General features: G+C 44.4%; 1 protein-coding gene across 2 annotated transcripts; it reads right to left on the minus strand.

Annotated features, from left to right (window-relative positions):
- Nucleotides 1-34,022: 34,022 nt before the first annotated feature.
- LOC137351744 (tumor necrosis factor alpha-induced protein 8-like protein 1) lies at nucleotides 34,023-101,434 on the minus strand. Of its 2 annotated transcripts, none has more exons than XM_068016531.1 (2): nucleotides 101,178-101,434; nucleotides 34,023-46,561 (listed from the first exon to the last, which is right to left on the minus strand). In XM_068016531.1, the coding sequence occupies exon 2, from the start codon at nucleotides 46,554-46,556 to the stop codon at nucleotides 45,996-45,998; it is 561 nt and encodes a 186-aa protein (XP_067872632.1). In that variant the 5' UTR covers nucleotides 46,557-46,561; nucleotides 101,178-101,434; the 3' UTR covers nucleotides 34,023-45,995. The 2 variants fall into 2 exon arrangements, with proteins under 2 accessions (XP_067872632.1, XP_067872631.1); XM_068016530.1 differs by lacking the exon at nucleotides 101,178-101,434 and adding an exon at nucleotides 68,596-68,939.
- Between the last annotated feature and the right edge of the window lie 42,745 nt (nucleotides 101,435-144,179).

Raw genomic sequence — 144,179 nt, forward strand, 5'->3', positions numbered from 1 at the left:
GGTGACCAGAACTGCACGCAATACTCCAGGTGCGGTCTCACCAGAGTTTTGTACAGCTGCAGCATGACCTCGTGGCTCCGAAACTCGATCCCCCTACTAATAAAAGCTAACACACCATATGCCTTCTTAGCAGCCCTATTAACCTGGGTAGCAACCTTCAGGGATTTATGCACCTGGACACCAAGATCTCTCTGTTCATCTACACTACCAAGAATCTTCCCATTAGCCCAGTACTCTGCATTCCTGTTACTCCTTCCAAAGTGAATCACCTCACACTTTTCCGCATTAAACTCCATTTGCCATCTCTCAGCCCAGCTCTGCAGCCTATCTATGTCCCTCTGTACCCTACAACATCCTTCGGCACTATCCACCGACCTTAGTGTCATCTGCAAATTTACTAACCCACCCTTCTACACCCTCTTCCAGGTCATTTATAAAAATGACAAACAGCAGTGGCCCCAAAACAGATCCTTGCGGTACACCACTCGTAACTAAACTCCAGGATGAACATTTGCCATCAACCACCACCCTCTGTCTTCTTTCAGCTAGCCAATTTCTGATCCAAAGCTCTAAATCACCTTCAACCCCATACTTCCGTATTTTCTGCAATAGCCTACCGTGGGGAACCTTATCAAACGCCTTACTGAAATCCATATACACCACATCCACTGCTTTACCCTCATCCACCTGTTTGGTCACCTTCTCAAAAAACTCAATAAGGTTTGTGAGGCACGACCTACCCGTCACAAAACCGTGCTGACTATCTCTAATGAACATTCTTTTCAAGATGATTATAAATCCTGTCTCTTATAACCTTTTCCAACATTTTACCCACAACCGAAGTAAGGCTCACAGGTCTATAATTACCAGGGCTGTCTCTACTCCCCTTCTTGAACAAGGGGACAACATTTGCTATCCTCCAGTCTTCCGGCACTATTCCTGTCGACAATGACGACATAAAGATCAAGGACAAAGGCTCTGCAATCTCCTCCCTAGCTTCCCAGAGAATCCTAGGATAAATCCCATCTGGCCCAGGGGACTTATCTATTTTCACACTTTCCAAAATTGATAACACCTCCTCCTTGTGAACCTCAATCCCATCTAGCCTAGTAGCCTGAATCTCAGTATTCTCAACAACATTTTCTTTCTCTACTGTAAATACTGACGCAAAATATTCATTTAACACTTCCCCTATCTCCTCTGATTCCACACACAACTTCCCACTACTATCCTTGATTGGCCCTAATCTAACTCGAGTCATTCTTTTATTCCTGATATACCTATAGAAAGCCTTAGGGTTTTCCCTGATCCTATCCACCAATGACTTCTCGTGTCCTCTCCTTGCTCTTCTTAGCTCTCCCTTTAGATCCTTCCTGGCTAGCTTGTAGCTCTCAAGCGCCCTAACTGAGCCTTCACGTCTCATCCTAAATTAAGCCTTCTTCTTCCTCTTGACAAGCGCTTCAACTTCTTTAGTAAACCACGGCTCTCTCGCTCGACAACTTCCTCCCTGCCTCACAGGTACATACTTATCAAGGACACACAGTAGCTGCTCCTTGAATAAGCTCCACATTTCGATTGTGCCCTTCCCCTGCAGTTTCCTTCCCCATCCTACGCATCCTAAATCTTGCCTAATCGCATCATAATTTCCTTTCCCCCAGCTATAATTCTTGCCCTGCGGTATATACCTGTCCCTGCCCATCGCTAAGGTAAACCTAACCGAATTGTGATCACTATCACCAAAGTGCTCACCTACATCTAAATCTAACACCTGGCCGGGTTCATTTCCCAGTACCAAATCCAATGTGGCATCGCCCCTGGTTGGCCTGTCTACATACTGTGTCAGAAAACCCTCCTGCACACACTGGACAAAAACTGACCCATCTAAAGTACTCGAACTATAGTATTTCCAGTTGATATTTGGAAAGTTAAAGTCCCCCATAACAACTACCCTGTTACTCTCGCCCCTGTCGAGAATCATCTTCGCTATCCTTTCCTCTACATCTCTGGAACTATTCGGAGGTCTATAAAAGACTCCCAACAGGGTGACCTCCCCTCTCCTGTTTCTAACCTCGGCCCATACTACCTCAGTAGACGAGTCCTCAAACGTCCTTTCTGTCGCTGTAATACTCTCCTTGATTAACAATGCCACACCCCCCCCTCTTTTACCATCTTCTCTGTTCTTACTGAAACATCTAAATCCCGGAATCTGCAACATCCATTCCTGCCCCTGCTCTACCCATGTCTCCGAAATGGCCACTACATCGAGATCCCAGGTACCAACCCATGCTGCAAGCTCACCCACCTTATTCCGGATGCTCCTGGCGTTGAAGTAGACACACTTTAAACCAGGTTCTTGCTTGCCAGTGCCCTCTTGCGTCCTTGTAACCATATCCCTGACCTCACTACTCTCAACATCCTGTACACTGGCACTATAATTTAGGTTCCCATTCCCCTGCTAAATTAGTTTAAACCCCCCCGAAGAGCACTAGCAAATCTCCCCCCCAGGATATTGGTACCCCTCTGGTTCAGGTGAAGACCATCCTGTTTGTAGAGGTCCCACCTACCCCAGAAAGAGCCCCAATTATCCAGGAAACCAAAACCCTCCCTCCTGCACCATCCCTGCAGCCACGTGTTCAACTCCTCTCTCTCCCTATTCCTCGCTTCGCTATCACGTGGCACGGGCAACAACCCAGAGATAACAACTCTGTTTGTTCTCGCTCTAAGCTTCCACCCTAGCTCCCTGAATTTCTGTCTTAAATCCCCATCTCTCTTCCTACCTATGTCGTTGGTGCCTATGTGGACCACGACTTGGGGCTGCTCCCCCTCCCCCTTAAGGATCCCAAAAACACGATCCGAGACATCACGAACCCTGGCACCTGGGAGGCAACATACCAACCGTGAGTCTCTCTCGTTCCCACAGAACCTCCTATCTGTTCCCCTAACTATGGAGTCCCCAATGACTAATGTTCTGCTCCTCTTCCCCCTTCCCTTCTGAGCAACAGGGACAGACTCTGTGCCAGATACCTGTACCCCATTGCTTACCCCTGGTAAGTCGTCCCCCGCAACAGTATCCAAAACGGTATACCTGTTGTTGAGTAATTCTAATCTTTGCTGAACAAACATCTATCTCAGATTTAGAATTAACAACTGTTCTAGCTTCAACTGCTGTTTGTGGGAGAGAGTTCCAAACCTCTACCACCCTTTGCATGAAGAAGTGCTTCCTAACATCTCTCCTGAACGGTCTGCTCCTAATTTTTAGACTATGCCTCCAAGTTTTAGAATCTCCAACCAGTGGAAATAGTTTATCTTTATCAAGCCTGTCTTTTCCTGTCACTATCTTGAAGACTTCAATCAGATCACCCCTTAACCTTCTAAATTCTAGCAAAAACAGGCCGAATTTGTGTAATCTCTCCTCGTAACTTAACCCCTGTAGTCCAGGTATCATTCTTGTAAACCTTCGTTGCACTCCCACCAAGGTCAATATATCCTTCCTAAGGTGTGGTGCCCAGAACTGCTCACAGTCCTCCAAGTGGGGTCTAACCAGGGTTTTGTACAGCTGCAGCATAACCTCTGAGTCTTTATACTCCAATCCTCTAGATATAAAGGCTAGCATTCCATTAGCCTTTTTGATTATTTTCTGCACTTGCTCGTGGCATTTTAAAGATCTATGCACCTGAACCCCCAAGTCTCTTTGGACATCCACTGTACTTAACCACTTCCCATTTAGAAAGTACCCTGCTCTATCCTTTTTTGGTCCAAAATGGATAATCTCACACTTGAAATCCATCTGCCACAGTTTTGCCCACTCACCTAGTCTGTCAATATCTCTTTGCAATCTTATGCTATCATTTAAACTGTCTACAATGCCACCTAACTTTGTATCATCAGCAAATTTGGATATATGACTTACTATGCCATCATCCAAGTTGTTAATGAATAATGTGAATAATTGAGGCCCCAACACAGATTCCTGCGGAACACCACTAGTTACATCCTGCCAATTGGAGTACTTACCCATTATCCTCACTCTCTGTTGCCACCCACTCAACCAACTTCCTAACCATGTCAATAATTTGCCCTCAACTCCATGGGCTTCTACCTTAGTTAACAGTCTCTTATGTGGGACTTTATCAAATGCCTTCTGGAAGTCCATATAAATAACATCCATAGACATTCCCCTGTCCACTACCTTAGTCACCTCTTCAAAAATTTCAATGAGATTTGTCAGGCATGACCTTCCCATCATGAATCCATGCTGGCTGTCCCTGATTAACTGAAATTTTTCTAGGTGTTCAGTCACCCTATCCTTGATTATAGACTCCAGCAACTTGCCCACCACAGATGTCAGACTAACTGGTCTGTAATTTCCTTGGTTCCCCCTTTCACCCTTCTTAAAAAGTGGAGTAATGTGCAACTTTCCAATCCAGAGGGACCACTCCTGAATCTAGGGAACTCTGAAAGACTATAGTTAGGGCATCTACAATGTACTTCACTACTTCCTTTAACACCCTCGGATGGAAACCATCAGGTCCTGGGGATTTCTCACTCTTTAGTTCCATTAATTTCCTTGTTACTGATGTTTTACTTATGTTAATTGTATTAAGTCCCTGTCCCCTAATGGCTATTAATTTTTTTGGACTTCTGGCAAGTTATCCTCCTTTTCAACTGTAAATACTGAGGCAAAGTAATTGTTCAACATGTCTGCCATTTCCCCGTTATCAATGATAATATCTCCATTTTCAGCTTTTAGTGGGCCTACATTGCTCTTGACCACCCGCTTTCCCTTTATGTAACTATAAAATTTCTTCTTATTGATTTTGATGTCCCTTGCAAGTTTCCTTTCATAATCTCTTTTAGTAGCTCTTATAAGCTGCTTTGTGACCCTTTGCTGGTCTTTGTATCTAACCCATTCAGCCGGATCTGTGCTGCGTTTTGCATTTTTGTAAGCCCTTTCATTTTGTTTTATGCTATCCCTAATCTAGTTGTCCATGGCTGTTTTTTCTGTGAAGTGTAGCTTTTTCCTCTCAGGGGTATATACTCGCTCTGTATTTCATTAAATGTTTCTTTAAATATTCTCCACTGTTCTTCCATTGTTTGACCCATTAACAGATCTACCCAGTTTACCGTGGACAGTCTCTGTCTCATCCCGGTAAAGTCAGTCTTACCCAAGTCTAAAATTCTAGTAGCTGATTCGTGCTTTTCACTTTCAAACGCTACCTTGAATTCGATCATGTTGTGATCACTATTTGATAAATGTTCACACACAGTTAGGCTACTAATTAAATTTGGCTCATTACTCATAACTAAATCTAATATTGCCTGTCCCCTTGTTACATCTAGGACATATTGCTGTGGGAAACTATCCCGGACACATTGCAGAAATTCACTACCTTTCTGACAGGTGCTAGTCTGCCTCTCCCAATCTATGTGTAAATTAAAATCCTCCAATAATACTACTCTGCCTTTGTTACACACATGCCTAATTTGTGCATTTATACTATCTAACACCTCAGAACTGCTACCAGGGCATCTATACACAACACCTATTACAGTTTTAGATACTTTTCTGTTCCTCAATTCCATCCATAAGGTCTCCACTGGATGTTTTCCCCTCATTTTATTCTCCCTCACCAATGAGGTGATACTATTTCTAATCAGTAAGGCTACTCCACCCCCTCTGCCATTTTCCCTGTCCCTCCTGTAAACTTTATAACCAAGTATATTTAATTCCCAGTCCTGACCATCCTGCAGCCACGTCTCCGCAATGGCCACCACATCATAATCTTCCATTTGAATTTGTGCCTGCAGCTCATCTAGTTTATTTCTTAGACTCCATGCATTTGTATATAGAACTCTTATTTGGGCTATACCCCCTACCCTGTCCCTCAGCACTGATACTTTATTCACATGTTTATTATTTCTCTCTTCTAGTTTAACCAGTATACTTCTTGCAGTTTGGTAACAATCAGCCTCACCACTAACCTGCACTCCTACCTTCTCCTTTAACTTCCTGTTTTTCCATGCAACTGAACCCTCCCCCCCCCCCCCCCACTATTTAGTTTAAAGCCCTATCTACAGCCCTAGTTATGCGATTCTCCAGGACTCTGGTCCCAGCATGATTCAGGTGGAGCCCATCCCATCGGAACAGCTCCCTCCTTCCCCAGTACTGATGCCAATGTGCCACGAATTCGAACCCATTTCTCCCACACCGATCTTTGAGCCATGCATTTACCTCTTTAATCTTATTGACCCTTTGTCAATTTGCTCGTGGCTCAGGTAGTAATCCGGAGATTATTACCTTTTTGGTTCTGCTTTTTAATTTAGCCCCTAGTTGCTCATATTCCCTCAGCAGAACCTCTAACCTCATTCTACCTATATCGTTGGTACCTACGTGGATCACGACAACTGGATCTTTCCCCTCCCACTCCAAGTCCCTCTGCAGCCCAGATGAGATATCCTGAACCCTGGCACCAGGTAGGCAACAGAGCCTTCGGGACTCTAGATCCTGGCCACAGAGAACTGTGTCTATGCCCCTAACTATACCATCCCCGATTATGACTACATTTCTCTTTTCTCCCCCCAATTGAATGGCTCCCTGTACCACGGTGCTGTGGTCAGTTTGCTCATCCTCCCTACAGTCCCTGCTCTCGTCCACATAGGGAGCAAGAATCTCGAACCTGTTGGACAAGGACAATGGCTGAGGCTCCTGCAGCACTACCTCCTGGATCCCTCTACCTGCCTCACTCATTGTCACACCCTCCTGTCCCTGACCACTAGCCGAATTCAAGGTAGTTAATCTAAGGGGTGTGACTGCCTCCTGAAACACAGCGTCCAGGTAAATCTCCCCCTCCCTGATGTATCACAGTGTCCAGAGCTCAGACTCCAGCTCATCAACTCTGAGCCGGGATTCCTCGAGCAGCCAACACTTGCTACAGATGTGTCCACTAGGAACCACAATGGGGTCCACCAGCTCTCACATCATGCAGATACAACACATCGCCTGGCCCTGCATCTCTATTTTATTTAATTAGATTTTAATTTGTTTTTTTAATTTCCGACTGGTCTTTAGTTTTTAATCTGTAAAATATTTCTCCTATTCACCTTTAATCTGAAATCAACTTAGAATAGATAATTCAAATTAGCAGTTACTTAGCAACCAATGAACCTACGGTTTTCCTGTGATGTCACTCTTTGGTTTTTTTCACTCTGTTTTTACTCCCTTAAATGACCCAAAAATTAGATTATTTACACCAGGAACCTTGATTTCCCCCCCCCCCCCTCCTCAAAAGAAACACTACCTACTATATTATAAAAGAACTGTAGACCTTTCTCCTTACTTTAGTTACGAACCCAGCTATTTAGAGTTATTCCCTAACAGCAGTTACTCACCAACCAATCACCTTGCAGCTTTCCTGTGATGTCACTGTTGACTATTTTTCAAACCTCCGGCGCTGTCTGAGTGAACTCTCGCTCTCTCTCCCGGTCTCTTTATGCTCCGGCTCTGCTCTCGCTGTTTCCCGCTGTCTGAGTGTACAACTAATTGTACAACTTTCAGCTGCCTTGGCCCCAAGCTCTGGAATTCCCTCTTCTAAACCACTCAGTCTCTCTACCTCTCTCTCCTCTTTTAGGATGCTTCTTAGAACCTACCTGTTTGATCAAACTTTTGGTCTTCTGACCTGGCATTGCCTTATCTGGCTTGATGTTTTTATTGATATAGCTCTTGTTCAGCACCTTGAGATGTTTTACTACATTAAATGTGCTATATAAATATAAGTCATTATTGTGATCTTAATAGGCAAATGCAGGCATACGGGACAGTTTGTTGAATTTTGGATTCAGGCCGTAAGAACGACACTTTGAAAGTCTGGAGCTGAATGTAAGATGCTTGATCTCTCAAGGCAGTGCTCATGCCAAATCAGTGGGTGTGGTGTTCTATAAGAACTGGCGTGTGATATCATGCATTGCACAATGTATTGTTCTGCTGTTGAAGTGTAGCTTTGTGTCCCTTTAATTAATTGCTCTGCATTCTTGAAATGATGCTCAATCAATTAACTGTCAGACTGGCCTTTTTTAATGTTTAATGATGTAATTGTTTTAAGGAAACAGACTCAAAGGTCAGTGGAGCTTAATCTTTGTTTGGTCAGTGAACTGTAGAGATTGAGGTGCATTTCTCAGTTTATTGTCCCGAAGCAAACACTATCTTGGGATTGTTTTTGCATTTGTAAAAAAGGTATGATACCAGGGCTGTGACATCTGGCTGTGATGTTTGGGACATGATATCTGTGTTGTTGAAATACTTCTTTTAATACATTACTAGCAAGTTTCCCATGGTGATGTTCACGATAGGTCATTTTATAAAGAATACTGGGGGCGATTTTCAGCTAGTGCAGAAATCGGGCAGGTGCTGGGCAGGATGTCTGTTACATCTGCCCGGTGATGTTGGGGTAAAGCGCAAACTATTTTCGTGGTCAGCCCTTTGCCAAACAGCAGCACTCACAGCAGGAGATCTGACACAGAGTTGCACAGCAAGTCGAGCATTAAAGATGGGGGAGGCAATCTAGTGGAAGGAAAGGCATGGAGGAGCCATCAGCATGATTTATGTGGGGCCAGATTGGTGACTTTATTCTTCTCCCTCGAGAATTAATTAGCAGGAGGATTGCTACCAATATGTCAGGCACTTACACTCTGTCTCTCCTCTCTTACAGACAGCTCTGTAATATAAATGGACTACAGTATCTTTAGAAATATGAGATCTTCTGTTCCCTTTAATAAAGTGGGTGATTGTGTTAAAATTAAGTGTTTATTTTTTGTAGTTAAGCATTAATATTAGAGTAATAAAGCCATTCCTGATGTTTCAAAAGATTTATGACTGTAATATTAGTGCTTGTTTCATTGTCACAGAGCTTCAATGAAGATGAATAATCCAGGAAGATAGGAATCTTCTGGGACCAAGATTGAACCTTTAATGCTGCATCAGAAATATATCATGAAAATAACCATGATACTTCAGGAAAGAAGATAAATTCCAGAACGTGACGAGTTTCATATCCTCAGTTTGATTCTACTTGTGTCAAACATTATGCTCGCTCTATTTACAAGAAGGTTAGGAGCAAATGAGGAACAATATCTTGGCAATGATCAATTTGGGCTGTGCAGAATATGCGGAACAAGAGATACAATGAGGATAATGTGTGTTCTGTGCATAAACAATACCAAACATAATTGAGATGTCAGCTTTTGCTTTGTAGATTTTGAAAAAGTCTTTGATAGAGTGACCTGGTTCAAGCTATTGGAAGTACTAAAGAATTTTGGTGTGCATTGAACAGATAGAGGCCTGATAAAACCTTTGTATATGGGACAAACTGCAAGAGTAGTGGATGGAGAGTCAGAACCAGGTGAATGAGAAGTGTGACAAGGATGCTACTTCTTAGCTATGTGTATGTCGAAACAATGGTAAGTAAAATACTCAATTATGTAAACAAAGAAGTGAAAGCTGCCTGATTTGTTGATCACAAAGTTTTAGTAATGAGTGCCATGAATGGACGCCAGTTGTTGGTAGACATCCTGAAAGCTGCAGTGACGGATCATGGAATGAAGATCAATGTATGCAAGGCCAAAGTTATGAAGATTTCTAGTAAGGCAGGTGAAATAGTGAGCATTTTAATACATGAGGAACAGTTTAGATCAAATAAGACAATTTACATATCTGGGAAATATAATGAATGAAGATGGGCAGATGTGCCAATGAAGTGATAGCGAGGATTACAATTTGCCTTTAATAGATAGAGGAGGATATTGATTGGATAACCAAATAGAAATTGAAAGAAAAGATTTGTGAAGATTTTGGTATGGAGTATGTTGCTGAAACACGAACACTGAGGAAAGAAAAGTTCAGTCTTCTAGAAAGCTTTGAGATGTGGGTTTGGAGAAGAATGGAAAAAGTAAAGTGGATAGATAAGAAAAGTAATGAGGAGATATTGGGGATGATAATGGGGTTGGGGATGGGAAAAAGGCAAATGAATTAGATTGGGCATGTGATAAGAGGATGTTGAAAGAGATGATATAAGAATGGATGGAAGGATAAAGACCAAGAGACAGGAAAAGAAGGAAACTTCTGGATCACCTCAAGAATGGGAAACCGTAGTGAAAATTGAAGAGAGAAGCTCAGGATAGATGGTTTGCAGAAGGTAGAATTGAGCCAGATCCTACCTTAGGGTGACCACTGATGATCAGAAATATGGCAGAAAACAACCAACTTCCTTCCCCCACCCTAGAAAATGTATAAAATACTCCTCTCAAAGGTTTCTCTTTGCAAGAAAGTAATCATGGATAGTAGGGCTGGCAGCAGGGATGTTACTGGGGAGAAGGGTGGGGGTGCGAATATGGTGGCGTAGTGTTAATGTTACTGAACTAGTAATCGGGAGGCTCTCGCTAATGCTCTGGGGATGCAGATTCAAATCCCATCACGGCAGTTGGTGGAATTTAAATTAAATTAATTAATAAAAATCTGGAATTGAAAGGAAGGCTAGTCTCAGTAACAGTGCCATGAAACTATCATCGATTGTTGTAAAAACCCATCTGGTTCACGAATGTCCTTTAGGGAAGGAAATCTACCATCCTTACCTGGTCTGGCCTACAGCAATGTGGTTGACTCTTAACTGCCCTCTGAAATGGCCTAGCAAGCCACTCAGTTGTCAAGGGAAATTAGGGATGGGCAACAAATGCTGGCTTTGCCAGCGATGCCCACATCCCATGAAAGAATAATAAAAAAAAGTTAATCACCAACAGTGTGGATGTGCAAAGCTAGAAACAATATCTGCCCACACATAAAGGGACACACAGGGTAGAAATTCTGCTTCTGTACCATGCAAACTGTGATTTTTTCCTCAATTAAAGTGAATGGAAAGCAAACCACAGGTTGGAGAAGGTGGAAGTAGCATTCTAACAGAATTCCCCGTGGGAATGGGCCACAGCGCAAAAGTGCACCTAAGAGCAGGATTTAGTCTGCCCAAACCTATTTGATTAAGGATACCTTATAGTCATCAGAGAGCGACTTCTATCATATTAGTCTGAGTTGGATTACAATCCAGATGCTAGAAGTGAAATAATAGCAGCCGTGTTGAGTTATTATAAAGTCACAATGTAGCCATCACTCAGCTTAACACAGCAAGAAATACTTTGCATAGGATGGCCAGAAAAATGTCACACTGGTGCAATAGTTGAGAAGAAAGTACTGTTTTGGGCTAGGGGCTGTGATACATTGTAGGGACAGTGTAGAGAGAGTTGTCACATTTTGGGACTTTTGATTATTTTACCTGGGAAGATTTCTGGGCAATTAATGTTAAGCTATATTTAGTTCAAAGGAAGTAAATTGACTAGCTACGACAAGCTCACACACACAATCAAGATGACCCTGGAATGGAATTAGACATAGTGGATGAGAGCTCCTTTTTTAAAGATTAATGCTAACTAATTTTAGAAATTTGTTCATCAAATTTAAGCTGCTAGATTGGAGTACTTTGTTATTTCCTATGAGGGTTGTTAGGACATAGATTAAAAGTCACTCTAAGTTTTATTGTATTTGTTCATATATTATCTGCAAAAATAATCAATTTGTTGGTTTACAATTGCCCTTGTCTCACTAGAATGTGAATCAGTCCACATTCTAGAAGACAGAAAGAATACACATCAGTTCACATGCAAGATTACAATACCTTGTAAACATTGTTATAATGTCGGATCACAATATGTATGACTAAATGTTGGGCAGTAAGGGATTTGGGATCCACTTATGAGATAGGCTGGTGACATTGAGCTTGAGATAATATTCACGAGTGGATCTGAAATGTCAAAGAACTTTACTTTGTATCTAACCTGTGCTGTATCTGACCCGGGGTTGATTGATGTGACAGTGTAGAGGGAACTTTACTTTGTATCTAACCCATACTGTACCAGACCTGGGAGTATTTGATGGGCCAGCGTAGGGAGGTTTACTCTGCATCTAACCCATGCTGTACCTGATCTGTGAGTGTTTGATAACACCGTGTAGAGGGAAATTTTCTCTGTATCTAACTGGTGCTGAACCTGACCTAGGATTGTTTGTGAACACAGTGTTTAGGAAATTTTACTCTGTATCTAACCCATTTTTTTTTCTTTTTTAGGTGGCCTTGATACCCCAGGCCCCTTTTATGTATTTTATGTCGAGGGGGCCTTTATTCCTCAGGCCCCCTTTATATATATTTTTTATAATAACTTTATTAAAATTGAATAAATAAACTAAAAACTCAAATTAAAATGCCATTCTCGGGGTTGATGATGCACTCCAGTCCTTGCAGTGCCCACTGGTCATGGAAGGCCTCAAACATACTGGCGGACACTGCTTGCTCCTCCTCCAGGGACACCCAGCCCAAATGTAACCGTGGAAGAGGGGTGTATCAACCCCATGCTGTACCTGCTCTGGGAGTGTTTGATGGGTCAGTGTAGAGGGGAGTTTATTTTGTTATGAAATTTCTTCTATTTCATTTGTAAAAGAATAACTAGTTTTAAAGAACTTATAGTTGAATTATGGACATCGATTCATCTGGAGATTGATGAACTTCATGTTTTTTTTAAAAGGAAGGTCAACAGAAGATTTGGGACTGAGTGAAATGTAAACAGACTGGAAGACACCTGTGTCAAAATAACCCAGCAGGGGTTGTGCTTTTGACTTAGGAAAAAATGTTTGCAAAGGAGTGACAGGCCAAGATTTGTGGTTGTCATGTGACTAGCTTCTGAACAGTTTTGGTTTCATTTTGAACCATTACAAAAAGTCAGTTGCTGCGTGCTTGCCAGGAGAAGACAGCTGATATCTTTCTCTCTTGAAAAGTATTCCTGCGCCAAGTGTGTTTATTATTTCCCCCTGTATTTGAAGTAACCTTTACTGCTACATTGCTGCTATAAGACCTAAGAAAATCCTTGTTGCTGCTTCCTGCTGTAAAGCCTGACTGGAGCTTTCTGTACTGCATCTCTTGGAAGCCTACCCAAACTGATCAGCAACATCGTCTGGAAAGAAGTGTTCTAGGAGGATCCCATTGACCGCCGCCTATTCACCTTTGGAAAAGCTCACCAAAACAAACACCATACCTTCTTTTCAGCCTAAGTGATTTTTTTTTGTTCCTTCTATTTCTTTGTAACAGCTGTAAACAAAAAAATTTTTTCCAGTTGTGTATATGTGTGTGTGAGGGCTAGGATAGATAAGGGGCTTTAGCATTTCAATTTGTATGTATGTTTTATTTCATTATTGGTTAAAACTTGGTTTATAATAAACTGATAATTTTGTTGTTTATTAGAGAAACCTGGTTGGTGTGCTTTATTCTGGGGAAAAATAGAGTATATGATTGGCTGTTTCGGTAAGTGGGGAAATGTAAATATATGTGTGACCTGTGGAGAAATGGGACTGAATTAACAGTGCACTCCTCCCGCCTCAGTCGTAGCAATTTCTTTATCTAACCTGTGCTGTAGCTGACCTGTAAGTATTTGATGCCGACACTAGTGTATGAAATAGGAAAGTTCTTCAGCCCCCAGCACTAACTTCCCTCAACTTGATGAGCACAAAGAAGTAGCTCAGTATGGATGTTAATATGCAAGTACAAAATGATTTATGCTCTCAAAGAGTCCTTTTAGAAGAGATCCGTTATCAAGTAATTTCCATTTTATTGTATGTCCTTAAAATGAAAATTCAATAAAAACATAAAGCAAAGAGCTTTAGCCTAAGAACTTGATTCAGTGATTGAGCTGATGAATTACAATAAGGGACGTTAATGCTGAACTAGAAATTCCACTCAAAATAATGGGTGATTTAAGAAATACATTTTTTTGCAACATCTTGAGCTGCAGTTTTGATCATACAAAAGCAAATCTACAGGACATTATTTCCCGCTTCTCTGGTCCCAAGATTTTCACTACCTCTCCTGAAATTGTTGACTTTTACAGAAGAGACACCCTACACCCAGGTATGTTATAAAAGGGACATGGTAAGAAAGTCATTCGGCAAGACTGAACTATCACAAAGAACCATACCTGTTGAATCCAGTGGCCTTTACCTGTCCCAAAACAACAAGAGCAATTTGCATTTATATAGCGCTTTCAGCATAGTAAGACATCCCAAGGCCCTTTACAGATTTCAAACAAAGTCTGACACTGAGACACATAAAGAATCGTCAGAACAGGTGACCAAATACTTGTCTGAAAAAGGTTTGCTTTAAGGAGAATCTTAAAAGAAGCAGAGAAGGGCGGAAATGTTTAGGAAGGGAGTTGCAGGACTTAGGGCCCAGGTGGCTGAAGACACGGCCGCCAATGGTGGAACAAGTAAAATTGGGAATGCGCAATAGGCCATAATTGGAGGAGCACAAAGGGTTGTAGGGCTGAAGAAGGTTACAGAGAGATGGAGAGAAGAGACCAGGGAAGGATTTGAAACTAAGAATGAGATTGTAAAAATTGAGGCATTGCCTGTTTGGCAGCCAGTATAGGCGAGCGAGCACCGGGGTGATGGGTGAATGGGATGTAGCGGTAGTTAGGTTATGGGCAGCAGAGTTTTGGATGAGTTCAAGTTTACAAAGGGTGCAAGCTGGGAAGCTGGCCAGGAGGTCACTGGAACAGTCACGTGTAGAGGTAATAAAGGCATGGATGAGGGTTTCAGCAGCAGATGAGGTGAGGCATGGGGGGAGTTGTGTTCAGACACTTGGGGCCAATGGCCCACTGAGCCATGTTGCCTGTAGCAGTGGACCATGGTATCCACAGCCCTGCATTAACAATAATGCTTTTGTTTCAATTTCAATGTCCACAGTAATGACTCTCACATTTCACACACTGTAAATTGATAGATTGACTGGAGTCCAAGCTGGGATCACCTTGTCTGTAGTGTTCAGTGTTATGCTAGGCAGTACACTTTTAAAAAATGCACATTTTTGTAACATTTCTGCATGTCTTAAATCACTTCCTTCAGTAAATTACTTTTGGAGTACTGTGATTGCTGTTATGGAGGCAAACAGCCAGTTTTTTGGTAATGTGGATTTAGTGAGGAATGCTGGTCAAGGCACTGAGAGGATTCTCTGTTAGTCTTTGAATAGTGCCGTGGGATTACTGGCATCCACCTGACCCAATAGAATGGCCTCAGGTTTGCAGCTCATCCCAAATATTTACATGTCGGCCCCTGAAGGTGCTCTTAATGCCTATGAAGCCAAATACTTTCAACGTACTGTATCTGGAATTAAGTGATCATTATGAGCTATCAATAGTCTCACTTTCGAGCTATTTGTTGACTAACAACAGGAACAGTAGAAAGTTGTTTCAGGGATTTTGGTTACCAAGTGTAGTTTGGATCCCCTGTAGTCTTAGGCTAATATTTCATCTACACTATTAATCTTTTCAAGAGGGCTTTACTATTTTTTGGGTATAGCGTTAAGCAGGAGTAGTACCTCTCACTGGGGAATGCCGTATCTCTTGATTGGGCCCAATCTTTGGTTCTTACACAACTCTCACCTATGGTTCCAAGTAGCCACTTGAGTTCAGCAGTGGTCACATCCTGAGAAGCTGTGTCAGCTTGCTAGCTAAACAAGGTGACAATAACCTGTGAATTTATATCTCAGGTCATAGAGGGACACCCATCTCCTCGATGCACAAGGAATGCTGTGGCAAATTAGATGGACAGGGCCTTAGAAATTTCATGAAGCTGCGTCCGTTTTACAGGCATAAAACAACTCCCAAAGAGTCCAATGTAGTGTGCAGTATGCATGCGGACATTCTGAGCCGGAAATGTGTCACCCGCCATATTGGCATAGGCTTCAAAAAAGGCATTCCGGGTCTACACTTCAAATAGACATTAGGTCCTTTGCATATGCAAATAAGTTGTCTATCGCCTGTTTGATGTCTCCTTTACCAGATTAATTTGCCCTGAGCACATTTGCATTGCGGAGGTGGTGGCGTAGTGGTAATGTCACTGGACTAGTAATCCAGAGACCAAGCTAATGCTGTGGGGACATGGGTTCAAATCCCACCACGGCAGATGGTGAAATTTGAACTCAATTAATAAATCTGGAATTAAAAGCTCGTCTAATGGTGACCATGAAACTTGATGGTTGGTAAAAACCCATCTGGTTCACTAATGTCCTTCAGGGAAGGAAATCTGCTGTCCTTACCTGGTCTGGCCTACATGTGACTCCAGACCCACTGTAAATTGGTTGGTGGTTAAATGCCCTCTGAAATGGCCTAGCAAGCTACTCAGTTGAAGAGCAATTAGGGATGGGCAACAAATGTTGGCCTAGCCAGCAATGCCCACATCCCACAAATGAATAGAAAAAGACTGCAATTGTTGACAACGCGATCGGTAGATGGCGCTGTTTTGGCACATGCGCAAATCCAGCATGTGCCACTAAAACGTCACAGCTTGCGACTGTAGCAGCTGCCAGGACTAAAGATGGCGCTGCTCAAAGAATCACAGAGATGAAACCTAACAAACACGTGGCAGCATATAATGGCCGGAGTGAGAGAGTGGAACGGGCCAGGGAGAGCAGCGCAGGGGGCCGGGGAGAGCAGCGGGGAGAGCAGCGGTGACGGCGGGGAGGGAAAGAGGGAGGGGAAAGAGGGGGGGGGGGAAAGAGGGGGGGGAAGGGGGGGGAAAGAGGGGGGGGAAAGAGGGAGGAAGTGGGTGGGGGGGGAGAGGAGGGGGGAGAGGGAGGAGGGGGAGAGGGAGGAGGGGAGGGAGGAAGGGGAGAGGGAGGGGGCCATTCAGCCGTTCCCTCCAGCTGCGGATGCCCAATCCAGTTGCTTTCTCCCCTACCCAGTTGCTTTCTCCCCTACTTCTCCACAGTACTTCAGGCATTGCAACTGTCTGGTCCCTGCATTTTGCATGCTCCCTCTCCCCACCCCTCCCTGCTCTCCCCACCCCTCCCCGCTCTCCATCTTCACCCCCTCTTCACCCACCCCTCCCTCCCCCTCTTCACCCACCCCTCTATCCCCCTCTTCACCCACCCCTCTATCCCCCTCTTCTACCCCCCTACCTCCACCCCTCCCTCTAGCCCCCCTACCTCCACCCCTCCACCACAGTTGAATATCTGAAGTGCAGTTGCAAAGTCGGGGAAATAGCATCCAAAACAAAATCTCAACAATTCTGGGTTTAATTATTGAGAAGTTTTATTAAGTTCATTAAGCATCCGAGGAACTGCTGTGCATGGATACATGAGTGTTGTGTCCAGCATTCCCGTGAGACAGACAGGCCGAGTCTCTGCTATGCACAGCTAAAGAGATTGTTCCTGGAGAGCCTTGTGGTGAATGAATGCTTGGCTCTCTATTCCACTACTGTATTCTCCATGTGAAGAAGGCAAAGTCACAAGAGTCTGAGCTCAGTCTATTCTTGGTGGATGTTCCCCAAGCGCATCCCAATATGCATTCCCAATTCATCCATAAATGCAATGTTCCTTTCCACATCGTGACAAGCTCCGCAGCATGATCCAGTTGCCTTCGTTGCTTGAATGCTGACCTTAAGTCTCAAGGATTGTTTTCTCGACGGCGTGTTTTACATGAAAAGAAATAAAGCAAATCAGAGTCAGAGCTTGCCTCCCTCCATCCACTGAAATTACTGTTGCGCACACCTTTTTAAGTTCTGCAGTGAAGGCACCAATTGATAACGTCGCCAATGAAGCACTTATTACCCACCTCAGATGCAGGAATCAGCACATCCTTGCGTCCTCTCCTGCACTGCCTCCTTTGCTTGAATGCCGTCCTTACGTCTCAAGGATTGTTTTCTCAAGGGCACGTTTTACATGAAAAGAAATAAGGGAAGAACAGGAGTGTCAGAACTTCCCTCCCTCCAATGAAATTACTGTTGCGCATGCTTTATGCTCTGCAGGATAGGCATGTACTGATAACACCGTCAATGAATCACTTAGTACCCACCTCAGCTGTAGGAGTCAGGATAATGTAACTGCCCCTATCTCGTGATGGTTCAATGCTGCTCTCAGGGAAAACATGAATGATGTGAGGGTGCTGGAAAAAGAAGCACATTTCTTTTGGACTATGAACATAAAGCAAGCCATTTAGCCCAGCTGTTCCCTGCTAGTGGTTATGCTACTCCTGTGCCTTCCCATACGCTCCCATTTAATCCTGGCTACTACTATCAGCATCACCTTTCATTTCTTTCACTCTTACCTACCTTTGCCTTAAAGCAACACGGAGGATGGAGGATGGTGTGGCTGCACTCCCACCTCACCAGTTGTGTACGCAGCAAGAGCATTCACATTTGTGCTACCACTGGACACGGCATGAGGTGGCTGTGTGTCCATGTGCACTGCTCGGATGGGTGCAGGAACAGGTGACTGTGTGTCCTTGTGCACTGCTCGGATGGGTGCAGGAACAGGTGGCTGTGTGTCCATGTGCACTGCTCGGATGGGTGCAGGAACAGGTGGCTGTGTGTCCATGTGCACTGCTCGGATGGGTGCAGGAACAGGTGGCTGTGTGTCCATGTGCACTGCTCGGATGGGTGCGCGAACAGGTGGCTGTGTGTCCATGTGTACTGCTCGGATAGGTGCAGGAACAGCTGGCTGTGTGTCCATGTGCACCGCTCGGATGGGTGCAGGAACAGCTGGCTGTGTGTCCATGTGCACTGCTCGGATGGGTGCAGGAACAGGTGGCTGTGTGTCCATGTGCACTGCTCGGATGGGTGCAGGAACAGGTGACTGTGTGTCCATGTGCACTGCTCGGATGGGTGCACGAACAGGTGGCTGTGTGTCCATGTGTACTGCTCGGATGGGTGCAGGAACAGGTGGCTGTGTGTCCATGTGCACTGCTTGGATGGGTGCAGGAACAGGTGACTGTGTGTCCATGTGCACTGCTCGGATGGGTGCAGGAACAGGTGGCTGTGTAACTGAACAGCAAGGAGAGGGTACCGCAGGTGGGGGAAGTGGAGCTTTGAACAGGCAGACATATGTTCAGGAAGTTCAGGAAGGCTATTAAGGGACCACACAGGATACATGAGATGAGATAAGAAATACAGAATGCACTCCATTGAAACGTTACAAAAACGAAAGTGACCGTTTAGATGGAAGGTTGTTCGCTGGACTGCAGCACATGTACTGCCTGCACACAGCAACTTACAACAGGGACTGGAGCACATGTACTGCCTGCACACAGCAACTTACAACAGGGACTGGAGCACATGTACTGCCTGCACACAGCAACTTACAACAGGGACTGGAGCACATGTACTGCCTGCACACAGCAACTTACAACAGGGACTGCAGCACATGTACTGCCTGCACACAGCAACTTACAACAGGGACTGGAGCACATGTACTGCCTGTACACAGCAACTTACAACAGGGACTGCAGCACATGTAGTGCCTGCACACAGTAACTTACAACAGGGACTGGAGCACATGTACTGCCTGCACACAGCAACTTACAACAAGGACTGCAGCACATGTACTGCCTGCACACAGCAACTTACAACAGGGACTGAAACACATGCAGTGCCCCAGACAATGGAAATGTTTTCAGAGCAACTTACCTTGGAACAATCTCCTCTGTCTAATAAAAATGAAGCAAATCTCCAAAACGACTAAATAATTGAGATAAAATGCGAGAAAATGCCCGACGAAACTAATCCTCCTTCCACTTTCAAAAACTCGCGCCGAAGCTTTGACGCATGTGTGAATATCGGAAGATTGCAAGAAGCGCATGCGCAGAGGCCAACCTGGCGCGTTGCCCGAGGAAGACGACGTTGCGCGATGACGTCATCTGCGCATGCGCAAACTGGTCCTGGCAAGCCGGACCGCAGTGCATGCGCAGAGAGCAGGAGACCGTCTGCGCATGTGCGCACCGCGGCGCAGCCTGATGACGTCAGCGCTGGCAAGCGTTGTCATGAATCACATTGATAAAAAAAAGCAGTAAAACCTGGTCTACTTGCTACAGATCATGTGACGTGAATGTCTGATGAATGAATCACAAAGATCTTTTGTCGTGTATTGACAACTGAGAAGCAATCTCATGGTTGAAGCAAAAGAGATATAAAGGTAAGTGGAAACAACTTACTCAAGTTAGGAGAACATGGCAAAAATCAATCATGAAGGCGTCTCTGACTACAAGGCCCATCATATTTCTGATCTTAAATGTAAAGGCCGCCTGAACAATCAAGATCCCTGACTGGCATCCACTGTTCACTCGGTGGACAAGCATTCTGAGCGTCTCCTCAGTCATCAAGGAACTGACTGCAGAAAATGATATGATGCCGTGGCTGTCTCTTTTAATATCCAAGGACAAACAAACAATTTTTTGACTCCCAGGGCCTGGCTATCACTAAAAAGACATCTATTTTCTATAAAAGAAGGAAAGACTTGCTTTTCACGAACACGGACATCTTAAAATGCTTTACAGCCCATGAAGTACCTAAGTATTTTAAGACAATTGCATGCAGATTAGAGAAGCCTACTGGCCCGCAGATGTCTATCAGAGCTTCATCCCTTGATAAATTGTTTCACTAGGGAATCCTGCCAGTGCAATTGATGTAGGATCTTACAATGCCCTTATAGTTTCAATGAGATCTGAAGGGATTCACCAGTGTCCTAAGCCACCCCTGGTCCATCTATTTTGTGCCTTTACTTCACCTGTAAATCAGACTAATAGCAGACAATGTACAAAAGGAAGGAGCTGAACTGCCTGGGAATGAGGAAAGTGAAAAATGTGTTTGGTATTTAATTCAGAAGTGAGAGAAATCTTTTAGAAAAAGTTTTTTTTTGTCTGTTTTAGTCTTTTTCACTTCTCTCACCACCTGTCCTGAAAGTGTGCCTTAGACTTGCTCCATCCATGCACAGTGAAGCCACAGACACCACTAACCTATAACCTAACCACATCCTCGGAAAGGTGAAACAAAACTGGGTCAATTCAGGAAAATTCTGGGAAATTCCATTCTCACTCCCTAAGGCACTCAAGCAAAGTTCCAGGAGGCCCTGGTAGCCCAGAACCCCTGACAGTCACAACTAACTAGCAACTTGACCTCACTAACTGGAAATGTCTTCTTCTCTCAGGAACCTGCTTAATTCCCTTTTAGAGGCCTGTGGAATCCCAGGGGTGCTTGAGTATAATCATTTGGCCGTTGGATTACAACCCATGAGTGCAAGTGTACAATTCCATGGAAATCAAGTGTCCTCTGCCACAAACGGTCAATCAACATCACACCCAAGTCCAATCGTGTCTTCATCTGATGCATCCACCTGCTCGCTCCAGCAGTCGCTGCCTAACTCTCATGGCCAGGACTTCCCTTGGTGCTGTTTCTGCTGAGATCAGTTTATATTGATCAAGCTAGGGATCCAGCATGTGACCTGCTGGACTGTATGGATCATGAGTCTGTGCATTTACTAATCAACCTGTCACACCACCAACTAAATTGATAAATCTGTGTCCGTGAGTGTCTTGGATAATTGGGCTCATTTTACCTTCACTTGCATCAATGGTCTCACAGCTTGGAGGGGTTCAGTTCATTGCAATGCTTTGACTGTTCTTAATGTGGGGTAGGCAGTGTGCTAGGTTGGAGGGAGTGGGGTAGGATTTCCTGCAGCAGCTGCTGATGCCTCCAACTTGGCAGGGCCTTTTGCAGGCAAAGAGGCTGAATATAGCCTTTTAATGTCCAACAGTTGAAGAGGTGAGATGGTGGTGAAGGTGGAGGGAGGGGGAGCAGGGGTTTGGGGCAGAAGTGGGGGAGACTCCCATTGTGGGCTGAGTGCCTCCCCAGTATAGGATTTGTTTTATGAACAGAACACAAAAAATTGTAAACACTGGAAACCTGAAACAAAAACAGAAGACCCTCAGCAGGTCAGTCAGTATCTATAGAAAGAGCAGACAAGTTAACATTTCAGACCCCTCTTAAGAACTTGTGATCTGTTCTGTTTAAGGGTTATGCCTAAAACGTTAACTTGCATGCTTTCTTCACAGATGCTGCCTGACCTGATTTCTCAACATTTTTTGTTTCTGTTAATAGTTTTACATTGATGCAACCTTAAAAGCCCATTTTTAATGTGCGATGAGTGACTGAAGTGTTGCATTAGTGGGCTTAGGCCTGATCAACAGGCCCTTAACCAGCCTCCCAAAACTAGCACACTGCTCAGAGCACTATCGTCACTTTAGACATACACTGGGGGTGCACAGATAACGTATCTGGTGCATCATAAGCCTTAGACCTCAGCCCTGATAATATGAGTCCAGTTGTCAAATTATCAGCCGTGTTCACTGCATCCACAGATACTACATCATTTTGAGATGGGGAATGTAAAACGCTGCTTGATTCCACATGTTCCCCCACCTGCAGCCCATCTCCCAACACTCTGTCTTCTCATGAAGCCATTGACATGTGCTGGGCACAATGCTGCCAGTAGCTCTTATCCATCTGTCCATTGTTTAGTCTAGACAGCCTGGGCAGGATTTTGAGCCCCTGCTGGGGCTGGGAACAGAGGCAAGTGGAAGCTAAAAATTAGCCCTGCTGGACAGCGTGCCAGTTCCCAGGCTCCATCCCGCCTCCGGGCCATTTTTGTAGAGGCGGGATGAGGGAGTGCAGGGCTACCCACCAGCATGCAGAGATCAACAGCCTATTGAAGCCAATTAAAGGAGTCTGACTTGGATTTTCTAATCGGCCTCCAGGTCCCCGCAGGTGGCGGGGACCAGTTTACCTGCCTGGAGACGGCCTCCTGGCAGCAGACCAGGGGAGGGGCCTGAGGGGATGCGGTGGTTTGGGGGCAGCTCTCCAGCAGGCCTACAGGTCCTTCCTGCCTACCTGCCTGCCGAGGTGCTGCAGCAGCCACAGGCTGCCCTGCAGAGGGGAACCCCATCAACCCCACGACAGTTGTGGCCCGGCTGCGAAAGCCATTTTTAAATTTATGTTTAATAAACCTACAGAGAGGCTGCCTCCATTTTGAAGCGCTCTCTCTGTTACTTACCCTCTAGTGCAGCCTGATTCTCCTTTCAAGCTGTAGGCCTCTGATTGGCCCTCCAGCTTCGACAGCCCACCTGCCATCCTTAATTGGACAATGAGCCTGTCTCCCAATTAAGGGGGTAACCCCATGAAAGTCAGGTCTGATGACTGTTTCCACCACCCCCCCACCCCCACAACCCCGACCTGTGTTTCCTGCCCCTGGAGGGAAAATCCTGCCCTCTGTTTGTAGATGCTATTGAAGCAGGGAAGTGAGAATTACAGCCAATCATGTCTCCAATAATTTTCTACAGACAGGGGTTGTCCAACAGGGTTACTGGATGGTAATAAAGATGGGCAACTTCGACTGCTCCCTGTCCTTCCCATCACCATCTCGCCCCATGTCGACATCAATGTCCTTCCCTGGTAACATAATCCAAGGCTCAATCACCTTCGACTTCCCTTCGTAATGTGAACTTTTCACTTTTCAACTGATCACCCTCGTTATTAATTACTACATACCCTGATTATACTGTTCCTATTGTTACCTCAGAAATAATCTCTGCAAGCACTATAAATAAAGATAAAAGCTGAGTTCGGCAGTTTATCAAATTAAATTTCAACAAAAAATACTGCAAACTGAATTTTAAGAATGTGCAATCCTATGTAGAAATCATCCGTACTGAATTGATTTTTTTTTTGCCATAGCTGGGTTTAATGTAGTCCAAGAGGAACTATATAAAAATGATTTTGAAGAATGTTTCATGTGTCACACTGCAACATATCACTGAATCTATCAGGAGATATGTGAAGACACCGCTCCCTGCAGGCAACTCAGGCTTCCTGCAAGACCTCCTCCAATACAACAGCATTTACCACGTAGACTGGAACAGAGCTTCTGTCAATTATTTGACACTTTTCCAACACTGCAGTGCTTTGATTTGAATATAGATCATCTTAATCCCCCTCAGTATCTCTTTGCTCTTACAACCCGCAGTCTCATGAAATCTAAATTTAGCGTCACCAAACCACGAATTCCTGATTTACCTCATCTCTTTACAGCCTTGGTGACATCTGGCACTGTGGGGTTAAACCCTTGACTTGTGGCTCACCCCCTAAAACTCAGCATGAAATATATGTACAGCTCAACATTCAGGTAACAGCATCACCCCTCTTTCTAGTTGCAGCATCAGGAAGTATCTCTTCACACACAGGGGAGTGGAAATCTGGAAATCTTTCTGCCTGAAAGCTATTGAGGCTGGTGGGGTTCAATTGAAAATTTCAGAACTGAACCTGATAGATGGGTATTGAGGACTATGGAACCAAGGCCGGTAGATGGTGTTAAGAGGCAGATCAGCCATGATCTAATTGAATGATGGAACAGGCTCCAGGGCTGACTGGTCTCCTCCTGGTTCCAATGTTCCTATCCAAAGTTTATTCTCAATTTTTCAATGGCAGCTCAATGTTATTTTTTAAAAATTCGTTCATGGGATGTGGGCGTTGCTGGCTAGGCCAGCATTTATTGTCCATCCCTAATTGCCCTTGAGAAGGTGGTGGTGAGCTGCCTTCTTGAACCGTTGCAGTCCATGTGGGGTAGGGCCACCCACAGTGCTGTTAGGAAGGGAGTTCCAGGATTTTGACCCAGCGACAGTGAAGGAACGGCGATATAGTTCCAAGTCAGGATGGTGTGTGACTTGGAGGGGAACTTGTAGGTGGTGATGTTCCCATACATCTTCTGCCCTTGTCCTTCTAGATGGTAGAGATCACAGGTTTGGAAGGTGCTGTTGAAGGAGAAGATTCCATTGTTCCCTTACGACTAACCTAAGACAATGATTCTGAACTGTGACCTGCAGATTGGAAATCTCCCTTTGGGTGAGCATTCTGGGTGAAACCTCACAGTCACATTACAATCCGGAGTTTACTGAACAACATTCCATGGAATCAGCGATCATAAAGGAGTTTTATTCACAAAGCAAAAGTCCTCACATAAAATGGCCTGCACTTTTGAATTGAAATTACAAAATGCACACTGATATTTTATAATGCAAGCCATGTAATAAAAGAATCATAGAAATTTACAGCACAGAAGGAGGCCGTTCAGCCCATCCTGTCCATGCTTGCCAACAAGTAGCCACCAGCCCAATCCCATTTTCCGTCTCTCGGTCTGTAGCCTTGCAGGTTACGACACTTCAAATACATATCCAAGTACTTATTAAACGTAATAAGGATTTCTGCCTGTACAACCCTTTAAGACAGTGAGTTCCAGATCCCCACCACCCTCTCAAGGTGAAAACATTTCCCCTTGAATCCCCTCTCAACCTCCCACCTCTTACGTAAGAGGAATAGGGCCTTGCTATCCACTCTACGTAGACCCCTCACAATTTCATACACTTCAATTAGGTCTCCCCTCGGCCTCTTCTGTTCCATAGAAAGCAACCCTAGCCTACCAATCTTTCCTCAAGACTAAAATTCTCCTTTCCAGACAACATCCTCGTAAATCTCTTTTGTACCCTCTCTATTGCAATCACATCATTCCTATAGTGTGGTGACCAGAACTGCACACACTACACCAGCTGTGGGCTAGCTAGTGCTTTATAGGGTTCCAGCATAATCCCCCAGCTCTTATATTCTATGCCTCGGCTAATAAAAGTAAGTATCCCGTATGCCACTTGACCACTTTATTTAACTGTCCAACCACCTTCAGGGATCTGAGGACATGCACTGCAAGGTTTCTCTGTATCCCAAATTGGGGGTGGGGGGGGGGGGGTGGATGGAGAGAGAGAGAAACACAAACTGGGGGTTGGAGAGAGAGAGAGAAAAACACTAACAAGGGGAGAGAGAGAGAGAGAGTGAAACACAAACAAGGAGAGGGAGAAAAACACAAACTGGAGAGGGAGAGAGAGAAAAACACAAACTGGGAGAGGGAGAGAGAGAAAAACACAAACTGGGAGAGGGAGAGAGAGAAAAACAGAAACTGGGAGAGGGAGAGAGAGAAAAACACAAACTGGGGAAGGGAGAGAGAGAAAAACACAAACTGGGAGAGGGAGAGAGAGAAAAACACAAACTGGGGGTTGGAGAGAGAGAGAGAGAGAAAAACACAAACTGAGGGATGGAGAGAGAGAGAAAAACACAAACTGGGGGTTGGAGAGAGAGAGAGAGAAAAACACAAACTGGGGGTTGGAGAGAGAGAGAGAGAGAAAAACACAAACTGAGGGATGGAGAGAGAGAGAAAAACACAAACTGGGGGTTGGAGAGAGAGAGAGAGAAAAACACAAACTGGGAGATGGAGAGAGAGAGAAAAACACTAACAAGGGGAGAGAGAGAGAGAGAGTGAAATACAAACAAGGAGAGGGAGAGAAACACAAACTGGAGAGGGAGAGAGAGAGAAACACATACGGGAGGAGAGAGAAAGTGAAACACAAACTAGGGGAGAGAGAGAGAAACAAATTGGGAGAGAGGGAGAGAATCAAATGGGGGAGAGAGAGAAAGAAACAAACTAGGGGATGGAGAGAGAGAAAAACACAAACTGGGGGAGGGAGAGAGAGAGAGAAAAACACTAACAAGGGGAGAGAGAGAGAGAGTGAAATACAAACAAGGAGAGGGAGAGAAACACAAACTGGAGAGGGAGAGAGAGAGAAACACATACGGGAGGAGAGAGAAAGTGAAACACAAACTAGGGGAGAGAGAGAGAAACAAATTGGGAGAGAGGGAGAGAATCAAATGGGGGAGAGAGAGAAAGAAACAAACTAGGGGACGGAGAGAGAGAAAAACACAAACTGGGGGAGGGAGAGAGAGAGAGAGAAAAACTCAAACTGGGGGATGGAGAGAGAGAGAAAAACACTAACAAGGGGAGAGAGAGAGAAAAACACTAACAAGGGGAGAGAGAGAGTGAAACACAAACAAGGAGAGGGAGAAAAACATAAACTGGAGAGGGAGAGAGAGAAAAACACAAACTGGGAGAGGGAGAGAGAGAAAAACACAAACTGGGGGAGGGAGAGAGAGAAAAACACAAACTGGGAGAGGGAGAGAGAGAAAAACATAAACTGGGGAAGGGAGAGAGAGAAAAACACAAATTGAGGGATGGAGAGAGAGAGAAAAACACAAACTGGGGGTTGGAGAGAGAGAGAGAGAAAAACACAAACTGGGAGATGGAGAGAGAGAGAAAAACACTAACTAGGGGAGAGAGAGAGAGAGAGTGAAACACAAACAAGTAGAGGGAGAGAAACACAAACTGGAGAGGGAGAGAGAAAAAAACACATACGGGAGGAGAGAGAAAGTGAAACACAAACTAGGGGAGAGAGAGAGAAACAAATTGGGAGAGAGGGAGAGAATCAAATGGGGGAGAGAGAGAAAGAAACAAACTAGGGGACGGAGAGAGAGAAAAACACAAACTGGGGGAGGGAGAGAGAGAGAGAAAAACTCAAACTGGGGGATGGAGAGAGAGAGAAAAACACTAACAAGGGGAGAGAGAGAGAGAGTGAAACACAAACAAGGAGAGGGAGAAAAACACAAACTGGGAGAGGGAGAGAGAGAAAAACACAAACTGGGGGAGGGAGAGAGAGAAAAACACAAACTGGGGGAGGGAGAGAGAGAAAAACACAAACTGGGAGAGGGAGAGAGAGAAAAACACAAACTGGGAGAGGGAGAGAGAGAAAAACACAAACTGGGTGAGGGAGAGAGAGAGAAACACAAACTGGGTGAGGGAGAGAGAGAAAAACACAAATTGGGAGAGGGAGAGAGAGAAAAACACAAACTGGGAGTGGGAGAGAGAGAAAAACACAAACTGGGGGAGGGAGAGAGAAACACAAACTGGGGGATGGAGAGAGAGAAAAACACAAACTGGGAGAGGGAGAGAGAGAAAAACACAAACTGGGGGATGGAGAGAGAGAGAAACACAAACTGGGGGATGGAGAGAGAGAAAAACACAAACTGAGGGATGGAGAGAGGGAGAAAAACACAAACTGGGGGTTGGAGAGAGAGAGAGAAAAACACAAACTGGGAGTTGGAGAGAGAGAGAGAAAAACACAAACAAGGGGAGAGAGAGAGAGAGAGAGTGAAACACAAACAAGGAGAGGGAGAGAAACACAAACTGGAGAGGGAGAGAGAGAGAAACACATACGGGAGGAGAGAGAAAGTGAAACACAAACTAGGGGAGAGAGAGAGAAACAAATTGGGAGAGAGGGAGAGAATCAAATGGGGGAGAGAGAGAAAGAAACAAACTAGGGGACGGAGAGAGAGAAAACACAAACTGGGAGAGGGAGAGAGAGAAAAACACAAACTGGGAGAGGGAGAGAGAGAAAAACACAAACTGGGGGAGGGAGAGAGAAAAAAGCACAAACTAGGAGAGGGAGAGAGAGAAAAACACAAACTGGGAGAGGGAGAGAGAGAAAAACACAAACTGGGAGAGGGAGAGAGAGAAAAACACAAACTGGGAGAGGAAGAGAGAGAAAAACACAAACTGGGAGAGGGAGAGAGAGAGAGAAAAACACAAACTGGGAGAGGGAGAGAGAGAGAAAAACACAAACTGGGAGAGGGAGAGAGAGAAAAACACAAACTGGGGGAGGGAGAGAGAGAGAGAGAAAAACACAAACTGGGGGAGGGAAAGTTCATCTCAGCCGGTGATGTGTGCGGTTGTATAATATGCTTTGTTTCAGGAGTCAAGCAGCTTTGGTGCTTCTCCCAGGACTGGTCCTCAGGTCCCTGATGTTGGGCTTCAATGGTGAGGGCTGGGACTCAGTGAATGTAATTGGTTTTGTTGTGGTTTTATTAGTTTTATAAGTTGCTGTATATTGTAAAAAGTCATGAACTCGTACACAAACTTTAGTTAGAAGTTATTTATATCGATGATTTTTCTATTGAATGTGTGATATACTTGGTGTTTCTGATTGAAGGCTGAGACTGTAGAAACATCACAGATGTGGTTTTTATTTGCACATTACTTATCCTGAATTTTTTCTATCTTTTGTGTTCTTACTTTGATTCATAAATTAGATTATTCATTTCGCTATAATGTAATAAGTCAAATATCTTATTCAGAGCTTGGTGATATTAAGGTTAACGCAATAATATTTGCAAACAACGGGGAAAAGCCAGGTGATCCAATGCAATGTAATTAAACATTGAAGGCCATGTGCCGAATATCACCTAATCAAATCTCCAGGAATACATCAAAGCAGAGTTGGCAACCCTAGTTAATGCACAAAGGCTGCAACATGAACTCTTGCAGGTTAGTGTTATCAACTGGATCAAGGCAGCTCACACCACAATGTTAGCGCAACCTCAGTTCTCTGAATGGAATTAATGTAATGTAATAGCCTGATATGTAAAACAGGGTAGGGGTTACTGCCATCTGGTGGCCAGAGAACATAAGACAGAAAGCCTTGAGTAACAATAATTAAAAAACAGGGTTCTTATTGGGTGCTGCTATCGGCAGCATCCAAGTGAAGTGTCTTGGAGCATTTTTTCCACATTAAAGATGATCTGTAAATGCAAGTTGTTATAAATTGAATCTTTAAGAAAATATTTTAAAATAATTCCATGACAAGATAGCTGGAGGTGTCCAAAAGTTTGGTCAAAGTGTTGGGTTTTAAGGAGGGTCTTAAATGAGGAAGGGGAGGTGGCGAAGGGGAGAGATTTAGAGAGGGATTTCTGGAGTGTGGGGCTTAGGTGATTAAACAGCTACCAGTTGTGGGTGAAAGAGAGGGAGAATGCACAAGAGTTTTGGGTCAGAGGAATGGAAGCTTTGGCAGTGGTTTTGTTAGGTTGGAGTGGGTAACAGAGATAAGGAAGGATGAGACCGTGAATGGATTTAAACACAAGGATGAGGATTTTAAATTTGAGTCATTGGGGGAATGGGAGCCAACATAGATCGAGGACAGAAGTGATGGGTTAGCAGGATTCTGTGTGGAAGAGGAAATGGGCAGCAGAGTTTTGGATGAGCTGAAGTTTGTGGAGGTTGGAAGATGGGAGTCAGGCCAGGAGAGTGTTGGAATAGTTAGAACCATAGAAACGTTATGACACAGGAAGAGGCCATTCAGCCCATCATGACTGCGCTGGCTGAAAAAAACTAGCCACCCAATCTAATCTCACCTTCCAGCACCTGGTCCGTAGCCTTTCAAGTTACAGCACTTCAGGTGCATGTCCAGGTACCTTTTAAATGAGTTGAGAGTTTCTGCCTCCATCATCGATCTGGACAGTGAATTCCCACCCTCTGGGTGAAATAGTTTTTCCTCATGTCCCCTCTAATCTTTCTACCAATCACTTTAAATCTGTGCCTCCTGGTAATTGACCTCTCTGCTAGGGGAAACAGGTCCTTCCTGTCTACTCTATCTAGGCCCCTCATAATTTTGTACACCTCAATTAAGTCACCCCCCAGCCTCCTCTATTCTAAGGAAAACCACCCTAGCCTGTTCAATCTTTCCTCATAGCTGAAATTTTCGAGCCCTGGCAATATTCTTGTAAATCTCCTCTCTCCAGAGCAATTATGTCCTTCCTGTAAAGTGGTGACCAGAACTGTATGCAATACTCCAGCTGTGGCCTGACCAGCGTTTTATACAATTCCAGCATTACATCCCTGCTTTTGTACTCTATACCTGGGCCAATAAAGGAAAGCATTCCATATGCCTTCTTCACCACTTTATCTACCTGTCCTGCCACCTTCAGGGACCTGTGGACATGCAGTCCAAGGTCTCTCACTTCCTCTACACCTCTCAATATCCTGTCGTTTATTGTGCATTCCCTCGCTTTGTTTGCCCTCGCCAAGTGCATTACTTCACACTTCTCTGGATTGAATTCCATTTGCCACTTTTCTGCCCACTCAACCAAACCATTGATATCATTCTAGAGTCGACAGCTATCCTCTTCAGTATCAACTACACGGCCAATTTTTGTGTCATCAGCAAATTTCCCAATCATGCGTTCCACATTTAAGTCCAAATCATTAATATATACCATAAATAGCAAGGGACCCAACACTGATCCCAGTGAGAGTCAGTGTCTGTGGAACTGTACTCCAGTGGTAGTCAGTATTCATAGGTCCTGGATGCCATTGAGAGTCAGTGCCCACATAAGAGGAGGGGAGAAAATGACATTTCATATTGTGCTACATGAGGTTTGGAAAAGAATGGTCTGATCAAATATTTTAAAGTCTACCTCACACACTTTGCATGGGAATGGCTGTACAAAGTCATTTAGAAACAGAAGTGTTCCTGTATTAAATACCAGCACAGAATAATCGAGGGGAAAACCTTGAAAGCTTTAAGTCTCGACTGATACATAAAAGACATCAATTTATTAACATCAATTAGACCAAGTTAGCAAAATATTGTAACAAAAATGAGACAGAACTAAAAAAATAAAAGTTAAAATGAAAGCCAGATAAGTTTCAATTACATTTTTTATAAGTGCAGATTCAAAAGAAAACTAGACTGTACAGCAGAAGTGTAGAAAAAGTGGCTCATGACAGCTGAGAAACACATAGAACAGTTCATCACTGGGCTTCTAGTCCAATTGACTGTACTCAGTCATCACAGTCAGAATAAATATCAGAGGAAACTATTTACATATCAGGTCAGCCAAGTGTCCTGAACAAGGCATCACAGAACAGACTTCCGGCTACAGTGGTGTACTCATGAACCAAGCCACTCGGGGGAGCTCTATGCAATCATTTTGGTATAAGAACATAAGTACGTAAGAAACAGGAATAAAAACAGAAAATGTTGGAAATACTCAGCAGGTCAGGCAGATTCTATGGAGAGAGAAACAGAGTTAATGTTTCAGGTCTGTGACTTTTCATCAGATATCACAAACAGGATTAGAAGTAGACCATTTGGCCCTTCGAGCCTGCTCCGCCATTCAACATGGCTGATCTTCTGTCTCAACTCCACTTTCCCACCCGCTCCCCATATCCCTTGATTCCCCGAGAGACCAAAGTCATATCAATAAATATCTGAAATAAAAACAGAAAATGCTAGAAATACTAAACAGGTCCTGCAGCATCTGTGGACAGAGAAACAGAGTGAACATAGCTAAATCAGATTAGATAATGCAAATAATGCAAACCAGTCCAAGTGTGAGTGCTAGGCAGTGACTAAAGTCACCATTGTGTTCTATGATCCTGTCAACTAACAGTCAAAATGAGCATGTTCTCATGAAAGCTCATCAACCTGAACGGTTAACTCTGTTTCTCTCTTCACAGATGCTGCCAGACCTCCTCAACATTTGCAGCAATTTGCTGTTTTTATTTCAGACTTCCAGCATCTGCAGTATTGTGCTCTCATACGAAATATTAGAAACTATTTTAACTTGGGGGGAGGGAGAGAGTTGGAAGCAGTGAGGGAGGAGTGGAGAGGAGTGGAGGGGAGCGGTTAGCACCGCAGCCTCACAGCTCCAGGGACCCGGGTTCAATTCCGGGTACTGCCTGTGTGGAGTTTGCAAATTCTCCCTGTGTCTGCGTGGGTTTTCTCCGGGTGCTCCGGTTTCCTCCCACAAGCCAAAAGACTTGCAGGTTGATAGGTAAATTGACCATTATAAATTGTCACTAGTATAGGTAGGTGGTAGGGAAATATAGGGATAGGTGGGGATGCTTGGTAGGAATATGGGATTAGTGTAGGATTAGTATAAATGGGTGGTTGATGTTCGGCACAGACTCGGTGGGCCGAAGGGCCTGTTTCAGTGCTGTATCTCTAATCTTTGTCTTCACATTTCAGACAAATGCAGAAGTTACAGAATAAGATTGATCTCTAAAAAAGAAACATTTAAAATTATTTAATGAGTTGAAGAAAAACATCAAATAGGCCACAGTGCCACTGAGTTAGGGAAAGGATAAAGTGGCAAGGATTCCTGCTCCCAATAATTATCTATTGATCTCCATGAGTTAAACGCTAACATGATTGGCTTCCACTCTGATGTCCACTATAGTCAAATAGCCCAACACTATGTGGCTGAGCCAATGTAGGGAACAAAGTGATTCCTGACAATGCAGCCATCCACTGACCGTCATCAGGCTGCGCCAAGGTGCGCAGATGGTCTCCTGCTCTCTGCGCTGCATTCCGACTTGCCAGGACTGGTTAGCGCATGCGCCAATGACGTCATTGCGTGACGTGTGCATCTTCGGGCAACGCGCCTGGTTGGCCTCTGCACACGCGCTTTACTTGTACAGCAATGCAACGCTAACGGGTATTCACCCATGCGTCAAGCTCTGCTCCCCCCCACCCTCCTTGCTGCTCTCTCCGGCCTCTCCGCTCTTTCGGGCGCTCTGCTCCCCCCCCCTCCACTCCCCCTCTCGCTGCTCTCCCCGGCCGCTCCGCTGCATTCCCCCCCTCGCTGCTCTCTCTGGCCGCTCCGCTCCACTCCCCCCCTCGCTGCTCTCTCCAGCCGCTCCGCTCCACTCCCCCCCTCGCTGCTCTCCTCGGCCACTCCGCTCCACTCCCCCTCTCACTGCTCTCTCCGGCCACTCTGCTCCACTCCCCCCCTCGCTGCTCTCTCCGGCCGCTCCGCTCCACTCCCCCCCTCGCTGCTCTCCTCGGCCACTCCGCTCCACTCCCCCTCTCACTGCTCTCTCCGGCCACTCTGCTCCACTTCCCCCCTCGCTGCTCTCTCCGGCCGCTCCGCTCCACTCCCCCCCTCGCTGCTCTCTCCGGCCGCTCCGCTCCACTCCCCCCCTCGCTGCTCTCCTCGGCCACTCCGCTCCACTCCCCCTCTCACTGCTCTCTCCAGCCACTCCGCTCCACTCCCCCCCTCACTGCTCTCTCCGGCCGCTCCGCTCCACTACCCCCCTCGCTGCTCTCTCCGGCCGCTCCGCTCCACTCCCCCCCTCGCTGCTCTCTCCGGCCGCTCTGCTCCACTCCCCACCTCGCTGCTCTCTCCGGCCGCTCCCCTCCACTCCCCCCCTCGCTGCTCTCTCCGGCCGCTCCCCTCCACTCCCCCCCTCGCTGCTCTCCGCGGCCGCTCCCCTCCACTCCTCTCCACTCCTCCCTCACTGCTCTCCCCGGCCGTTCCGCTCCACTCCCCCTCTTGCTGCTCTCTCCGGTCGCTCCGCTCCACTCCCCCCCTCGCTGCTCTCTCCAGCTGCTCCGCACCTCCCCCCGCCCCATCCGCGGCCCACTCTCTCTATCCCGCCATTGTGTGCTGCCATGTGTTTGGGTCAGGTTGCCTTTGTGTGATTATTTGAGCAGTGCCATCTTTAGTCCTGGCAACTGCCTGAAGTCGCAGACTGTGATGTTTTAGTGGCACATGCTGCGTTTGCGCATGTGCCACTGCAGCGCCACTTAGTGGTAACGTTGTCAGCAAACGCAGCCTGTAGGGAATGACCAGTTGGACAAGGTACTCGAAGGTTTCTGGCGGGAGCTGTTGAACCCAAACCCCAGTAAAAGTCCACACCTTAAGTGGAGGAAACAGAGTAAAATGATAAAACACTTCTAGATTCCTTCTGATTAAATATTTACCTGAGCACCAAGTAAATCAGATTATACAATGTAAACTGGTCCAAGCGGGGGTGTTAAGGAATGCATATGAGTCACTGTTGTGTTATATGATTCTGTCAACCTCTTGTCTAAACAATTACAACTTTCATTTACATAGCACCTTTAATGGAGTAAAATATCCCAAAGTGCTTAATCAAACAAAGTTTGATACTAAACTACATATTAGAGCAGATGACCAAGAAAATGACATTGCCAATCATTTTAAAATCAATGATCAAGGCTTGAAGACCCAAGGCCCAGAGTGCACAGCAACAGCAATGTTTAAACTATTAGGGAAGAAGTAATAATTAGGTGATATCAAGCTTGGGAGGGAGGTAAGAAAGAACTGACGTTGTAGAATACAAAGCACATTCCAAAGTACTTTACAACCAATGAAATACCTGGTACTGCTGAAACATTATGTAGTCAAACATAGGAGTCAATTTACACATTAAAGTCCCACAAACTGCAAATGAAATGAATGCCCAATTAATCTGATTGTACTGATGTTGACCAGGACAGAGAACTTTACCCTCTCCTTCAAATAATGCTATGGGATAGTTCATATCCACCTGAACAGACACTTGATTTAACAGTTCATCTGAAAAACCAACACCACTGCCTCAGTATTGCGCTGAAGTAACAGCTTAGATTACTGCTCAAGAGCTGAACCCACAGCTTTCAGAGTCTGAAGAAAGAGACTAATTGAGCAAAGGTGAAAACAACTCACGAATCTCACAGTTTTGAAGTCCTAGAAAAGAATGAGCAAGAGTGGGAGAGCATGCAGTGAGTCTAAATTGAGGGAGGAGAAAGAGGTGTAAGAGAGGGTAGGAGGAACGAGAGAGGAAATGTATTTCCAATGTAGAGCTTGTCGACTTCATTGACTAGTCAGTGTGAAATGTGAGGTAGAAATTGAACCTCAGGTATAACAAGGGCCAATTCAGGGATCATTAACCTTTCGTTAAAGGATGCCTGAAAGATGTCCAACCCAGTATTGGGCCACTGTTGAAAGAGCTTTAAAAGAATAGAAGTATCATGACTTGCATTTTTTTGGCAAATAATATACAACAAGACAGCTTTGCTGTCCAATCCCTCCTGAAAACACTGCCTCTGCTTCCAGAGGCAGCAGCCGCACACCACTATCTTGCCTAAATGGCAATTTTATATCTGTGAGACTAGACAATGTGTGTGTGAGCAAGCTATCCAACTACAGTGGGCATCACAGTGAAGCCTGGTCCTCTCCTCGCCTCGCATACAGGTGCATTTTACTGCAAGGAGCAGGGGATGCGCTGGGAAAGGAGGGGTGGGGAGACACCTGACAACTAGGAGTGGGAATACAGGCAGATTCTTTCCCTCTTCTCCCCTACACAGAAGCATGGAGACCACCTGTAGCTGAGATCAGGCAACTTCACACTGGGCAACAAAACTCGAGACCTTCCTTGTCTGTGAGGTTCTGGGCAGGGTACTCGCCAACGGACCCATCAGCAGAAGTGTCAACATGCAGGCCAAACTGTCCTGAGAAATCTAGGCCATAGCTTTAATTCCCTTTGATGCTTTAATGAATATGTAACTTGTTAATGAGAAATGGCTCCATGTATTTTATTGGGAGCAATTTAACTGTCAATCATTTCAATTTTTATCCCAACCCAAAGAGCAATTCTCTGTGAACTGCTCCTCTGTACTTGCCTGGATGTTAGGGAAGTTGCTTTGGATTTAGTTTGTCAGAAGTGCTGGGCTCTTCAGATTGGTCTCAGAAGAGTTTTGGTCTTCTCATTCTCACAGGGAGATGGTGGCGTAGTGATGATGTGACGGACTGGTAATCCAGGGACCCAGGCTAATGCCTTGGGCACATAGGTTCAAATCCCATGCAGCAGTCGGTGGAATTTAATTAATTAATAAAAATGTGGAATTGAAAGTTAGTCTCAGTAATGGTGCCCTGAAACTATCATCGATTGTCGTAAAAACCCATCTGGTTCACTAATGCCCTTTAGGCAAGGAAATCTGCTGTCCTTACCTGGTCTGGCCTACATGTGACTCCAGACCCACAGCAATGTGGTTGATTCCTAATTGTTCTCTGAAATGGCCTAGTAAATCATTCAATGGTCAAGGGCAATTAGGGATGGGCAACAAACGCTGGCATTGCCAGCAACGCCCACACCATGAAAGAATTAAAAAAACTAACCCCAACAATAAAATTGGAGTCTTTCATGGGTCAGGCAGTGGAACACTGCTTCTGGGAGATATTACTAAAATATAAACAATGGGAACTGGGTTAAATAATGATTGACATATTTGTCTTTCATTTGTAGGCCATGAGTTCAAAGACTGAAGTGAGGTAGGTGTCTGTGTGAGACTTATACAAGGTGAGTTTGTATGTTCTCAAATGAATTCCTGGTGCGCATTTGCCAAAGTGGCCTCTAACTTGGCAAATTATCTTAGTCACATCATGGTTGGGATGGAAAATTGAGGTGGGATGTAGGAACATTCTGTTGGGGCAGAGTAGAGGGAGGTTTGAGTAGCTAACCAGTGCAACACCTGGCCCGATACTAACACAGGGTTGTCCACTCAGCACATGACTTCATTACAGCCTTGATTCAAACATGGACAAAAGAGCGGAACTCAAAAGGTGAGGTGAAAATGACTGCCCTTGACCGAGTATGGCATCAAGGAGCCCTAGCAAAACTGAAGTCAATGGGAATCAGGGGGAAAACTCTCAGCTGGTTGGAGTCATACCTAGCGCAATGTAAGATGGTTGTGGTTGTTGGAGGTCAATCATCTGAGCTCCAGGACATAACAGCAGGAGTTCCTCAGGGCAGTGTCCGAGGCCCAACCATTTTCAGCAGCTTCATCAATGACCTTCCTTCAATCATAAGGTCAGAAGTGGGAGCGCTCGCTAATGATTGCACAATGTTCAGCACCATTTGCGACTTCTCACAACCTGAAGCAGTCCATGTAGAAATGCAGCAAGTCCTGGACAATATCCAGGCTTGGGCTAATAAATGGCAAGTAACATTCACGCCACACAAGTGCCTGGCAATGACTATCTTAAACAAGAGAGAATCTAACCATCACCCCTTGACATTCAATGGCATTATGATCACTGAATCCCCCACTGTCAACATCTTGGAGGTTACCATTGACCAGAAACTGAACCGGAGTAGTCACATAAATACTGTCGCTACAAGAGCAGGTCAGAGGGTAGGAATCCTATGGCAAGTAACTCAACTCTTGACTCTCCAAAGCCTGTCCACAAGGCACAAGTCAGGAGTGTGATGGAATACTCTCCCCTTGCCTGGATGGGTGCAGCTCCAACAACACTCAAGAAGCTTGACCCCATCCACAAACATTCACTCCCTCCACCACAGACGCACAGTGGCAGCAGTGTGTACCATCTACAACATGCACTGCAGCAATGCACCAAGGCTCCTTAGACAGCACCTTCCAAACCTGTGATCTCTACCACAGAGAAGGACAAGGGCAGCAGATGCACGGGAACACCACCACCTGCAAGTTCCCCTCCAAGCCACACACCATCCTGACTTGGAACTATATCACCATTTCTTCATTGTCACTGGGTCAAAATCCTGGAACTCCCTTCCTAACAACACTGTGGGTGCACCTACCCCACATGGACTGCAGATGTTCAAGAAGGCAGCTCAACACCTCCTTCTCAAGGGCAAATAGGGATGGGCAATAAATGCTGGCCTAGCCAGTGACGCCACACCCCATGAATAAATTAATAAAAAGAAATAGGAAAGAGTCCGACGCATCAACTAGCAAGCCCCGTCTGAAGAAGCACAACAAAAAAGACCCTTGGTTCTTCAACGATACTGGCTGAATTTTGGTTTGTTTTCATCCAACTAATGGGAAAACACCTGCTTCGGCCAGTTAAATGCTGTTTCCCAGGGATTCAAGCAACTCAACCCTGGGGAGATAGAGAGAAACTATTTCCTCTGCTGGGGGAAATCAAGAATCAGGGGACATAATCTTTAAATTTGAGCTGGATCTTTCCGGAGGGAAAGCATTTTTTCACACAAAGGGCAGCCGAAAATCTGGAATTCTCTTCCCTAAAAGGCTGTGGGAGCTGAGTCAACTAAAGCTTTAAGGCTCAGATAGATAGATAACTGTTAGGTATGAGAACCAATGTATATAAAGCTAAAGCTGGTTAATTGAATGGTGGAACAAGCTCGAGGGGATGAATGGCCTACTACTGTTCCTAACTAACTAAACAGTTGAAAAAGATTACTTTAAAAAAGCACATTTTATCAAGGACTTCAGTAGAGAAGTGGCTAAAATGAATGTGGAATGTACAGTTTGTTTCCCACAGTTTATCACACAATAGGTCAGCCAGCAGTCGAGCCTCTATTTTTAGTCCTACAGTTCCCAATATAGGACAGTACAGTCCGAACAGACATAGCTTGTTGAACCAAAGTGTCTCTGGGTCTAGTTCCACACATCAGTTGCTGCTAAATTGACTTTTGTGGACAGAATAGTCCCATTACTGACTCTCTCCACGTGTGAGGTTTTTTTGGGTAGCTCTGTACTGGCAGCTCCTGCCCATTGATGTCTCACCCATACCAGCAAATTTCATGCACGAGCCCAGGCAGCGAGTAAAGGCAGGCAACACAACCAATGGGGTGCAACACAACCGAGCCCAATCTGATCCACACCCAAAGTTTAAAGCTGCAGGTTTTCCAGCAGGGATTACCGAACATTGACGAGGAAGAGGAATTCTAGAGGATTCTTATTTCCCACTCCTAGCCCAGGGGCACTGAAGACAACTTTATATATAATGGCTCAGTCCCATGACTAGTGCATGTAGCAACAGAGGCACCAGGGCAACCATGGTGTTATCAAGGCCGTCTCACTTCCGAAAGATTGGCATTTCCCTAATTCCGACTTGTTGGATGCTCAGGATGTCCCCAAGTGAATGCTTTCGATTTGGAGTTTGATTATCGTCCAATGAACATAATCTCAGCCAAAGGCTCTAAACTCAGGATAAGCACAGGGTACAGTTAAAAGGAGAAATTAGAAAACGTTCTCACACAAAGGGGTTAAAAGGGACTTTGACTTCTGGGTGACCGACTGGTAATGAAGGGGCCCCTGTGATTTTGAGGTTCCGGCTTCATTTAAATTCATCAGGCGAGCTGTAAAGCTCCAAACAGGCGCCCCGATGCAGCACTGTAAATTCAGGTAACAATTGCAGAGGGTGGGGGCTCCAGGGTGTTTTTGTGGGTCCTGAAAGATCACTTCTCTTGAACTGTTAACTGTCTATCTCTCTCCACAGATGCTGCCAGACCTGCTGAGCATTCCCAGCACTTTCTGTTTTTAATCCCACAATATTGGCTGGCCTGGTCTCTACCATCACCCATAGAACTGGTTGGAGGCTTTACTGCACAGGTTCTAACCAATTCCGGCCTAAAGTGGCCATCAAGGTTTCTATTTACATCCTACGTCTCTGATTTTTATATTAAATAGGGTTTAATGCTCAAAACAAGTGGGTGCTTTGGTCACATGATTGTCGGCCCCTTTTAAAATGGAGCTGGTTGCATCACCGGTGTTATGGCCCCATTAACACCAGGCAAAGACACTCAAAATCAACCTCAGATTTACTGGAATGTGGAATCTTTTACAATAGGTGGTGGTTAATGCAAAATGCATTATAGCATCCAAAAGGTTGTAGATCAAATCTTAAAGATGGTAATAAACAGGTTGTGGGGGCCAGAATCCAGCAAAGGCAAGGAGAGCTGAGAGACCTCCTTTTGTGCAACCAATCATACGGATTGAAGAATGGGTCACAATAAGTTCAAGTGTTAGCATTAGGTGGGCCTACGAAGGTCCACATTGCAAGAGTGCTATCAATTTTCTGTAAAGTGTAGCTGTCTAGATGTGGGCTGTATTACCTGGAACACCGTTTACACCCATGGCCCAGGCAGTCACTGAAGGCCCAGAATGGCAGTAGCACGTATCCTCACTGGTCTCATTTAGTGCATTGGCAGCAGGACATGATAGGAACAATCACACTTCAACCCAGCATATCTTTAGTATGACTTACACTGCACTTCTGCAATGCTTAACTCATCACCTCAAAATTGCTTCCACCAGCAATCGAGTTGCCAGGATTGTTCTAGAGTTGACAGGAATTAAAGATTAATCTCCTGAGTGTCAGCTGTGGCTGTTTTTAGCTTTCTCACCTCTGAGTTACTAGGTTCTGGGTTCATGTCCCATTCCTGGTGAGCACAAAAATCAAAGCTGATACTCTAGTGCAGTACTGAGGGACTGTTGCACTGTCAGAAGTTCCGTCTTTCAGACGAGACGTTAAAACATGGCTCTGTCTTACTGCTCGGGTGGATGTAAAAGATCCCATTGCACTATTTCAAAACTATTTCAGTGGCTATAAAGCACTTTGAGCCATGCGGTGGTTGTGCAAAGTGCTGTAGAAATGCAAAATTATTGGAGCATTAAAAATAATGGCTTTTTTTTTTGCAATTTCTTTGGACATTTGTTTGTTAGTTATAAAAATATTGGGAGATGGGGACAAAAAGCTGTTTAATAGGGTGGGGTGGTTGGAGGCAGCAGGTCATGTGAATACATTCAAACAGAGATGGCAACTCTACCCAGCCCCAGTGACGGGCCTGTAACCAAAAATACTGGTGCTCTCTCCCACTGACAAAGTTTGAAGGGAAAACCTGCACTTGTTGTTGAGTGTTTTCTCCCCCAGTTCCATGGACATAGTGTGAACAGTTCATCCCATCCATTGTCACACTTTCAGAATCCAGCAACACCACCAATTGAAATCTCTCAATGTTATTCTGGTTTTATTCTTCTTTAAACCACAGGTGTCATGTTACAGTGTGACCGTCTCAAAGACAGTTTCAGTTTTTTTTTAAAAGGGGCACATGGTATAATATATAATTTTGCAGTTCATTGGCAAGAAAATGCTTCTTTCTGGGTATTTGGAAAGAAATTACACCGAGTTAAAATATGCATTTGTTATTTATTCGATGAATGAAATCTCCTGTAATGACAGCACTAGAAAGCACTTTTGCTCCTCAGCTCTCAGCAGGTTGGACTCTGAAATATTGGTAATCTCAATAAGGTGCAGGAATGACTGTGGCATCACCTGTGGTTTCTGACTGGCTGGCTGCTCTGTGTCTTTTGGCTTCCATTCATACCTCTGCTATTTAATAGCATTATTAGGCTTGTACTGGATTTCACCCCCCACCCCTGTGGAGAAGTAATTGTCCCCATTGGTTAATTGAAATCAGGAGCTCACAGTGTGGAGCAATGCAGGACCCACATCGCCAGTGTAACATTCCAGTGCTTTACACCAGTACATCAAGGCATGTAGACAGTAAAATGAACCAATTCCAAAGAGAAACATTCTTTCAATCTGATAATTCTTTCCCTCATCAGGACAAAACTGTACAGCAGCATTTTCAATGATCTATACATGCAGCCTAAGCAGCTGTCTAGTGACCAATTAATTATAGATGATGGTACAAATTCCAACAGCACCCACCCATCAATTACAATCACAGATGAGGCCCCTGGCTCTGCTCTGATTCAGAAGGAATGATTTGTAATCCCATCCATCAATATATCATCATTACCATACAGGCACTGGATAGACCGGCCTTGACCTGTCCATGACCTGGGGGATGGTTGGGAAATAGGAATCAGACAAATGAATGAATTGGCCACACAAAGCAGCTCTGCTGTCAGCCAAGAACAGTGCAGTAACTGATAGCTCTGAGATCAGCAGCCTGAACGAATGGAATGGCTCTGTGACACCTTTGCAGCCTGACATTCCAAGAAACACAGCCTCCCCCATCTTTCCTGTTCTTTATCTTGGAGGCTTTAGACAACAGCAAACGGGAGAGTCTGGATCACCCGCTAACCCTGGACAAGCTGACAAAGGACGTCCGGTCCTTTGAGCTGAGTAAAACTCCGGGAAGTTACAGTTTACTGGTCAAATTGTATTCCATTCTGAGGGCCTGGAGCAGCCCAGATCTGGCAGAAATGTACGAGAATATCTTTCTGATCGGCAACATATCAGAATCCTAGATGAAAGGCATCATCACCCTCACTTACAAGCAGGAGATAGAAGAGATCAGAAATTGGTGGCCGATCTCACATCTTCATGCTCAATGCTGACTACAAAATTCTGTCCAAAGTCATCGCCAATCAGGTCAAGGCTGCTGTGGAGTTGGCCATCCACCATCAGACCTGTACTGTACCCAGCAAGAAGATCTGATAGCCTTGCACTACTCAGTGATACAAAGGCCTATGTACAGGACAGAAGGGTAGACATGTACTTTGGACCAGGTGAAGGCCTTTGATAGAATATTACACATGTACATGATGGATATGCTCTCAAAATGGCATTTGGAAAGGGAATCCACAATTAGATCCAACTGCCTTACAGAGACATCAGGAACTCTGTTTTGATCGACAGCTGGGAATCAAAGTTTTCCAATTAAATCTGGAATCAGGCAAGGCTGTCCTCTCTCCTCTGGCATGCTCGTGTGTTGCATCAAAACCTTCGCTGAATCTGTCAGGAAGGATGTGGGCATAAGAGGGTTGATGATGGCAGGCAATGGAGGCAGTCTATATACACGGGCAATGGCACCATCTTCTGCTCGAACCAACTATCAATCCAAAGACTGATAAGGATCTGCAACTAGTTGGAACTGGCCTTGGGAGCCTGACTAAATCACAGCAAAAATTAGGCCATGTTCTTTGGGAACTGGGCCGACTGCTCCTTTGTCACCTTCACCGTCAAGTCTCATTGCCTGAAGGTGCTGGGGATATGGTTCAGAGGGGCTAGGGTGTGCATCAAGAACTGGGAAGAGCATATAGCTAAAACAAAGCAGAAACTGGGAATGATTATGGGTAAGACGCTGGCCATCAGGTACTCTCAGTGTTGCTGTACATGGCACAGGTCTAGCCCATACTCCGTTCCCTCACTGCCACAGGCACCTGTGCCATCTTCCACTTTGTCTGGAGATTGAAAATGGACCTTGGCCGCAGGGACATGATGTATGAATGTCCAGATAGATGGGGAGAAAATGTACCAAATGTCTCCTTTGTCCTGGTGCCACCTTGCATACAGCTGCATCAAACCATACATAGAATCTCAGCATGTCGTGACATTTGGTGTTTGTGTACCAAGAGTCTATCTGTCCCCTGTGATATGAAGGTTGGGTCTGGCACCGCTGTTGTGGACTGTTCCATTTAGATGGATCATGCTCTTGTAGAAAAGTTTGTGCCAAAGAAACCTTTGACCACAGCTCAATCAGGTAGCGGTCTACATTTAACTTACACAAAGCCCTACGGAAAAAGATGGCCCATCCCATCAGATGGTTCCTCGAGCAGACTGTCAGCCACATAACAGAATGACACATTGCCAGAAGTTTCAAACAAGCACCAAGACGTGACTTGGTTGGTGGTGAGATGGGCCCTCCCAACAAATCCTTTCATGCACCCCTGGCATCTCAGCATGCTGTCCGTGAGGCAGCTGTGGTGGGAAGTGGCCATCGTACACTTCTTTCTGCAATGAGCCTTTGCAAAGAACATCTGGAAAGAAATGCAGTGGATTTTGTCCAGATTAATTCCAAGGTGCTTTGTAATGCACGACCGAGCTCAGAGATGCACACCGAGACAAACATCAACTGCTGCTGAAAGGCCGTCAACTTAGTGAAAGATGCTCTTTAGTCTGCCCGAAACTGGTTGATCTTCCAGTGGAAGGAGCTGCCCACGATCGCAGACTAACACATCCCACGGTGCTATGGAGTGACAGAAGCTTGATACAGCTACCACAAAGGCTCAAAAGGGAAAGTAGATGGAGGGGCTAGAACTAGTGGAAAACCCCTTAGGCTGTATTAGAAAATGTTTAATGTAATGTATTGTAAGTATATTTAGGCACCCCAGAGCAGCATGTACTATATTTAACCTTGTTGATTTGCATTGCACTGTGAATTGCAACAGTGTAATAAAACAAATTTTATGAAAATATATTTTTGAAACAAAACAAAATCTGATATCGTTCAGAGAAACCAGCCACGCAATTGGTTATCTTTCTGTATATGGCCAGACAGCAAGTGTTGGGAGAATATTCAATCACTGATAGCTACAGCCCTTTTCCAGGAGGGGTCACTGCTGGTGATCAACAGTCAGAGCTCTGGCTGATATTTATCCCTCCCAAGAGCCAGTTGGAACATATCTGCATTACTTAAGTGATCAACTAACTTAATAAAGACCAAATTTTGGTCTGTATGGACTTGGTAAACAAGCATTGTAGCATATTTACCAACTGTGGTATTAGGCAAGTTACAGCCAGGAACTGACAGAGGAGTATTTAAGGGAATTTGACAATTTTTCCATTGTGAACTTACACTACAAATAATTAAAATGTGATAGAAATATAGATTAGTAGATTAGAACCATTTCACATTATAACAGATGCCAATCCTCCAGTTTGAAAACCAATACATAATATTCCCAAAAAAAACCACAAACTCATTATAGATCAGAATGGCTCAAAGTACAGAAAGCAGATAGGCAATCACACACAAATGGGCCCAGAAACTTCGGCGTCTCAAAGCCTAAAGAAAGCCCAATGAGCCATAGCTGGTGCCACACTTCATCAAATATACATGGTATATAATCCTTTGACAGTGGTGGTAAAAAATAAACTATACAAGTCTAGATCAGAAACAGCAAGTCCACTTAGCATTTGGTTTGTTTGGTGGTTCCAGGCTAAAACCGCAGTCTTGCTCAGAATCAGTGTTTTTATAAACTTGGTCGAGGCTTTGCATTGTAGAATGGTGCTAGTGGTTCACAGTGGATGCAAGCACTTGGTTTATGTTCTCCCTGCCCCCCCGCCCCAAATATTTTCCCCTCCTTCCTCAAAAGGTATCAACTCGTGCTGAAGGCATCACAGCCCCCTATATCCCAATCATGCACGTGAGCCCAGGTAATGAATATCGACATGCTATCCAGCTGTAGCCAAATCCGACCTTGTCCATGCACACTTTCTAGACAGTGCTATTGGATAGCCAATCTGGAAATGATAGATCTCCCTCATTCTAGCTCAGGCTGACCGAGACTAGTTTGTGTCTCACTACCACTTCAATGGCCAAGTACAGCTAAAATTGGGATTGAATCCAGAACTATTTGAGTCTCCACAACTGAGTAGAACCCCATACAGCCCGTTCATCTACCAGTTGGACAGGAGGTTATGTGCCTAATATACGTGAAAGCTATTTCTAGCCCAAGGCCACACTTAGTTCCAATTATTTGGGCAAAGGGCTTGGTTTTAGCCTGGATCGCTCTAAAGGAAGATCTCTCCATTTCCTGCATTCCTTGAGTGTGCATTACTGTGTAATCAGGCTTAGAAAATGGGTAGTCCACAGTTCAATGCCATTGTTATTAAATGAATCACTGTAGTAAAATAATTCAGCATCAACCCATGGTGAGGTATTTTGCCATCAGCCTGTGGAAATAAGAACCTCATCAAAAACAAACATTTGTTGCTGTACAGTTTTTTAAAAAAGCCCTCCACCTCTCAGTACACCCAGTCATTCTTGCAAATGCACCAATCAAATACTTCCATCTTCCAGCATTTTGTTAACCCCTTCGCAAAGCTTCTGCACGTGCGAGCGGTAAGGCTCCGTTGGACTGTACAAGGTCGCTAAGAATTCGCAGTCAGCAAAGTGGTTGAAGATGTGATTGATACGCCCGTGGGACTTAGACGTTAGGTGCCGGTTGATGGCCTGGTGCAGCAATTCCCTGCACTCATTCAAGATGTTTGCAAGAACGCGCCTGTCAAACGTGAAGTCAATCTGGTAGAAACTGACAGCCGTCATACCCAATTGGTGGACCTTTTTGCGGAACTTGTCCACCAGCACCAGTTCCTCTGCACTAAACTGGTTGTTCCTGTAGAGAATACCAAGTTTAACCACCACCTTGATCAGATTTTTGATGACTTTCTGGGCTTCTTTTTTGTTTTTTGTGTATTCCTTGGTCACCTGATAAAGTTCATCCAAGACATCACTGCTCGTGTCGTCAATGAAGATATTGGCCATGCTTTTAGATGCCATCTTGCCCAGAAGCTTTTTCTGTGCCTGCATGGCCAGGTTTTTAGTATTGAAGACATCCATTGTTTCTGGAAAAAGACAAAATAATTCTACATTAGTCAACACCAAGCCCCAGCTCAGGCGTTTAAGAAAAACAGTCATATACCACTTCCACCCACCCTTCTCCCACCACCCCCCCCCCCCCCCCCACCCCGCACACTTTTCTCCCCTCATCTCCTGAAAGTGCAAGGCTGTGCTGCACTGTGGTTCTGTGGATGCAGCCACTTTTATTAACCTCACTGAAGTGGCCATTCTGCATGGGTGAGCTTGGACATATCACTGTGGACAGACTATTCAACCACATAGGGCACCACAGCTGAGCTGGATCTCGTCCTTACCCAATGACATTCTGCAAGATGGCCAAGTTCCTTTCCCCTAATTCCACCACTCTGTAGCCCTGGAGGAACTGAGGCCAATTGCCTCCAGTTGTGGTTTAACTGAGATCAACATGCCAAGGTTCGAATCTCTGGCCCTTTTTGGGTTTAATTTATTCTCCAGATCAGATTGGTGCTTTGACCAACTGAGCCAGGATGGTTGGGGGAGGGGTGGGGGGGGGGGCAAGAATCAAAGCCAACTTGTTAATCTTTTAAATTAACCACAACAGATCAATATTAATAAGTATTGATGTTCAGTGTTGGAGCATCCCAATAATTATCACATAGAAAAATACTCAGTTACAGACCTAGCCACTCTTTTGCTAGGCTCTGCAAAAGCCCGCTTGTAAAATGAGTGATTCAGTGCCAGATTTGTTAAAAATGTTTGTGTCAGTTCTTCAACGTGCTTCACAGATGGTGCACAGTGCATGCCAAAAAGATATTCAGTACATTTCTGAGGCCACCCCTCCCCCGCTCCTCCTCCCACAACCCTAAGTGAGTGGGTAAATTGGACAGTGACCCCGGAGGTCACTGGGCACAAGGTTTGATACTTCTACGCGTTGCTGCGAAATGCGTTTACTTGTACTCAGAAGTAAGGGTCTGACTGGCAAACAGTGTACTTTACAACTTCAACAGGCCTGTTCTGACAAGCCAACCAGTAAAGGCATGACTTAGGTATGTTACAAATACTATGAGCGGAGCACAAAAGAAGAAACTCCACCCAGTGTGTTCTCATGGGAAGATGCTGCTAAAAACTTATGTCGTACTTAAATTCCAGCATTGCTCCTGCTCCAACTGAGAATGACTGGCTCAGCACAGACCAAAGCTTAAATCCCCAGACCTGGACTCAGTTGGAGGTGTCAAGAACATAAACAAGTGGCCACAGCTGCCCCTTTAAAGTGCAGAGAACCACTGCAGGAGATGGCTTCTCCTTCCACTGCTGGTGGTAAATTTAACCTGATACCAGCTCTTCCAATGGTCCATTGGGTAAATTGAGCTGGACAGATCAAAAACTCCACAGTTCCAACCCAGTTCAGTGCTAAGTTGGCTGATTGCAGCTGGAGTATCAAGCACTACAGCCGGCTCTAATGCCGGAGTTAGGGAAGAGGGAGTAGGACAAATCAGCCTAGGTTCCCGCCCTGGATCGCTATTCAGTAACTGCTGCCAGAAAGTAACCAACACAAAGTGTACATAATCAGATAAAAACCTGCATGGAAATCAAACATTAGCAGGAAGTGCTGGAAACACACAAGTCAATCGGTGTCTTTAAAGAGAAAAGGCAAGTTAACATTTCAATTATAAGCCTTCATCAAAGGTGTCAATCCTGGCCTGAGTGGTAGCACTTTTGCCCGAGGCAGAAGGTTGTGGGTCTAAATCCTACTCCAGAGACTTGAGCAGAAAATCCAGACTGACAAAATCCAAAAGATTCCATGACACTATTTCAAGGAAGAGTTCATGTGGTAATCTGGCCAATATTTATCCCTAACCAATATCACAAAAACACATTAGCTCATTGCTGTTTGTGGGAGCTTGCTGTGCACAAACTGGCTTCTGTGTTTCCTACATTACAACAATCACAATACTTCAATGGCTGTAAAATGCTTTGGGATGTTCTGAGATTATTAAAGCAGCTAAATAAATACAAGTTTGTTCTTTTGCTTCTTTCATCAAAACTGTCTAGATACCAGGTGAGGAAAAATCCTTGCTCTGCTGCAATGCTTTGTATATTTCCATGAGATTTAAAGGATTCCATGGCACCAAAGGACAGCACGTCATTCTCCCAGTACCCTGGCAACAATCTTCCATCAGGCACCACCACCATATCACATGATCCGGTCTTTCATTTCCCTGCTGGATGCAAATTGGCTGCTGTATTTTCCTACATATTAATTACTGCAGTTCAAAATGGGAGGACTGTACTGGACTCAAGGTGGCATTGGGTCACATCTGATTGCCAATCCAATAACCATGGGGCACAGGTTGGCAGAATGCTTAGCATTACAAACAGAATTTACTACCTTCCTGAACAGTGACTCTCCCTGTTTCACAATTCTTAGGTACCTACTGCTCTTCACTAACTTGGCTGAGATGCCATGTGTGAGCTGAAAAAGTGAGTGTTGACATGCCATTTGGCCATCCCGTGGGTGGGTGCAAGACATCACCAAGTCTAAATCTGTCCTTGTCTAAACATTTATTCTCCAGCAGTGGGAGTGAAAACTGTAGCCCATTTTCCCCAACCCCTTCCAGCTCAGGAGACATTGTGGAAGGGTTGCCAACCCACTATATTTTGCCAATGTTTTCCGTTTTCATTTCCATTGAGCTATAGAGACTTACAGCAAAGCAGGAGCCCATTTAGCCCATCATATCTCTGCCCCCCATTTGCTAGAACAATCCTAAAATAATCCCAATATCTGACTCTCTATAGCCTCCTGCATTTGCAGCTTCCACAAACCACACCCATCCCGTGCTCCAATTTCTTCCATTTTCTCACCTTTGTGGTCCTGTTTCTTTTATTATTTACATGTCTATTTGTGCTTAGTGTCTTTCTAATGATGGTCTTTTATATCATCTAACTCTTTATATCAAGCAGTTATAAAATAAAAACAGAAAACATCCCATTTTCCAGACCTAATGAAAGGTCATCCACCTGAAATGTTAACTTCCTCTCTCCACAGATCTTGCCTTACCTGAGTATTTCCACCATTTTTGTCTTTATTATCTATTTCCAGCAGCCATCGTATTTTGCACTTTTCTTAATATTAAGCGATTGCAGTCATTCATCCATTAATTCCCTCTCAGTGATTGAAGCATCTGTTTTCTCCACCTCCTCTCCTCTTTCCCCAATGCTTACCAAGATGCTAACTGCCTCTCCAGCCCTAATAAAGTCCCAAAACAATAACTTGTCTTTTATTTTTATAAGATACTACTGACTGATCTGCTGTGCATTTCCAGCCTTTTCTATTTGTAATTCACTACATGTTAGCTTAAAGATACAAAAAGCAGGTAAAAGGACTAATGGGATTCAGTCTAGGTATAGAATGCAAAAGAATGAGGAACCACCACTGTAGTTATAGAGAGTGCTGGCGAGACCTCATTTGGAGTACTGCATTCAGCTAGATGTTAGCAAGGACATACTGGACTTAGGAAAATCCAAGAACAGTTGACCAGCATGATCCCTGGAATGAAGGGACTGAGATATGATGTGACACTGGGAAAATATTCCCTGAAGATGAGGATGTTTAGAGGCAATTTGATCAAGGTAACAAAGGGAATGGACAGAGTAGATAGAAAACAATTGTTCTGCTCATGCAATGGATTAGCGAAAGTGCATCAAAACCAGTTGTACTGTTTAAAAAGGGAGAGAACTACTAACCTGGGATGTTAGGATATTAAAGGATATAGAGAAAAGTCAGGAAATTGGGATGAGAAGGATAAAGTACTGTTATAGCTTTAAAATTGAATCAGACTAAAGACTTTGAGTGGCCAATCCCTATTTTGACACAAATTAAGTGGATATTTGAAGATGCTACTGGGAAATGGAAGGGGCGGGGGAGAGGAAGAGGCAACTGTGAGAATATCTTACAGTACAAGCATGCTCAAGTAGGAGAAAATTCCATAGCTTCTGGATTGTTTGGATTCAGTGGCTATTAAGATTTTTCCCACGGAAATCACACGGTAGAAATTCGATGCTACGCCATTTGATCGATGGCTGAGAATGGCCACACTTCAAATGTACTTACTGGGTGCTTCCACAGAAGAAAGTCCCTCCCTCTTGCTCTTCCTCAACCACTCACCCTCCCCCAAGCATACCCTGATATTTTGTTTTGGAGATTTTAAACCAGTTCTTTTGTGGATTGAGAGAGTACTTCTACATAACAGATTCTTTTTCTTTGGGACCTCCCATTCATCCAACGTCAAGTTCCAGGCGGTGGGACAAATGGACTTCCAGCTCATCAGCACTAGATAGGAATAAGTCAAGAGTCTGATCTCCAAAGATGGCTATGAAATGAGAAAATGGGCTTTCAGCCCAAGAGCCTGCTATACACCACCCACCCATCATGGATTCTACACCATCTCTTTATAAGTACTTTCTGATCCCCAAAATAATCAAGCAAATCTCCAGAATATTCAACCACCCTCCAATTTCCATGTCCCTGGAAGGTAATTGGCATTGAGGTGCAGATCATCCATGATCCAATTGATGAGATGTTAAACCTAGGCCACATCTGCCCTCAGGTTGACCTGAAAGATCCCATTGCACTATTTTGAAGATGGGCAGGGGAGTTATCGCCAGTGTCCTGGTCAATATTTATTCCTCAATCAACATCACCAAAAGGAGATTATGTCATTGCTGTCTGCGGCAGCTTGCTGCGCACAAATTGGCTGCTGGGTTTCCTACATAACAATGATAACACTTCAAAAGTACCTCAATGGTTGTAAAGTATTCTGGGATATCCTGTGGTCATGAAAGGTGCTATACCAACACAAGTCTTTCTTTCTTCACAGGGTTGAACAAGCTCCTCCCTTTCCTAATGTTCCAATGTGCCTCCTTCCCTGGCCAGGATATTGACATCACTGCTGCCCCAGCTGAGATCAATCAGTTTAGTGCTGACCGAAGGGCTAAACCTTCTGGTCTGTGATTCTTAACTATTCTGCACTGGGGAAGCTACATCTTCACCACACAATCCTGGTATTTGTTTGCCAGACAATACATTCCCCTCTTCTGTTCTTCCAACCCTTGTCCCTGCAGTACCTGGCATCGAACATAATAAGATGAAGCAGAAAAAGGGGGCATATGACAAATGCCAGGTTGATAATTTAAGTGAGTATCAGGTTGAATACAGAAAGTTCAGAAGGGAAGTGAAAAAGGAAATGAGGCAAAGAAAGAGTATGAGAACAGACTGACAGCTAACATAAAAGGGAATTCCAAAGTCCTCTATTAGCATATAAATAGCAAAAGGGTAGTAAGTGGAGGGTTGGGGAAGATTAGGGACCAAAAACAGCATTGTTATAATCATCTAGTTCATGGTTTATATTGACATTTTTTTTTTTAGGTCACTTTTAGTTTTGGGGAAATTAAATTGGTAGATGTAAGGTAATTAAAATTCTGGAATTCAAAAGGTTGCCAGACCACCCAAGATATTTACACTTCAAAGATCTTTCCATGTGTAAAGGGCCAGAGTTAAAGAGGTGAGAGCCATAAAACATCAGGTGGGCTCATTTAGTTGGAGAACTGAAGAGAATTGCCCTGTTAGTGGTATAAATTATCCACGCGGGCATCCAAAATCAAAGGGATATTTCGGAGTTGGAGTTAATTAGCTTAAATTTCTATCTGGGACATCCCAGATGTACCATGTTCCGATGGAGATAGATTATGCAAGGAGATGCCTTTTGATCAGATTTTTAAAAAAAAAAATCATATCTGGGATTGCAGACAGAAAGATCATTTGTTTGGAATCAGCTGGACTCAGCAGCAAAAGGCTATTAGGGGAGCCAATGGTGCTTTCCGATTTGAAGTCAGTATGCCAGATTGCCAATGAGCTCCATGCTCAGGCTGGGGAGTCCACAATCATGAGGTGTTGAAGGAGAGCTGGAGAGTTCACCTAGCTGGTTGCTAAAGGGAGGATCCCCAAGAGATCTCATACCTTGGAAGATAGCTGGGAAACTAAAGGAGAATCAGAGAGAATTCTTGATAGCTGTGGTATGCTTTGGATTGGTCCCAGGGGAAGTGAATGAACCTTCAAGATCCTGTACAAAGTATAGGGGACTCTTGGGTGGAAGTAAAAGTCAAATGGGAGGGTTCCGTTGAGGTCAAGTTTCAAGTACAAGTGATTACAAAACAGTTTTAAGTTACTAGTGCTTGCTTTGTTTAACTCTTGTACAGTAAAGTCTTTTGTTTAAAATGTGAAGTCGTGTGGCATAATTCTCAGTAATAACTGGGAGTTCAAATTTTTTATGACTCATGGAGGTAGAGAAAGAAAAAAGACTTGCATTTACATAGCATCTTCCATGACCACTGGGACATCTCAAAGTGCTTTATAGCCAATGAAGTACTTTTGAAGTGTAATCACTGTTGTAATGTAACACAGCAGCAAGTATGTGCACAGCAAACTCCCACAAACAGCAATGTGATAATGAGCAGATAATCTGTTTTTGTGATATTGATTGAGGGATAAATATTGGCCCAGACATCAGGGATAACTCTCCTGCTCTTCTTCAAAATAGTGTCATGGGATCTTTTACATCCACCCAAGCAAGCAGATGGGGCCTTGGTTTAACTTCTCAGCCAAAAGATGATACCTCCGACAGTGCAGCACTGGAGTGTCAGCCTTGATTTTTGTGCTCAAGCCCTGGAGTGGGCCTTGAATCTGGAACCTTCTGATTCAGAAGCAAGAGTGCTACCAACTGAGCCGCAGCTAACATCAGAGGGCATGGCTGAAGTACTAAAATGTTCTTTTTTATTCTTTTCATGGGATGTGGGCATCACTGGCATCCCTAATTGCCCTTGAACTGAGTGGCTTACTAGGCCATAACTGCCCTCTGATAAGAGTCAACCAGAGGGCTGTGGGTCTGGACTCACATGTAGGCCAGACCAGGTAAGGACAGCAGGTTTCCTTCCCTTAAGGACATTAGTTAACCAGATGGGTTTTTACAACAATCGATGATAGTTTCATGACGCGATTACGGAGACTAGCCTTCAATTCCAGATTTTATTCAATAACTGAATTTAAATTCCATCAGTTGCCATGGTAGGATTTGAACCAGTGTCCCTGGGGCATTTGCCGGAGCTTCTGGATTACTAGTCCAGTGGCATTACCACTATTCCACTGTCCCCCCTATTTTGCATTTGTCTTTACTAAGGAAGAAGATGCTGTCAAAGTCATGGTGAAAGAGGAAGTAGTTAAGACACTGGATGGGCTAAAAATTATAAAGGAGGTATTAGAAAGGCTGACTGTTAACAAGTCAACAGGACCAGATGGGTTGCATCTGAGGATATTGAGGAAAGTAAGGATGGAAATTGGGGAGGTATTGGCCATAGTCTCCAATCCTCCTTAGATACAGGGGTGGCGCTGGAGGACTGGAGAATTACAAAAATATCATGCCCTTGTTCAAAAAAAAGTGTGTAAGGATAAGCCCAGCAACTACAGGCCAGTCAATTTAACCTTGATGCTAGGAAAGTTTTAGAAACAATAATCTGGGATAAAATTAACAGTCACTTGGACAAGTGTAGATTAATTAAGGAAAGCCAGTATGCATTTGTTGAAGGCAAATTGTGTTCAATAAACATGATTAAGTTTTTTGGAGGAATTAAAAGAAAGAGATGAGGGTAATGCAGTTGATGTGGTGTATATGGACTTCCAAAAGGGTTAATAAAATACCGCATAATAGATTTGCCAGCAAAGTTAAAGTCCATTGAATAAAAGGGAAAGTGGCAGCATGGATACAAAATTGGCTGAGTGACAGGTAAACGGTTGTTTTTCCAGACTGGAGGAAGGTATACAAGTGGGCTCTCCAGGGGTCGTACTGGGGCCATTGCTTTTCTTGATGTATATTAATGACCTGGACCTGGGTGTACAAGGCAAAATTTCACAATTTGCAGATAACGAAAAGCTTGGAAGTATTGTGAAAATGAAATTTAATGCAGAGAGCTGTGAAGTGATTCATTTTGGAAGGAGTAACAAGGGGAGGCAATACAATATAAAAGGGTACAATTCTAAAGGGGATGCAGGAACAGAGAGACCTGGGGGTATGGTGTGCACAAATCATTGAAGGTGGCAGGGCAGGTTGAGAAAGTGGTTAAAAAGTCATATGGAACTCTGGGCCTTAAAAAAATAGAAGCATATAGAGTACAAAAGCAAGAAAGTGATGAAGAACCTTTATAAAACACTGGTTTGGTCTCGACTGCTGTATTGTGTTCAATTCCGAACATCGCACTTTAGGAAGGATGTGAAGGCTTTTGAGAGGGTGCAGAAAAGATTTACGAGAATGGCTCAAGGTATGACAGTTACAGTTACATGGATAGATTAGAGAAGCTGGTGTTATACTCCTTAGGGAAGAGAAGGTTGAGAGTGGCCACTTTTGCCAATTCTGATGAAAGGTCACACAGACCTGAAATGTTAACTCTATTTCTCTCCATAGATGCTGCCTGACCTGCTGTGTATTTCCAGCATTTTCTGTTTTTGTTTCAGATTGCCAGGATCTACAGTATTTTGCTTTTGTATTAAGGTGCAGAGGAGATTTGATAGAGGTGAGTCTAGACAGAGTAGATAGAGAAACGGTTTCCATTGGCAGAAGGGTCGAGAAACCAGAGGACACTGATTTAAGGTGATTGGCGAAAGAACCAACAGTGGCATGAGGAAAAACCTTTTTTTTTTTTAAAAAAGACAGCGAGTGGAATGCACTGCCAGAGTGTGTGGTGGAGGTTGATTCAATCATGACTTTCAAAAGGAAACTGGATAAGCAGCTGAGAGAAAATATTGCAGGGTTACGGGGATAGGGCAGGGGAATGGGACTAGCTGAGTTGCTCTTGCAGAGAGCCAGCATGGACATGATGAGCCGAATGGCCTCATTCTGTGCTGTGCTGTAACCATTTTATAATCTTACTGCATGGGATTGCTAAACAGAAAATTAAAAATACCAAAAGACAGGCAACCAACCTAAGATTTGACATCTTGTTCCTCCAATATATCACTGCTGTCCTAGGCAAGCAAAAAGCCACCTTTCACCTCATTCCCTTAGTTGTTCTTCTGTGTTTTAAACACCAGATGAGTTTAATCCGTACATTGAGAGACACTTTCAATTACAATTCCCATCATCCAGGTTTTTTTTTTTTAAGATCAACATTCCAAAGTAAAGTACTAATCAAGTGTGACAGTCATTCTCTGATGGGTCTCCATCTTCTTTAAACCACAAATAGCTAAGTGCCCTTTCCTGTGTGGGAAGTCTGAATGCAAGTTTATTTTTGACTGTGCAAATAGTTTGAAGACATGCAGTTGTCATTACGGATGTACGCAAAGACTAACCTTACTTCAACAGAGCACAACTGAAGGCAATCCCACCAATACTGGAGGCACCATTATTGTTAAACTTGGTTTTGTACATTTGTAATTAACTACAACTGCCGCTTCCAAGGCTATACTACAAATTTTGTGTCAGCGTGAAGCGATTTTGACACTAAAATTATACAGTGTATATCAGATACCAAAGGTGGATCTGATTCCAAAGAGAGGAGCAGTGAGAATTTCTCCTCCAAGTATCGTGCTCTGGCATCAGGTCAGGCCTTGGCTGCCATTTCTGTAGTGTTGGAGTGAAGTGCTTTCACACCAACACATCATTTGTTGTACAAGTGCAGCCTGGATCCAGAGCCAACCTGTAGTGCAAATGGCCCATAATAAAGCTTCCAAATGGAACAATTTCAGCTCAACAACGGCGAGAGATTTCAGACAGTTAAATGCAAACAGCAAGTTGAACTAACTTGCTGCATCTACATGTTGGTGCTCGGAATGCTACAGTAACACTCTGCATCTATGTGCGGAATGCCAGATTCTAATTTCAAACAGGTCTTTAGATAACAGAAAGCAACATGCCTTGCAAACTGTTTTCTAGCTGCAATATGCCAGCCATTTTCACTGACAATTCAAAACTTTGTTTTCTCTGCAGCTTCAGGTTGGCTCATATCAGCTTGGCTTTTGGCTGGGAGCACGGTCATCTCCGGGGTCAGCAGGTCATGGATTTGACTGCAACTGGGTTAGAGAGCGTAATCCAGGCTTGACACACTGCTGCAATATTGAGGAAGTGTTATACTGTTCCTAAGGCTCCTCATGAAGTAAAGCAGCATGTTCTCCTTGTGACCTAGCCAACATTCCTCTGTCAACCAACAGATTAATTGGTCATTCATCTCATAACACATTCTGCGACCTTGCAAGTACAGAATGACGAGTCCATTCACCAATGAGATAAACAACTGCACTTCCCAAAGTAAACCATTGTGAAACATTTTGAAATGTTTCTATATGAAAGGTACTGTACAAATATTAACCTGGTTAATACTGGTTAAAAATGAAAGAAACTGTTGGAGCTATGGGGGGCGGAGTATGATGCACACAGCATAGGAAACAGAAAAGCCAAAAAGCCTTTTTAGAATGATAAAGGCCCTCAGTAATGACTCTCTTGAGCCTGCTTAGGTTAAAATTCTCATCCTGGTTTTCCCAGTCTCCATAATCTCCTCTGGCCCTATAACCCTGGAATTTATGGTCTATTCCAGCTTCTTGCATATTCCTGATTTTACTCGACCCACCACTATGGCCCTCCCTTCTGCTACCAAGGCCCTAAAATTTGGAATTTCCCTCCCCCCACCCCCTTCCCAATTCTCTCCAACTCTATTTCCCTTTCCTCTTTTAAGATGCTCCTTTAAACCTACTTTTCTGATCAAGATTTTGGTCATCTGCCCCAATATCCCCGTATGTGAGTCGGTGCCAAATTTTGTTTGATAACACTCCAGTAACCTGGGATGTTTTATTATGGTGAAGGTGCTATATTTTTGGAACCTATCATCATATCAAGGTAGTCCCACAAATCAGTCCTCTTGGACAAACAAATTCTGCTGACTTCCCCGATTAATTCTAACTTCTCAAACTTCTAATCTGTGTTTGCTCGGATTTCAACCTTTCAATAGCCAAGAAGTTGTTCAGAACAACTTTGTTAATTCCCTTTATAATCTTGAAAATTTCAACGAGATCTTTTCAAAAGGTTTTGCTTTTCCAAAGAGGTTGGGCCACCTTAATCTTCTTAAACTTTCCTCAGAATTTAGATTCCTGTGACCATTTTGGTTACTTATCTCTGTAACCCTCTGAGGGCAATAATTCCACTAAAAGGATATTTTAGTAAAGCCAGGATTCAAGGTTGTAATTTTGACTAAACAGTCGGAGTTGCCACAAAGCCTCAAACCTTGGTTACCATTTTCATCAATAGATAGCCAAAACAACATTTTAAATTGCACAGACATTTCCAACTCTTTCCTTGTATTTCATTCCCTAATACTTGGGATCAGACTTGTAACATGGGGCTGAATTTTATCACCGGGGAAGAAGTCCTGCCGCTGGGACTGAAAATGGGAGCCGGCCCCGTGCCAGCGGGCAGTGGGACCCTGGGGTGGTATTTTATCAATGGTTGCCAATTAAGAAGCTGCTGCTGGGACCACCATCCAATTGAGGGCCATCAGCTTGGCAGTGCCATCATTAGAAGCGAGGCGCCCTCAAACATAAGGCATGTTTTTTTTTTTTTTTTTAAAATAGGAGTTGGGGCCAGGCAGGCAAGCAGGCCCTGGTGATTAGTGGGGGGCACCTCCATGTAGCGGCACCGTAGCTGCAGGGGTGGCCATTGCCACCAAGGTGCCCCCTCTGTGGGCCATGGAACAGCCATAAAAAAGGCCCCTCCCCGGACCCCCCACTTACCTGTGCCATCTCATCCTGGCACCCCACCTCCTGCCCGCCATCCCCACCCACGTGCTGGGAAGTGGCCAGGGTTTACCTGGCAGACTCCCAATTCAGTGGTGGCCCCTTCCAATGTGAGTAAAATGCTTGTGGGGGTGGGAGGCAGCCCCTAATTGGGTATTTAATTGTCACAATTGGCTGCCTAATGAGCAGCAATGCCATTGAAGTTCCCTGCTGTGGCAGTGGGAAAAAGTTGGTCTCCCTTTCACCGCCATTTGACCAGTCCTCCTGCCTCCCAACTCGAAGAATTTACACAACAGAAACAGGTATAATTGGTTAGTGTTTATGCGCCAAATGAGCCTTCTCCCACTCTAATCCATCTAACCCGGTCAGCAGCTCCTTGTATTCCTTTCTCTCTCGTACTTATCTAGCTTCCCCTTAAAAGCATCAATGCTATTTGCCTCAACTACTCCACATGGTCGCAAGTCCCACATTCTCATCACTCTCCGGGTATAGAAGTTTCTCCTGAATTCTCTATTGGATTTATTAGTAACCATCTTATATTTAGATATAACCCCTAGTTTTGCTGATTCTCTTTTCACCCACTCCAATGCATGGCTGTTCTTTCTGTGGCATGGTGAACAGAATTACAAAACAGTATTCCAAGTATTCGGTGCATTGTAAAAATCTCAATACGTGGCTGTCATGTGCGACTGTAAATAGGTGTGGGGATGGGGGGGGCTGGGGGGATCGTAGCACTGGGAGCCTCGGGTGGGTAATACTCTTCCATGGAACGTACAAATGCTACAAAGAACCCTAGCCTTCCCATCAATTTCTATGGAAGCTTAATCCACTAATGTTGTAATAACTATAACCTTCTTTGATTTTTCCTTTTGCAGTTCCTTCCATGCAGTTCACACACAATAGACACCGTTGCCAATATTACCAACCTACTCATTGTTTGATGAATGCAATTTAACACCTTGTTATTCATCAACCACTCAGGGAAAAATAGGCTTCAGAGATTCCATTACAGCAGATTCAAAAGGTTGTTTTTCTGATGTGCCATTTCTACTACAAACATAGATTATATTTCTACTCTTGCTATAGAGGCATGGCTGCATTATAAAGGCACTTTTGTAATCATACTGAGCATTCTTGGGGAAAAGGGGAGGTGCTCAAATAGAGACTCAATTTTCCTGGATTGCTGTTGCTGTTTATATTGACCTGTTCTTGCTACCACTCCTAACGGAACACGTTCAAAGTCAGACTCTCAGGAATCCCTTTCACAAGACGGATCAGATTGAGGAAAAATCATTTGGCCCATCCTCGCAAGCCCATTGTAAAAGACCATGCAGTTTACCGCATCCCCCAACCCTCCATTTCTTCCAATCTCAGTATCCAACTATTCTAGACAATTCCTTTTCTCCACCACCCTACCCAAAAACCTATTCCACCTGTAGATCTCTGTGTTGAGAACTCCCCAAGATCAGCCTGAAAATTTACCATCCACCATTTTCAACCCGCTGTCACAGTTTAACTTAAGGGGGTATCTGGATATACTATTAACTATCCTATATACCTCTGTTCGGTCCTCTCAATTTTTTTTTTATATTCATTCAGGGATGTGGGAGTCACTGGCTAGGCCAGCATTTATTGCCCATCCCTAATTGCCCTTGAGAAGGTGGTGGTGAGCTGCCTTCTTGAACCGCTGCAATCCATTTGGGGTAGTATACCCACAGTGCTGTTAGGAAGGGAGTTCCAGGATTTTGACCCAGCGACAGTGTGGGAACGCCGATATAGTTCCAAGTCAGGATGGTGTGCGACTTGGAGGGGAACTTGCAGGTGGTGGTGTTCCCATGCATTTGCTGCCCTTGTCCTTCTAGTTGGTAGAGGTCGCGGGTTTGGGAGGTGCTGTCTAAGGAGCCTTGGTGCATTGCTGCAGTGCATCTTGTAGATGGTACACACTGCTACCACTGTGCGTCGGTGGTTGAGGGAGTGAATGTTTGTAGATGAGGTGCCAATCAAGCGGGCTGCTTTGTCCTGGATGGTGTTGAACTTCTTGAGTGTTGTTGGAGCTGCACCCATCCAGGCAAGTGGAGAGTATTCCATCACACTCCTGACTTGTGCCTGGTCAGGAGGTGAGTTACTTGCCTCAGGATTCCTAGCCTCTGACCTGCTCTTGTAGCCACGGTATTTATATGGCAACTCCAGTTCAGTTTCTGGTCAATGGTAGCCCCTAGGATGTTGATAGTGGGGGATTCAGCGATGGTAATGCCATTGAATGTCAAGGGGAGATGGTTAGATTCTCTCTTGTTGGAAATGGTCATTGCCTGGCACTTGTGTGGCGCGAATGTTACTTGCCACTTATCAGCCCAAGCCTGGATATTATCCAGGTCTTGCTGCATTTCTACATGGACTGCTTCAGTATCTGAGGAGTCACGAATGGTGCTGAACATTGTGCAATCATCAGCGAACATCCCCACCTGACCTTATGATTGAAGGAAGGTCATTGATGAAGCAGCTGAAGATGGTTGGGCCTAGGACACTACCCTGAGTAACTCCTGCAGTGATGTCCTGGAGCTCAGATGATTGACCAACAACCACAACCATCTTGCTTTGCACTAGGTATGACCCAGCCAGCGGAGGGCTTTCCCCCTGATTCCCATTGACTTCAGTTTTGCTAGGGCTCCTTGATGCCATACTCGGTCAAGTGCTGCCTTGATGTCAAGGGCAGTCACTCTCACCTCACCTCTTTTGTCCATGTTTGAACCAAGGCTGTAATGAGGTCAGGAGCTGAGTGGCCATGGCGGAACCCAAACGGAGCGTCACTGAGCAGGTTATTGCTAAGCAAGTGCCGCTTGATGGCACTGTTGATGACGCCTTCCATCACTTTACTGATGATTGAGTGTAGGCTGATGGGGCAGTAATTGGCCGGGTTGGACCTGTCCTGTTTTGTGTGCGCAGGACATACCTGGGCAATTTTCCACATTGCAGGGTAGATGCCAGTGTTGCAGCTGTACTGGAACAGCTTGGCTAGGGACGCAGAAAGTTCTGGAGCACAGGTCTTCAGTACTATTGCCGGAATATTGTCAGGGCCAATAGCTTTTGCAGTATCCAGTGCCTTCAGTCGTTTCTTGATATCACGCGGAGTGAATCGAATTGGCTGAAGTATGGCATCTGTGATGCTGGGGACTTCAGGAGGAGGCCGAGATGGATCATCAATTTGGCACTTCTGGCTGAAGATTGTTGCAAATGCTTCAGCCTTATCTTTCGCACTGATGTGCTGGGCTCCACCATCATTGAGGATGGGGATATTTGTGGAGCCACCTCCTCCAGTTAGTTGTTTAATTGTCCATCACCATTCACGGCTGGATGTGGCAGGACTGCAGAGCTTAGATCTGATCCGTTGGTTATGGGATCGCTTAGCTCTGTCTATCGCATGCTGCTTACGCAGTTTGGCACGCAGATAGTCCTTTGTTATAGCTTCACCAGGTTGACACCTCATTTTGAGATATGCCTGGTGCTGCTCCTGGCATGTCCTCCTGCACTCTTCATTGAGCCAGGGTTGGTGTCCTGGCTTAAAAGCCAGGAGACTATGACTAAGCCAGTATGACTATGTTCCGATGAAGGGTCACTGACCCGAAACGTTAACTCTGCTTCTCTTTCCACAGATGCTGCCAGACCTGCTGAGTGATTCCAGCATTTCTTGTTTTTATTTGGTCTCCTGGCTTGATGGTAATGGTAGAGTGGGGGATATGCCGGGCCATGAGGTTACAGATTGTGGTTGAGTACAATTCTGCTGCTGCTGATGGCCCACAGCGCCTCATGGATGCCCAGTTTTGCATTGCTGGATCTGTTCGAAATCTATCCGTTAGCACGGTGATAGTGCCACACAACACAATGGACGGTATCCTCAATGTGAAGGCGGGACTTCATCTCCACAAGCACTGTGCGGTGGTCACTCCTACCAATACTGTCATGGACAGATGCATCTGTGGCAGGCAGATTGGCGAGGACGGGGTTAAGTATGTTTTTCGCTCATGTTGGTTCCCTCACCACCTGCCGCAGACCCAGTCTAGCAGCTATGTCCTTTAGGACTCTGCCAGCTCAGTCAGTAGTGGTGCTACCGAGCCACTCTTGGTGATGGACATTGAAGTCCCCCACCCAGAGTACATTTTGTGCCCTTGCCACCCTCAGTACTTCCTGCAAGTGGTGTTCAACATGGAGGAGTACTGAGTCATCAGCTGAGGGAGGGCAGTAGGTGGTAATCAGTAGGAGGTTACCTTGCCCATGTTTGACCTGATGCCATGAGACTTCATGGGGTCCAGAGTCGATGTTGAGGACTCCCAAGGCAACTCCCTCCCTACTGTATACCACTGTGCCACCACCTCTGCTGGGTCTGTCCTGCCGGTGGGACAGGACATACCCGGGGATGGTGATGGCAGCATCTGGGACATTGTCTGTCAGGTATGATTCCATGAGTATGACTAGGTCAGGCTGTTGCTTGACTAGTCTGTGGGACAACTCTCCCAACTTTGGCACAAGCCCCCAGATGTTAGTAAGGAGGACTTTGCAGGGTCGACAGGGCTGGGTTCGCCGTTGTCGTTTACGGTGCCCAGGTCGATGCCGGGTGGTCCGTCCGGTTTCATTCCTTTTTATTGACTTTGTAGCAGTTAGGTACAACTGCGTGGCTTGCTAGGCCATTTCAGAGGGCATGCAAGAGTTAACCACATTGCTGTGGGTCTGGAGTCACATGTAGGCCAGACCAGGTAAGGACAGCAGATTTCCTTCCCTAAAGGACATTAGTGAACCAGATGGGTTTTTACAACAATCGACAATGGTTTCATGGCCATCATTAGACTGGCTTTTAATTCCAGATTTATTAATTAAATTCAAATTCCACCTTCTGCTGTGGTGGGATTCGAACCCATGTCCCCAGAGAAATACCCTGGGTCTCTGGGTTACTTGTCCAGTGATAATACCACTACACCACTGCCTACCCCATTTCCTTTCAAGGGCAAGTATTTCCACCCATTGCTGAAAGTGAAGGATTCCAGTTCTGCATTTTTACTTCTAAATGGATATCTGATGGCAACTTGAGAGATCCAGGAAAGATCTGGGGCTGAGCGGTGTTGGATAAAAGGAGGTTGTCATTTACTTTTAATAGTGCTGATTGGCAGGAACAACAACATGTGCTGACTACCAACAAACTCTTAAGTTAAAGCTCCTTAGCTGAGGCAACACAAGTATCTTCAGAGGCACTACCCTTATAAGGAGAGCTTCCAGCCTCTCTAAACATTATTGGTCTTTACAGATCCTCCGCCGTCAGCAGGGAAAGTCTCTGACCAGAAAACTGAAAAGGTACAAACCCCATTTTTAGCACTAGGCTTTTCAACCCTCCAGGATTGGCTTCGGAAGGTAGCACACATTGAAGATGGACATGTCGGTTGACCAACGACAGGAGTGTGGGCCGGGACATTTGGAGGCAGGCAGTCACGTGCTGATAACTCCAGGAATATATCCAACCAGGGTTGATAACCCTAGCAACAATGTGACCACAAGATTGCATGCTTGGTTACTTCAATGTTGACATTGCTGAATCTGCTCCAAAGTCTATATGGGGCAAATTTGGGGCACTGGTGCCCTCGCCTAACATTGAATTTAGTCCATAGAACAAATAGGGTTTAAAATGGAATTTCAATTTCTACACTCGAGGTCATTTAAGTTAACATTTATTTAATTTATTTATTTATTTTATTTAGAGATACAGCACTGAAACAGGCCCTTCGGCCCACCGAGTCTGTGCCGACCAACAACCACCCATTTATACTAACCCTACAGTAATCCCATATTCCCTACCACCTACCTACACTAGGGGCAATTTACAATGGCCAATTTACCCATCACCTGCAAGTCTTTGGCGGTGGGAGGAAACCGGAGTACCCACGTGGTCACAGGGAGAACTTGCAAACTCTGCACAGGCAGTACCCAGAATTGAACCCAGGTCCCTGGAGCTGTGAGGCTGCGATGCTAACCACTGCGCCACCCAATTTCTTCAGAATAAACAAACAATGCTGTACCAACTCCTATCTTTGGAGAAAAAGATTTGTAGCCTCCCATCCCAGCTTTGTCCTTAAGTATAATTCAAATAGAGTTAAGGTAGACAAAGGGAGGGACTGCGTGGTGCAGGACATCTAGGTATAGTTCATTCATCCCAGGATCAGGGTTCAGAAACAGACTGATGGATTGGCCTGTGGACAGAAAGGCACAAATCTGGGGTAGAGAGAGGAGTCCACAGTACAAGACTGCTTTTACCTGACAACCTTACTCAGGAAGGCCACAGGATTGTCAGTCTATGAAGCAGAAATAATCACAGCAATGTAGTAGGAGGCACAGTTCTCGATCGCATACTCAAGCTCAGAAAAGGGAACTTAGTGAACAAACAGTTTAGATTTAACTACCTTATGCAGAGGGTGGTGAATGTTTACAGTGAACTACAAATTCAAAAAGGGATCTAGAGATATAACATGCATCACGGTGTTCTTTGAACTTTGGGGTCAGGTAGGTGGACCACGATGGAGTTATTAGTCCAGTGTATTCTTATGTTCTGAGGTTGAGCCAGGGTAGAGGGAGTTTTACTTTTTAAACCAGTTGCACAATGCCTGACCTAGGAGTTTGAGAAACAGGAGTAGGGCAATGAGCCCTGCAAACCTGCATTCAATTAGATCATGGCTGATTTACACCTCAACTCCATATCCCCAACACCCCTACCTTTCAAAAAAATCAATCGGAGTCCTGAAAGCTCCAATTAACCCAGCATCCACAGCCTTTTTACAGGGGATAATTCCAGATTTCTACTTTCTCATGTGTGGAAAAGTACTTGTGACTTCCCTCCAAATGGCTTAGCTCTAACAAGATTATGTCCCCTTCGTTCTTGATTTCCCCACCAGAGGAAACAATTTCTCAACATCCTATCGAATCCCTTTAACATTAGTATCAGATCACTTACTAATCTTCTGAAGTGTTCAGTTTTGGTCACCAACATTCAAGCCAAGGAGGCAATGAAGAAAAGAAGCACAAGGCTGATCCCTTGCCTCAAACTATTAAGTTATGAAGTAAGATTGGGGTAACTGGTACTCTTTGGCCTTGAGATCACATTAATGAGGGTCCCTTATAGAACTGTACAAAATCTTAAATTGATAGAATATATTATGTAGCGTTAGAATTTGGTTTAATTTCATATGATTTGGAATGTTGCTTTCTTTTCACTTACAAATGGCTTGTGGATGTGTACTATAGCTAGAAATAATGAAATGGTTAAAGTTGTTCATTCCCAGCATGGTTTAATGTATCAGGGTACAATTTAGCTGACAGTGCTGTTTAGCTTCTGCTGAGGTGCATGATGTGCGATTTGTGCCTGTTGACTTATTTTTGTGGCCACATTGTAAAACGAGATAGCCAAGACAATCTTAAGATAAGGAGATAGGACAATGGAACTCAGGATGATTAGTTACATCCTGGATAATAAACAAGTTTGCATCTGGTCTCTGAAGAAACTATATCATTTCTGGGGGCCTTGTTCACAAGTACACTTGGTGTCATGCCATAATGAATCAACATGGACAGTGTATGTGAGAAATGGCTTATAAAGATCTTGAGCTTTCCTTAACAATTTGTAGAGTCAAGATCAATGAAGGTTACCTTTCTGCAAAGGGAAAAGTGGAGTAATTGTGTTTATTTCTTTGTATGGCTATTGCTTAGAAACATTGGCCAAACAGAATAAACGGACAACATTGCAACAACATTTGCTTTGTCAGATTTAAATTTTCTTACACTTGAGCATGGGAGACAAAAATCTTAGATTCATTCAAGAACAGTTAAATGACCTGACGGGGCAGAGAATATATTTTTGGAAATTCTGGACGTGTGAGCTAAGATGGACCAAATGGACCCCCTCATCTGCACCTATCCTGTCAATCCCAGCTTCAGCAACATCTCTCAGCCACACGGACCATGAGGTCCAGAAAACAGAGCAGCAGCTAGATTGCTGGTCATAAATCTGGACAGAGAGACATTACAAAACCTGTTGACTTACTGTAATTTGCACTCAAAAGGCGTGAGCGTGTTGCATTGAGTTAATTTAAAATGAATGAGCCTCCATTAAATGTGGTGCATTGTAAACACAAGTCAATGCTTTGCACTGTTTTTTTAAAAAAATGAATATATTTGGAGATGATAAATGTCTTGTGATTATTACCTTTATGTTAGTACACTAAAAGGAACATAAATACACAAAGGGGCCACAAAGATTTATAACTTGTAAAGTTAGGTGGAACAGATAGCATGCAACTTGCGACAACAAAAATTGGTTTCAGTATTGCATCAAGATAAACTGTGTAATATAACTTCAGTTGCCTAAACACAAGATCAGCTGAAGGAGATAGTCTCGCCTCATTTCATCTGCACACGCATTGCAGCATAAAATACAGCTAGTGGAAAATAAAGTTAAAATACTTGCACTAAACAACTGAGGAACTCTTTTAAACTTCATTTTGAATAATTTTATTGCTGTAGAGAGGATACTGTCCCATTGGCTATTTGAAGACCTTACAAGTTTCAGGTCTGCTTTAGATATTTTCTCAGGTACAGCAGTGCTGGCCACTCTTGTAAGCAGTCCAAGCAGCTTATGAACAAGAGTGTGCCTGTCCTGCCCAATATCTAATTGCACAATCGTGTAACCTGAGGTATAACAAAAATACCAATTTTTTGTGATCTGAACTGGATATTCTGTCTATCACATGTGCTCTTATTGAGTTGGATTATTTTACAGACAGAAAATTAGCATAGAGTAACAAATGCAATCAAATCATTCCTCGATTCAACTAACTATTGAACCCTCCTGGAGAACAGGAAATATTAGAAACACAGGTCACAATATCCCGGTTAGCGGCCTTGCTTAACTTTTTGATGTCAGCCTTCTTATTCTGACTAGGGCTAGGTTTGAGATTAGAAAGTTTCCCCTTGCTTGGCAAGGCTTCCTCCCAAAGTTTAGCTGCCTAACTGACTGGGCTAGTCCTCCCATTTCTCTCTGCGTTCCCAGCAATGGGAGTGGAGCCCCTTTGACGTCTTCCTTACTCGGGCAATTGACCAGAAGGCCCATCAACAAAACTGGCTCCATCATCTTCCCTCTTCAGGATATGGGTTTCAAGAAAATATCACTTGCTTTTCTCAAAAATGAAATCAGTGCCATCTTGCTCTAGTGAACATGGGATGGGACAATTGATCCTCACTGTCTCAGTTTGAAACAGTGAGCCTCGACATTCCACAAACTGGCTCATATGGTTTTAATGTACATCTTCATTACCCCGTCTCAAAGTGGCTACAGCCCATTGCTTTTTAAACCTGCACAAAAATCAACTTCTTTTAAAACAAGAACAATTAAACGTAATTCATTTCCAAGCCGTTTCTATGAATACCAAAAAGGGATCTAAATTCCTGAAATGTCACTGTTGACATCCAAAGTTAGTGAACATTTGGGTGAGCAAATATAACAAGAGCTCCATTTGCTCTGGTTGGCCAGTAGTATGTAGCTGGCAGTATAACTCAGTTCTGCATTCTGATTTAAACTGGTACCTGCAGATGAACAGGACCCCAAGGTGTTTCTGGCTCTCCATTTATATCTTCCTCACATTATTCTGCTGACACGAGGGCGGTCAAGTTCTACCGGCCGGGCAGAATCTTAGAAAAAAAAAAGCCTTTTTCCACGCTTCTGAATTATTATTTCTGCAGTGCCTGATCAAGATCCAACTTGTATTATCTCGCCAGATTACTCACTCGGGTTTGAATTCAAAACTGGATTGTGAGGCAATGGAATGCTGTCTATGAGCTTTGTCTCCTAGTTTTCTCTACTCTCCTGTAGTCATGAACTTACTGATAACTCACTATGTTAAACCTACTGTTCCCTGGTGGTAACCTGTCCTTTATTTTATAGGGTATATAAAGAAAAAATTTATTTTTCTATAACAAGTTTGTAAAAAGTGACCAAGCCTTGTTCAAATTCACTTCAACTGTGACTTACAGAAGTCCAGCATTTTAAAGTATAGTTGCAGTAATCTGATTAATGACTACTTTTAAAGTCAATCCAGATACACACAGGTGACTATCTGGTTAAACAGAACTAACTTAAGTACACTTTGTCTACAGGAGAAGCCAGACTTGTTTCGACAGGCAGTTTGCTTCTAGCTCACACCTTACCTTCCTTCACTTCGTAGTCCAACTCCATGGCTGGTACGGATCAGTAGTGAAGAACTTGGATAAATTGCAGCAGAACAGGGCAGCACCAGTGAACACAAAAAGTGCCAAGCACCCAAGGGGCTGGATGGCACTGGAATCCAGAGTGTGCTCCAGTCAAGACACATATGAGAAGCGTTCAGAAAACTATCGTTATTGTAAGCTGTCAGTCCAGGCTCGCCCTGCCCAGTCCTCCTCCCTGGCTGACGACAGACACTCTTTCAGGTCCAACCAGGCGGACAGCTGCAAAACATTCTTCCCACTTTGATATGATCACCACTTGGTGCGGGGTGGTGAGGGGTGGGGGGAACTGAAAAGAAAACAAGTAAACACACAGACCTCACAAACTTGACATTAGAATTTCTGCTTTTATTTGGTCTGATGCAATTGTACATAACAGCAAAAACAGAAAATGCTGCAAATACCCTGCAAGTCTGTCAGAATTTGTACAAAGGAAGCTTACTGTTTTGGAGGTAGACCCTTCCTCAGAACACAGGAAGGGCCACACCCAAAATGTTAGCGAGTTTTCTCTTTGCGCTGATGGATTAACAGCGTATTTCCAGCATTTCCTGTTTTCCTTTGTGTGCCAAGTGTAAAGAAAACGGTTTACAATTTGACTGCACACAGTGCAAAGAGGAAATCCCTCTCCTGCTTCCTGAACCCACACGCACCAGAAGGTTCCAGGTTCAATTCCCACTTTAGTCTGAGTTAGCTGGTTTAAACTTGGGCTTCTGCAATTAATTTCAGACCCCCTCTGACAACAGGGTAATGGGAAGCAGAAATCAATCAAGTTCCTGCACCTGATACCTCAATAGTTAAATACATCATTTGCTGTAGTACTGAGGCACACACACGCACACTAACTTGTTTATTATGTTAAAGGTGCTATATAAATACATCACAAGGTGCTTTACAGGAGCCAGAAAAGACATTATTAGGGTAGCTGGCCAAAAGCTTGATCAAAGAGGTAGGTATAAGGAGTACCTTAAAAGGAGAAAATGAGAAAGTGGAGAGGTTTAGGGAGGGAATTCCAGAGCTTGGGGCCTTAGCAGCAGAAGGCAAAGTCACCAATGGTGGAGCAATTAAAATCAGGGATGTTCAAGAGGCCAGAATTAGAGGAGAGCAGATAGGGATATCTCAGATATTTGGGAGGGTTTTGGGGCTGGAAGAGATTACAGAGAGATAGGGAGGGATGAGGTCACAGTGATTTGAAAAGAAGGATGAGAAATCTTTAAATTAAGGCGTTGTTTGACCGGGGGCCAATGCAGGTCAGCGAGTATAGTGGGGATGAGTGAATAGGACTTGGTGCAAACATGGACACATGCAGGAGTGTTTTAGATGACCTCAAGTTTACAGAGGGTAGAGTGTGGGAGGCTGGCCAGGAGTCCATTGGAATAAGTCAAGTCTAGAAGTAACAAAGGCATGGATGAGGGTTTCAGCAGCAGCTGAGCGAAGGCAGGAGCAGTTGGACAATGTTAGAAAGATGGAAATAAGTGATCTTAGTGATGGTATGGATATGTGGGTGGAAGCTCAATTATGACACCAAGGGCAGAATTTTCCCTGCAGGCCTCTGAACCCTGCCATCAGGCTCAAGTGTGGGTCAGAAGTCGCACTGTGTGGGGAAAATGTTACTCATTGTGATTTTCTCCAGGGCAGCCAATTAATGGACAGAGAGCAGGCTCTTGAAGCTGGAGGGCCAATCAGAGGCCTTCCAGCTTGAAAGCAGCAGCAGGCTGCAATGGAAGATAAGTAAGGGAGAGGGTGCTTCAAAATAGAGGTGCCTTCTCTCCAGCTTTTTAAAATTTTAAAAATGGCTTTTGTAGCCAGGCCACCACTGGGGGGGGGGGGGGGGGGGGGGGGGGGGGAGGGGAAGGAGGGGAGGAAAATCACTCTGCACTGTGGCCTGGGGCTGCTGCAGCATCCAGCCTGCCTGGAGCACTGGCCTCTTAGTCTGCCACTGGGAGGTCCCCACCACGTCTGGGAACTGCAAAATCCTAGTCAGCCTCCTTTAATTGGCTTTAAGTGGCTATTAATGACCTTAAATCGGCTACCTGTCGCATGTGGGTGGATAGCCCTGCCAAACCCCAGGGGCAGGATGAAGCAGAGGAATTGGGACACAGGCTGGTGGCACTATTTTTAGTGCCCACCTGCCTTTGACCCCGGCTCCAGCGAGGCCTAGAAATCAAGTCCCTAGGTTGCGAACAGTCTGATTCAGCCTCAGACAGTTGCCAGGGAGAGGGATATCGTTTGTGTTGGGGACCAAATACAATGGTTTTGGTCTTCCCAATGTTTAATCGGAGGAAATTTCTGCTCATCCAGTACTGGATACCTGATAAGCAGGTAGTGAGGTAAAGCTGGATGTTGTCAGCATACATGTGAAAACTAATGCTATATTTTCGGATGTCGCTGAGGGGCAACATATAGATGAGAAAAAAGGAGGAGACCAAGGATATATCCTTGGAGGACACCAGATGTAGTGGTGCTGGAGGGGGAAAAAGAGAAAATCATTGCAAGTGATGTTCTGGCTATGATTAGCTTGGTAAGAATGGAATCAGGTGAGTAGTCCCACCCATCTGGATGATAGTGGAGAGGTGTTGGAGGAGGATGGTGTGACCAACCGTGTCAAAGGTTGTAGACAGTCAAGAAGGATGAGGAGGGAAAGTTTATCTTTGTCATAGTCGCATAGGATGTAATTTGTGACTTTAATAAGCCGTTTCGGTACAGTGGCAGGGCAGATATTAGATTGGAGGGATTCAAACATGGAGTTCTGGGAAAGATGGATTTGGGAGATTGCCACGCACTCAAGGACTTGAGAGGAAAATGGGTTGGAGATTGGATGGATGTTTGCAAGGACGGTGGGGTCATTGTTTTTTTTTTGAGGAGAGGGGTGATGATGGCAGATTTAAAAGGAGAGGGGGACAACACCTGAAGAGAGCAAAAGCAGAGCAGAAAGTGTCTGGTTTCATCCTTGTTTGGGTTGACTTATCTGACCTTGAACAGGGATTATTTGCAACAACTGCACAAAGTATCCTGGGCCAGGAAGGAGTAGGGTTTCTAGGGTGCCTGCATGGGATCACTATCCTATATCCTGTGCTTGAACGTGTGCACGGCCATATATGCACATGTACACATGCCCACCCAATGAGAACAATTCTGTGGTTGAGTATCTTGCTGATATTTGCTGTCTAGGGTCAGACAATCAGAAGTTCCGATTGGGAAAGGTAACGAACAACTGCCAATGTCAAAGTGTACCCCAGCAAGGCAGTACCTTCAGTAGGGAATTGGAGAAAATGGAGGATAAAAGGACAGTTTTAACTATTGTTACTGTTCTTAATCAGGACTACAATGATAATCACTCACTAGCTATGTTGCAGCCACAATATCTACACAGAAATTTGGTTGAAGGTACTCTCAGGAATGCTGCACCCTTCAGTGACAGGACATGGATTACACCTGCAATTCCTCCACACTGAGCTGTTTAACTCAAATGTTCCAAACGTTTGACAGTTGTTGAGGAAGCTAGGCACTCAGACAGGAGGACACCACAGGGCAAATGCTTCCATTAGACCTATAGCCCTATGGTTCCAACAGAGCCCTGCCATTTGAACTTACAGAAGCTGGGTTAGGACTGCTTTCATTGCTTTGCTTTTTTCTTGCGTATCAGCTGTGGCTCAGATGGTAGCACTCTCGCTTCTGAAGTTAGAAGGTTATGGGCTCAAGTCCCACTTCAGGACTTGAGCATAAAAATCAAAGCTAACAGCAGAGAATGGGTGTTAAGAGCTGCCCTCTTTTGCATGAGATATTCAACCGAGGCTCCGTCTGCCCTCAAGTGGATGTAAGAGATCCCACGGCACTATTTCGAAGAAGAGCAAGGTGTACTGACCAATATTTACTCCTCAATCAACATCCCAAAAATAGATTACCTGCTCATTATCACATTGCTGTTTGTGGTAGTTTGCAGTGCACAGATTGGATTGCCACGTTTCCTGCATAACAAAAAGTAAGGTGCTTTGGGACAGCATGTGGTCATAAAAGGCACGATATGAATGCAAGTCTTTCTTTTTCATTTTAAAGCAAGAGAGAGAGGTAAACACATTGAACGTCAACTCTAGCAATAGCTCAAGCCCAGGAGACCATACACAGTTATTCTTTGTCCAGGGCCTCAGGGGAAGGGATGGTGGACCATAAGTGCCCCAAGGCCATGTTAGAAGTAGAGGCGAGACATGACAATTCAGAATCATAGAATTGTTACAGCACAGAAAGAGGCCATTCGGCCCATCATGTCTCCAAAAGAGCAATTTACCTACTGCCACTCCGCCGCCTTCGCCCCTGCACATTCTTCCTTTTCTGCTAACAATCCAATTCCCTCTTGAATGCCTCAATTGAATCTACCTCCACCACACTCTCAGGTCAGTGCATTCCAGATCCTAACCACTTGCTGTGTGAAAAAGTTTTTCATGTCACCATTGTTTCTTTTGTCAATTACCTTATATCCGTGCCATCTTGTTTTCGATTATTCCACCAAGGGGAACAGTTTTTCCCTATCTACCCTGTCCAGACCCCTCATGATTTTGAACACCTCTATCAGATCTCCTCTGAACTTTCTCTTCTCCAAGGAAAACAGTCCCAACTTCTCCAATCTGTCCACGGAACTGAAGTTCCTCAAGTCTGGAACCATTCTCATGAATCTTTTCTGCACTCTCTCTAATGCCTTCACATCTCTCCTAAAGTGTGGTGTCCAGAACTGCACACCATACTCCAGTGGAGGCTGAACTAGTGTTCTATACAAGTTTAACAGGGTATCATAGGAAATAGGAGCAGGAGTAGGCCATTTGGCCTGTCGAGCTTGCACCAAACAGATCATGGTAGATCATCTACCTCTATGCCATTTTGCCCCACTATTCCCACATCCCTTGATGCCGTTAGTATTCAGAAATCTATCGATTTCTGTTTTGAACATGCTCAATGATTGAGTTTCTACAGCCCTCTGGGGTAGAGAATTCCACAGATCCACCACCCTCAGAGTAAAGAAATTTCTCCTCATCTCCACCTTAAATGGCCTGCCCCTTATTCTGAGACTGTGTCCCCTTGTTATAGACTCTCCAGACAGAGGAAACATCCTATCCACATCTACCCTCTCACGCCCTGTAAGAATTTTGTAAGTTTCAATAAGATCACCTCTTATTCTTTGAGACTCTAGAGAATACAGGCCCAGTTTCTACAATCTCCCCTCAGGACAATCCTGCCATCCCAGGGATTAGTCGGGTGAACCTCCATTGCACTTCCTCGATGGCAAGTATATCCTTCCTTAGATAAGGAGACCAAAACAGTACACAATACTCCAGGTGCAGTCTCACCAAGGCTCTATGTAACTGAAGCAATACATCTGTACTCATACTCAAATCTCCTTGCCAACATACCATTTGCCTTCTTAATTGCTTGCTGCATCGGCATACTAGCTTTTAGTGACTCATGAACAAGGGCACCCAGGTCTCTTTGAACATCAACACTTTGCAACCTCTCACCATTTAAGAAAAACTCTGCCTTTGTTTTTTGTACCAAAGTGGATCACTTTACACTTATTCACATTATATTCCATCTGCCATGTTCTTGCCCATTCACTTAACCTGTTTGAAGCCTCCTTGCATCCTCCTGACAACTTACATTCCCTCCTACCTGTGTGTCACCTGCAAATTTGGAAATGTTATAATTGGTCCATATCCAATTCATTTATATAGATTATTAACAGATGTGGCCCAAGCTGATCTTTGCAGTACCCCACTAGTAACAGCCTGCCATCCTGAGAATGATCCATTTATTCCGACTCTCTGCTTTCTGTCTCTTAACCAATTCTCAATCCATTGCAGTATAATCCCATGTGCTCTGATTTTGTGTGGGACCTTCTGAAAATCCAAATACACCACATCCACTTTATGCTACAAGTAACATCCTCAAAAACTACAACAGGTTTGTCAAACATGATTTCCCGTTCACAAATCCATGCTGACGCTGCCCAATCCTATCATTATTATCCAAGTATCCAGTTATTACATCCTTTAGGTTCTAACATTTTCCCTACTACTGACGTCAAACGAACAGATTTGTGGTTCTCAGCTTTTTCTCTCGCTCCCTTCTTAAATAGTAGGGTTACATTTGCTACTTTCCCGTCTGCAGAAACCCTTCCAGAATCTATAGAATTTTGAAAGATAACCACCAGTATATCCACTATCTCTATAGCTACCTCCTTCAATACTCTGGGATGTTGCTCATCTGGTTCAGGGGATTGATCAACTTTCAATCCAATTAATTTTGGAGTACTACCTCTTTATTGATACTAATTACTTTCAGTTCCTCATTTTTACAAGTTCCTTGGTTCCCTAGTATTTCTGGGAGATTTTCTGTGTCTTCCTCCCTGAAGACAGACAAAGTAATTGTTTAGCCTCTGTCATTTCCTCATTCTCCACCACAAATGCTCCTGTCTCTGCCTGCAATGGACCCACATTTGTCCTTGCTAATCATTTCCTTTTCACAAACCTAAAGAAGTTTTTACAGGGCACCTTTATGTTTCTAGCTAGCTTACATTCATAATCTCTTTTCCCTTTCTTTATCAGTTTCTTGGTCCTCCTTTGTTGGACTCTAAATTGCTCCCACTCCTTAGGCTTACCACTTTTTCTGGCGACCTTATAAGCCACTTTCTTTGACCTAATGCAATTTTTAACTTGTTTTGTTAGCCATGGTTGATTCACCTTTCCTATTGGGGGGTTTTGTGTCTTAGAGTGTATATTTGTTGTAAACCATGTAATACCTCCTTAAATACTGGCCATTGCCTGTCTATCATCAAATCATTTAATGTATTTTCCCAATTCACCATAGCCAACTTGCCCCTCATACCTTCATAGTTTCCTTTGTTCAGATTGAAGACCCTAGTTTCAGAATGAACTATAATCGCTTTAAAACTTAATGTAGAATTCTATCATATTGTGGTCACTATTTCCTAATGGCTCCTTTACAGCAAGGTTATTAATTAGCCCTTTCTCATTGTATAATACTAAATCTAAAATGGCCCAATCCCTAGTTGGGTCATCAACATACTGCTCCAGAAACCCATCTCGAACACACTCCAGGAATTCATCCTCCACAGCACTAGTGCTAATTAGGTTTACCCAATCTATATATAAATTGAAGTCACCCATTATTACTGTATTGCCCATGCTACATGCATCTCTAATTTCCTGATTTATACCTGTGCCCAACATTACCACTACAGTTTGGTGGCCTATAAACAACTCCCAATGTTTGCTGCCCCTTGCTGTTTCTTAGCACTACACAAACTGATCTTACATCTTGTTCCTTCGATCAAAGATCCTCTCTCACTAATCTACTGATATGGTCCCTTATTAACAGCGCTACCCCGCCTCCTTTTCCCCTCCGCCTATCCCTCCTAAATGATGAATATCCCAGACTATGCAGTTCCCAGTCCTGGTCACCCTGTAACGGCAATTAAATCATACGCATTTACCTCTACCTGTGCTTTTAAATCATCTATCTTGTTGCGAATGCTGCATGCATTCAGATAGAGTGCCCTTAACTTTGTCTTAACATTATTTCTCATTCTGATCCTATTTGATGTTTGCCTTCGTCTCGTCTGCCTTCCAATTTTGCTTACTACTTCTCTACTTCCTGTTACCAGTTACAACCTAGAAGGACAAGGGCAGCAGATGCATGGGAACACTGCAAGTTCCCCTTCAAGACACACACCATCCTGACTTGGAACTGTATTGCCGTTCCTTCGCTGTCACTGGTTCAAAACCCTGGAACTCCCTTCCCAACAGCACTGTGGGTGTACCTACACCCAAAGAACTGCAGCAGTTCAAAAAGGCAGCTCACCACCACCTTCTCAAGGGTGATTAGGGACAGACAATAAATGCTGGCCTAGCCAGTGATGCCCACATCACTCGAATAAAAAAACGTTTCGCTTCCTTCCAATCTGAACTCCCTCTTAGGTTCCCATCCCCGTGACAATTTAGTTAAAACCCTCCCCAACAGCACTAGCCAATCTCCCTGCGAGGATGTTAGTCCCAGTCCTGCTAAGGTGCAACCTAGCCATCTTGTACAGTTCCCACCTACCCCAAAACAAATCCAAATGCCTCTGAATTCTATGCCCTCCCTCCTGCACCAATTCTCCAGCTACGTGTTAAATTGCTTAATCCTCCTATTCCTACGCTCACTAGCACGTGGAACTGGGAGTAATCCTGAGATTACTGCTTTTGAGGTCCTACTTTTTAATTTTTTTCCTAACTCCTTAAACTCTGCTATCAGGACCTCATTCCTCTTCTTACCCATGTCACTGGTACCAATGTGGACCATGACCTCTGGCTGTTCACCCTCCCCAAGAAGAATTTCTTGCAGCCACTCTGTGATGTCCTTGGCCCTGGCACTAGGGAGGCAACATATCATCTGGTGTCATGTCTGCGGTCGCAGAAATGCTTGTCTGTTCCTCTAACTAATGAATCCCCTATCACTATTGCCCTTCCACTCTTCTTTCTCCCCTGCCCCCCCCCCCACCCCCGGGGAGCTGAGCCACCCGTGGTGCCACAGACTTGGCTCTTGCTGCACTCCTCTGAAGAACCATCGCCCTCACCGGTATCCAAAATGGAAAAGAGCGGTTAGCAAGCGAGATTGACTCAGAACTCCTGCACTACCTGCCTGGCAGTCATCCATTCCCTCTCTACCTGCACATTCTTAACCTGTAGTGTGACCATCTCCCTAAACGTACTATCCACGTAGTTCTTTGCCTCATGGATGCACCACAGTGACTCCAGCTCAAGTTTCTGCAGCTGGTGACACTTCTTGCAGATGTGTTGGTCAAGGACACATGGTGTGACCACAACTTTTCATATACTACAGGAGACACATTCCACTAAGCTGAGCAGCACTGCCGTACCTGAGCTTTACAAACTAATTATTGTTAGTGTCTTTCTTTTTCTTTTGGGCCTCCTTATCTCGAGAGACAATGGATACGCGCCTGGAGGTGGTCAGTGGTTTGTGAAGCAGCGCCTGGAGTGGCTATAAAGGCCAATTCTGGAGTGACAGACTCTTCCACAGGTGCTGCAGAGAAATTTGTTTGTCGGGGCTGTTGGACAACGTATGCCAGCCAAGAGCGACGTCTCAATTCATTCCATCTTCGCTGCCTTCGGAGAATACTTGGCATCAGGTGGCAGGACTATATCTCCAACACAGAAGTCCTTGAAGCGGCCAACACCCCCAGCTTATACACACTACTGAGTCAGCGGCGCTTGAGATGGCTTGGCCATGTGAGCCGCATGGAAGATGGCAGGATCCCCAAAGACACATTGTACAACGAGCTCGCCACTGGTATCAGACCCACCGGCCGTCCATGTCTCCGCTATAAAGACGTCTGCAAACGCGACATGAAATCGTGTGACATTGATCACAAGTCGTGGGAGTCAGTTGCCAGCATTCGCCAGAGCTGGCGGGCAGCCATAAAGACAGGGCTAAATTGTGGCGAGTTGAAGAGACTTAGTAGTTAGTGTAATAAGTAGAATAACTTACCAGTTACTTGCCAATCAGCTTCTTCCCCTCTACCAAAGTAAGAAGCAAATAGTGGAGGCTGAAAATGCAGAAAAGAGACAAAGGAGCACCTTCTTCCCCTTGTCACTGAACTCCCTCAGATACCAACTCACAGCTTCACACTCTGTCCAAAAAGCACTTTCTAATTAGTAATACTAATAAATTACACCAACTAAAACCTTAGCAGTACTAACCTTATCATTTATAAAAGGTATCTATTTGAGGCTTAAAATTTTTTTCCTAATTTTCCAGCTATTTACAGGCACTCTAACAGCTGTTACCAACCAATTATCTTACAGTTTTCCCGTGATGTCACCGTTAGGTTTTTTCCCCCAAACTCTTCAAACCTGGAGCGTGCAGACTTCCAGCCACAGCCACAGCCTGCCTCTCCGGTCTTCCAGGTTAAGTGTGGGCCTCGAGCCTCAGACTGGATTTATACTCTCCTTCTCCGGTTGCGATTCCTCCCAGGTCCACTGCCTCCCTAGTCTTCCATACAGAACTTCCATACTTTTGTACTCTATGCCCCTATTAATGAAGCCTAAGATACTGTAAGTTCTATTAACTGTTCTCTCAACCTGTCCTGTCACCTTCAATGATTTATGCACATATATACCCAGGTCCTTCTGCTCCTGCACCCCCTTTAGAATTGCCCATTTTATCTTTTATTGTCTCTCTGCGTTCTTCCTACCAAAATAAATCACTTCACGCTTCTCAGCATTAAATTTCATTTGTCACTTGTCCACCATTCTACCAACCTGTATATCCTTTTGAAGTTCTATACTATCCTCCTCACAGCTCACATTGTTTCCAAGTTTCGTATCATCCATAAATTTTGAAATGGTGCCCACACACTAAGGTTTAGGTCATTGATATGAATCAGGAACAGCAAGGGTCCCAACACTGACCTTTGGGGAGCTCCTGTCCAAAAAACATCCATTAATCACTATTCTCTGTTTTCTTTCACTCAGCCAATTTCATATCCAAGTTGCTACTGTCCTTTATATTCCATGAGCTATAACTTTGCTCACAAGTCTGTTGTGCAGCACTTTATCAATTGCTTTTTGGAAGTATTGCATTCCTTACAATAAATGGCACTCTTTCGAAGGCAGCAGTTGCAGCACAGTTTTTCCATCTAGGTGAATATCACCTATGACATGTTAGAAAGGGAGAGAGTTGGATAGACATCCATGTCTCTGAGGCATTTCTTGTTCTGGCTTTTAAAGCTATTTGAAGGCAAGCCTGGGAGTACGAATTATGTGAAGGATTTTTCCTCCCTGACATCATGAAGTTTTACCCCAGCCCAGGGACATATGAACAAGAGGAGGCCATTTAGCCCCTCGAGCCTGCTCCACCATTCAACAAAATCTTGGTTGATCTGCAACCATATATCCACCTTTGCCCCAAACCCCTTAATGCCTTTGGATAACAATCTATCAATCTGAGATGTAAAATTAAGAAATCTAGCACCAATTGCCATTTGTGGAAGAGAGTTCCAAACTTCTAACACCTTTTGTATGTAGGTGTGATTCTGAATTTCACTCCTGAAAGGCCTTGCTCTAATCTTTAGCCTGTGCCCCCTCATCCGCAACCAACAGAAATAGTTTCTCGTTATCTATCTGTTCCCCTCAATATCCTGTAAACTTGGATCAAATCAGCCCTTAACCTTCTAAATTCCAGGGAATATAACCCTAGTTTGTGTATTCTCACCTTGTAATTTAACCCTTGGAGTCCAGGTATCATTCTGGTAAACCTATCCTGGACTCCTTCCAAGGCCACTATATCCTTTCTAATGTACAGTACCCAGAACTGGTCACTGTACACTGTGCTCTAACCAGGGTTTTGTATGGCTTAAATAGATGAGCTGTAGTTAGCGCTCCCAATTGCCTTTCCAGAAGTACAGACAGATGAACAATTCATTGTGCTCCCCCAACCCCACACTTCCTCTCTTTCCAACACCGGTTAATGAGTAAGATAAAAACTTGAATGGTAACAATGGCTGGCTCCAATGTATAGGAGTTATATTATTCATACTGCTCCCCTAGAGCATACAGTCAAGACTGAACTACCTAATTGGATTGAGAGAAGTTTAATTTTTACATTTCTGTATCAGTATAGAATATATAGGAATTAACCTGTGAGTGGTGGAGAATTGGTAGTATTATTTTAAGTGATAAAACCATATAGAGTGACTATGAGCAGCACTCCAACTCACTCTTACCCTTCGACAAGAGTGTTCAAGCTTTTACTGTTCAGGGGCCTCCAAAGATGCAGATCAACTTAAACCCCTGTCCTCAGCAGTTTGCATGTATCTGAAGTTGTTGCAACAAACACATCAGTGTTCTGATTTAGCATTTATCCCCAGTGAGGTAACAGCATTAAGAACATCTTGTTCAAAGCCTCTAGATCCACAAAATTTAAAGCAGAAAATCAGTGAGTAAGAAACACAAGCTCAAAGTGGAAATAGGACACCGTGAGCTAGGGAGAGGCAGGAGAAGTAGTCACAATATCCATTCCTGATCACTACCCGAAGGAAAGCATCAACACGGTTAAACAGTTAGTCAATATTTTCTTTTATTTGCTGTTGGGATGTGGGCTTCGCTGACTAGGCCAGCATTTATTGTCCATCCCCAATTGCCCTTGAGAAGGTGATTGTGAGCTGCCTTCTTGAACCGCTGCAATTCATGTGCTGTAGGTACACCAACATAGGAACAGGAGTAGACCATTCGGCCCATCAAGCCTGCCCCACCATTCAATAGGATCATGGCTGATCTTCCACTTCAATGCCTTTTTCCCATACTATCCTCATATTCCCTTATGTCATTTGTATTTAGAAATCAGTCAATCTCTGCTTTAAACATACTCAATGACTGAACTTCCACAGCCCTCTGGTGTAGAGAATTCCAAAGATTCACAACCCTCTGAGTAAAGAAATTTCTCCTCATCTCTGTCCCAAGTGGTTTCCCCCTTATTTTGAAATTGTATCCCCTGGTTCTAGACTCCTCAACCAGGGGAAACATCTCAGCTGCATCTACCCAGTCTATCCCTTTAAATATTTTGTAGGTTTCAATGAGATCATCTCATTCTTTGAAACTCTAGAGAATACAGGCCCAGCTTCCCCAAACAGTGCTGTTAGGAAGAAGTTCCAGGATTTTTACCTAGCAACAGCAAAGGAATGGCACAAAATATAAACAGATAGCAAAAGCTTTGATAAGTATATAAAAGGGAAGAGAGCAGCTAAAGTGAATGTTGGTCCCTTGGAGGATTAGACTGGGGAATTAATGGTGTGGAACACAGAAATGGCAGAGACATGAAATTAGTATTTGGCCTCAGTTTTCACAGTGGAGGACACTAGTACCATCCCAATAGTAACAAGAAATGCCGAGGTTATAGGAAGGGAGGAACTTAGAACAATCACCACCACTAGGGAAAAAGTACTGAGCAAACTATTGTGATTGAAGTCAGACAAGTCCCCAGGGCCTGATGGCCTACATCCTAGGGTCTTAAAGGAAGTGGCAGCAGAGATAGTGGATCTGTTGGTTATAATATTCCAAAATTCCCTGGATGCGGGAAAGGTTCCAGTGGACTGGAAAATGCCAATATAACGCCCTTGTTCAAAAAGGGAGGGAGGCAGAAAGTAGGAAACTATAGACCAGTTAGTTTAACATCTGTCATTGGGAAATTGTTAGAATCCATTATTAAGATCATAATAAGATCATAAGAACTAGGAGCAGGAGTAGGCCATCCGGCCCCTCGAGCCTGCTCCGCCATTCAATAAGATCATGGCTGATCTTTTCGTGGACTCAGATCCACTTACCCGCGCTCTCACTGTATCCCTCAATTCCTTTATTGTTCAAAAAGATATCTACCTTAGCTTTAAAAACGTTTACTGAAGAAGCGTCAACTACTTCACTGGGCAAGGAATTCCATAGATTAACAACCCTCTGGGTGAAGAAGTTCCTTCTTAATTCAGTCCTAAATCTGCTCCCTCTAATCTTGAGGCTATGCCCTCTTGTCCTAGCTTCACCTGCCAGTGGAAACATCCTCTCTACTTGTATCTTATCTATTCCCTTCATGATTTTATATGTTTCTAGAAGATCCCCCCTCATTCTTCTGAATTCCAATGAATATAATCCCAATCAACTCAGTCTCTCCTCATAAGCCAACCCTCTCAACTCCAGAATCAACCTAGTGAACCTCCTCTGCACCCTCTCCAGTGCCAGTACATCCTTTCTCAAGTAAGGAGACCAAAACTGCACACAGTACTCCAGGTGTGGCCTCACCAGTACCTTATACAGCTGCAACATAACCTCTTTGCTTTTAAACTCAATCCCTTTAGCAATGAAGGACAAAATTCCACTTGCCTTCCTAATTATTTGCTGTACCTGCAGACCAACCTTCTGCGATTCATGCACAAGGACACCCAGGTCCCTCTGCATAGCAGCATGCTGCAACTTTTTACCATTCAAGTAATAATCCTTTTTACTGTTACTCCTACCAAAATGAATGACTTCACATTTATTAGCATTGTATTCCATCTGGCAGACCTTTGCCCACTCACTCAATGTATCCATGTTCCTCTGCAAAGTTTCACAGTCATCTGCACACTTTGCTCTGCCACTCATCTTAGTGTCATCTGCAAACTTTGACACCCTACACGTGGTCCCCAACTCCAAATCATCTATATAAATTGTAAATAATTGCGGTCCCAACACCGATCCCTGAGGCACACCACTAGTGACTGATTGCCAACCAGAATAGCACTCATTTATCCCCACTCTCTGCTTCCTGTTAGTCAACCAATCCTCTATCCATGCTAATACTTTACCCCCAACGCCATGCATCCTTATCTTATGCAGCAGCCTCTTGTGCGGCACCTTGTTGAAGGCCTTTTGGAAATCTAGGTACACCACATCCACTGGGTCCCCATTGTCCACCTTGCTCGTAATGTCATCATAGAATTCCAAAAGATTTGTCAAGCATGACCTGCCCTTCATGAACCCATGCTGAGTCTACCCAACGGGACAATTTCTATCGAGATGCCCTGCTATTTCTTCCTTGATAATAGACTCGAGCATCTTCCCCACTACAGAGGTTAAGCTAACCGGTCTATAATTCCCCATCTTTTGTCTACCTCCCTTTTTAAACAGTGGCGTCACATCTGCTGTTTTCCAATCTGCTGGGACTGCCCCAGAGTCCAGCGAATTTTGGAAAATTACCACCAGTGCACCTGCTATTTCTCCCGCCATCTCTTTTAGTACCCTGGGATGCATTCCATCAGGGCCAGGAGACCTATCAATCCTTAGCTCCATTAGCTTGCCCAACACTACCTCTTCCGTAATAATGATTGTTTCCAGGTCCTCACCTACGTTCGTTTGTCAATTACTGGCATGTTATTAATGTCCTCCACTGTGAAGACCGATACAAAATACCTGTTCAATGCCTCGGCCATTTCATCATACCCCATAACTAAATTCCCCTTCTCATCCTCTAAAGAACCAACGTTTACTTTAGCTACTCTTTATCGTTTTATATATTTATAGAAACTTTTGCTATCTGTCTTTATATTCTGTGCTAGTTTTTTCTCATGTTCTATTACTTTTCTTTATAGCTCTTTTTGTGGCTTTCTGTTGACCTTTAAAGTTTTCCCAATCTTCTAGTTTCATGCTGTTTTTGGCCACTTTGTATGCCTTCTTTCAATTTGATAGCCTCCCTTATTTCCTTAGACACCCATGGCAGATTATCCCTTTTCTTCCAGTCCTTCCTTTTCACTGGAATATACTTTTGCTGAACACTTTGAAAAATTGCTTTGAAAGTCCTCCACTGCTCGTCAACTGTCCCACCATAAAATTTTGTTTCCAGTCCACTTTAGCCAAGTCCTCCCTCATTCTATTGTAGTCCCCCTTGTTCAAGCGCAGGACCCTGGTATTGGATTTTATCTTCACACTCTCCATCTGTATTCTAAATTCAACCATACTGTGATCACTCCTTCCAAGAGCATCCCTAACCATGAAGTCATTAATTATTCCTGTCTCATTACATAGGACTAGATCTAGGATAGCTTGCTCCCTCGTCGGTTCCATTACATACGGTTCAAGAAAACTATCACTGATACACTCAACGAACTCCTCCTCAAGGCTACCCTGACTGAGCTGGTTTGACCAATCTACATGTAGATTAAAATCCCCCATGATAATTGCCCTACCATTTTTACAGGCATTAGTTATTTCATTGTTTATTGCCCGCCCCAATGTGATATTATTTGGTGGCCTATAGACTACGCCTATCAATGACTTTTTCTTCTTAGAGTTTCTAATTTCCACCCAAATGGAGGAAGTAATAACAGGACATTTAGAAAGTCAAAACGCAATCCATCAGAGTCAGCATGGTTTTATGAAGGGTAAATTGTGTTTGACTAATTTGCTAGAGTTCTTCGAAGATGTAACAAGTGGATAATGGGGATTCTGTAGATGTAGTACATCTGGACTTCCAGAAGGCATTTGATAAGGTGCCACACAAAAAGTTAATACACAAGGTAAGATCACATGGGGTTAGGGGCAATTTATTAGCTTGGATAGAGGATTGGCTAACCAACAGAAAACAGAGTCGGGATAAATGGGTCCTTTTTTGGTTGGCAAGCTGCAACTAGTGGGGTGCCACAGAGTTTGGTCCTCCGGCCCCAACTATTTACAATCTATATTAATGACTTGGATGCAGGGATAGAAGGTACTATAGCCAAATTTGCAGATGACACTAAATAGGTGGGATAGTAAGTTGCAATAAAGAAATAAGAAATTTATAAATGGATATGGATAGGTCAGGTGAATGGGCCAAAATTTGGCAGATGGAATTTAACGTGGATAAGTGTGAGGTTATCCATTTTGGTCAAAAGAATAGAAAGGCAAATTATCTAAATGGAGAGAAACCTAGCCTCTGACCTGCTCTTGTAGCCACAATGTGTGTGTGGCTGGTCCAGTTCAGTTTCTGATCAATGGCAACCCACAGGATGTTGATAGTGGGGTATTCAGCGATTGTAATGCCATTGAACATCAAGGGGAGATGAAATAAAAACAAAAAGTGCTGGAAATACTCAGCAGGTCTGGCAGCAACTGTGGAGAGTGAAGCAGAGTTAACATTTCAGGTCTGTGACCTTTCATCAGAACTCCAGAAGTCCAACCGTCGGAGCACCCCTTCCATCACTTTGCCGATGATAAAGAGTAGACCGATAAGGCGGTAATTGGCCGGGTTGGATTTGTCCTGCTTTTTGTGGACAGGACATACCTGTGCAATCTTCGACATTGTCAGGTAGATGCCAGTGTTGTAGCTGTACTGAGACAGCTTGGCTAGGGGTACAGCTACTTCCTGAGCACAAGTCTTCAGTACTATTGCTGGAATGTTGTCAGGGCCCACAGCCTTTGCAGTATACAGTGCCTTCAGCCATTTCTTAATATCATGTGGAGTGAATCGGATTGGCTGAAGATGGGCATCTACAATGCTGAGGACCTCAGTAGGAGGCCGAGATGGATCATCCACTCGGCGCTTCTGGTAGAAGATGGATGCAACTGCTTCAGTCTCGTCTTCATCTCGTTGCTGATGCTCATGCACAATAATTGATTAAAACCAGAGATGGAGTATGCAATGGAAAATCCTGGTACGAAGGGAATGCTGGACTATCGAGGGGGGCATCTTTTGGATTAGAAATTAAACCAAGTCACTTTCCGAAGAAGGGCAGAGGTGCTTTCCTAGTGTTCCGGCCAACCTTATTGATTTCATTCCTGTTTGTGGGAACTTGCTGTTATGACCGAGGCAGGAGGAGTACACAACTTTTTCTAGTTCCATGTCTCCACAGGTCACAACATATATTTAAATGTTTACCCAGTTATCAATACGGTCAATCATAGACTCTATTTTTACCCAGAATAAAACACATCAACGAGGTTTCTTTAATAAACAACAAAATTATCTGTTTATGATAAAACAAGACATAATCAGTAATGAAGTAAAGCATTAACACTGAAATTAACATTGAAATATGAACGTTCCCTTTTTACCTCAGCCCCTCACATACGCGTTAATCGAAAAAAAAAAAGAGATTTAATTTTTAGAGCTCTGTTACAAAAAAAGACAAAAAATACTTTGGCCACATACTTGCTAACTCTTGAAGAAAAAAAAAAATGATATGGAAAGATGTCAATTGTCCCTTTTTGGTCTGGCATCCCAAATATGTGTAGATGGCTGTCACTTGGATCTTTCCCTAGAGCAATTCGTTCAGGCGGCACGAGGATTTATCCAGCAGGTATTTCCAGTATCTCAGGAGAAATGCTGCAACAGGGGTTTCAAGCAGGACTTTCAGGTCGAATGTAGCATCAATTTCTCTATTTCTTACACTTGCTTCTAAGAGCCTCACAAAGAGATGGAAAAGTTGGCAGGCTTTTCAAAGAGAAGGAAAATGACTGAGCTGGGGAGGCTGCTCTCCTGGCTGGTTTTTAAACTCCAACTCAAAACACTCTCCATACCCCAACTGCCTGTCCAAAGTAAAACAATATCTCAAGAGTCAAGCCTCTTGACCCCTATAAATCTTCACCTGTCACTTCACTGTAAACATCTTCCCCAAGTCAAAAAGGCCCTCTACTGGGCAATTATCTGAAGACAGGAACTTCCAGTAAGGTTTGTTTACAAATCAAGTCCAAAAGTCCTTACGATGACCTCTTTTTAAAAAAAAAGTTCTAGCATCTATGGAATCCTTTTTTCAGTTTTAAAACACAAATCCTCAAAGTTTAACAACGGAAGTACTTTCATAACACAGTGCACAAATTAGCTGCCGTGTTCCCTACATTACAAATGATTATGTTTCAAACGTATTATATTAGCTGTAAAGTGCCCTGATATATGAAAGGCACTATATAAATGCAAGTTTTTCTTTTTACATCTTGTATTTTTACCTCTTTTCAAGTCCTGAAGTATCGGCTTATTCCTGTTCTCCAGCTTATATAGGTCACTCTGGACATCTGTGTCCAGATTTAGCTTTCTTATGATCAGCCTCGGCTGAGAATCCATTTCATCCCTGTCCTACCACCAACTGATTCTCCATTGCTGCCTCAGTGTTCTGCCGAAGCCTCTTTGCTCCTACTCTGTTTTATTGTAGCTGGTCGCTTTAGTACCAGTTCTTTTCATTCTGAAAATGGTCTAGTTATTTATGAAAGTTGCCATTATTGCTTTCACAGCAGATTGCTAGTGTCTTAATAGCATCCTTAATTTTCTTGATTCAGTGCTTTCCTTTCAAAATAACATAACATAAAAGTATATCATAGAACATTGCTTTGTGTCCTCTACCTTTGTGTATATAGGGAAGTCTAATGGCCAATATATTATTTCTCCCTACATTGCTCCCTATCATTTCTGGGTCCCTTCCTGACCCCTTCATAATTCCCTTATCAAGTTGTACTGCTGTAGCTCCAAGGAGCCACCGTTGAAGAAAAAAAGAAGGAACTTGCATTTATTTAGCACCTTCTACGACCTCTGGCCTCCCAAAGCATTGCAATGTAAGAATTTGGGCAGTCAATTTATGCGCAGCAAAGTCCCACAAACATTAATGAGATAATAAGCAGATAATCTCTTTTTAAAAAAAGGTGATGCTGGTTGATGGCTAAATGTTGGGCAGGACACTGGGGAGATTTTCTGCTGCACTTCTTTGACATTGTGACAACGGATCATTTACGCCCACCTGAGAAGGCAGATGGATGGTACCTCCGACAGTGCAGTTCTTCATCAGTATTGTACTAAAGTGTCAGTCTAGAATATGTGCTCATGTCTCTGGAGATAAGAGTGCTACCACTGAGCCATGCTGACACCTAAAGTTGCTTTGTAACGTACATAAAATTACTTGCTGAATGAGACAGAGTCAAATGGAGAATCCTTTAAAATTACAACTCCATAAAAACTCAACAAATTGTCATTCCCAGGTAACCACAGCAATCAAAGCCTTTGTAGCAAATTCTGTAACTTTTCCCCCTTCCCTCTAACGTAGGCTGCAACAGGCTGTAAACCAGTCTAACACTTGCCTGGAAGAATTAAAGTTGCTTACACTGGGACCAGAAGAATGTTAGTATTTCCTGTTCCTGTCTCTTGGGTCTCCTGCAGGTGGCAACGCCAATGTAAACTTCCTGAATTCAGCAAGTACTGCCCTGGGCCCAGTATAAACAAGTTACTATTGACCAGCATATTCATGCACCAGTAGGATTCTATATTCCTCTTTCAGTACATCCATCTTTCTTTGTTTTTGTTAAACTCACAACTTCCTCCTCTCCTTTTGCACAAGTACCGACACATAAAAGGGAATAGATCCTTAGGTACACCTTATCTGAGCAGTCACTCCTTATGCCAGAGGCTAGACAGAGTCAGCAGGGTTATCACAGCAGTCTCTGATCCTGTCCGAACATGCTGACAGACATTTCAGCAGAGGTCACTGGAATTTGCCCCATGCCCCCCACCCATCACGAGCCGAAGGTTGCTGAAGTCAAATGTCATATCGTCAAGGAGTGCAATTTGCCAACCATGTCATTACGGGATGATTATTCTGACCTATTTGGCAATAGCAAGGGTCAAATGTTGAACTGGATTGCAATGGTGTCAATTTATTGTTCAGTGTTTTTTGTTTTAACACCAGCTACAAAATTAAAAGTAGGTATATCTGGAAAATATTTATGTCCTAACAGATTAAAAATTGCAGTGTCATTGTTGCGTTATTTCATATCAATATATGAGAGAAAATGGCACTAAACCCAATTGACATTCATGCTCTTTGACATACTTGTGTAAGAAATTCATGCTGATCCACGATTTTCCCCAGGCACAATCCTCGCACTGTCAGCTACAAACCAAAAGTAAAGCCATCGGGGTTCAATGTGAGGAAAGTGGCTTTTTTGCTGTTTGACACATCACCTGAAAGCTCCGACAAATACTGACACACCCTATATTAACTTCTCAAAGACTATCTTAGCTACCAAAAGGAAAATGGAGGGGGTGAAATTGGTCTGCAGCAAAAGCACAAAAACAGGCCTGTAGTGAATCGACAGCAGATAGTTTCCAAGTTTCCATTGACTTAAAAAACATTGCCAAGATTTTTAATTTCAAACTAAGGTGAAAGTGACAGTGAGACTAGGAAATGAGTCTCCAAAAATAACGAACTATCATTCTGTGAACTTCAGTGGAAAGAAGATTGGCCATGATGAAAACGTCCATGGTGATTTTCTACGAGTCTGTTTCACACAGCTTGCGTAGAACAATTTCACCCCTGCCGAGTTTTTTTTAATTTAAAGAAATCTCATGATTATGCTTCCTGGGATCCTCTCAGACCTCATGGAATCCCAGTCGAAAACTCTTTTGTTGATCTGGTGAGCATCCTAATCCAAACAGGCTCTATTACACAGAGCGTGATGCGCATTGGAATGGTGAAATATGGCCTTTGTGGAGTATGGGCCATTGTATCCCTCCTTTTTTCTCATCCATTTAAAATCAAGCTTGGTGTTGATAACCTCTTAATTAATGAAATGAAGCAACACCACAATGGCCTTTCCTCAAATCATTAAACAAAACACTCAGGTCCAATAGCTCCAATTCAACAAAAGTATCAATGAGGAATGTGTTGGGCTTTCAAATGTACAATAGTGACTACATTTGAAATAAGAAATATGAACATAGCAATGCAGTCATGGAAATTTAGGAATGCACAATATTGTAACAACATATTGTAAAAAGTATAGTACACCATGATCTTTAAAATGCTTCCAAACTTGTGGAGCCAAACTACTGAAATGATATTAATAATAAATGATCCTACTTTGTTACAACTTATCTATTATTAAATGATACTACTTCAATTTCCTCATTTAATTCTGACCTCAGATTCAAGATATTGTGGTGCATTTGATCTTAATTGGTAGTTGTGAAACTTTTGGCTCCCTTAATAGATTTACTGAGAAACCCCCCCACCCCCCACCAGCAACACCCCCCCCCACCGCCCCCCAACCAACCCCACCTTCATTCCATGAGTGTAACACTAAACCACAAAGACCAGACGCTCTCGGATTTCATTCCTGGTCTGTGCTGGGTTGATTGTGGTTCCAGCTGGAGTAGGAGGGGAACGATAATCAGCAGTGCCTAGAGCACTAAAGGGACAAAATAAAAATCAGGCAGTAGCCCTTCTCAATCTGTAGCCAGTGCAGCCTTCTGGAAAGTGGTCATGGTCGGGATTGTGCTGGTCTCTGACATTCCTGAAACTCATTACCCAAGGTCACACATGATGAATGATTACTCGAACAGGGAAGCAAAGGGCACTCATAGGGCTGGATTTTACATCGGGTGGACGGGAGCTGGCCACTGACGTAAATGTCGGTGGCGAACCTGCTTCCGCCTAGCCTGGGGATTTGTCCCATATTTTACGGGTCCCCAGGCTTTAAATGTTCTGAGCCGGGACTTCCAACCGCTTGAGGAAGTCCCGCCTCATTGAGCTGCCGGCCAATCATCGGGCTGGCAGCTCTTAGTCCCAGCAGCGCCACTGAGAGTGGTGGCCACAGTTGGGACTGCAGCCCATCCGAGGACATGGAGCCAGGACTGCAAGTAAGTTAGAGTTGCATTGCCGGGGGTAATCGCTCGCGCCCCAGCGAGGCAAGAGTGGTTGTTTTGGTGGGGGGTGGGGGGTGGGGGGGGGAAAAAAGGGGGGGCATCTTGGGTCCTGGGGGTGGTTGTGGAAGCGGGGGCGGCCCTCAACAGAGCCCTTCGGTACGCTGAGAGGTTGCCATTTCACTGGATGGCCTTTCAAGTCTCCCTGACGCCTGCTTGCCACAGGTAAAATCCCAGTGGAGGCAGGCGAAGGCTCTTAAGTGGCCACTTAAAGGCCTTGGTTGGCCTGGGGTGGGCAGCTCATTTCTCGCCCCCTCCCACCCTCGGCCCATGTAAAGTGGGGCGGAGGTGGGAGCATGTCGGGAAGGCCTCCTGGAACCTCCTGTTCAATTTTACGCCACCCCCAGCCATCCGGCTCACTGGGGTGGCGTCAAATTCCGGCCATTGTCTGTTGCCAGAGAGACAGAGAGAAACCCAAAAATGGCCGATCAGAAGGAATAGCTTCTTGCTGATGGCTAACAGGACACATTGAAATCTGCCCCAAGTATTTTGCTTCAATGAAAAGAATCTAAGATGCCAAGTACAGGCCGAAAATATTTCACAAAGGCAAAAAAGTTAGCTTCCTCCCAGATGTCTTAAATATCTCAAATTTTTTGGCATGGCCTACAAAGACTAAAACCGACAAGGCAAAAACAGACGTGGGAGCAAATCAAAGGCCTTTCAGCAAGACTGAATGAATAATAGCATCTTTAGGCTGAGAGAACAAGACGGAACACTGGAACTTGTTTTTGCCATAACACACTTGACAGACCAATAGGACAGTGGGTGGAAATGCCTTAGAACAATGCCCTCTAACCTCTGAACATCTGGGCCTCGGAGGGCAACGTACCATCTAAATGTTTTTTGGAGTGCACGGGCAATTTGTTTAAAATGAGTGGCCTCTAAATTATTTTGCGTGATCACACAGGGGCATTACCTTGAAAGGACAGCCTTGCGCGTGGTCTGCATGGGAACTTTCGGGTTGCTGCATGGCCACGCTGCTTCGAGAGAATATTGCTTGGAGGGGGTGGTGGGGGATGGGTATGGGGGTCAATACAATGACTCAGACCACAACTCCTAGTAGCTGGGAGCCCCCACATAAAATTGCCACCAGTTCAGTTTTAACTTGGTACTTTCACTTGAGAGAGGAGGATAATTCTTCTGATGCCTCAACTGGTAATGGAACAGGCCAAAGTGAAACTGGGCCCTATAAGAAGATGTCTCTGCTGAGATGGTCAATCTCAGGTGACGATTGTGTTTGATGTTCCAATTGGTCTCACCACTGGTTGGGGAGGCATGAGGAAATCAGACAGGGTTTCTATCCCTGATTACTATTCAATGACTTTTGCTGGTAGGTGGGAAAGTGTGCATCTTGGCAAAGGGCATGATTGACATTGTAAAATGTTATTGAATAGCTATCTGGGGTTAGCCATGGAAGACTGAACAGGCTGGGGCTCTTATCTCCAGTAAGGAGAAGACTCAGGGGTGACATGATAGAGGTCATTAAAATTATGAAGGAGTTTGACAGAGTGGATGGAGAGAAGATATTTCCACTTGTAGGGGAGCCCAAAACTAGAGGTCAAAATTATAAGACAGCCATAAATAAATCCAATTTAGTACTTCAGGAGAAATTTCTTTACTCAGTGTGGTTAGATGGAAAATGTTGCCACATAGAGTCGTTGAAATGACTAGCATTTAAGGGGAAAATAGGCAAGCACATGGAGGAGAAAGGTATAGAACGATCTGCTCATAGGGTTAGATGAACTAGAGTTAGAGGAAGATTTATGTGGAGCATAAACATTGGCATAGACCTGTTGAGCCAAATGGGCTGTATCTATGCTGTAAATTCTCAGTAAGAATAGCCATTTAGGGGAGTTACTGGTGCCTAAGGAACTGTACCCCATTATGAGTCAGCACTTTCAGAAGAGACAACCCCACACTTTTACACCTGACATCCTCAACTCTGCAATTCCCTGCCATCAATTCTTTTACAAAGGATCACAATTATTTTCAAACAGTGCAGAACAATGCAGCAGTTGGAATATCTCTAAAGCCCAAGAATTACCAACCCTCTTCCTTCTTGAACAGTCAAAATACAATTGGCCACACAGGGTCAAACTTGATACAGCGCAAGGCTGCAGGGAAATGCTCCGATTAAACTGTAGTTCAACCCAAACTGGGAACAATAAACAAAGAAAAAGAATGAGAGTGCACTGTTGATTTATATTGGTCAGTCCACCCACAGTGGAGCAATTACTAGGGCCACAACGAAGTCTTACAAAGCTGATTGCAGTTTGATGCTGATCCAGCTGGCGTACTACAGACTTACTTGCAATCTCAACGTGAAAGTAAGTGTTACTGGAATTTGTAGCATTTAGACTAAAGCGTGCCCGGCCAACTAAGTAGCTACCTAATGGTCCGGTGGGTACGTGGACTGCCTGTTCGATCCTTGTTCTGTGTTGAATTAGCTGTTCTCGGTTGGGTAAGTATGCTCAGTGCATGGTAGCTCAGAGGAGGGAGCTGAAAATTATCCAGGGTTCTTGCTCCTGCTCACTATCCAATAGCCCCGGTGGTAAAGTGCATTTGCATGGATGTCAGGAGAGGATGGGCCTGCCATGACACCTCTTCCTAATCAAATAGCCTGTTGACACTCACTGTCATTCAGGCAAGGTGACAGAACAGCCAACACTCATGCATCCATAGCTTGAGCCAGTGGCTTCAGAAGGAGGAGAGGGAGGAGAGAGAGGGTAGTTGGAAACGAGAAAAAAAAAGGAACAGGAGTAGGTCATTCAGCCCATCGAGTCTGCTCCACCATTCAATACAATCATGGCTGATCATCGACTTCAATGCTTTTTTTCTCCACAAAGGAGGAACACAAACCTTGCAGCTTGCGTTTACATGGTTAGTGTGCTCCAGATTATCAAATGTTTCATCTACAAGCACTTAACGTGAAGAATTCCCCTTTGGATTCTGCTTTGAAAAATTTACAATGGTTAGTAATTCTTTGCTAATATCAACTAGTCCAATTGGCAGGTTTCAGGATAAATGTGAGACCAGCCACCTTAAACTTAAAACAAAACCTGAGCAGAAAATTGGTTGAACCATAGCCAGTGGTTATGTCCCCAGCAACATCAATCCTGACATTCTTTCCATTGTCACTGATTAAGAACGGGAAAATAGAGTATGAGAGCACGTTTGCGGGGAACATAAAAACTGACTGTAAAAGTTTCTATAGGTATGTGAAGAGAAAAAGATTGGTGAAGACAAATGTAGGTCCCTTACAGTCAGAAACAGGGGAATAAAGAAATGGCTGACCAACCAAATGCATACTTTGGTTCTGTCTTCACAAAGGAGGACACAAATATCATACCAGAAATGTTGGGGAACACAGGGCTTAGTGAGAAAGAGGAACTGAAGGAAATCAGTATTAGTAGAGAAATGGTGTTGGGGAAATTGATGGGTTTGAAGGTCGATAAATCCCCAGAGCCTGATGGTATGCATCCCAGAGTACTTAAGGAAGTGGCCCTAGAAATAGTGGATGCATTGGTGGTCATCTTCCAAGATTCTATAGACTCTGGAACAGTTCCTACAGATTGGAGGGTAGCTAATGTAACCCCTCTATTTAAAAAGGGAGGTAGAGAGAAAACAAGGAATTATAGACCAGTCCGCCTGACGTCGGTAGTGGGGAAAATTCTAGAGTCTATTATCAAAGATTTTATAGCAGAGCACTTGGAGAACAGTGGTAGAATCGGCAGTCAGCATGGATTTACGAAAGGGAAATCATGCTTGACAAATCTACTAGAATTCTTCGAGGATGTAACTAGCAGAGTTGATGAGGGGGAGCAAGTGGATGTGGCTTATTTGGTCTTTCAGAAGGCTTTCAACAAAGTCCCACATAAGAGATTAGCATGTAAAATTAAAGCGCATGGGATTGGGGGTAGTGTACTGCAATGGATAGAAAATTGGTTGGCGGACAGGAAACAAAGTAGGGATAAATGTGTCTTTTTCCGAATGGCAGGCAGTGACTAGTGGGATATTGCAGGGATCGGTGCTAGGAACCCAGCAATTCACAATATACATTAATGATTTAGCTGAAGGAACTAAATGTAACATCTCCAAATTTGCAGATGACGCAAAACTGGGTGGGAGGGAGAGTTGTGAGGAGGATGCAGAGAGTCTTCAGGGTGATTTGGACAAGTTGAGTGAGTGGGCTAATGCACGACAGATGCAGTATACGGTGGATAAATGTGACGTTATCCACTTTGGTAGCAAAAACAGGAAGGCAGATTATTATCTGAATGGCGATAAACAGAGGGGAATATGCAGCGAGACTTGGGTGTTCTCGTACACCAGTCGCTGAAGGTAAGCATACAGGTGCAACTGGCGATAAAAAAGGCAAATGGTATGTTGGCCTTCAGAGCGAAAGGATTCAAGTACAGAAGCAGGGATGCCTTGCTGCAATTATACAGGGCCTTGGTGAGGTCACACCTGGAATACTGTGTGCAGTTTTGGTCTCCTTATCTGAGGCAGGATATTCTTGCTATCGAGGGAGCGCAGCGAAGGTTTACCAGACTGATTCCTGGGATGGCAGGACTGACGTATGAGGAGAGATTGAGTCGATTAGGATTATATTCGTTGGAGTTCAGAAGAGTGAGGGGAATCTCATAGAAACCTATAAAATTCTAACAGGACTTTACAGGGTAGATGCAGGAAGGATGTTCCTGATGGTGGGGGAGTCCAGAACCAGGGGTCATAGTCGAAGGATATGGGGTAAACCTTTCAGTACTGAGATGAGGAGAAATTTCTTCACCCAGAGAGTGGTGAGCCTGTGGAATTCACGACCTCAGAAAGCAGTTGAGGCCAAAAACATTGTACGTTTTCAAAAAGGAGTTAGATATTGCTCTTGGGTCTAAGGGTATGGGGCGAAAGCTGGTACAGGTTACAGAGTTGGATGGTCAGCCATCATCATAATGAATGGCGGAGGAGGCTCGAAGGGCCATATGGCCTACTCCTGCTCCTATTTTCTATGTTTCATTGTGGCAAAATGTTGACACACTACTGGAAAAAGGGAATGCAAATAAAGACCCAAATGAAACTTTTGGAATTTGCATAAAAGACAAATGTATTAAGAATTTTGCATCAAGGTTCACACTTCCCATTTACATCCTTACTTGTCAGACATTTTTGCCACATCTGCAATGTTTACAATCAGTGTTGCTGTGCCAACTGTCACAATGTGGTTTCAAGTTTTTGCTGCTAGGTGGCAGTGTGGGGAAGTTCCTTAGGTTTCCCAGCTCCACTGCCATCTTGGAAATATAAAAAAAAATACAATTCACAACTGACAATGGGCAATACCATGACCATTTACTACCACATTTATTAATTTTAGTTCCAAGAAATGGTAAAATACATGGGGGTTATTTGGGAGAGAAAGTGAAAACAGATACAACGTGGGTACTGTCCGACCAAGATCTGACTGTTTAAATGTCTGGATTTAGCCTGTAATTTTGGGAGTTATTGCTAATTACCATGATTTAAATATGCCTGGCGGGTCTAAAATACAGACTGACATGTTTAGCACTCAAGTGCTGATTAGGAGCAATTTTCATGGAGCAGTATATATAGCCTCCATGCATCCACTTCCAGTAAAAGGTGTAGAGTGTGCTCGCTGACAGGCAATGGCTCAGAGAACAAGAGGGAGGGGCTTACAGGCTCTCAGAGGCAGCACTGGAGGTCCTGGTGGAGGAGGTCAAGCAGAGCAGGAATGCCCTGTAACTGGAGGGAGGGAAGCAGGTGTCAGAGGCAACTAATGCGAAAGATGTGGGAGGAGATTGGCGAGGAGGTCATAACCAGGAGCACTGTGCCCATGACCTGGCTCCAATGCTACAAAAACCATCACAAACTCAACACACTCTAACCACCATCTAGCTATATACAATATACAATGCCCCTGCTTATTGACATAAGAACTAGGAGTAGGAGTAGGCCATTCAGCTCTTCGAGCCTACTCTGCCATTCAATGAGATCATGGCCGATCTTCTACTTTAACACCATTTTCTTGCACTATCCCCGAATCCCTTGATGTTTTTAATATGTAGAATGTGAAATATCTCCCTCTGCTAAGGGAAATAGGTCCCTATCCACCACATGGACTGCAGCGGTTCAAGAAGGTGACTCATTACCACCTACTCAAGGGCAATTTAGGGATGGGCAATAAATGCTGGCCTTCACAGTGACGCTCACAACCCATGGACGAATAAGAAAAAAAAAATCACTCTTATGAAGCATTTGCTTATATCAGTCCAATATTTACCATTGTACTAGAGCTTGAGCCTGTGTCCCTTTGTCCTACTCAATTTCATTTCAAATATACTTTTCCAGATGAACCTTCTCAGTACCATTTACTATCTTATATACCTCTGCAAGATCACATCTAAGGCATTTCTTTTCTAGGCTGATCCATTCAAGTTTCTCAAGTATTTCCTCATAACTTAGACCCTCAGCAGTAGGGATCAGACTCGTGGCTCTTTGGTTTCTTATCTCATTCAATACTATCATGATGTACATGTGAATCAGTTCCACAATAGAAACAGTAAAAGAACCCCCTTTCAGTATTAAATTACACCATCATTACTCTCACTTTTAAGCACTGCTACAGACTCACTGCACTCTACTTCAGTTACCTGTAATCAGCCCTATGCCCCTGCTCATAACCCTTCACCTCACCGACATTGATGCATTCTTTGTCTGCATTCTCTTCACTCTACCACTGGTGGCAGCTCTTTCACCCAACATACCCCTGCTATCTGGAACTTCTTCCCAATAACTCTCTGCCTTCCCTCCACTGTCCCAGCTTTTAAAAGCTTACTAAGCACCTTTCGCTTCAACTAAGTTTATGATTCTGTCTCTTTAATCCACTCTACATTTCTTCTCTTTCCTATTTGGTGTCTATTTCCAGTTATCTGATACAAGTAAAGCATCCAGGCCTCTTTCCAATGAGGAGAATGCTATAGAAATGCAACTTCTTATTGTTAAACTAAAGTCCTTATTCTAGAAATTGGTACTGAGGAGGGAGGAGACTTCTGGAGTGCACAGATGTTGTTGGGTGAAAGGGCGGGGGTGGGGGGGGGGGGGGGGGGAGGGGGGAGGTGGAAATTGCTCAAAGTTACAAAAAAGTTCCCTTTGCACTGTGATTTTAGTTACAATTTTGGATCCGAGTCAAGTGATTGTATCAGGGTTAATAATGTAACCAGTTATTTCTGCAAAGCAAACTGCTAGGAACAGAAAGACCATTGACTTCCGCACATTCACTGCCTCCAGTTCTCACTGAAACCTTAAATAGAAACTTGTCTCCATGATAAACCTTAAAAATAACTCAATGCATCATGCTGGAAAGTCAAGCCAGATAGAATGTATTATATCATAGTTTACCGTAGCTGTAAGATTCTATCATTTCAGATACATTACCGTACACATCAGTTGTTATGTGAAGGCATGTCAATCCATGCTAGTGGTGTGATGAATACATTACTATGTTAAGGCAGATAAATATCCAACGTTTACCCAAATAAGGGAAATGCAAGACAAATTGTTTTACGAGAAAGACCCCACTGCTCATTTCAAAATGTAGCAAGCAATTCCACTTTTGTCCAAACGGCCTACTGGTTAAATACATTTCCAGGGCAATGCTGGGCACAAAGATGAGGACATCCCACATTTGATTCCTGGTTTGCACAGGGTTTCTAATTGCACCTGGGAAAGCAATTGGGGGCTCAACAGAGCCTGGGCTAAGGAAAGGATAAAAATCAGCAAAGGTTCCCGATGCTAGCCATGAAAGTGGACATAGGGTGAAGACAGGAATGGGATCAGATATGACGTGATACCCCTACCAGTCAAATAAGCTAGAGGTCATCCACTGAAGCATATCCCAGCAAAATTCAGTGTCCATGGATTCAGATCCTACAGACTTTCTGACTTTTGAATCATACTCCAGCAAAAGCTAATATCTTCAATGCAGGGGAGAAAATAGGGGTCATTTCCAGATGTAAATCAAGATAAATAGCTTCTTGCTAATGACTAACAGGACACATTCAAATCTTCTCTAAATACTTTACTTAATTAGAAACAATCCAACATATTGGGTACAGCAGAAAGAAGCATTCGAAAGTCAGAAAGAAGTTGGCTTCTTTCCAGAGAAGCCTTAATAAAATCAGATTGTTTGGCATGGCCTACAAAGGCCAGCAATGCAACAATAGACTTGGAGCAAATTAAGAAAATCAAAGCAGTGCCTAGTATGCCTCATTGGGTCATTGGGTAAAATGCACCTCCTGGTGTGGTGCTGAGCTACATCAGTGAAGAAGAATCCCAGATTTGATCTTGGTCAGAGCCGCCATTGGACAATCACCATTAGATTCCATGCCCTGAACTGGGGGTTGGGGGTTGGGGGTTGGGGGTTGGGGGGGGGGGGGCGGGGGAAGAAAGAGGTAAACCAGTTCCTGCTTCTGAGTGCATGAATGTGGATGTTAATTGAAGACAAAATGTTGTTTGGTTGCAATGCCCTTCATCTGCCCACAACCAATATCTAGACTCACAGAGGAAGATTGACAGCTTAGAATGTTTGGAGGTACTTTGCAACCTCCTCCCCCACCCCTAAATCTGTGAATGCTCAGTATTGAGTGCCACACAGCAAGAAACACAGGAGAGTTGTTCAAAGAAACAGCGACTGTCTCATACATTATGGACCAGACTTTCATCCAGTTAGTGTCAGACTCTCTCACTGAACGGTAAACAGGAGGGAAAAACTACTTTCACAGCAGGAACTCTCTCCTTGGCAAAGTTGGGAGGTGACAAAATCAGTGCAAAGTCCAATGCAGTGTGTGCCAAACTGACCTGAAAGTTGGATTGAGCCAAAGTGAAAATGTAACCAAAAATTGTGAAATCAAAACTTTGTTAAATAAAGTTTCTTTAGCTGTCAACACCACAAGAGTCAGTACAAGGTAACAATCTATAGAACACTTGGTAGATTTGTTCACTGAAAAGAGCAATAATACTTTTCATTTTACATGAAGTGCAAATAGAAATAGACACACTTTTTGGCTCAGCAACCTTCTTGTATGTTTTTAACACTATCTCTCATCATATCCCTCTATTTATATTTTCTTCCTTCTCAAAATCATGTATACTATCAGTTTCAATGATCTTCCCTAGTAATTCCCAACCTTGGTTCAGGTCAGCACAGACTGGGAAGCTACTTGGATCTTTCCTGTTTCTGTGCAGCTGAATAGCAAAGTGGTGCATTTATCCACTGATCTGTTGAGGAGCAAAGTACAACTTCATATCGGCTCGGAAGGCTTCATAAATGTACTGAAGTTTCACTTTGGCTTATTAATTTTTAAACACCCTCTCCCTTTAAGGAGATTAATTATAATACATGTCGAGACTCCATTTAACATCCAGTGATACCCAATGAAATTATAGTATTTAGAAAATAGAATCCTCCTGAATGGGAGGACGGGTAGTCCAGGTGAAACATACACGCTGGTGAAAGTTTGTTACTGGTTACCATGGAAACCACTGCAGTCGCTCCCTCTGCCTTTCTGCTCTCCTGATTGGTGCAATTAAGCTCTTTGCCGCCAGTCGCGCTTGTAATTGGCTCAGTTACACGTCGTATTAACCTGATATATTTCAATGGGATGAAATTGACATTAAAATTAAAACTACGATTGGCAACATTCCTGAAAAACAGGTTCCACTCCGGGGCCAGCGATTTATTTTTGTTAAAACTATAATAGAAAATTATTGTAAAAAAAAAACATTCCCTAGGACTTTATTAATTCCAAGTTGTTTTTCTAAAAAGGTTAGTTTGTTTTTCCTCTAATATAAGTTTTCCGAGGAAAATGAAATTCTTGTGGTGTAAAAGAAATCAGTAAAAATCCTCTGGGAATACAGAGATTGAAAAATAGATATCAAAGACATGTCAGACAGGGGGTTTCCGCTCTTGGACTTTTATAACATTGGTATTTCGAAATGGGAAGTGGAAGGGCGCAAGACAACCCCCTCCACCTAACCCCAATGGGTTTATATAAAATTTAAATGATCCTAGACTGGGTTACATTCAATAACTCAAACTATCTCGACCACAAGTTTGAGGCACCCCATTTCCCCTGTAATTGTACAACTTCTAATTTGAACATTATACCTTCTTTCATTCATTCCTTCAATCATGTTACCATATATATACACACAGTCTCTTTGTTCCGTGTCTGTTTCTTTCGCTAAAATCACTCGATTTTTTTTACCTGTTTTCCTGAAGCCGCGAACTTTGATCCAGCTTCCAGCGAACTGCTCACAACTTTTTCTAAAACAGAGTAGGGGGACCTTTCCGCTTCCTTTTAAAAGGCTGCAAATTAGCAGCAGGCTTCGGCTTTTGGAGGTTGAATCATTCGCCAAATAAACAGCCGAGAGCCGGCGGTGTAGAGAAACTGAACCCCCTTGTTAGCCCAGTTTGAAACTTGACTCCAGGAGCAAAAAAAAGTTTCAAATTTGCGAGGAACTGTCATGTACACAGGGCAGTGGGGAATGTTGATTGACACTCAATGTGACCAATGCAGATGCAAATTGTGGCTGCCAAGGCGCAATCAGTAGCGAGCAGGGGCGGGCGCTAAGTAGGGAGCTGGATGAAGAGGCCAAGTTTCAATTTTCTCTGTTTATTTTTCTTTCTGGGCGCTTCCTTTCTGCAGCCCATTCCCGTCTAAAGGCTTTCATTCCCTCATGTACCCAATAAGCTCAGACGGCTGGATAAGCCTTTAGGATTTACCGGTGCTAACAATTTCTGAATTAATGTTGCAAAAAGTATTTACACATCTGTTTTATTATATCTAAACCATGATCAGATTTTTCCACCAGATTCCGGTATATTTATTTACAAAGAAGTGCAAACACACTAAATAAAAGATGCAGTCATAATGAAACTTTCCATGCAGTGAGATGTATAAGCATGGTTGTGTTAAAGGGAGTAAAGGCCTGCTTGGGTATGCAGTTGAAACCTGACCCGGGCTCGACCTGACCACATCCAAACCGAACCCGACCTGGGCCTGAGTCATTTTATTTTTTCCCGCGCCCGACCTGACCCGACTACTGGAATGAAGTTAATTATATCAAAGAGGTTGTGCTCTACCTTGTCCAAATGTTGTGATCCTCCATTCCTGCAGAATCATGCAGATGGAGGCAGACTAGTGCGGAGCCCGGGTGTACGTTTCCCACCTTTATGCCCCGGCTGTTCACATTTTGAAGCTTACTTCCTTTTCCCTCCCTGAGCAAAAGGCAGCACTGTGTCCGACCCTGCCCGACCCGAACCCGAATGCCGGACCCGGAAGAGAGACCCGACCCAAACCGGACACATGTCGTCGGGTCTGGTTGGGTTCAGGTCGGGTAGCCATGCACTAAAAGGGAGTGTACTTTTTCTTGCCTTTTGGTAACCTTCTCCGTGCGCGGTAAATCTTCACACTGGCTGAAAATAGCTTCAAATACAATTAAACAGTTTTGGGCGAGGAGGGGGGTGGGGGTGGGGGGGTGGGTGGTGGGCAAGCCTACCACTTTCACAGCATCACTTGGAAATGGTTTGCTAATTGGGCTGGACCCCATTGGTGCAAATTGTCCAAGAAAACTGCACAGTTACTACAAAGCTTTTGGTTGCATCATCTGTGAGCTTGGCACAGTTTATAGCATACTTTCCTCTTGTGCCAGAACCTTGTGAGTCCAAGGGCCGTTCTCAGTCTCGAGGCCAGACTGCAGGCTGACACTCCAGGGAAATGCTGCATTGTCAGAGGTTTTAGTTTAGTTTAGTTTAGTTTAGAGATACAGTACTGAAACAGGCCCTTCGGCCCACCGAGTCTGTGCCGACCATCAACCACCCATTTATACTAATCCTACACTAATTCCATATTCCTACCACATCCCCACCTGTCCCTATATTTCCCTACCACCTACCTATACTAGGATCAATTTATAATGGCCAATTTACCTATCAACCTGCAAGTCTTTGGCATGTGGGAGGAAACCGGAGCACCCGGAGGAAACCCATGCAGACACAAGGAGAACTTGCAAACTCCACACAGGCAGTACCCAGAATTGAACCCGGGTCGCTGGAGCTGTGAGGATGCGGTGCTAACCACTGCGCCACTGTGCTGTCCTCCAGGGAAATGCTGCATTGTCAGAGGTGCTGTCCTCCAGGGAAATGCTGCATTGTCAAAGATGCTGTCTTCCAGGGAAATACTGCATTGTCAGAGGTGCTGTCCTCCAGGGAAATGCTGCATTGTCAGAGGTGCTGTCCTCCAGGGAAATGCTGCATTGTCAAAGGTGCTGTCTTCCAGGGAAATACTGCATTGTCAGAGGTGCTGTCCTCCAGGGAAATGCTGCATTGTCAGAGGTGCTGTCCTCCAGGGAAATGCTGCATTGTCAGAGGTGCTGTCCTCCAGGGAAATGCTGCATTGTCAAAGGTGCTGTCCTCCAGGGAAATGCTGCATTGTCAAAGGTGCTGTCCTCCAGGGAAATGCTGCATTGTCAAAGGTGCTGTTTTTTCCATGTGATATAAAGCCATTTCAGAGAAACATAGAAAATAGGAGCAGGAGTAGGCCATTCGGCCCTTCGCGGCTGCTCCGCCATTCATTATGATCATGGCTGATCATCCAGCTCAGTAACCTGTTCCCGCTTTCCCCCCATTTGCCTGCTAAGATGCATGTAAAATATCCCAAGTTGCTATCCTACGAAGAGCGATAACAGTTTGCATTTATATTGACTTTAAAATTTTTTTTAAAAGTCCCAAGATGTTTGCAGATATGTGGATGGAAAAATGCTGAGGATGGAGAGATTAAATGGATGACTGGAAACCTGGTTTTTGAAAGAGGATTGAGAGGTGGAGGGGTTAGGGAGGGAATCCCAGTGAATAGAATGCTGAAGACATGGTCAACAATGGTATGGTGAAGGGAGAAGGTTGAGTAAGGGGCCAGAGTCAGAGCAACAGGCAATTTGGATGGGAGAAATAATGGGGCTAGAAAAGATTGCAGTGCTAGTGTGCGGTGAGGAGGATGGATTGAAGTTTGTGGGGGTGGGGGGATTGAAAGCTACAATTGAATCTGTCTATCACTCCATCAGGCAGTGCATTCCAAATCCTAACCACTCATTGCATAAAAATAGGTTTTCCTTATGTTGCCAATCACTTAGTCTGTGCCTTCTGGTATCGACAATTCAGCCATTGGAAGCAGTTTCTCTTTAGTTGCTCTGTCTGAAACCTTCATGATTTTATACACCTCTATCAAAACTCTGCAGCCTTCTCCAGTCTAAGGAGAACAAGCCCAGCTTCTCCAGTCTATGCACCTAACTGTAAACCCTTATCCCTGGAACCATTCTAGTGAATCTCTCTGTACCCTCTCCAAAGCCTTCACGTCCTTCCTAAAGTATTTTGCCCAGAATTGGACACAATACTCTCTGGGGCTGAACTAATGTTTTGTATCAGTTTGGCATAACTTTGTGGCTTTTCTACTCTGCCTATATTTATGAACCAACCCCTATGCTTTATTAACTGCTTTGTTCACCTGTCCTTCCACCTTCAAAGATTTGTGAACAAGCTCCCCCAGGTTGCTCTGTTCTTGCACCCCCTTTAAAATTATACCATTTAGCTTTTATTATCTCTCCTCATTCTGCCTACCGAAATGTGTCATCTCACACTTTACTGTGTCAATTAAGAATTATCCAAGACTTTATTGTCAGAGAAGTGGTTCAACAACATGGAGGTGGTGAAGGTTCAGAGGTTTGGTGCAGATTTAGAGCTGGGTGTCATCAGTGTAAGTGTGGAAGATGACTCTTTGTCTGTCAATGATGTTGCTGAGCAGCAGCAAGTAAACTAGGAAGAGGAGGGTGCCAAGGATGGATTCCTGGTAACATTGCAGGGACAGGAAGAGAAGCTATTTCTGCAGATGCTCTGGTTAGATTTGGATAGGTAAGGGGACAATAAAGTGAGGGCAGTCCCACAGAGCTACACAACAGAGGAGAGGTGTTGGAGAAGGATGGCATGGTTGACTGCTGCAGAGAGGTTAAGGAGCACAAGAAGGAATAAGGCATCATAGTACCAGAGAAGATCATTTGTAACTTTGATTAGTGTTATTTCAGTGCTGTACATTTTCCTGGTGGAAAGAAATCCAGATCCTGAGGAAAGACATTACACCTGAAATGTTAACCAGTCTTTTCTCTCCACAGATGTTGACTGACTTGTTTTATCTTTGCAGCATTTTCATGTCTTGTTTCAGAATTTTAGCCTTTGCAGGTTTTATTTGTGAGTGTTGCTGATGTTCAGATCAACATTTCTCCGTCAATCAACACTATCAAAAGCACATTAGCTTGTCATTCATCTCAGTTAATAGTTGCAGGATCTCATGGTGTGCAAATTGACTGTGGTGTTTGCCTGTATAACTATAGTGACTACAATTCAAAAATAGCTAATTGGAGGAGCAACACTTTGGGATGTCCTGAGGATATAAGAAGTCATTATATAAATGCAAATGCTTTTCTTCTCTGTCTTTCTTTTCTCTGTTTTTTCTCAAAGTGGTTGGGCAAGGCATTTGAGCGCGCCCAACCCTGGCTTTTCCCCCCCAAGGCTAGATCTTATACTCATGTCAGTTTGCTTGCAATGAAAATCAAAAGCAGTTCACAATAGTACGAAGCCTCCAGTGAAACTAGCTCATGCATTTTAATTTCATTCAAAACATTTTATCTGTTGTCATTCCTCGCAATAGCCAAAGATAAAATAGGTTTTTTATACTTATTGTTATTTTTTTTTGTTATTGTTCTGGAAATTATTCTAATGATAGAATCATTTTGACATTGTCAGGATGGCTTTAATTTATTTTTGCTTGCCTGTGTCGGTGTTGGTGTTTTCATTGCTAGGGTCAGCTTGGTGATATCTTATGAGCGTTTTGCAAGTCGGCCAAAGGTGGTAGCTGCTTTCCCTATGCATGTATCAAGCTCTGCATCAAGGGACAGATTGTCTGTGACTGTGGACCCAACCTAGCAGAATTTGCTAACCACTTCCAGTAGGGTATTTATTTAGTGTGATTAGGGGCAGAGCTGCAACACCTTGTCCCATGACCACTGTTTTCTTGACACTTGTGAAGGAGAACAAGTTACAGGCACGGGGATGAGGAAAACTTTTTTACACAGTGAAGGGTTAGGATCTGGAATGCACTGCCTGATAGGGTAGTGGAGGCAGATTCAATCATGGCTTTCAAAAGAGAATTGGAAAGTTGAAGAGAAAAAATTTGCCGGGCTACAGGGAAAACGTGGGAAAGTGGGACTAGGCGAGTTGGACTGCTTACAGAGAGCTGTCACAGTAATGACGGTCCGGATAGCCTCCTCTGCTGTAACCATTCCATGATTCTATAAGATACTGAGCTGAAAGTATTGCTGAATTGAGTTACTGTTGCCCTCATAAATGAAAAACTTGTTTGAAAGACAAGGAGATTGCAAGGCTTCGTAAGTTTCATAAAAATAGAGAAGGTAGGGCATAAGACAGAAGTATTAATTGTCTAGGGAATTAAATGTATTGAGAAAAATGCTGAAAATGGAACTGAATCTCTGGAAACAATGGTTAGCAAGATGGGAAAAAGTAACAGGAATATGCTACAGACTGCTCGATATTGAGAAGTTATTTCAAATGCCCTGGGAGGTAATAAAATATACATGATCTAAACTCAGTAGTGATAGTGGAGGATTTTAGTTTCATTAATGTAGATTGGGATGCACAATGTGTAAAGCCCTGTTATAAGCTTGAATTAATTGAGCTGGTGCAGGATTTGTTTCTAAGGGAGCATGGGAAAGTGTAAAACTAAGTATGATTTTAACGAATCAAAAGTGGGTAAATGAATTGGTGTGCAAACATAGTCTATCATCAGTATGTTGATTATAAATTAAAAATGGGGTTGGAAAAATAATTTTTAAAGTTTGATTTTAGGAAAGCTGACTGGTATAGAGGTGAACGCGAGGGCAATGAATTTGGAAGGAATACTAAAGGATGTGGAGGGAAAATGATGGTAAATAAGATTTTTTTGTTGGAGAAACAGAAGCAGCACAGTGGTTAGCACCGCAGCCTCACAGCTCCAGCGACCCGGGTTCAATTCTGGGAACTACCTGTGCGGAGTTTGCAAGTTCTCCCTGTGTCTGCGTGGGTTTCTTCCGGGTGCTCCGGTTTCCTCCCACAGCCAAAAGACTTGCAGGTTGATAGGTGAATTGGCCATTATAAATTGTCACTAGTATAGGTAGGTGGTAGGGGAATATAGGGACAGGTGAGGATTTGGTAGGAATATGGGATTAGTGTAGGATCAGTATAAATGGGTGGTTAATGGTCGGCATAGACTCGGTGGGCCGAAAGGCCTGTTTCAGTGCTGTATCTCTAAATCTAAATCTAAACATTCTCCCCTTAGCTCTTTCCCCTTAGGTGCCAGCCTTGCCTCATTGGTAACACTGTCACCTTTGAGTTATAAATTCAGAGCTTTGAACAGGTAATCTAGGTTGATGCTCCAGTGGAGTCATGAGAGAGTGCTTCACTGTCAGAGGTGCTGCCTGTAGGGGGAGACATTAAACTGAGACCTCATCTGCTGTCTCAGCTATATGTAAAAGATCCCATGGCACTATTTGAAGAAGAGCAGCGATGTTCTCTTTGGTGTCCTGGTCAATATTTATCCCTCAAGCAACATCCCATAAATCACACTACCCGGTCAATTATCTCACTACAATTTTGGGAGCTTGTTGTACACAAATTATCTATTGTGTTTCCCTACATTATAACAGTGACCTTCATTGGCTTTGAAATGCTTTGGGATGCCCTGAGTTAGTGAAAGGTGCTATATAAATGCAAGTTTAGATTAGATACTGTCTCTACATCACTTGTTATATGCTGTCCTATTTTAGTTGTGGTAGATATCAGTTCTGTTCCTGTATGGACATTGTTTGATCTTAGTGTCGGGCTCTGTGACAGGTGCGCTCACTTGGAAGAACCCTTGCCTGAGTCAGAAGATTGTGTTTTCAAGCCCCACTCCAGATAATGGTATGTAATCTGAGGAGTGCTGCTGTGTCAGATGTACCATGCTTTGGTTGTAACATTAGCTGAGACATCCAATTGCCAGTTCACATGAATTGGAAAGGTCCAATGCTGCTATTTGAAGATAAGCAAGGGAGTTCTCTTGTTGTCCTGGTCAACATACCTCCAACAACCAACCAGCAAAAACAGATTAATTAGTCACGTAGTCGATTGCTGTTTATGGAACTTGGCTATGAGAAAAACTCCATGTTTACTCACAGAACAGCAGTAGTCCCTGCATTTCCAAGTGATTAATTATATGTGAAGTGTTCTGAGAACTGTGATACAGCAGTACATAAAGTCATGTTCTTTCTCTGGCTCTTCAACTACACAGCTGGCAGCTTTGCAATCTACACTTCTGTCTATCTATTTACTGGAGTGGAGCAAAACATATAGAGAGAGAGTCCAGTCAGAAACTAGCAAATATGTTAATATATACAGTCTGGTTAACTTCCTGTCTATCATCCCATCCCACTCTCAAATTCTCGTGGGTATTGCTGCACGTACCCATGCATAGCTTAGAGGTCAAGTGCCAATAAGGCGATATGCTAGCTGGTTGAACTAATCTGGCAGGTAGGGGGAAGGGGGGGTGGGGATGTTTAGTTAACATTCAGAACTCAGACATTCTATGTTGAAATTGTTGATGGCCTTTTCTCAGTGTATCTGGGTAGTCAAATCACAGAGGTAATAGGAAAATGCTGACATGGTGAAGGTATTGCATGGGAGCAGATTTTTTGATATTTCTTTGTTTATCTTTTTTCTTTCTAATGGCTGTTCGGCAGGATGGTGGGTATCTGAAACTTGCAATTCTTGTTAACATTTTACATTGAATATGGCATAGCATTTCTGCTTTGGGCGCATTTGGTAATTCTGGTACAAATTGTGCCCAAATTTCTGCCTATTTCAACAAATATTTCCTCCCGCTCAGACTTACTGCTCAAACCCATTAGCATATCACCAGATACAAAACCTGCCAGGAACCAGTGCAAGAAGCCATCGTTTTAGAAGATTATTTTTTAAAAATTGCTTTAAAAATATTCCTTGATATACTTAAGAGTGGTAACTAGGTGCAGTTTGATTACAACAGCTGAAAATGGGTTTATCACAAAAAATAAGCATTTTAAATCACAGTGTCAATCCACTACCAGTGAGTAACCCGATTTTAAATTACTGAAAATGACTTTTAAAAAATATACAAAGCTATTTTCTCATTAGACTGGGATACAGTAGAGAGTTCCTTAGTACATTATAAAATATATATTTCAAAATGTTCTTATTAGTGCTCTTAACCCCAAAATTTCCAGCATAACTTTTGGAGCCTCATTGAAGACTTGCAAACGAGTACAATTACTGGAAATTCCTGAGGATGATTAATGTGATTGGGTGCATGGCCAGTTTTCTCGACGGGATCTGGTTCTATTTTTGAAACTAGCATGGATGATTGCAGAAACATCAGTTGCGCTAAATGCAATTTGCTCTTAAAATTCCGTGATCTTTTGTACATAAGAACATAAGAAATAGGAGCAAGAGTAGGCCATTCAGCCCCTCGAGCCTGCCCCGCCATTCAATAAGATCATGGCTGATCTGTCCCAGGCCTCAACTCCTCTTTCGGGCCTGCTCCGCATACCCCTCAACTCCCGAGATTTCAAAAATCTATCTACCTCCTCCTTAAATACATTTAGTGACCTAGCCTCCACAACTCTCTGAAGTAGAGAATTCCAGAGATTCACCACCCTCTGAGAGAAGAAATTTCTTCGCATCTCAGTTTTAAATGTGTGCCCCCTTATTCTGTAACTATGTCCCCTAGTTCGAGATTCCTCTACCAGTGGAAACATATTTTCAACATCTACCCTGTCAAGCCCCCTTAAAATCTTATATGTTTCAATAAGATCACCTCTCATTCTTCTTAACTCCAATGAATAAAGGCCTAACCTGTTTAGCCGTTCTTGATAAGACAACTCCTTCATCCCAGGAATCAGTCTAGTGAATCTTTTCTGAACTACCTCCAATGCTAGTATATCCTTCCTTAAATATGGGGACTAAAACTGTGCGCAGTACTCCAGGTGTGGTCTCGCCAACACCCTGTACAGTTGTAACAAAGTGTTCCTATTTTTAAACTCTAACCCTCTAGCAATAAAGGCCAACATTCCATTTGCCTTTCTAATTACTTGCTGCACCTGCATGCTAATTTTTTGTTTTTCATGCACAAGAACACCCAGATCCCTCTGTACTGCAGTGTTTTGTAGTCTTTCTCCATCTAAATAATAATCCACCTTTTTATTCTTCCTACCAAAGTGGATTACCTCACACTTTCCCACATTGAACACCATCTGCCAAGTTTTTGCCCACTCACTTAACCTATCTATATCCCTTTGCAGATTCTTTGTTTCCTCATCACAACATGCCTTCCCATCTATTTTTGTATTGTCAGCAAATTTGGATACACTACACTCTGTCCCTTCCTCTAAGTCATTAATATAGATAATAAATAGTTGAGGCCCTAGGACCGATCTTTGTGACATCCCACTAGTTGCGGCTTTCCAACCTGACAAAGACCCATTGATCCCAACTCTCTGCCTTCTGTGTGTCAGCCAATCTTCAATCCATGCCAACACATTACCCCCAATACCCTGAGCTCTTATTTTGTGCAATAATCTTTTATGTTTTTGTGCAATAATCTTTTATGTGGCACCTTATCCAAAGCTTTCTGAAAATTGTGCCGATTACGCTGATATTGGGAGAACTGTGCTGAAAACAACAGCACAATCAAGTGGAAACTCCAGGCCTATATATATATATATCTAGAGTATATATTGTTATGGAGCAAAGATTCACTGTATTATTTTATTTTTAGCAGTTTGTAAAAAGAAATAAACTTTAATTTAATAAAGTTGATTTACTATTAAAAAGACTCCCACTGTGAGATTAAATTGATTCCCATGTAGCGATGAGGCTGATGGAGTATGATCAGTATGTACACAGTTTATAACAGAAGCTTATAAGACAGTGCTTTGTTTCATCTGGATTGAACAGTTGAGCTGCTACAATTGGCCCCAACACCTTTGGGCTTTGGAGGGGAACATAAATCAGGTCGGATTTCTTCCCCAGATTGCTATCCAGTGCATGGATTCTAAGTGAGGACAGGACCAGGCTCAGATATTGAACCTCTTACATTAAAATAGCCTTGTGACATTTGGGAGGGGGCATTTTAATAAGGAATGAGTTTTGGGCAGGCAGGGGATGGGGTGAACCTTAGCCCCCTCCCTCTTGACATCATCAGTTTGAGGTCTGGGCTATTTTTATGTCTTGCTGGCCACTACCTACACAAAATGACAGTGTAAGAAAGAGGCTGCAGGGAGATGAAGATGAGGCAGCAAAGGGACACCCACCAGCACTGTGGTTAAGTCGTAAAGGTTGAGGGGGTTTGCAGGCTCTTGAGGGTGGAAACCCAGAGCAGCAGAGGACTAGATGTTCCTTATGGGGATTAAATGGGCACTCCTGCTCCTCCTGGCCCCACTTTGGAAAGTTTAACACTTACCATATATGACTTCTTCTTCTTGCAGACCCGCTTTCACTGAGCTGGGTGACCACAGTGGTTAAAATGCCATCTTGGTCCGAATGACATCAAAGGAGTTGCATGTATTAATAAGATTCTCGTCTGAGTTAGGCACTCAGGTGCCTATTCAGGTGATAGAGAGCAGTACTGGAGTGGGAATGGGGTATTATGTTATTGGAGGTGATTTAAATGGTTGCCCATTTCCCGCTGGATGGACTGGGTTTAAATTGTTTCTTTTGTATCTCGGCTCAGATAAGAAGAATGACTCTTTGAATGAGGTATCAGCGAGGTGGCTGGGGACCATGCATCCATACCCCAGTGAGAGTCAATGAAAAGAATGGGAAAAATAGGAAGGTATTTGTGGCCAATCATTGTGTAGTATCTATGGAACCCATGGGGATAGCAACATAAGATGATCAATGCTATCTAGGATTCATTACTTGAGCACCAAGACTCAAGTAAACTAATTTGAACAGGCCAATTTCAAGGGAATGATGCACTGTTTAAAGCATTAGTGAGGACAAATGGAATATGTTTAAAGACATACTGCTGAGGACGAGGAGAAATACATCCCTAGCATCAACTGAGCAAATGTCACACTTGATGAATTAAGTGAAATAGTGAAGCAAAATAAACTTTGAAAATCCTGCAGGGAACAAGTAAGGGGATCCACTGAGATGAGAACAGAAACCTTCAGAAACACTTTAAAAGAACAGCAAAGAGTAATAGGGAAATGATCATAGCCTGCAGATACTAAACACAAAGGGAGAAATGTAGTGCAGACTGGTCAAATATACAGATAATACCAAAGCAGGAGGGGTAATTAAATCAGAAGAGGCAGCCAAGGAAAATGTAATTGGACAGGCCAGTGCCAGATAAAATGCACTAGGTATAAATATAAACTATTGCATATTGGAAGAAAAAACATGCAATGTTATGTGCTCCATGAGAGGTGATAAAATAGCTAAGGATGAAGTTGAATGAGATTTAAGAGTTTAATAAACTCAGTGCTTGGCAATTCTAAATACCTTGGAGCAAGAACCATCCAGCAAATTGAACACTCAACTGTATCACCAAAGAAGGACCATGTTCAATGCTGGCCATCAAGGCTCAAGGGAGATACACAAGCTCTGAAGGTGATGCAGAGAACAGTCCCTAGAATTAGGAGTTTGAGTTATGAGGACAGACTAGAAAAACATGGGCTCTTCAGATTTGAAAGGAGATGTCTGAGAGGTGAGGTAAATAGATAGCGTAGATTAGGTAAATCCAGAACAGGACTTTGAGTTAAACTGTGACATTAAGACAAGGGAGCACAGGGTCAAATTGCTGAAAGATATTTTTAGGAATTAAGTCAGGAAATTCTTCACAAAAAGAGGGATCAACATATGAAATTATTTCCACTTGGGATAGTGGGAGAAAATAATCTAAAATTATTAAGAAACTATTATGGATGCTATGATGCAGGGGCTGCAAATGCATTCTGGATGAATGAACTAAGACGGACTAAGCCCTTGTCACGCAGGCCACCACCTGCCAAGAATGAGGTATATTAATTTTGTCATATGAACATTGATTTTAAACTTGCTGGGAAGAAGGGAAGGCCTCTCAAGGGCTGCCAGATACTTATCTGAAAAATATTTGTATACTAACAGACAGTGCTTGTGGAGACAAAAGGACCATTCCCTGACACATTCAACCCATAATGGATTTTGATCACCAGACATTGAAGGTGTAAGGAAAAGCATGCCAGAGACTGCTAAGGTGATACAATCCACAAAAGCCAAGACTGGTTAAACCAGCTGGTCACATGACTAACTGGCTGTTCCAGGGTTTTTTGAACTAGCCACAGAGTTTTTGAATTCAGAAAGACTATTTGCTCATGGAGCGTTGGCTAGTTTCTTTGCCTTATAATTGGAAGTTAGTGAACAAGGATTCACTAAGGAGGAGCTAAAAGAAAATGTTTAAAATTAAACCCTGTTACGGTAAGACCAGGTGAAGGCTGAGAGGGAACCCGAGACCCCTTTCTCACCTAGCCGTAACACCCTCCATATCTACCTAGCGAACTTGTAGCACTTCTAGGACAGCAGTAGAATTCCAAGAATTGGCCTCAGTGCTCTTAATCTAGGAAGGTGAAAAGATAGCCAAGGTCAGCTACTTCTACCTTTGCAACATCATCTGACTACCTACTTAATCACTGCAAACACATCTGAAAACCTCATTGATACCACCACATCGAGCATTTATTCCTCTTGCTTCAGGTGGCTGCTCAAGATCTTGGCTGAAATTATTTGTTGGACAAGAAGCGAAAGAGTCAGTGGCAAGCCTGCCTCTGCTGAGCCTGGGGAGCAAGACCAGGACTTTACGCTCCCCAGGCCTTTAATTGGTCTTGGGTGGAACTTCCACCTCCTTGAGGCAGGAGGTCCCGCCCAATGGAGCTACCGGCCAAACAACGGGTTGGCAGCTCTTAGTCCCAGCAGCGCCAGCAGGAGCGGTGACCACTGCTGGGGCTATATCCAGCCATCAGAAGAAGAGGAAGGACGACCCGGAATTAAAGTAAGTTTTTAGGGCATCGCCAGGGACAATTGATTGGGTCCCAGCAAGGCACGAGGGGTCTGTTAGGGGGGCGGGGGGAGTGTTCTACATTGGGGGTGGTTGGGGCTTCGGGGGCAGCCCTCCAAGGGGCACAGGGTGCCCGATCAGGAGGATCCAACCTCCCCAGCCTGCAAGAAGGCTGCCTGGTTTCAACAGGTAGGCTTCTTGAGGCCTCAGCTACTCGCCAGCCAAGAGTAAAATAACCACAGCGGCAGGCGGAAGAGCTTAAGTGCCAGTTAATTGGCCACTTAAGGGCCTTGATTGGCCTGGGGTGGGCGGGCCATTTCCCGCCGCCACTGCCCCGCTTAAATTTGCAAAGGGGACGGGAGGGGGTCGGGAAGGGTCCCCTCAGCCTCCCACTCAATTTTATGCCACCCCACCCCCCACCCCATCCCCGCCACCAGCCTGCTCATTTGTGGGGCATAACATTCCGGCCCTCATGTCACTGTTTGAAGAGAAAGCAGTTTCCCTGGTACCTTGTCCAAAGTTACTTCAACAAACACCATCGGAAATAGGAAAGCAAGGCTGTTTTTGGAATCCTGTGCGCAAAATAGTTGCCATGTTCACTTACATAAAATTAGTCCCTGCACTTTAAATTATCTCATTGTATGTGAAGAATTTTTGGACATTTCTGAGAGATATAAAAAGGTATTAAATAATTACATTTGACTGAGCATGGCATCAAGGAGCCCTAGCAAAACTGGAGTCAATGGGACTCAGGGGGAAAACTCTCCGCTGGTTGGAGTCATACGTAACGCAAAGGAAGATGGTTGTGCTTGTTAGAGGCCAATTATCTCAGTCCCAGGACGTCACTGCAGGAGTTCCTCAGGCTAGTGTCCAAGGACCAACCGTCTTCAGCTGCTTCAAAAATGACCTTCCTTCAATAATAAGGTCAGAAGTGGGGATGTTCACTGATGATTGCACAATGTTCAACACCATTCCCAACTGCTCAGATACTGAGGCAGTCCATGTCTATATGCAGCAAGACTTGGACAACATCCAGGCTTGGGCTGATAAGTGGCGTAAAATTTATGCCACACAAGTGCCAGGCAATGACCATATCAAACAAGAGAGAATCCAACCATCTCTCCTTAACAATCAATGGCATTACCATCACTGAATCCCTACTATCAACATCCTGGGGGTTACCATTGACCAGAAACTGAACTGGACCAGCCACATAAATACTGTAGCTACAAGAACAGGTCAGAGGCTAGGAATTCTGTTGTGAGTAACTCACCACCTGTCGACCCAATGCCTGTTCACCATCTACAAGGCACAAGTCCAGAGTGTGTTGGAATATTCTCCACTTGCCTGGATGGGTGCAGTTCAAACAACATTCAGGAAGCTCAACACCATCCAGGACAAAGCAACCGGTTTGACTGGCACCCCATGTACCACCTTCAACATTAACTCCCTTCGCGACCGACCGACAGTGGCAGCAGTGTGTACCATCTACAAGATGCACTGTAGCAACTCACCAAAACTTCTTCGACAGCACCTTCCAAACCCGTGACCTCTACCGCCTGCAAGTTCCTCTCCAAGCCACACACCATCCTGACTTGGAACTAGATCGACATTCCTTCACTGTCACTGGATCAAAATCCAGGAATTCCCTTCCTAACAGCACTGCTGGTGTTCCTACACCCCAAGGAGTGCAGTGGTTCAAGAAAACAACTCACTGGCTTAGCCAGTGATGCCCACATCCCAAGACCCAATATAAATAGTTGTTTTTTTTAAAATGTATATAAAACACATTTGTGTATATATGAATATATGTGGATGTATTTCCCACATATGTGTGTGTGTTTAGTACAAATGGTCATGTTAATTTTCCTTTGCTTTTTTACCCCACAACCCTTGGTATTAGATACTACAATCAGTCACAAGACACTTGCTATCTTCCTTTGCCTTCTTCTACCCTTTCATTCTTTAGCCGTCACTTCCTCCCCATACCTCTTTCCCTCCATACTCTCCTATCTCCATCTCCGTTTTTCTTCCCACCCCCTCAACTAGCCCCCCTTCCCATCTGCCTAATACCCCCTTCTTTTTGCCTGCCCCCATGTGGCTGCAGTTCTCCTCTGTCCTCTAACCCTGCGTTGTACTTTGCCTTGACTTCCCATATGCAGTGACACAAGACATCGACTTTCTTTGGCCTCCTTGTCTCGAGAGACAATGGGTAAGTGCCTAGAGGTGGTCAGTGGTTTGTGGAGCAGCACCTGGAGTGACAATTCTTCCACAGGCGCTGCAGATAAAATTGGTAGACGGGGCTTTTACACAGTTGGCTCTCTCCTTGCCCTTCCGTCTTTTTTCCTGCCAACTGCTAAGTCTCTTCGACTCGCCATTCTTTAGCCCCGCCTTTATGACTGTCCGCCAGCTCTGGCGATCACTGGCAACTGACTCCCACGACTTGTGGTCAATGTCACAGGACTTCATGTTGCGTTTGCAGAGGTCTTTAAAGCGGAGACATGGACGGCCGACGGGTCTGATACCAGTGACAAGCTCGCTGTACAATGCGTCCTTGGGGATCCTGCCATCTTCCATGCGGCTCATATGGCCAAGCCATCTCAAGTGCCCCTGGCTCAAAGGGTGTATATGCTGGGGATGTTGGCTGCCTCGAGGACTTCTGCGTTGAAGATATGGTCCGCCACCTGATGCCAAGGATTCTCCGGAGGCAGTGAAGATGGAATGAGTTGAGATGTTGCTCTTGGCTGACATACGTTGTCCAGCCCTCGCTGCCATAGAGCAAGGTACTGAGGACACAGGCTTGAAACACTCGGACTTTTGTGTTCCGTGTCAGCGCACCATTTTCCCACACTGTCTTGGCCAGTCTGGACATAGCAGTGGAAGCCTTTCCCATGCGCTTGTTGATTTCTGCATCGAGAGACAGGTTACTGGTGATAGTTAAGCCTAGGTAGGCTCATTCACATGACTAACATTCAAATAAGGTTAGGGTCATACTAGACCAAACTCTTCCACCACCCTCCTGAAAAACTGCTGGAATAATTCTCACAAGGAAGGAATTCCCCATTAATGGGCTCTGTTCTATCCAGCTAGTAAATGATATCATCAGTTCTGGAAAGTCAACCGGATGTCTAAGTGAATGATTGGCAGGAATTGCAGTCCTGGCCCATGGCCAGGGAAAGACAGATGGACATTTCCCTGTGGCTGGCCTTTATTTAAAGGTTGGCTGTAGGAAAATTTGATGATCAGCACTTTAAAATGTTAAACCCTATGGGGGTAATTTTGTTTTTACTAGTGTGAAATGGATAATATTGATTCTGAATATTCAATACTTGAACTCCCATTGAAGTCAATAGAAGTGAAATGTAAATATATAATGACTGGCTGAATAGATATTACTCGTTTTACATTATTACCTCGTCAAAATTACTCCCTATCAGTTTTAGGAAAGAACAAAGAAAGAACTTTTATTTAGATAGTGTCATTCATAACCTCAGGACATCTCAAAGCACTCTATAACCAATTAAGTACTTTGTAAGTGTGGCCACTGCTGTAATATAGGAAATTACATGGAATAAAACTTACTTAAAACAGCCAAACAGGCAGTGGGTGTGGCTTTCATTAGTGATATGATCATTTACAATTTACAAACCAGATACAAAGGTGGCAAGTCTGTAAATATCAAAGAGTCATCAGCGACAAAAGAAATAAACAATTTGACTGAACTGCCAAATAAAGTAAGCACTCAGAGGTCGTGGGGCTTACTGCACCATAACGGGAGAAAACAAATAGAGAATGTTTGTGTGTTTTAATATTATAGATGGAGGGAAGGGGGTAAACTGGGAAATCACTTGGAGGCGTGGGATCTTTGAGTGCTGCTTTATGGTTTGTCTTTAGCAGTGTGGCTCCAATCTCTGTCAGACCTGTTAAAGGTGGACAGATCCCAGGGGGAGAAAAGCCCATCTTCAACATGAAGTGGGAGGAAGAGCTGACAGATGGCAAGGAAACTGTATAATCCTATAATCTGAACGCCTACACTTTTCCATTTATTAATCTGACAAAAGTGGAATTGATTTCAAATCAGAATGTTTTAAGAGAAATTCTTTGGTTTTTTGCTAAGAAGGGTTCAATGATTCTAACCTTTCTCAAAGTGTTACCAATTGCTTTTTGTGACCATTACATAGATGATTGCTTACCTATATTAGTTTGTCAGTTTTCGAAGGAGGGGATGCTAGTCTGCAGCATGAGTCTGCAAAACTGTTTAGCTGGTATTGTCTTTCATTTCCTCTTCAAATAGCTTCAAATTATAACATACTGATCAACAGTGATTGCCATTGGCTCTCTCTTTCATTTCTTCTCAATTCTCTCTGTGATGAAAAAAAGTGTATTTCATGTTTTATTTTAATCTCCCTCAAATAATCTTTTTTACCTTTCTTCTTCTGAAAGCACTAACCCTCTCGGTAGTCAAGATCCATAAGCCGTTCTGTACAGCTGGAGATCCTCAGCCCACTGATGGTTTGGAGACAGGGTTGTCTCTGTTTCTGCATGTTGCCATTAGGAATAATACAGCCTCTGGAGGCACAGCAAACACTTTAATGGGAGTTGTCAGCCCACCCATTTAGGCAAGTGCAGTGATTGTAACTTGGCTGGCCTGCAGGATTGGGCCCATGCCCAAATTGGACATTTAAGCAACAGATGCTCAAATAAACCATCTCTCCCACTGTCAAACTTGCCTCTGCTGTAAGGGATCAACTGCACGTGTGCAAGATTGATGCACTTGCTCAGGGATTACAAGCTCATGAGCAGTCAGTTCAAAGTTCGTCTTCTCTATAATCTGTCCTTTTTTAAAAGAGATGGAAGATCTGTAGAGGGCACCAATGCCGAAACCACATTACTGCCTTGTACTGGCATAGTCAGACTCAAGATAGCGAAACCAACTTATTGGCAGCTGTTAATCCAGAACCTCCTCCTGTCTGATGGTTCTCTTCCTGTCAGAGGCAATTCTGTACAGACAGCTTAGATTTGAGAATGCGCTTTCTGTAGGCAGTTGATACTTTCACCTTTCGTCCTTCTCTGTTTCACCCCTGGTTGTCAACATCGGATCATCCTGAGCATGAGATTTTAATTGTTGAGCCATAACCTGAGAATCCTTTTGTTTATTTGTTCTCAGGTTGTGGGCAATAATCATTCTTACAAAATCTGAAATAAAAACAGAAAGTGCTGGAAATACACAGCAGGTCTGGCAGCATCTGAGGAGCGAGAAACAAAGTTAATGTTGCAGATCTGTGACCTTTCATTCTTAGTTGCCCTGAGAAGGTGAGACCTCTTTACCCACTGCAGAAAATGTTTGCACAACTGAGTGGCTTCTTACACAACATTGGCATGGTGAAGGATGGGAGTTATGTGTGCGCCAGATCAGGTAGTGGTAGTAGATTCATTTCTCTGAAGGGGATTAGGGAATCTGATGAGTTTCATGGTCATTTATTCTGATGCAAGATCACAAATGATCAAATATCTTGAACTCAATTTCATAATTTATCATAGTGGTATTTAAACTCATAAGCTCCAGGTGACCAGTCTAGTACCCTAACCACTACACTAACAGTTTAATCAGGCAACACTGCCAAATGTCATTAATGTCGCCTTCACTACTCTTATCCCCATTTTCTTGACCTTCTTTTCCTTTGTTGTCTTTTCCTTATTCTTTCCTGCCTTTACCTGTGCATTGTGTGATTAATGAGAGCTTGCCTTACTGATGAGTGAAAGAAAGCAGGAAAAAATGATGGGAGTTACCAGCACATGTGGGTGATCAATAATTCTGGAGTGGGAGGTTTGGAGATCATAATCTGGCACTTGAGTTTCCTTCCAAAGGTGGGAAAGTTGGTACGCCTAGAAAGGAATCTGCTTAAAATATTATTCGCTAAACCATAAGCTCATTTGTCGTGCATTCTAAACTGTATATTTCTGGTTTGCGGTTAAATAGAGTAACAGTTTCACAGGCAGTACTGGTCCATGATTGGATTGAAAGGGGTCATTCATGCTACAACTGGCCTTAGCACTTGGGTTAGGGAAGGGTGAATAGCCAGGGATTCCCGCTCCTGATCACCATTCAGTAATCCCTATTAGTTAAGGGCAAATAGGACGCTTTTCTTAACACTTATTTTCTATGCTACGCATGAACATCAGCCACATTGGCAAGCTGCCAGAGCAGTGGTACCTGTGGAACTGTAACTCCACAGAGGAAGGAAAGAAAGAACACTTGGTAAGAATGGAAATTGGAATTCCTTCAAGCAAACACAACCATGTGTTCTTCATGTATAGAAATGCACCAATTGAGACTTTAAGGAAAGTGCTGATAACACGCTGATTATGTGAGAACAAATCTTTCCCGGGTAAATTAGAATCAGCTATTGGCAGGCAAAACTGTAAAGGACCAATGGACTGCCTTTAAAGATGAGATGATTTGGGTACAGTTGAGTTACATTTCCATGAGGGGGAAAGGGGAAAAGAAAGCCAGAACTCCCTGGATGACTAACCAGATAGAGAGTTAAATAAAGCAGAACAAGGGGGCTTATGACAGATGCCAGGTTGATAATACAATTAAGGATCAGGCTGAATATAAAAAGTTCAGAGGGGAAGTGAAAAAGGAAATAAGAGAGGCAAAGAGAGAGCATGAGAAGAGACTGGCTGCTAACATAAAAGGGAATCCAAGTGTCTTCTACAGGCATATAAATAGTAAAAGGGTAGTAAGAGGAGGAGTGGGACTGTTTAGGGACCAAAAAGGGATCTATGCATGGAAGCAGAGGGCATGGCTGAGTTACTAAATGAATACTTTGTATCTGTATTTCCAAAGGAAGAATATGATGCCAATGTCAGAGTAAAAGAGGAGGTAGTTGAAATATTGGATGGGCTAAAAATTGATAAAGAAGAGTTATTAAAAAGGTTGGAGGTACTTAACGTTGATAAGTCACCAGGACCGGATGGGATGCATCCAAGGATCCTGAAGGAAATAATGGTGGAAATTGTGGAGGCACTGGCCATAATCTTCAAATCCTTCTTAGATATGGGGCTGGTGTCAGAGTACTGGAGAATTACTTACGACAATGGAACTTGTTTAGCCATTGTTCGAGTCACTACACATGAAGGAAAAATTCCTGGAACCTTTTCCTGCAACTGTTGTGTCTCTTTGACTTCACTTGGTCTTTCCGTGACTACTGGAGAAGCTACCTTCACTCTGGCCAAATCATTCCCCAGGAGTAGGTCAACTCCGATTACAGGCAAACTATGGACAAGTACTACAGTTACTGTCCCAGGCATTAGGTCACACTCCAGGTGCAGCCAATACAAAGGTACAGGTACATACTCCCCGTTGATACCATTCACTAAAATCTTGGCATTCAATGCGCTCTCTGGTGTAAAAGTTATGCCTTTCCCCAGCAAAAGAGTTTGGGTGGCTCCTGTATCCCCAAGTATAACTATAGGTTTACCTGCATCACTTGATGGATAAGGAGTTACTTTTCCTTTTGACAAGAATTCCCTGTAACTCTCAGGTATCTTGTTCATGTCCCCTACAGTCCCAGCAGTTTTTGTACCTGGCCTTACAGCTGCAGTCAGAGCTACAGCCTAATCTGTCGTATTCTCGATCAAGGCCCCTTTCTCTACATTGGCTTTGTGTACTCCAATAAGTCCCAATCTATATTAATGACTTGTATGCAGGGATAGAAGGTACTGTAGCCAAATTTGCAGATGACACTAAATATTATTCTCCAAGGGAAAGAGTGAGAAGATATGAAAACGTCAAGAGTTGGTACAGAAAGATTTATCAGAGTAGCTCTAGGGATGAGGGACTTAAGTTACGTTGGTAGATTGGAGAAGCTGGGGTTATTCTCCTTAGAGAAGAGAAAGTTGAGAGGAGATTTGATTGAGGTGTTGAAAGTCATGAAGGGTCTGGACAGAGTAGATAGGGAGACCCATTGGCAGAAGGGTTGAGAACCAGAGGACACTGATTTAAGCTGATAGGCAAAAGAACCAACAGAGACATGAGGGAAACTTTTTATTTTACACAGTGAGTGATTAGGATCTGGAATGCACTACCTGAGAGTGTGGTGGAGGTAGATTCAATCATGGCTTTCAAAAGGGAATTGGATAAGCACCTGAAGAGAAAAATACAAAACTACGGGGAAAGAGTGGAGGAGTGGGCCTGTCTGAGTTGCTCTTGCAGAGAGCTGGCATGGACATGACTGGCTGAATGGCCTCCTTCTGTGCTGTAACCATTCTATGATTCTATGAAATTGTTCTAACATGCACATGTAGCTCACTCACTCAAAAAATAAATCATTCATGGGATGTGGGCATCGATGGCAAGGCCAGCATTTATTGTCCATGCCTAAATGCCTTTGAGAAGTTGGTGGTGGGCATCCATCTTGAACCACTGCAGTCCATATCTTGCAGATAGACCCACAGTGCCATTAGGTTGGGAGTTCCAGGATTTTGATCCTGCGACAAGTGAAGGCATGGCGATAGATTTCCGAGTCAGGATGATGTGTGACTTAGAGAAGAACTTTCAGTTGGTGTTTCCATGCTCCTGCTGACCTTGTCTTTCCAGGCAGTACAAGCCACAAGTTTGGAAGGTGTTGGCAAAGAAAAGAAGTTATACAATAATGCAGTTTGGCATTGGCTGGCCACTACTGATATATCCCAGCACCATGCTTGGGGATTTTCTCATAAAGGATTTTAGGGTTGAGTTTCATTGAAGAATTGCATTTTAAAACAAAGTGAATTCACACCAGTTTAAAAAGAAATACCATAGGCATTCGAGGATGTGCATTAAAAGCTATATGAGCCAAGTTGACCAGAGATGTTAATCAATTCATCATCTGATGTCAGGTGGGCAAATAAAACCTTCATACCCTTTGTGGTGAAGACGATTGTGTTCATGTGGGCATGGCATGAGGTGGCTGCAGAGAACGTGCTCTGAGGAGGGTGCAGAGGCTGGGTAGTCAGTTTGACTGACAGGCCTCCCAACGTATCCATGACTTGGAAGGTGTCAGGTGTTGTATATTTGGCTGGTATGCTGTCATCTTAATATACTTAGTTAGTCTAGCTTAGAGAGATTCCTTAGTCTTGAGTTCTTAGAACATTAACCTTTATTACATTATAACAACGTACAGCTCCCCACCTGTCTGTGGTACTCCTCTGAAGCCATGCTGCATCTTTCTTCAAGTCTCTCCCACATGTGATCTCTTACATCACCATGGTAGGAGGTATTCTTTACACTTTCTCAACATTAAGCCTTTCAGACCCTTATACTACATCAGGAACACCACCCCTCTGCTTCCTGGGGTTAGAATGAAGACAGAGAGAAAAGGGAGACTTGGGCAGCCAGGTTTTGAACAAACAACAGCAAAACACTGCCTTGGCCCACAGCTGGAGGTTGGAAATGCCAGGAGTCTGAAAGGAGGGAGGGTAATGTCAAAAGCAAGTAAGTGACAGGGCACGTTTTATTGTTCTTTTCTTATGTCTTTGAGGAAAGGTATGCGATTGAGTGAGATAAGTGGAATTTTCCTTTGCTATTCTGTACGTCTATGTATTAAAACAACTTATTGAGTTATATTTGGCCTCATCTTCCCAGGTATTACTCACTCTGCCATCGCGAAGCGCACATGAGGGTCGGAGACACATTATCCAGTTCAGATCACAAGGGGATGGGATCCTATGGTTACACTGGCGGGTTATGCTGATGTATTATTAGATATTATCTAGGCTGCTCAGGTCACTTACCAGACTGACCAGCAGCACTCTACCTAAGAGAATACCTAAGGCAGACTGATAACAGCCAGCCATCAGAGTGGGTAATCAACCCTGTGATGTGAATGGGCAGCAAACCCCGGTACTAAGTGTTCATTCTTTACATGTGAACCCGGAGAGTGAGTATCACTAGCTATCTGACTATGGGGCATCTCAGCTGAGCCTGACCCTGTCCTCAATAACATCCACGCCACATGTACCTTGAAACAGGGGTCACTGGATAGTGATCAGGAGGGAGAACTCTGGCTGAATTTCCCTCTGGCACACAGCTGCTGAAGTCAGCTGCAGCGATCCAGCCACTGTCAAAGCTGAGATCAGCTAAATCTGGAGATTCCCGCTACATAGTCCCTTCAACCACAATGTCACTGTGGGAGCTTTTCCTTAATTGTAAGAAATGTTACTTTGTTTTCTTTGTTGGTGCTAACAAATCCTGTACTCCTGCATGTCAGTGTTAGGTCAAGTTCATGGTTCAGAGACCTGGATCAGTATTGTAACACCCACTCACCTCTGTGCCACTTCCTGGTGACTCATTTGTCAGCTTTGGTAGCTGCTTTTGAAAGCATCGTTGGAATTCTTGCTTTGCACTGGTGTGGCAGATGGCTTGTATTGGTTTAGTGTAATTAAAATGAGATTACTCAAGCATTGTACGTGTGTTCAAACATAATGTGCTGTAATTTTGTAATACATTCATACACACACAACGTAAACAGAATGATTCATGTGTGGAATTGTTAGCACTTTATTTATATTTCCCTCTTCCTTTTCTCCACTCCTTTCCTGAAGGTGCTGCAGTAGCACCAGCAACGGCAACCCTTTGGTATCACAAGCCAGTGGCCATTCTATGAGTGAGGTTAGTCAGAAAGGCCAGCCATTAGACCATGGGGAGCATCACACTCTGGCAAAAAATGATATCCTCGCCAAACAGCCACGCGTGCAAAATTTCTAGGACACACACAAGTTTTAGAATGTGCTTACGGCTCTTAAATAACCTGCACTCAGTCGAGTTGTCTTCCACCACTGCTATGACTTGAGAAAAAAATTAACTCAAGTTAATGGCTCCAGAACTGACCTACTGTGCTCATCAATAGTGAAACCAATCCAGAATTTATAACAATTATAGCATTGTTTCGTTCCTGATAAGGAGTAGGGATAAATGCTGCCTCCATTACTACAGCATGTAACAAGTGATGGTGTACTAGCATGTGTCTAACCAGTCCCCACACAGTGGGCTGGATTTTAAGAGCCTGCCGCTAATTCCAGCAGTGAGCTCAAAAAATGGCATCCTGCACCAAAGAGCTGCCGCAATCTCCTATGCGGCGGCTCATTTAAATAGCCAGGGCAGCCAGCCCCCCCCCCCAAAGCATGTGGAGGGGGCGCGCTGACCATCCCCAACAATGGCGTCAGCTGCTGGTGCGCAGGCGCAAGCACCATTTTTAAAGGGCAGCCATGCTGCACGTTTGAATTTTTAAAGAGGAAACCCCCTAAAATTAAATAAATAAATTCACAATGCCCTTTTCCCATCTCCAATAACAATTACCTTATCTATTTATCCTTTCCCCCCACAAAACACTTACCTTTTACATCTGACCTTCCCCTCCCAAACTGCACCAGGTTTAAGGTTCAACCTTTCCCTCCATCCCCTACACCCATTACGTTTATTTGACTCTATCTCCACCACCCACCCCCGCACTGACAAGCTTACCTCCCCCCTCCCCACCAGTGTGACGCTGCGTTTCCCCGGACAGGGATCTGAAGGCGTGGGAGTGCCAGCCGCCACGCCGAAGACTGCGGTGGGCCCTCAAAATTGCTGGTAAGTCTATGACGATTTATTAATTTTATTCATTTAAATTGTGGTCCCGTTGCCCAGCGGCGGGGGTACTGCCATGGAGCCTTGCCACCGCCAGAAAGATTGGGCCGGGCCCTCCTGGTGTGGAGGTTTGTGGAGGGTCTCCTCCAGAGCCATCTTTGGCACCCCTCTGCCATAGAACCCTGCCTGGGGGAGAACAAAATCCAGCCCAGTCAGTCTGCATTACATTATTTTTGAACACACAAAGTGACAGAAGTTTGCTACGATCTGGAGGTGAGATTTTGGTCAATTTTTAGCTCTTGGGGTTTCAATCTCTGAAAGATAGTGTAAACCTGAGGTATTGTAGCACTTCTCATAGACAGATTGACTCCTGTGGTCACAGGACCAGACACAATGGATATGATGATGGAAAAATAACGAAGAGTTCGCAGCCTTGCTCATGTGTGTCTCTGTGCAAGGGCAAACTCGGAACAGAATAAAAAACATGCAACCAGAAAAGTCATTTGGTTCACCAGAGCTGCTCCTTCCACATATCATCTACAATCTGCTCTATCAGGAACAGTACCAACCCATTCAACCACCTTCCACAGCCCGTGCACCAACTACTCTACCATGGTCTCTACCCACCCACTTACTCTCCTGAGAGGAAGTCCGAGCTAAATATTCTCTGATCCCCAAAGATAAAACACCTGAGTATTCATCCTTCCTCACTATTCCTTCACTATTTAACCCTTGTCTGCTCCTTCTCCCTGGCTTCTAGAATGACAACCATCAAGGCCCATGGAGTATTTGAGTATCACAGTCTGTACCTCTGCTGATAACCAATCTAGTCCCCAACCAGGCCAGAGCACATTCCTTTTCACTCAGAGTTTCAGATCTTGGCCTCACTCCTTATCAATGAGGAGTGATCACTGATGCTGTCAGCTTTTAGGCCTCCCCTTTGGATTTCACAATAATGTTCCCAGGACACGCTCAAGGGGATTAAGGTTTAAATAATAAACAGGATACGTTTGTCTCCCTCCTTAAAGGGGTGATTTCACTGTTCATTGTTAGCAAGCTCATGTTTGCTGTTTTTCCTCCATTGATCACAATAGCAGCTCTAATGAACACACAAGCCCTTCCCGGCTATGTTCCTGCCTGGGACAGGATGCTGATTTCCCGGCTCAGACAGCCCCATTGTTTCTCATTGAAATTTTTCATTCAAAGTTCTATTTGAAACGTTTATGCAGTTGGTGAGACCCTGAAAATGCTGGACTCAAGCAGAGAGCTGAGACCTACTGAGACCTACTGAGTGCCACTTGTCCTGCTTTTGCTTACAGTTTTTCTCCACTCTCTAATGGGTCCACTAAGAGTCTAAAGAATAGTGATGGATGGGGTGAATATTCACCTGGCCAAATCAGTGGAAGTGAGGTGGTAGCAGACTCAATATGGAGTCGATGGACTTACACACTGTTAATTACTGATGGCCAAAATGGCTGCCTGTTTCAGGTGGAAATCCCCTTTAATATGAAAAGTAGGGTGCGTAGGATCCCGATTGCCATTTTAACCCAGAATTGGATGGAGCCTGTGCCATGCCCTCTCTAATCAACCTCACTGGTGGTGCAGCCGAAAAGGACCAGAGCGGGAGTGCTCCTCCAGGTTCCACAAAATAATTGAGGTCGCTGTCACCGTGGCACCCTCATCTGCTCCCCATGATTGCGACCCCTCCCCAGGTCTTACCTGCCAGTCTAATGGCCTCTGGACCATCTGATATCATGTCAGCCGCGACTCCAACGGGCTGTATCAGGATACAAGTTTGGGATGGAGCTCACTGATTTTCCTTGAATGAGGTCCATATTGATTGGAGGAATGTGTTTGCACTGCCTACGCGACAGGCTTGTTAGAACCATGGATGTTGAGTCAATTGTTAGTCAACTTCTTTCTTTCTACGCAAACATGCTTCGAGTAAGACATTCACAAAACCGTTTGAGTGTACGGAGCACACTTTAGAACATAGAACATAGAACAGTACAGCACAGTGCAGGCCCTTCGGCCCACCATGTTATGCCGAACCTTTAACCTACTCTAAGATCAAACTACCTACATACCCTTCATTCTACTATCATCCATGTACCTATCCAAGAGTCGCTTAAATGTCCCTAATGTATCTGCTTCTACTACCACCGTTGGTAGTGCATTCCACGCACCCACCACTCTCTGTGTAAAGAACCTACCTCTGACATCTCCCCGAAACCCTCCTCCAATCACCTTAAAATTATGCCCCTTGGTGATAGCCCTTTCCGCCCTGGGAAAAAGTCTCTGGCTATCCACTCTATCTATGCCTCTCATCATCTTGTACCCCTCTATCAAGTCACCTCTCATCCTTCTTCACTCCAATGAGAAAAACCCTAGCTCCCTCAACCTTTCTTCGTAAGACATGCCCTCCAGTCCAGGCAGCATCCTGGTAAATCTCCTCTGCACCCTCTCTAAAGCTTCCACATCCTTCCTATAATGAGGCGAACAGAACTGAACACAATATTCCAAGTGTGGTCTAACCAGGGCTTTATAGAGCTGCAGCATAACCTCATGGCTCTTAAACTCAATCCCCCTGTTAATGAAAGCCAACACACCATACGCCTTCTTAACAACCCTATCAACTTGGGTGGCAACTTTGAGCGATCTATGGACATGGACCCCAAGATCCCTCAGTTCCTCCACACTACCAAAAATCCTGTCTTTAAGCCTGTATTCTGCATTCAAATTCGACCTTCCAAAATGAATCACTTCACACTTTTCCAGGTTGAACTCCATCTGCCACTTCTCAGCCCAGCTCTGCATCCTGTCAATGTCCCGTTGCAACCTACAACAGCCTTCCACACTATCCACAACTCCAGCAATCTTCGTGTCATCGGCAAACTTGCTAACCCAGCCTTCCACTTCCTCATCCAAGTCATTTATAAAAATCACAAAGAGCAGAGGTCCCAGAACAGATCCCTGTGGAACATCACTGGTCACCGAGCTCCAGGCTGAATACTTTCCATCTACTACCACCCTCTGTCTTCTATGGGCCAGCCAATTTTGTATCCAGACAGCCAACTTTCCCTGTATCCCATGCCTCCTTACTTTCTGAATGAGCCTACCATGGGGAACCTTATCAAACGCCTTGCTAAAATCCATATACACCACATCCACTGCTCTTCCTTCATCAATGTGTTTTGTCACATCTTCAAAGAATTCAATAAGGCTTGTGAGGCATGACCTGCCCCTCACAAAGCCATGCTGACTGTCTCTAATCAAACCATGCTTTTCCAAATAATCATAAATCCTGTCTCTCAGAATCCTCTCCAATAATTTGCCCACTACCGACGTAAGACTGACTGGTCTATAATTCCCAGGGTTATCCCTATTCCCTTTCTTGAACAAGGGAATAACATTTGCCACCCTCCAATCATCTGGTACTACTCCAGTGGACAGTGAGGACGCAAAGATCATCGCCAAAGGCGCGGCAATCTCTTCCCTCGCTTCCCGTAATATCCTTGGGTATATCCCGTCTGGCCCCGGGGACTTATCTGTCCTCATATCATTCAAAATTTCCAGCACATCCTTCCTCTTAACATCAACCTGTTCGATCATATCAGCCTGTTTCACGCTGTCCTCACAAACGACCAGGTCCCTCTCACTTGTGAATACTGAAGCAAAGTATTCATTTAGGACCTCCCCTACCTCCTCCGACTCCAGGCACAAGTTCCCTCCACTAACCCTGATTGGCCCTACCCTCAATCTGGCCATCCTCTTGTTCCTCACATAAGTGTAGAACGCCTTGGATTTTCCTTAATCCTACCCGCCAAGACTTTTTCATGTCCCCTTCTAGCTCTCCTAAGTCCATTTTCCAGTTCCTTCCTGGCTACCTTGTAATCCTCTAGAGCCCTGTCTGATCCTTGCTTCCTCAACCTTAAGTAAGCTTCCTTCTTCCTCTTGACTGGCTGTTCCACATCTCTTGTCATCCAAGGTTGCTTCACCCTACCATCCCTTCCTTGCCTCATCGGGACAAACCTATCCAGCAGTCGCAGCAAGTGCTCCCTAAACAACCTCCACATTTCTGTCGTGCATTTCCCTGAGAACATCTATTCCCAATTTATGCTCCCCAGTTCCTGCCTAATAGCATTGTAATTCCCCCTCCCCCAATTAAATATTTTCCCATCCCGTCTGCTCCTGTCCCTCTCCATGACTATAGTAAAGGTCAGGGAGTTGTGATCACTATCACCGAAATACTCTCCCACCCAGAAATCTGCCACCTAGCCTGGTTCGTTGCCAAGCACCAAATCCAATATAGCCTCTCCTCTAGTCGGCCTATCTACATATTGAGTCAGGAAACCTTCCTGGACACACCTGACAAAAACTGCTCCATCCAAAGTATTTGCACTAAGGAGGTTCCAATCAATATTAGGGAAGTTGAAGTCACCCATGACAACAACCCTGTTACTTCTGCACCTTTCCAAAATCTGCCTCCCAATCTGTTCCTCCGTGTCTCTGTTGCTATTGGGGGGTCTATAGAAAACTCCCAATAAAGTGACTGCTCCTTTCCTGTTTCTGACTTCCACCCATAATGACTCAGTAGACAAACCCTCCTCGACGACCTCCCTTTCTGCAGCTGTGATACTATCCCTGATTAGCAATGCCACTCCCCCACCTCTTTTACCTCCCTCCCTATTCCTTTTGAAACATCTATACCCTGGAACATCCAACATCCATTCCTGCCCCTGTGATATCCAAGTCTCCGTAATGGCCACAACATCGTAGCTCCAAGTACTGATCCATGCTCTAAGTTCATCACCCTTATTCCTGACACTACTTGCGTTAAAATAGACACACTTCAACCCATCATACTGGCTGCAACTTTGCCCTGTCAACTGTCGAACCTTCCTCTCAGACTCTCTGCGCTCGGTATCTGCCTGTTCAACAGCTACCAGATCCACTGATCCGTAGCTCCGGTTCCCATCCCCCTGCAAAACTAGTTTAAACCCTCCCGAAGAGCTCTAGCAAACCTCCCGCCCAGGATATTGGTGCCCCTCCAGTTCAGATGTAACCCGTCCTTGTACAGGTCCCAACTTCCCCAGAAGGTATCCCAATGATCCACATATCTGAAGCCCTCCCTCCTATACCAGCTCTGTAACCACGTGTTCAGCTGCACTCGCTCCCTGTTTCTAGCCTCACTAGCACATGGCACCGGTATCAATCCTGAGATTACTACTCTGCTCGTCCTGCCTTTTAGCTTCCAACCTAACTCCCTATATTCGCTTTTCAGGTCCTCATCCCTTTTCCTCGCTATGTCATTGGTACCGATGTGTACCACGACCTCTGGCTGCTCCCCCTCCCACTTAAGAATCCTGTAGACTCGATCCGAGACATCCCTGACCCTGGCACCCGGGAGGCAACATACCATCTGGGAGTCTCGTTCGCGACCACAGAATCTCCTGTCTGTTCCTCTAACCATTGAATCTCCTATCACTATCGCTCTCCTATTCTCCCCCACTTCCCTTCTGAGCCACAGAGCCAGGCTCAGTGCCAGAGACCTGGCCGCTGTGGCTTTCCCCTGGTAGGTCGTCCTCCCCAACCGTATCCAAAACGGTATACTTATTATTGAGGGGAACGGGCACAGGGGATCCCTGCACTGTGCGCCTATTCCCTTTCCCTCCCCTGACGGTCACCCAGCTACCTTTATCCTGTAACTTAGGTGTCACTACTTCCCTATAACTGCTCTCTATCACCCCCTCAGCCTCCTGATTCATCCAGCTCCAGTTCCCTACCGCAATCTGTGAGGAGCTGGAGTTGGGTGCACTTCTCACAGGTGAAGTCAGCAGGGACACAAGTGGTGACCCTTACCTCCCACATCCTGCAAGAGGAGCATGCAACTGCCCTAGCTTCCATCCCCTCCGCACTAAATTGACAACAGAGATTTAAAAAAAAATAAGTAAAGGAAAACCTTGCCCTACCAAACCCTCCACACAAGAGTCCTTTTTTTTTGGTTAGAGGAGGAGGATGGGTGAGAAACACTACACGTGTAGTGTTTCAGGTTTAGCTACTGCCCGAATATATAAGTTTACTTACCCAGCAGTCCCCGTGTCCGCCAAATCGCGAGGTAAGTACTTTATACTGAAACTTACCTTCCCAGCTGCCCCCTGGCTCGCACTATCGCTGATCTATATTCATAGAATATAGACAATCAGTCCGTACATTACAATGGGTAGCTTCAGGCTTCTCTCACTTCAGCTCTTTCACTAACTCTGGAAAAGTATCTTTCTTATACATTTTCATTGCCTACTTCAAAGGTACATTTCACAGATAAGACTTCATGGTTTATCTGTTCTTAATCTTCCCTAGGACAGTTTGTGGACAGCTTATTTACCTATTATATGATCCCTCTACCTATGTTAATTACATTAATCACTAAGGTTATACATTAATCACTCACGATCGATTTCATCCAGTCAATCTCCTTACACAGACATTCCCTCTTGATGATGAGACAGCTGGAATGAAATAGAACTCCCCCCCCCACCCCCCCACTCTCATTCATAGGCATCCCACTATTCTCCTGTTATCCTTAGAAACCCTGACAATCCAAGACCAGTTATAGTTATACAGTTCAGTTGGATATTTAACTTTTAACTCTCCAACATGCCTAACATATCCACCATGTTTTATTTCTTATGCATTTTTGTACAGTGAGGTGGACTGTATAACCAATATTTAATCCAATCCATGATTGCTGACATATGTTGTAACTGTCTCCCTGTTATGTTTATGTTATAAACTGTCATGATCCCCAAGGGTAAACATCCCCTTTACAATGCCAGCATTGCATTGTGTCATATAGACTGTTAGTCTTTTTAATGTTAAAGGTTTTTAAACTACAGAAGTAATCCGAGAAAATTGTTTCATTTGTCACTTCTCAGTCATAATCTCCAAACGCCCTTGGTGACCCTGCATGGGTTTTTCTAAGGACCTCATCTCATTAGCATCACATACCTTTCTCCAGCCATTTGCTCTTTTAGTCGAAGTATTATTTGGCTAACATTACACATCATGATACCCATAAACAAAGAAAAATAATAAATTGTGCAGAAAGCTACAATAGCAGAAAGCTATTATCAAGAAGTCAGGGACTTTAAAGGTTCTCCAGCTCTCCCTCATTATTCATCTTGTTGATATTCTCACTAAATGTTATTTCTCCCTGGCTCTCAGTTGTCCCAATTTCATTGTTAACTCAAAGGAAGCCAACCCAGACTTTTGGAAATTCAAATTCTATGACCCTCTTTACTTTCATTTCAATCTCTGATAGGTATCAGGAAGGACACCATAAGAAGCACAAAGAACGGAATTGCAATTATAGGCACTCGATTTTACCTCCTGACAGACATCGGGCACAGGGAGTTAAAATTCCCCTCTCACCTCTCCTAGCAGTGCACATGGTTGTAGGCTATTTTCCCTCGGTGCCTTGTACAAATCTTCTTCAGCCAGTGAGAGAAGTTGGTGATCAACTAATGAAAGATGTGACTAGCATTTCATCCCTCTCCCCCGCAATTATGATTTTTTTTCCAAAAATATACTTTATTCATAAAAATCTGTAAAAAATACATTACAAAACAATTCAAAACAATTCCAAGTTGACATTCCAGAAAGTGCAAACGAAATCAGTTTTCTTCAATACAGAACGTGAGTTGCCTCACAACCCTTTCATTCCATTTTACATGCAATGTATATTTGCATTACACAGCAAAACCATATTTTGGTGCATACAGCCCGAGGGGTTTACACAGGTTCCAGCCCCTCGGCTCACTATGGTGGGAGGACCTTACACAGTGGCCTTTCCCCATTGAGCCTTTGTGGTGTCTGCCCCAAGCTTTAGTGTGTCCCTCAGCAGGTAGTCCTGGACCTTGGAATGTGCCGGTCTGCAACACTCAGTCGTGGACAACTCTTTGAACTGGAAGACCAGCAAGCTGTGGGCAGACCAAAGAGCGTCTTTCACCGAGTTGATGATCCTCCAGCAGCAGTTGATATTTATCTGGGTATATGTCCCTAGGAACAGACCGTAGAGCACAGACTCCTGCGTTACAGAGCTGCTCGGGATGAACCTCGACAAAAACCATTGCATCTCTTTCCACATTTGCTTTGCAAAAGCACATTCCAGAAGGAGGTGGGCAACAGTCTCTTCCCCATCACAGCCACCTCGAGGGCAGCGTGTGGAGGCGGTGAGATTCCGGGCATGCAGGAAGGATCTGACAGGGAGGGCCCTTCTCACCACCAGCCAAGCTACATCTTGGTGCTTGCTTGAAAGTTCTGATGATGAGGCATTCTGACAAATGACTTTGGCAGTCTGCTCGGGGCACCATCTGATAGGATGCACCGTCTCCTTTTCCCGTAGGGCCTTGAGGATATCCTGTACAGACCACTGCCTGATGGATTGGTGGTCAAAGGTGTTTTTCTGCACAAACTTTTCCATGAAGAATAGGTGGTACGGCACGGTCCAACTGGATGGAGCGTTCCCCGGCAATGTGGCCAGACCCATCCTTTGCAACACCAGGGACAGAGAGAACCTCAGCACGTAGTGACACTTGTGTTTGCGTATTGGGGTTCTACGCACAGCTTGATGCAGCCACACACAAAGGTGGCCATCTGGATGAGGGCGACATTGGGTACATTTTCTTCCCCTTTATCTAGAGGTTTGAACATTGTGTCCCTCTGGACATGGCCCATTTTGGATCTCCAGATAAAGTGGAAGATGGCTCGGGTGACTGCCACAGCTCAGGAGTAGGGTATGGGCCAGACCTGTGCCACATACAGTAATAACGTGAGTGCCTCGCACCTGATGACCAGGTTCTCATCTGCAATGGAGAGAGAATGCTGCTTCCACATGCCCAGATTATGGTGTACCATGGCTACTCATTCCTTCCAGTTTTTGGTGCACGCCCTGCCCCCTCCAAACCATATCGCCAGCACCTTCTGGTTGTCTGACCTGACGGTGAAGGGGACAAGGGATCAGTCAGCCCAGTTCCCAAAGAATATGGCCTCGCTTTTGCCGCAATTTATTTTGGCTTCGGAGGCCAGCTCGAACTGGTCACATATGCTCATCAGTCTGCAAACGGATGGTGGATCCGAGCAGAAGACAGCGATGTCATCCATGTACAGGGAGGCTTTGACCTGAGTGCCTCCACTGCCTGGGATTGTCACCCTTCTTATGTCCGCATCCTTCCTAATGGACTCAGCAAAAGATCTGACACAGCAAAAAAACAAGACAGGCCTGTCTGATTCCAGATTTGATCGGGAAACTTTCTGATTCCCACTAATTGATTGAGATTGTGCTACTGATCTTTGTGTTGAGCAATTGGATCCAATTGCAGATTCCTTCCCCAAACCCCATTTTGGAGAGCACATCCATCATGTATGTGTGTGATATCCTGACAAATGTCTTCTCTTGGTCCAAGCTGATGAGGCAGGTGTCCACCCCGCTGTCCTGCACATAGGCGATCGTATCCCTGAGTAGCGCAAGGTTATCAGAGATCTTCCTGCCGGGTACAGTACAGGTCTGATTGGGGTGAATCACCAAGTCCAGAGCAGACTTGATCCGACTGGCTATGACTTTGGACAGAATCATGTAGTCTACATTAAGCAGTGAGATGGGCCTCCAGTTTCAGATTTCTGCCCTCTCCCCCTTCCGCTTGTAGATGAGGGTGATGATGCCTTTCCTCATGGATTCTGAAATGCTGCCGGCCAGAAGCATACTCTCGTATACTTCCAGCAGGTCTGGGCCGATCCAGTCCCACAGAGCTGAATACAACTCAACCAGAAAGCCATCGCTTCCAGGAGTTTTACTCATCTTGTCAGCTCGTCCAGAGTTAGCAGTTTGTCCAGACGCCCCCCCCGAGTATGTCGGACTGCGAAGACGTTACCGAGCCATCATCTTCCTTTAGGTTGCTTACCACAGAGCTCTCTGTGTGTACCTTTTGGAAGAAGTAACGTGAGCACGTCTCATCCTGCTCAACGGAGCAGACTCTGGACCGGAAGATGATCTTGGAGGCCTCCCTGGCAAAGAGTGAGGCCTGCTGGCTCTTCACCTCTTGGAGATCCTCCTTGATCTCAACCCCCATCGACTACAGCCGAAGCTGATTCTGCATTCTTTTCTGGAGTCGGGATATTTCTCTCGGTCTCTCTCTCAACTTCTGAACGTCTTTGAGGATAAAGAACCTCTTGATGTTCGCCTTGATCGCTTCCCACTAGTGCACCAGAGATTCAAAGAGGGGTTTCACGGTTCTCCAACCTTTGTAATCCCTTTTGAGTTCCTCAACGTTCTCTGGGGTTAGCAGTGTTGCATTCAGTTTCCACGTCCCTCTGCCAACCCGCTGGTAATCCTGTAAGTGACAGTCGGCCAGCAGGAGGCAGTAGTCAGAGAATAACACTGGCTTGACGTCGGTGGATCTGACCGTGACAGCCTGGGACACAAACAGGAAATCAATCCTGGAATGGGCAGACCCATCCGGTCTTGACCAGGTGTATCTACGGTGCTCTCCGTCTACAGGGTTGCTGAAGACGTCTAGCAACTTGGCATCTTTTACTGTTTCTATTAGGAATCTGGACGTAGCGTCCAGTTTGCTGTCGTCACTGCCGGATCGTCCAGCTGCATCGATGATGCAGTTGAAGCCACCGCCTAGAATGATCAGCCTGGACATCGCCAGCAGCAGTGGGAGCTGCTGGAAGGTGGTCAGCCGCTCGCGGTGTTGGACGGGGGCGTACACATTGATTAACCGGAGCGGAGCGTTGTTGTACGTTACGTCTGCTATGAGGAGGCAACCACTCACCACCTCATTAACTTCAGAGATGGTGAAGTTACCTCCTCGAAGCAGAATACCCAGGCCGGAGGAACGGGAATCATTTCCCCCTGACCAGATTGATGGCCCATGGGACCACCATCGCAACCATTGCCTGTAAGTGCTGAGGTGTGGTATAGCACACTCCTGTAGAAACAGCAGGTCAGCTTTGAACTTGGCAAGGTAACCCAAGGTCGAAACACATCGCGTAGTGGATTTAACATTATGCACGTTAATAGAAGCAATCATTATACCCATTTAAAACTGGATGTTGCTTATCACTCCAGGTGTCCTTACTAGTCCCAGTCCTTGGGTATTTTCCTACATACCCAGAGTGTGCAAAAGCTGTTGCACATGCGTTGGCCTCAGAAAACCTTTCTGGTCATTCACGAGGGGTTTTTTCCGCTGGGGTGACATCGGGGGGTTCTTGTAGGCCGCAAGGTTTGGACTGTCCTCTGCTGGAGGAGTCTTTCCCATGTGTTCCTCCTAGAGGACGTTTCTGCTCTCGGCTTCTTGGAGCTGGAGCGCGCTGGACACTTCGCTGCTCTCAGTCTCCGGGAGTTAGGGTCCACTGGGTTCAGCATTTTGGGGGTGGGGCAACTGGGCCCATCACTGCTTCCAGTGCCAAAGAGTATGATTCATTTTTTTTATTTCCAAAATATACTTTATTCATAAAAATCTATAAAAAAAATACATTAGAATACAGTTCCAAACAGCAACAAGTCAAAAAATACAGAGAGTGCAAAGGAGATCAGTTTCCTTCAATACAGGAGTGAGTTGCCTCACAACTCTTCCATTTCATTTTTCATGCCATATACATTTTACAGCAAACAAAAATTTTCTGGATACAGTTCGAGGGGTTTCCCATGGATCCAGCCCCTCAGTTCAGCTTGGTGGGGGGACCTTACACAGTGGTCTTTCCCCATTGAGCCTTTGCTGCGGCTGCCCCAAGCTTCAGTGTGTCCCTCAGCACGTAGTCCTGGACCTTGGAATGTGCCAGTCTGCAACATTCGATCGTGGACAACTCTTTGCACTGGAAGACCAGCAGGTTTCGGGCAGACCAAATGGCGTCTTTCACCGAATTGATAGTCGTCCAGTAGCAGTTGATGTTTGTCTCGGTGTGCGTCCTTGGGAACAGCCCGTAGAGCACAGACTCCTGTGTTACAGAGCTGCTTGGGATGAATCTCGACAAAAACCACTGCATCTCCTTCCACACCTGCTTTGCAAAGACACATTCCAGAAGGAGGTGGGCAACCGTCTCTTCCCTACCACAGCCACCTTGAGGGCATTGTGCGGAGGGGGTGAGACTTCGGGTGTGTATGAAGGATCTGATGAGGAGGGCTCTTCTCACCACCAGCCAAGCTACATCCTGGTGCTTGTTTGAAAGTTCTGGTGATGATGCGTTCCGCCAAATGACTTTGGCGGTCTGCTCGGGGAACCATCCGATAGGATCCACCGTCTCCTTTTCCCGTAGGGCCTTGAGGACATTCGGTGCAGACCACTGCCTGATGGATTGGTGGTCAAAGGGGTTTTTCAGCTGAAACTCTTCCATGAAGGATAGGTGGTACGGCACAGTCCAACTGGGTGGAGCGTTCTGCGGCAATGTGACCAGGCCCATCCTTCGCAACACCGGGGACAGATAGAACCTAAGCACGTGTTTGCGTACTGGGGATCTACACATAGCTTGATGCAGCTGCACACGAAGGTGGTCATCAGGATGAGGGCAATGTTGGATATATTTTTCCCGCCCTTATCCAGAGGTTTGAACATCGTGTCTCTCCGGATCCGGTCCATTTTGGATCCCCAGATGAAGCAGAAAATGGTTCGGGTGACCGCCACGGTGCAGGAGTGGGGTATGGGCCAGACCTGCGCCACGTACAGCAACAATGTGAGCATCTCGCACCTGATGACCAGGTTCTTACCCACAATGGAGCGAGATCCCTGCTCCTACATGCTCAGCTAATGTTGTACCCTGGCTACTCGCTCCTTTCAGGTTTTGGTGCACGCCCCGGCCCTTCCGAACCATATCCCCAGCATCTTCAGGTAGTATGACCTAACGGTGAAGGGGACAAAGGATCGGTCAGCCGAGTTCCCAAAGAACATGGCCTCGCTCTTGCCGTGGTTAACTTTGGCTCCCGAGGCCAATTTGAACTGGTCGCAGATGCTCATCAGTCTGCGCACAGACAGCGGGTCCGAGCAGAAGATGGCGACGTCATCTATGTACAGGGAGGTTTTCACCTGAGTGCCTCCACTGCCTGGGATTGTCACCCCTCTTATGCTCGCATCCTTCCTAATAGACTCAGCAAAGGGTTCAATACAGCAAACAAACAAGACCGGGGAGAGAGGACAGCTCAGTCTGACTCCAGGTTGGATCGGGAAACTTTCTGATTCCCACCCATTGATTGAGACTGCGCTACTGATGTTTGTGTAGAGCAGTTTGATCCAATTGCGGATTCCCTCCCCAAACCCCATTTTGGAAAACATGTAGGTGTGCGATATCCTGTCAAAAGCCTTCTCCTGGTCCAGGCTGATGAGGCAGGTGTCCACCCTCCTGTCCCGTACATAGGCGATCGTATCCCTGAGTAGCGCGAGACTATCAGAGATCTTCCTGCCGGGTACAGTACAGGTCTGATCAGGGTGCATCACCGACTCCAGAGCAGACTCGACTCGACTGGCTATGACTTTGGACAGAATCTTGTAGTCAGCATTAAGCAGTGAGATGGGCCGCCCAATTCTGATTTCTGCCCTCTCCCCCTTCCGCTTGTAGATGAGGGTGATGATGCCTTTCCTCGTGGATTCTGACATACTGCCGGCCAGGAGCATACTCTCGTATACTTCCAGCAGGTCTGGGGTGACCCAGTCCCACAGGGCCGAATACAACTCAACCGGTAAGCCATCACTTCCGGGAGTTTTACTCATCTCGAAGGACTTGACGGCCTTTGTCAGCTCGTCCAGAGTTAGCGGCTTGTCCAGTCTCTCCCTCATGCTGTCATCTAAGACCTCTGTGATAGATGACAGGAAGGACTGGGAGGCTCGGCTGTCCATGGGCTTCGCGTCATACAGCCCAGTATAAAAGGATTTGCTGATCCTTAGTATGTCGGACTGCAAAGACGTTACCGAACCATCCTCTTCCTTCAGGCTTCTGATCACTGAACTTTCTCTGTGTACCTTTTGGAAGAAGTAACGCGAGCACGTCTCATCCTGCTCAATGGAGCGGACTCTGGACCGGAAGATGATCTTGGAGGCCTCCGTGGCAAAAAGCGAGGCCTGCTGGCTCTTCACCTCATGGAGGTCCTTCTTGACCTCGACCCCCATCGACTGCAGCCGGAGCAGATATTGTCTGGAGTCAGGACATTTCTCTCTGTCTCTCTCTCGCCCTCTGAACACCTTTGTGGATGAAGAACCTCTTGATGTTCTCCTTGATCGCCTCCCACCAGTGAACTGGAGACTCAGAGGGGTTTCACGGTTCTCCAACCTTTGTAATCCCTTTTGAGTTCCTCAACGTTCTCTGGGGTTAGCAGTGTAGCGTTGAGCTTCCACGTCCCTCTGCCAACCCGCTGGTCGTCCTGTAAGTGATAGTCGGCCAGTAAGAGGCAGTGGTCGGAGAAGAACACCGGCTCGACGTCAGTGGATCCGACCGTGACAGCACGGGACACAAACAGGAAGTCAATCCTGGAATGGCCAGACCCGTCCGATCTTGACCATGTGTATCCACGCTGCGCTCCATCTGCAGGTTTGCTGAAGACGTCGTGCAATTTGGCATCTTTTACTGTTTCTATTAGGAATCTGGATGTTGCATCCAGTTTGCTGTCGTCTCTGCTGGATCGTCCAGCTGCATCGATGATACAGTTGAAGTCACCACCTAGAATGAAGGGTTCCGATGAAGGGTCACTGACCCGAAACGTTAACTCTGCTTCTCTTTCCACAGATGCTGCCAGACCTACTGAGTGGTTCCAGCATTTCTTGTTTTTATTTCAGATTTCCAGCATCCGCAGTATTTTGCTTTTATTAACCTAGAATGACCGGCCTGGATGTCGCTAGTAGCAGCGGGAGCTGCTGGAAGACGGTCAGCCGCTCGCTGCATTGAACCAGGGCGTAAACGTTGATCAACCGGAGCGGAGCATTGTTATACATTACATCTGCTACGAGGAGGCGACCGCCCACCACCTCCTTAACGTCGGAGATGGTGAAGTTACCTCCCCGCAGCAGAATACCCAGGCCGGAGGAACGGGAATCATTACCCCCTGACCAGATTGATGGCCCGTGCCCATTGCCTGTAGGTGCTGAGGTGTGGTATTCCACACTCCCACAGAAACAGTAGGTCGGCTTTGACCTTGGCGAGGTAATCCAAGGTTGAAACACATCGTGTAGTGGACTTAATGCTATGCCACAGAGTATGATTCATCACATGGCCCCTCCCCTCATCTCCTGAAGGGATTGAATTTTCATGGGGTAACATTGTGGTAACTTCTGTTGTGGTACACCTTTAAATAGGTGTGGTTATGATCTATGAACAATACCAGATAGGAAATAATGTAAGATACCACATGCTAGATAGTCTGCAGCGTGTAATCATCTAATAAGATGTGTTAGCAAGAGCTCTCCAAGATTGTGCATGTGCTACTTAATCTTCATGACTAAAGAACCCACATTTGAGTTTACCGATCACATTTGAGTGGTTGGTGCTTTTGTGTTCAGTAGTAAAAAAAAAACACAATGGTGGTAGCTGGTGGTGTCTGAAAATTTGATCTGAAGATTTAGTAGGATCTGTAACACAGAACCCCTCCACAGGCTACAGAATTCCAGTGTTTGGAAGTTTGAAGACGATACAAATTCATCTGCAGTCGTGGATTGTGTGATTAGTTCTGCAACAGTGTAGGTGTCCATTACACAGCAGAGCCACGTGGTCCTGGTAAAACAATTGAAGATCGGGCGAGCGTTAATCTGAGTCCAACTGCTGATACAGCTTGCACGTTTTTTTTTTAATGTAACTGACTCTGTGAGGTATGGCACTGGGCATCGGGCACCAGATCAGGAGTAGTGGGGTGGGGGAGGTGGGTGACCAGATGTTCGAGACAGGGCCAGAAAATCAAAAATAATAAATCTGTCGAATGGCAGCCTCCAACAGCTTTGAGAAGGCTGGAAAAGACCTTCATCGCCGTTAAAATATTTGACTCCAAAACTCAGATTTGTGGGCGTAGCCTAGTGGGACTGCAGCAATGCGGTTAATCCCAAGACTAACAACGTGGGACTGGATTTTGTGTTGGAGGTGGGCTCCCGATGCCAGGCAGAAAACAGAAAGAACCGTAGAAAAATTATAGCACAGAAGGAGGCCATTCAGCCCGTTGTGTCCGCCCAATCTAATCCCACTTTCCAGCACCTGGCCCATAGCCTTGCAGGTTACAGCACTTCAGGTGCATGTCCGGGTACCTTTTAAAAAAGTTGAGGGTTTCTGCCTCCACTATCATTCCTGGCAGTGAATTCCAGACACCCACCACCCTCTGGGTGAAAAAGTTTTTCCTCATGGCCCCTGTAATCCTTCTACCAATCACCTTAAATCTGTGCCCCTTGGTAATTGACATCTCCGCTAGGGGAAACAGGTCCTTCCTGTCTACTCTATCTAGGGCCCTCATAATTTTGTACACCTCTATTAAGTCACCCCTCAGGTTCTTCTGTTCTAAGGAAAACAATCCTAGCCTATCCAATCTTTCCTCATAGCTGCAACTTTCGAGCCTTGGCAACATTCTTGTAAATCTCCTCTGTACTCTCTCCAGAGCAATTATGTCCTTTCTCTAATGTGGTGACCAGAACTGTATGCAACACTCCAACTGTGGCCAAACCAGTGTTTTCTACAATTCCAGCATTACATCCCTGCTTTTGAATTCTATACCTTGGCCAATAAAGGAAAGCATTCTATATGCCTTCTTCACCACTCTATCTAATTGTCCTGCCACCTTCAGGGACCTGTGGACATGCACTCCAAGGTCTCTCACTTCTTCAACCCCTCTCAATATACTCCCGTTTATTGTGTATTCCCTCACTTTATTTGCCCTCCCCAAATGCATTACTTCACACATATATGGATTGAATTCCATTTGCCACTTTTCCACCCACTCAACCAAACCATTGATATTATTCTGGAATCTACAGCTATCCTCTTCACTATCAACTACACGGCCAATTTTTGTGTCATCAGCAAATTTCCCAATCATGCCTCCCACATTTAAGTCCAAATCATTAATATATACCACAAACAGCAAGGGACCCAACACTGAGCCCTGTGGAACGCCACTGGAAACAGCTTTCCATTCACAAAAACATCCGTCGACTACTACCCTTTGTTTCCTGGCCCTGAGCCAATTCTGGATCCAACCTGCCACATTCCCCTGTATCCCATTGGCTTTCACTTTACTGGCCAGTCTGCCATGTGGGACCTTGTCAAATGCCTTACTAAAGTCCATGTAGACCACATTCACTGCATCAATTCTTCTTGTTATTTCTTCAAAAAACGTAATTCAGTTAGTAAGACATGACCTTCCCTTAACAAATCCATGCTGACAATCCCTGATTAATCCGTGCCTCAGAATAGATTCTAATAATTTACCCACCACCGAGGTCAGACTGACCGGCCTATAATTATTTGGCCTATCCCTCGCACCTTTTTTAAACAATAGTACAACGTTCGCAGACCTCCAATCATCTGGTACCTCTCCTGTATCTAGTGAGGATTTGAAGATGATCCTCAGCGCATCCACTATTTCCTCCCTGGCTTCCTTTAACAACCTGGGATGCAATCCGTCCGGCCCTGGCAATTTATCCACTTTCAAGGATATCAGACCCTCTAGTATTTCGTCTCTCATTATGCTTATTGCATCTAATATTTCACACTCCTCCTCTTTAACTACAATGCCTACATCAACCCTCTCCTTTGTGAATACAGAGACAAAAAAACTCATTAAGAACCCTGCTCACATCTTCTGCATCCACGCATAAGTTCCCCTGTACATCTCTGATAGGCCCTACCCTTTCCGTAGTTATCCTCTTGCTCTTAATGTACTGATAAAACATCTTCGCGTTTTCCTTGATTTTACCTGCCATTTATTTTTCATGTCCTCTCTTTGCTTTTCGAATTTCCTTTTTTACTTCACCCCTGCACTTTCTATACTCCTCTAGGCTTTCTAAAGTATTAAGATTTTATGATCATCATAAGCTTTCTTTTTCTGCTTTAAACTTACCCTGTAAGCTTCTAGATAACCAGGGGGCTTTAGATTTCGCAGTACCACCTTTTATCTTTGTGAGGACATGCCTACACTGTGCCTGTAGAATCTCGCTTTTGAATGCCTCCCACTGGTTTGCCACTGATTTTCCTTCAAGTAGCTGTATCCAGTCCACTTTCAACAGGCCATCTCTCAGCTTCTTAAAATTCGCCTTCCCCCAATTTAGAACTCCTACTCCTGTTTTATCTTTGTCCTTTTCCATGATTTTGCTAAAACTTACTGCATCATGGTCACTTTCTCCAAAATGGTCACCCACAGTTATTTCCTCCACTTGCCCAGCTTCATTACTGAAGACTAAATCTAGAATTGCACCCCCTCTCATTGG

Source organism: Heterodontus francisci, chromosome 36, assembly GCF_036365525.1.
Source record: "Heterodontus francisci isolate sHetFra1 chromosome 36, sHetFra1.hap1, whole genome shotgun sequence".
Lineage (NCBI taxonomy): Eukaryota > Metazoa > Chordata > Chondrichthyes > Heterodontiformes > Heterodontidae > Heterodontus > Heterodontus francisci.

What these genes read in the sequence shown, in the direction of transcription:
- LOC137351744 (XM_068016530.1), bottom strand. Translation starts at nt 68,623, where the DNA reads ATGGAGTTGGACTACGAAGTGAAGGAAG. An exon ending in GGACTACGAAGTGAAGGAAG is followed by an intron (nt 46,562 to 68,595) that starts GTAAGGTGTGAG and finishes GTCTTTTTCCAG; the next exon opens with AAACAATGGATGTCTTCAAT.